Here is a 144,179-nt window from a genome sequence, read left to right as displayed (position 1 = left end):
GTTGATAGATTAGAAAATGACAAAGGAATTAAAAAATCTTTAGACTTTCAAGCACAGAGTAGAAATAGAATTTGTTAAATTATGGAAGAATTGGGAGGATCTATCTATATCATAAAAGGCTTGTGGCTGTGACGCCATTATGGCATCATGATCAAAAGAGCAGTGGCTCTAGTGGCCGGCTGGGCAGGGTGCCAGGTTCCAGCTACTAGCAGCAGAGAGCTATGAGCCTGGTGGAGGGTGGGGTATGAGCTACAAGCAGTCAGTGATGGGTGGGGTGGCCAGCTGAGACAAGCAGAAGAAAGTGTACAAGCTGGGCCTCTAGTGATAATATAAAATCAGAGAGAAGGTATAGACTTCCTGGGGTAGATTTGTTCCAGATCATTTCACATTCAAGAAATTGGTAATGAAAGGGTGAAAGGGGTACATTTTGTGAGACTTAAGGATCTCCATAAATAAAATTTTAGGATAAGTAAGATTTGGGACGAAAGAGAGAGAGAGAGAGAGAGAGAGAGAGAGAGAGAGAGAGAGAGAGAGAGAGAGAGAGAAGAAAGAAAAGAAAACAACAACAACATAGAGATAACCTAATTTAATTTCTAGATAAGAAATCTGAGAGAAATACTGTATTTGAAGTTTCATAGATACTAATGGAAGAATCTGGAGAGAGTAAAATCTTTTTGATGTCTAAAGTAAATTTTTAAAAATATTGCTACTAATGGTAGAATCCTGAATAGAGTAAAATCCTTTTGATGTCTAAAGTAAATTTTTAAAAATATTGTCTCTTGTTACCTGATATTGGAGAGTGTGTTGATATCTTCTGATTATCTTTTCTCTCTGAAATTTAGGAATCAATCACCTGAGGTAAGTTCTAGCATCTTTGTGAACAATACATCTTAGAAAAAATGAAGCAATAGTAAAAAATTTAAAATATGTTTTTTCTTTGCTCCTGACTTCATTTCTGATTAATAACCCCCTTTACTATTTGCATATATACTTTATAAAAGAAGATGTTGTTAAGTGAGAGATTTGGATGAAATTTATTATTGTCTTGTATTACTTTCAAATTCTAGGAAATACTTATCACATTTCCTTATCAACGAATAAATGTGATATGTATATTACTTTAAAAAATCTTAAATTTGCATATTAAGTTGTAAGTGTTTTTATAGTGTTGCAAATATTTTTACACGTTTTCTATGTGGATTTAAAGTTATTCTAGAACTTCAGAGTTGGTGTGTTATGTGCTGATTATCTGCCTCTTGTAAAAAGAAAAGTACTTTAGCAGCAGCGTTAACAAGGGATGCTGTGTACAAATGTGCACGCGTTATCATCACTTTGACAGTAGGTGTCTTGTCTCTGTGGAGAACACAGAACAGGTGCCACAACTTGCTGAGATGACTTTCACTGTATGCTTTTAGTTAGCTTTCAGGGGATAAATACAATTGCCTCCTTACCTTCCAAAGGAGGAATTTCATAAGCACATGGCAAATGACTATGACTAATATTATAAAATCAATTGTCACATGATTTGAATTTAGCACATTTATACTCTTGATAGGGAGGGAGATTCTCTTTTGCAGTGATAATATCAATAATGTAATGTAATCTACTGTGTATGTAATAATTTTTGGCTGATACATTTAAATTCTAACCCTTTTATTAGATAGCTATTGTATTTTAATTAGTAAGTAAATTTAAGGCCCAATACTTGAAAACACAAGAGACAATAAACCTAAGGCATGGAAATATTAACAGTTTTAAGACAGTATATTTATTAGGCATTTAAGGTATATTCATTTATAAAAGTATTTCAGATAGGTAGGTAATTCTTGGCTTTCTATGATACTTAGAATTTGGGAAGCATATTCCAGGTGGAGAGAGCATGGGGGTATGAAAGAGAAAAGTACTTTTGGGAATAACAGCTAATTTTGAATTAATAGAACATAGAATGTGTACAAAATAGGAACAGAGGCAAAACTAGGACTAAACAGGATCTAACAGGGGCTAGACCCTGAAGCAACCATTGATTAGCTATAAAGCCACAATATAAGCCAATCAACAAAGATAGAAAAAAGAAATAGCATCATGAATAAAAGTTGAAGCAAAAATTAAAATTCACCAATCACATATCATTAATATATTTTTTAAAATTCTTATTGATTTCAGAGAGGAAGGGGGAGGGAGAGAGAAATAGAAACATCAATGATTGTGGGGAAGCAGGGGACTTGGTTGGAAAGTCTGTAAGGAGGATTCTCCAAAAGGTTAGGGGCCTCTAGAGAGACCTTGTCAAAGGCAGCAGCCTCTGCCTTGACTTGCCCTCAAACAAGTCTGAGTCCCCAAGAGGTTTACTGGAATCTCTATGTTTAGTCTTTAGACAGGATCTTGAAGAAGCATGTGCTTTCTCAAGGATTCACTACTGATGGGGTCCCTCTACCTGGCCTGTGAGGATCAGGCTGAAACTGGTAGTCCAACATCCCTGGAGGGATATAGTAGTGCATTAAGCAGCAGGAGGCTGGGGAGGAGCCAAGCCCGAACCAGGTGCAGCACCCCTCTCGCTCATCCTGGCCCTGCTGCTCCAACTGCTGCCTCTCCACTGCAGTCTTCATGTGTCCATCTAAGGAGAATGCCAACTCTCCCATGGCCGAGAAGCGGCCATGGACACGCACCTAGTTAGTTCTGATGCTGGTCCCATTCCTGGTCCTTGTCCAGATGGGGGAAGGGCACACAGGGGGAGTGTTTGCAGGAGAGGCTCAGGCCTCTGCAGCTGCACTCCTCAGTTGTGAGCCTGGCTTCTGGTGCCTGTGGATCAGCTCTCACTATGGGAGCAAACTGACCACCAGAGGACAGCTCCTGCGTTGAGTGTCTTCCTCATGGTGGTCAGTGAGCATCATAGCGCAGTTTTAAACCAGCAGTTGGACATCCCTTTTACAATCCAGGACTGCTGGCTCCTAACCACTCACCTGTCTGCTTGCCTGATTGCCCCTCACTGCATCTACCTGCCAGCCTGATCACCCCCTAAACACTCCCTTGCCAGCTTGATTAATGCCTAACTGCTCCCCTGCCAGCCTGATCGCCCCCAACTGCCCTCCCCAGGTGGCCTGATCTAATCCCTAACTGCCCTTCCCTGCAGGCTTTGTCACATCCACTGTCCTCCCCTGCAGGCCTGGTCACTCCCAACTTCCCTTCCCTGTCAGCCTGATCTTGCCCCCAACTGCCCTCCCCTGCTGGCCATCTTGTGGTGGCCATCTTGCAATGACATCATGCAAATGCCACCTAGGCTTTTATTATATGGGATATATACATAAACCTCTCAGCATTAAATAATGTTGCTAATTATAAGTGTAAGCAAGGCAACAAACTTTTTAAAGCAGCAAGGGAAGCTCAAGCTTATTCACATACAGAAGAGACTCCTGAAAATGAAAAAGGTCAAGTTATTTGCCTAAATTGCAATAGAATTAGACAGAAGCCAAGGATTCCTGACTCACTATCCAAAGCTATTTTCATTGTTAGTACATTTACTTTATGGCATTAGTGATAAAGTAAGCTAATAGCACTTAAATTTTTATATTTCCTGAATGGCAATTAAATTTTTAATGTGTTATGACTATACCACAAAAATCATGAAAAACCTTTGCAAGGATGTATGATTTAAACTGTGATTTTGTGATAGGGTGCTCTTTTCTTGATACTGACAGGGCTTACTACAACCTTTTTGCAATGAAATTTCTGATCAGCCTGTCAGATTTTATAAAGCAGTGAATATAAAAATTTTGAGCAAATACTCCCTCAATTCCCAAGGCAACAACCTAAAAAAGGAAAACAATGGACACCACAGAAGGAGCCAGTGTGTGTGGCCTGGTGGAACTTTGCACTCTGACATCCTGGGAGGCAGGAAAGCATTTGTGTTACTGCCCCCGGGTGCAACAGTCCCTGAGCGTCGCTTACAGAGCTGCTGCGGATGTCACTCTGCGCTCTTTGCAGCCCGAAGGAGACTCCTTAGAGCACTTGCAGCAGTAATGGCAGGAATCAATTCACCTTTGGAGATAAAGAGGGGCATGAAAACATTTCGCTTCACATTGCTCAGATTTATTACTGTACGGAACTCTGTTGTGTTCCCTTGCCAGGGCCGCCAGAACAAAGCTCCACAGATGGGGGGCTTAAACAAGACATGTTATTTCTTCAGACGGGGCCATCTGGACAGGCTCGCTGTGGAGAAGGATCAGGGACTGAAGACTGCAGCGTCCTCACCTCAACTTTGTTCACACAGCCTTCTGCTTGCAGGCTCAGGGCCCAGCCCTTCCTCCCAGCCCCTTCTCTTCTCCAAGCAAGAATTGGGGGCAATGACCACCTTGCAGACTGCTGGCCAATAAAACATATCAGGCAGGATTTGATGACTGTCTTCTTGGCCAAATACTGGGCCTAAACTTGGCGCAATTCTTCCCAATCCCTGCAGCTCAGTAATCCTGGGACTGGAAGAATGGTCTTTTTCTCTCCCCAAAGTCATCAGTTTTCCTGCTATTAGCATGAATGGTGGTTCTGGTCAGGAAAGAACTTGTTATGCTTTGTTATACACTCTGGACAAAATTGTGAGGCAGGTGCCACTTCCTATAAAGCAAGGCCTATCCTGTTTCCCCGAAAATAAGACAGTGTCTTATATTAATTTTTGCTCCCAAAGATGTGCTAGGTCTTATTTTCAGGGATGTCTTATTTTTCCATGAAGAAGAATACGGTACACATTTATTGTTAAATGAAAATAAAGGAAATTTATTACCTGTATACAGCACCGTAGTACGGTAGTTGTCAACACAAACCAGACAAACTGTGAATCCCACAGTATCAAAAATTTACTCATTTATTCAATGACAATCATGTCATCATCTTCTGGAACATCATCATAACAATCCAATTCCTGAATTTCCTGGTGAATTTCTTTTAGAATCAGTGGACCAAATCTCTCATGTTTAGCCTGGGGGGGTGGGGGGTAGGGGGCTTATATTTCACTCAGAAGGAAACCTGTAAGTAGGTCTTATTTTCGGAGGATGTCTTATTTTCGGGGAAACACGGTAGCTGTGGAAGGGGTGTTCACCTCGGGCACCTCAAGAAAAAGGGTGAATACAGAAAAATCCATCCTGTTGTTAAATAATCTTTGGGAAGAAAGCATAATACTATATACAATGTGCACACAGTCAGACAAAATCCTTCTGATTTTTTATTAGAGCTCCCTGAATCTGAGCCCATGTACAAATAGATGAGTCAGCCTGCCAGTGAATCCTGGGAGTGGAGGGCAATGGCAGGGTTTGTGTTTGGATTATTTTTTCAGTAGATTGTATCAAATGGCATTAATGTGATTTGAACTCTAAGGTTCCAGCCAGAACCTAAAATGTCTTTTGTTCAATTCCCCTGCTACCTGAAATCACCGAGTTTCAACCGCACAAGTTCTGATCCATTAAAGTTAACAACTTTCAGAGCCATTAGTGGTAACAACTTCCTCCATCACAGTTTCTCACAGTAACTCCAGGTGAAGAATTTATGCAAAAAGAAGACCAAGGGAAGATAAACAAATTCAAATCCTTTATCACAGGGACATGAGATAAGACGAAGTGCATGGTCAAGGCTTGCATGCTGAGCAGGGTTCGACAGCATCTCCATGGAAGGCTCTACCCACCTCATTTCCCTTACTTCAGGATGGAAATCTGTGCCTTAGGTGGCAAGGCAGGCTCCACACTCTGATCTTTGCCCCTCTACTGTCCACAAACAACTGTAAGGTGGACAGAGAGCCAAAGGCCTTTGCTGTAAAATCAATTCCTTCAAAGATTACCTCACCTGTCTCCCACTAGTCACCACCTCAAAGGCCAGAGTATCCCAGAGGACAGTGCTCCCACGGCTTCTCCTTCAGAGGCTCTTTAGGCTGTGATGGGATGATGGTGGAGCTGTCATCTCCTGGAATCTGCTTGTTTCAGGGTTTAATTATATTATGTTTAGTTCTTCCCATTCTTCAGTGGTCAAGGGGCCACCACTTCTACCCTCAGAAGATGTACCCTCTTCCCATCTCTTACCACATTCACTGTTTTCCTGTCCATGCCCTAATTATATACCTTTCAACGAGAAACCAGAATACATAATATTGCAAACTGAAATCTTCCTTAGGTGCTCTACCAAACCTATAACACATTTTTCTTTATGTTGTTTTGAAAAAATCCTTGCAATTCCACAGGAAAATGACTAGTGTTTTATTTTATGTTGTTTTATTTTTTTAAAATAATTCTTTATTGTTGAAAGTATTACATATATCCCCTTTTCCCTCATTGACTGTTTAGAGTAAAGGAGCATGCATGTTAATTCTACTTTGAATTATACAGTATACAGTAGTGGGCTATAGAGACAAAATAGTCCATGGACTCTGAAATCCTATTGCCTGAATTCAAATCTTCAAATGCCTATGATTTAATTGCTGTGTGACTTTGGACAAATTGCTGACAACTCTGCCCAGTATCCCTGTCTGTAGAATGAGAATTGGAATATTAACTCCCTCATGGTAGCAAGTGGGAGGCTCTTAGCCTCACACAAAGTAAAAACTTTGCTACTTTTATTCTGATTCTTTACATTTTAATTAACCCACAGCATCCAAGCCAAATTGTATTCATGTGGGTGAAACTAAAGGAAGAATCCTTGAATCTCTCAGTTGGCTCATAGAGTGGCTAGAGGTTTGTTAATTACAGAAGCAGCTCACCTAGTCATGTTTATGGCCTGTTTGCAATCTTCTTAGAGTCCCTTTGGAATGAGAATCCAGAGCAAAGGGAATAGTGGCCAAGAGAAGAGAGTTGAACACCTCAAACTTAGGGGAGGCAGGTTAGTCACAAAGAAGGCAACTGATATTTTTGAGTATGCAAACAGGAACTGGAGCAGAAGCAACTAAGGGGACCAAGTCCAGCACAGACTGACTAGTCAAAGCCAGGTATAAATAAGAGATAAGAAAATGTGTTCCTCTGACAGAAACTCAGTTTAGGCCACAGCTGTGCCTCCCTGAGTTCTAGCTTGGTAGTTTTATGGTGCTGGCTCATGGAGGGAAAAGGGGGTATGACACTCACCTTTTTCCCTCCAAACAAACACACGGGCTATGCTTTGTTCCAGAATACGAGTAACTGCATACGTCTTTCTTTTGAGTGCAACATTCGTTTTAATATGTTGTTTGAAATCATTTAGGTTTACTGGAGACTTGTAATTTTCATACATCATTCACCCAACTTCCCATAACACTACCAGCGTACATGGTACATGAACACAGCAAATCATTGAAGCCAACAATAATAATGCAATACTATTAACCCATCTAGGGTGCTCATTTGAATCTTGCCAGTTTCTCTATGATCAGCTTAGCAAACTCCAGGAAATATGGCAGGTTTTTTATTGCTTTTTTTTTTTTTTTTTTTTTTTTTTTTTGGTGGTAAGGAAAGGATAGTGAGTTCTCTGATTTTGCTGTGGTTTTGTTTTGCCTTGTCTCCCTCAGAACCAAGCGTTTTGAAGACAGCCCTTTCAAACCATGTGCACCTTTAAATGCCTTCACTTTGATATTTCATTACACCTGGTCATTTGGTTTTGTGTTTTCAGACTCCGGGTAGAGATGGTATTTCTGGCAGTGGTTTTAGATCACCCCTTGGCCCAGTCATTATCTTCCTTGTCCTCTTGTCCACAGAGGTTTTCTCCATTTGTTGTTCACAGCAAAGCCTGGCAGTGTGGTGAGGGTAGATGTGGAAGCCCGAGCCAGAGTATGGATTAAGATGTTTTTAAAAAATGTATAGTTAGTTAAAGTCCAGGTATTTCCTGTCTTAAATTATGCCAATGACCTGGCTATGTGTAGATAAATACTTCCATTCTTGTTGTCCTATGTTTTCCGGTTACCTGGACATGCTCAGAATTTTTTTTTTTCTATCATAAAGACACAGATGGTAAACGACAAGAACCCTGAGGGGTGCTATGGTCTTGTCTCCTATCATCAGGCATGGTTGGCCCCTTTGAGTGCTATGGGATGTGGACTTAGAAAGAGAACAGCCCTGATAAAAATAAGGCTAACCCAGGATTCTATCACATTCTCAACAATTCCATACCATGTGGAACTTCATTAAATTGTTTCAATAAGTAGATTTCAGTCATTTCAGGACTCCATTAAAAATGTAGTTAAATATAAAAATTAGCATGTCATGGTTAAAAGTTAATTGCTAATGAAACTGCAAAGATTAACATTGGTTTTGTTAAATTAGAGGGAAAGAAAAGAATCTTATCAGAACTGCAGAGATGTAATAATTTTAATAAAGTTTTCTTTTGAATTCTAATTATTTACTGGTTAAACAGAGTTTCACCTGAATAACATAGATGATACCTATTGGTATGGACCAAGAATGTATCCAATCAAACCCACAATGTGAATGTAACAGGAGCTACTGCATTTGGGAGTTGATTAGGTCATGAAGGTGAAGCCCTCACAAATGGGATTTGTGTCTTTATAAAAGAGACTCCAGAGAGCTCTCTTTCCTTACTCCACAAAAGGATGCAAAGAGAGGTTGGCAGCTTGCAACCCAGGCAGAGGCCTTTCCAGAACCCAAACATGCTGGCACCCTGATCTCAGACTTCTAGCCTCCAGGAGTGTGAGAAGTAATTTTTTTGTTTTTGTTTATAAACCATCCAGTTTACCAGTTTATGGTAATTTGTTATACAGCAACCTGAACTGACTAAAACAGCCAGCTTGTTGCAAAAGCTTGTTGCAAAAGCTTGATGGTCTTTGTTCAAAAACACAACAAATTATTCTTTTTGTCATATTATATTTAATGTGAACCATAGGGACCAATAGGAGTTATGACTTTCCTCCTTTTTGCTAATAATTCAAGTAGTGTGTTAGGGAAACTTTTTTGTAAGGGGATTGTACTAGCATACCTCCCTTACCTATGGAGGATTTTGACCATCAGCTCATGGTTAATATGCATGTTGACACCATTGATTCTCAATTATATCTTCTGCACCATAAGAAGGATAAAAGCTTAAAGAATGTGGAGCCATACTGCACATTGATTTAAGGCCATAAACATGTCACGTTGGGGACTCTATAGTCTGTTGAACATTGATGCTAGCAAAGTTCTTAACATCCTCATATCTAGCTATTCAACATGAACTAGAATGAAAAGGATCACAAGATCTTACATTAAGTGCATTATTACACATCTTGATCTTAACCACTTTATAGATTTCTTTTTCCCCCCAGTATTCCCAACTTTGTCTTTTCAATGAAAAGCTTCTACTCATGTTCTCCATAAGACTTTTCCTCTTTCTACTTTTAGATCAGTGGAAAGAGGTTCTCAATAAGTCCCTATGCCTCTTTTAACATATAATATTTTAAAGAATCCATTTTCTTTTAGCTCTTTAGGCTGAAGATGGAATGATATCAATTATTGGCCTATGGACCTTCCCTTATATATCTAGGGAGTTTTGATGTAAGAAGAAAATGAAGGCTCAGAATTTCAAAAATTCTCCTTGTGGTTTAGCTTCTATTCTCCAGATCCTTGATTTTCAGTGTTTTAATTGATAACCTTTTTGTGGTTTGCATTAGTTTTACTCATTACTGTACCCTCCCCTCCCCTTTCAGTCTTGGTTCCTGTTTTCTGTTTTATTGATATATTTCTGATGCCCTATTGATATTTTGGCTTGTTTTTTGAGAATCCTTATCTGTGTTTTGAGTTGAAGTTTTAGCCAACATTTCTATATGGTCTAGAAATAATTTATAGATTATTCATTTGTCAAGACACGTTAACTAATTAAAGTTGATAGGACATTTACTCTAATAGGATTATGAGGATGCATTTATAATCTCTGTTCTGAAAAACTCAATTTAGTGGAGTAGACAAAAAATATTACAACACATTGTCGAAAGTAGTAGGATTGATGTGTGAACTAGGTGATATGTGACCCCAGGGTAGGCACAGCAAAAAGAGAAGAATGTAAGATAGCCAGGGTTGGAGTTGGGGAGCAAGGAAAACGCCTACAAAGTAGGTATCTTGTGATTTGAGTTATAAAAAAATTAGTTCAGTAATAAGGTCCTCTCTCCCTCCCTCTCTTTACTTCTGACAAATACCTCTGATTTTCAAACATCATTTTTTATCTCTTGTCTTTTCTTCTGTTACCACCCTATTTCACTTTTTCTCATCAGGACTCACCTTCTTGGAAAAATGGTTTATATCTGCTCTATTTTCTTAACAACCACTACTCATCCATCACAGCTATCCAGCTTGTGCTTCAGCCATTGCACAAAAACTATCTGTCAATTCTCATAGGTGACATCCTAATTGCCAAACTCAATAGCAATGTTTCTTTCCTATTTTATTTGACCTTTTCTGAATCATTTGGCACAGGTTATCACTTCCTTCTTGAAACTCTGTCATCTACTGACTCTCTTGCTATCACTTTCTCTAAATTTTCCCCATTTTTGCTGGTCATATGAAAGTTTCCTTAGGTAATTTCTCTTCCTCTTCACATTTCTTAAAAATTGTTATGGAATATAGAGCTTTAGGGTTCGCTTATTTCATTTGATACTTTATTTAATAATAGATAAGTTATTACAAGATTTATATAGCTGAGGATTATATCTGAGTTTCTCTAGTCTAGATAGCCTCTGTGCAGAGGCATTATTATTTAGACATGGGCTGATATGTATGTAGTGTTTGTAAGGATCTACTCTACATAAAATTCAAAGAATAAAGGGAATGTGTACATAACTAATTAAATTATATATGCCAATGTCAATTTCACATTATATTTGTTTTTCTTCTATTAATATTGGATTTCTTATGAGTTTGACAAAGAAAATTTTATTTTGGCTTATATTTCCACCTGTTTTTGTTAAATCTGTCAGTTTATGGCTCTGTTCTACTTTCAATATTTCAAGCAGCAACTGAAAAGTCACTTCTTACACAATATTCAATCGTGTATTACTCTCCCCCTCTATACCATTAGGAATAACGTTTAATTGGAACAGAACAAAAATCCACCCTCATTGGGCACTTCTTCCCCATGAGATGGGGAGCTACTTATTCAGTCCCTGTGACCAAGATCCTCTGCATACATTTCATTGATAACCACTTTAACCTGCTGCCATTGTTTTTTCACTAGAGGCCCGGTGCATGAAAATTCATGTACTGGAGTGGGATTCCCTCAGCCCGGCCTGCCCTCTCTCATAGTCTGAGAGCCCTCAGGGGCGGGAGGCAACCCGTTGATCAGGGGAAGTTGACACCTCCCATCACACCTCTGGTGCTGCCACTGCTGACAGTGCAAGCCTTGGCTGGCCCTGGTTACCTGAGCCTTGGGTGGTCCTGGGCAGCTGGGCAGCCACCATTCAAGAGTTGCCTGTGCAGCAGCCATCTGAGGCTTGCCTGCACCTCAGGCTGGCTCTGGGCAGGTCCGGCTGCACCATGTGCCTTCCCTTCCCCACCCCCCACTGGCCCGGGCTGGGCTTAAAGAACTGGGGGACTCATATAGGGCTAAAGGGACTGGGTGCCATCATCTTGTGGCTATGGGCATCACCATCTTTGTGACAGTGTAATGGTCAATTTGTATATTCCCTCTTTATTAGATAGTATTTCCCTTTTTCCCCTCTATTTTTCTTTTTAAATAATAGAACCATACATAACCCGATATCAATAGCTCATTGAGTTTTATGTCCCTCTCTATTTGTCAACAGGCTTTTATTTTTCTCTGCCCTCATCTTTTTTTTTTTTTTTTTTCCCCTTTTCAACATCGAAAACCTGTACTTGCAATTTAGTTGGTTGCCTAATTCCTATGTCAATCTTCCTCAAAGTTTCCTTTCTTCAGATTCTGTGTTTCACTTTTTTTTAAAAGAAAATATATTTTTTTATTGGTTTCAGAGAGGAAGAGAAAGAGATAGAAACATCAATGATGAGAGAGAATGAATGATTAGCTGCCTCTTGCATGCCCCACACAGAGGTCAAGCCCACAACCAAGGCATATGTCTTGACCAGGAGTTGAACTGTGACCTCCTTGTTCACAGGTCCATGCTTAACCACTGAGCCACAATGGCAGGGCTGTGTTTCACTTTTTAACAGACTTGGTGTCTTTATATATTTATAAGTTCAATGGCAGACAGTAAACAGGTGTAAGGTAAGGAAAGTATATTACCCATTGTTTATAAAGGGAATGTTTTATAAATTATACCTTTTTGAGGTGATCATGGGTGTCAATCAGAATCATAATATATTAAACTATTCCTACATGTTGTTCATCTTTTGGCCACTCTCATTAAGAAATCTGAGAAAACTACTGTGACATGGAATGAATTGGAGGAGCTGAGAGTCTTCAGCTATGAGAGATACGTTTTTAAAACTTAGATTTTGCTTTTCCTCTTTCTGTTGTAATGAAGATTGTAGCCATTAACAATTATATACTTAAACTCTTCAGAAAACATTATCCACAAAACCAACTCCATCTGCAGAGTTTTGAACCTTATAAAATATTCAATTTCATGTATTAAAGATTACTTTAGAAGGCTCTGGTAGATTCTAAAATGAATAAGCCTATCAACAAAAACAATTCAACTGGCTGATAAATGAAAATTCTATTCTTCTTTGTATAGAGTAAGAATAAAAGCGTAGATGCTTGATAAAATAATTATCACAATGTCCAACACCCTATAAGAGTTACTTGATATATAAAGAAACAGTTAAGTCTTGGCATAACTTGAGAGAAAATATATAGATAAAAATAGGTTCAGAAATGACAGTGATGAAATTAGCAAAGATGAAACTATGACAATCTGAAGGTCCATTCTAGCTTGAGATCCCTATGGGATTCTACCTTCATGATAGCTTTCCTTCTTCTATTCAAAAATGTACCTTTTTCCTCTTTTCCAAAGCTGTAGATCCTGAAAATTTAACATTGGTAACCAATGCCTATTGAAACGGTCTGTTTCTTTATATTTGAAGTCAACACATTATTCTGATTTTTTTCACAGTCTCAACTTTCTTCACCCAATTCTTAAATACTAGAGGCCCAGTGCAAAAAGAGGATGCAGGCCAGGCCAAGGGACCCCTCTGGTGCACGATCAGGTTCAGGGAGGAACACAGGAGGTAGGCCAGCTAGGGAGGGGCCGCAGGAGGGCTCCAGGGCATGTCCGGCTCATCTCACTCAATCCTGATGGGCAGCAAGTGAACCTACTGGTCAGAGGGACTGGTGGTCACTGCACATCATAGTGACTGGTTGACCAGTTGACTGTCTGCTCCTGGTGGTCAATGCATGTCATGGTGAGCAATTGAGCAGTCTTAGCATATTACACTTTGATTGGTTGAATGGCCACCCGGATGACTGGACACTTAGCATAGTAAGCTTTTATTATATAGGTTTAGGATTTGTTCTGAACCCTTATCTACACATGTTCTTTTTAAGCATGAAAGGATGAGTCTATTCTTTCATTTACCATCTACATGCTGATAAGTGATAAATCACAGAACCACATATTTAAGTCAACATTTTCTTCTAAAATCAGCATCCACAAATGGGACTTTTTACTAACTTTATAACTGAGTGCTACAAAGAGGTCATTTATGTCCTTAACAACCAATGAATCACTAAGTCTTGTTGCTTCTACTTCAAAAATATTTTTGTATTCTGATATCTTTTTCTGGTGGTAGGGTGGGATGGGCAGGGAGAGGTGAGAATCATCATCTTTATTGCTCTAGTTCAGGCTATCATTTTATTGTACTCCTGGTAGTGTCTCCATTTTCACTCATCTCTACTCCTTCTTATATATAATATTTAGACTAGGGTGAGCAAACTTTTCCTGCAAAGGGTCAGATAGAAACTATTTTAGCTTTTGGGTGTCATACAGTAATTGTGGCAACTATTTCTGCTATTGCTGCATGAAAGCAACCATAGGCAAATGGAAATGGTCATCAACGTCTATCAATAGAATCTATTTATAAAAATAAACAAAGTATAGTGAAGATTGTTTGCCAATGTCTGAACTAAGTCATTACTTTTCCCCAACCTTTTACTTAATGTCTATTCTTTGTTTTCTGGTCTCTACTTATATGTTACCTCACTCTGGCAATCTCTGTCACTGTTCCCTTTTGTATCTGCTCACAACACTTTATTCCTCTTTTATATCTTCTTAATTATGTATTTAATTGCCTGTATCCCATTAGCTTATAAATTCCAGTAGAATACCAATCAAATTTGTCCTGATCATCTTTATCCCCATAATTTATTCAGTGTATGGCTCAAGGTAGGCACTAACAAGTATAGTATTTGAATTAATGAAAATATACTCAGAAGTATGGATTTGGAATAAGCTAAATGTATTTAGGGGGAACAAAAATGGCTTAAAAGGCTATGTGTATGAGTAGCAATTTGATATGAGATATGATCATACTTTCCTAGTACCTATACAGATTTAAAAAGTTGGCTTGAAAGCATTTGGTTTTCTAAAATACAAAGGTTTCAAATGTTTGAAACAGCACAGGAATTATATACTCCAGTAGTGGAATGAACTTTATTTTGCCTCACATGATTCAAATGTAAAATGCCCTTCCACTAGTATAGCAGAGCTGGTGCATTTTCAGTGTAGGTTGGAAGGGGTTTGGTGAGTGTAAAGAAATTGGACCCTGGACCTGGCTGCCTGTCTGATTTGGACTCAATCTTTTCTCATACATATTTTCTCACAATCAAGCTCATTTAAGTTACTCTCACAGGTAATATTTTTCCTGCTTCATAATCTTTTTTCATCTGTTCTTATTTCTGCCTCCCTCTGATCTTCATTTGGCTTCTTACTTCTCAGCCTTCAAGTCCAGAGAGTCTTCCTCTGGTTAACTAATTACACATATACTGAACACCCCAGTGTATAATCCCTTTTCACTACACTGGATTCATTTACTTTTTGGAACAAATTTAAAGCTGCTGATTACATATGTTTTTATTTACTAATTGAAAGGTAATCTTAATTTGAATCCCAGTTCACCAGCTACTGGAAATTGGCAATGCCCCTGGAAATTCGTGTGCCCAGATTTCTGTAAGGGAAAAATAATGATGGTACTTGCCACACTGGTGTATTTGAGAATTAGATGAATTAAAAAGTCTTTTGAACATTTTCTGGTAAATAATTCAATGCAGCTTAGTTATAAAAAAATGATAATAAAGTATTAATATTAATTGCACTAATCGTTATTCTATACATTATAAATAATTAACAAATATTGACTTATAAATTATTATTTATCTCCCTCACTAGACTATCCTATCTAATAAAGAGGGAATGTACAAATTAACCATCATGCTGTCACAAAGATGGCAGCATCCATAGCCACAAGATGGCGGTGCCCAGACCCCTCAGCCTTGCTGCAGTTGTCCTTTTAGCCCCCGCCATGGTGAGGGGCAAGCAGGTCCCTGCAGAGAGCAGACAGCAGGACCTGTAGCAATGCCTAGCAGGCAGGTCCACAGAGAGCAAAGAGCCATGGGGAGTGAGCCTAAACCATTAGTATGACATCCCCTGAGGGCTCCCAGATTGGAGAGAGTGCAGGTTGGGCAGAGGGACCTACCCCTATGCACAAATTTCATGCACCAGACCTCTGGTCTATATTATAAAAACCCAGTGGTGCTAACACTATAATGACCAAAGACTGGCGCGGGTGGGTGGGGCCACACTATTTCACACACTGGTCTTCTAGTAGGATATATTATACAAGAGCTGTACATGATTTTATTCAAAACTATATGCCTACTGCCTATTATAGTGACTGTCACTGTAGTGATTGGTGAACAAATGAGACATTCCTGGTGGCTTTCTCTCCCCTGCTTGTGATGAAAATCCTTGAACTAGGCAGTGTCCAGGGACAGATCAGGGAGCAGAAGGATATAGGAGGGCCTTTCGTGCTTAGTCACCTAGACAGCAAGAACGGAGTAGGGAACTGAACTTGAGATACTAATCTTGTACAGGCAAGCCCTGAACTATGTTTTATTTCATTAACTGCTAAATATTTATAAGACTTCCCATTTCTATTTCCCATAGGCAAAGCAGCTGCACATACTAAGTCTTCACTTCACATAATGGTTCCACTCCAAAGTTTGTTTCTACATCCATATTTGTAAGTACAAAAGTGGCCTTAGGTTAGCCACTACTTGTGGCCGCTATCAGAGGTCAGTTGACAATAGTTTCCTTTGGTGCACACATTGTATATCTACAATATTCCACAAATATAAACTTTTGTAGTTAAAACTAAAAGTGAGAAAGAAACCAGGAACAATGTGTCTTGGAAAATAGGAACTGCATAGTTCACATAAAACTAATAAAAGTATTTCTAGTACTAGAGGATGAATATTCCTAACTACATTGCTTATATCTGAATGATAAATACAAATTTAAAGTATTTTACTGATGCTAAAACAGGTACTTATGTCCTGAGAAAATTTCTTGGAAAACATTGCATAGGTATCAGATGAAAAGTAGTTTATCTGTTTTGGAAAATAAGGCTATTACATTTACTTTAAAGTAGCCCAGTAAACAAACATTCAAGGTTACACCTTACAATGTATTTTTACAGTAACAATATTTCCCATTAAGCACAACACAATAAATCTTTTAAAGGCTTTTTTTGGATGTATTTTTCTCTGAGCTGTATTTAGCCTTGAGCAGGCATCCTGATGAAAAAATTTCCTAGAAACCGAGGTTGAAAAACAAGAGCTTATGAAATCCCATTTTATCTACAAAGAGACAGCAATGAAACAGAAAGAAAAAAAACAACCCACAAACTTATTACAACCAATGAAAAATTGTAACTCCTTTGCTACTGAAAATTCCTTTTATTATATTAGCACATTGTCAGAACACATAAGCCTATTTCATATAGCAATCAATTTTAAAACAATTACAAAGCTTGCAACTTAGTTCTGGAAAAGATCTTTGAGTTCTCTTGGATGAAATATTCTCTGAGAATAATAGATCTATATTTTTGAAGGGAGGAGCCTAAAATTTGTTTTTCCTATGCACAAGTATTAAAAATAAGTATTTGGGCGTTTTAAAAAGCAAACTAGGAAGCACTAATACACATAAAAATTGAATTGATACATCTAAAGTAGTTTCAGAATTGCTAAACTCATACTCTACTGGGAAATCAATTTAATCACTAGAGTACTATGTTTATATGGTTCCTTTTGCCTGTAGCTTTAAGTCAGCCTTAATCCCAACTATCCTTATTGAAGTCATACTAGACATTTGTAATATGTTTAGATTTATATCCCACCATCTGTATTCCATGTTAGAATACCTTGACACTGTGGCTGATATTTTGAGTTTTGCATTCATAAAAGGTCATTCTCTATGGATTTTGATAAATGCATAGAGTCATGTAACCAACACTCCAGTTTTACACATAACAGTTCAATAACCCTAAAAATTCTTCTGGGTAGCCCCTCTGTAATCAACCACTTCTCTCTCCACGAAACCATCTGATAACTTAGAAAAAGCTGGTAACTTGCAATTTCTTTTAAGAGTAGGGACTGTACTCTGTAACTCTACACATCTTCAACTTGATTTTAGGTCTGATTGTTGATAAAGGTTTCAAGGCAACTCAGTGGGAAAGTATAATAGTTTCAACTAATTGTGGGTCAACAGGATATCAAATATATTTTTCAAACTGACCATTTCTTCACACCATACACACATATTAACTCAAAATGAATCATAGATCAAAAACCATAACATTCTTAGAATAAAATTATTAAAGATTTGGCATAGACAATGTTTTCTTAGATAGAACACAAATAAAACAAACCATAGTATGTATCTATATCTATAGATCTAGATAGGTAGGCAATTACATATCTATATCTGTAAGTTTGAATTCATGAAAATAAAACCTAACGGTTTTTGAAAGACATTATCATGAATATTAAAATTAGGTCACAGATTAGGAGAAAACATTTATAAGACCTGTATCAGACAATGAACACACATGTGGACTATGTGAAGATCTCTTAAGTTTCAATAAGACCACACACCTGATTTTAAAACACCAACAAAACCTCAGGCACTTCACAAAATATGCGTAAATGGCCAATTCATTCATGAAATAAATGCACAGCATTATTACCATGTTTCCCTGAAAATAAGACATCCTCCGAAAATATGACCTAGCTCATGGAAAGATAAGACATCCCCTGAAAATAAGACCTAGCGCAACTTTGGGAGAAAAAATTAATATAAGACACTGTCTTATTTTTGGGTAAACAGGGGTACTGATGAGAAATTACCAATTCAAATCTTAGCACCACAAGCCAGTTAGAATTACTAAAATAAATTTTAGAACCTTTTCCATGTTTTTTATTGTCACGGATATGGACCAACTTGAACTCTCATATCCTGCTAGTGAAAAGCAAGTGGTTGAATACAATGGAGCATGTTTGGTGATTCCTTACAAAGTTAAACATATGCCTGCTGTGACTCTTTGGTACTTACCCAAAAGAAAAAAAAATGTGCAGAGATGTGTGCATGACTGTGCACACTGCCTAATTTCCTACAGTTCCAAACCGGAAGAACAGTGTCCCTCATGACTGAAGGGGTGAACAGGCCGTGTATCCCCAACCAGATGAAAAGGGGCAGGGAGAAGTGGGACAAACTCCTGATAAATATGGGTACATCTCACAGTGATCATTCTGAATTCTTTAAAGACAGAAAAAACAAAAAACAAACAAACAAAAACAAGACTAATTCCATTTCCAAAACATTCCTGGAAATGCAAACAAATTTGTTGCCTGGGAGTATGGGTGGGAGAAGTGATATAAAGTAAAAAGAAAAGTTTGAAGGTGATAGAAATGATTGCCCACAGATGGTGATGCTTTTATACGTTTTACAGACACATTCTGTTAAAATGGTGCACTTATACTTGAAATGTAGTTTACAGAAGCTTAATCAACATGCACCAAGGAGGGTAGGAACCTAGGGGTCTGGCGGGGATCTAGATCCCAGCATTCCTTTCGTGCCGCCACCCAGATGGCACTGCCCGGGGGTTTGGTACCAGGGCCATCAGGAATCATCCCCGCCCCCCCTCACTTCCCACCTCAGGCTGCGTGAGGCCCACTGAGGCGCTCCGAGGTGTGCGCTGGTGCAGAAGGCTTTCAAACAGGGAGTTCTTCTAGGAGAAGGGGACACACGGGGTACCTTTCCCCAGACTCTGTACTGTGCCTGTGCGTCCATCCCAATGCCCATGTGACGCGCAGGGGCAGGGGCACTTGGGCAGGGGACACGTGGGCAGGGCACGTGGGGGGCACGTAGGGGGCACGTGGGCGGGGCACGTGGGCGGGCGCAGTTGCACTGGGGCACGTGTGTGGCCTCAATGTGATCACATGGGTGGAGGGCGGTGCTACGTGCACCTGGAGACGCAGCTGTGAGAGGAGGGTCTCGCAAAGCACATGAGAAGCAAAGTGCGCTCCAAGGCTTCCAGCCCCCAGCTTATGGGGTACCTGGGGCAGCCTCGCAGTGACAGGCAGCTTGGCAACGAGAAGCAGCACCCATGGGGGTCGTGGCAGCAGTGGCCATCGCTGCCTCCGGGCACGCTGCTGAGCTGGCTGCAGAGCTCCGAGGGCCTGCTGCTCCAGGCCGGTGACTTCCGCCACCTGTGCCATCCTGATGGACTTCGGGTCCAGCTGTGTGTCTGGGCTTCATCTTGCCGGGATACCAGTTCATCCTTTTGTTGACCGGAGAAGTCTTTGGAATCGCTGTGCCTCTAATTATTATACAAGGGTAACTGGAGGGGAAAGGGGAAAGTCCGCTGGCAGGGCAGTCTGAGCAAGCAGAGAGAAGACGTTGCCAGTAGAATTGTATGGAGTCGTCAGATGTCAGGTGACTCCTTAGAATAGGGGTGTCGAACTCAATCAGAGAAGGGGCCAAAATCTAAAATCCAGCCTAAATCGCGGGCCGAATGGTTTACTGAACAGTCATAAACTGTCATTGTGATGGAAACGCAGCGGAGTGCAGTGATGACAGCGCGGTGCGGGCCACATTGCAAGGCCTGGCGGGACGGATTTGGCCTGAGGGCCTTGTGTTTGACACATGTGCCTTAGAAGGTGCCTGAAGCTCATCACTTGTCCGCCCCGTCCAGCTGTGGGTGGCGTCCGGGAGGTGGCGTCCTCAGAGACGGACTTGCTGCAGAGGTGACAAAGCTTTTTCATGGACAAAGGCTGGTTTCACCTAAAAGATGTGCTCAAGCCCTGTGTCCTGTTAACACAGATGCATTGCAGGTCATTGTGTGATCACCAGTTAAAAGAGTTGCTTAAAGAAGCTTCATTTTTCTAAATTAGTTATTGACCCTCTAGCAAGCATCCTAGATACTTGAGGTCAAAGCAAATGTCATTCCAGATGGTCCCGGGGGCTCCAGAGGAGAGCAGAGGCAGTCATAAATAAACACACAAAGAGGCAACGGATCCTGAAAGTGTTTTAGTTGTTGGACAACATATTCTTAAGAATGTACTTGAATTAAAGTAGGAAAAAAATGAATTTCTACATTATAAAATGGCATCGGCTATGATGAAAAGTCCTTTTGGTTGTTCAAACAAACTCATGTGTCATTCGTTCTCAAGATACAAGAAAGACTGGCTCCAAATTTTGCACCTTTGTGTCTGCAAATCAGAACAAAGAATGGAGAATACTTTGGGCTTCCTGATGTGAGTAATCTCATTTTTTATGTAGGTTGGTTAATACTGTGTGTGTGATGATGGAATATTTTATTTCCTGATCTGCAAACATAAAAAAAAGATGACTTCCTGAATTAATCTTTTTAAAAAATTATACTCCACGGGAAAACTAAATACTATCTTTCCTACACTACCTTACTTGTTTTCCCGTTTGGAGATGAAAAAGGTTGTATAAGGAGCTTTTTACGTGAGGTATATAGTCCTCTGTCGTATTCTAAAACCAGCAGTGCCTCGAGTCCTGGAAACTTGTAAATTTCTGATTTTTGTTTAACAAACAAATATGAGATGAAGCAATAGTTAGCATTAGAAATTACAGTAGAAACAGTTTCCTTTTAAATGATAGAACAAAAGTAGGTACATACTCGAATTTTCAGAAAGTTTCTAATTTAGTTTTCCGCCCTTTGCCTATGTTTTCCTACAATTAAATTTATCTACCACCTTAAAAAGAAGTCCCAAGTGGAAATTTCCGAATTGCTGAAGCCATTTGATGAAATTAGTCGTAACTAAAGAATCCAAGAATTAGAAGTACATTGATATAAGCTATTTAAACTACAGTATATAATGAAAACAAAACAACAACAACAAAATACAGTACATAGTCTCAGCCACGGGGCACATTAAGCTAGCTAATGTAGATGTAATTGGAATTTGAAAAGGAGAGGGGAAAAAACAATTTATGGGTCAGAGGAAAACAAAATAATTACTTGTTACAGTTATTAAGTTTTACAAGCAGAGAACTTTCCAGTGTAATTAGTATTAGACATTTTGTAATATTACCTAACTGTAGCGCTTTTCTACCACATCTAACTCCTCTCCCAATCTGTGGTCCCAGAATAATACCTGTTTGGTTTTCTGACCTCTGTGTATCCCACAGACATCAATGCCTAGTAATTTCTTTGCATTCCTTAATTTTACAGTGTTGTAATTTTACTGGAGGCCCTGTGCACCAAATTCATGCAAGGGGCTTGGTCCTCGCAGGCTTTGTCTAGAAGGTTGTCCGGAAGGTCATAATGCTGTTTGGTCTAATTAGCATATTAGCTTTTTTATTTTATAGGATCATTGCACATTGAACAAATTATTTTATTTTGTTTACATGTGTCTGTTTCTGACACTGTAAAAGTAAGTAGGACAGGGATGATATCTTATTGAAATTTATCTAGTACTATGAGGTTACTCTTCAATGATTATTCATCAAATGAAAGAATATAAAATGGAAGATTCAAAAAGATAAAACCCAGGGAAGGGAATCATGTAGAACTCATTACTATGAACCCTAAATGGATATGAAAAACTACTCTTTGAGGGAGAAGCAGAGAAATTGTTATGCACATTTGATAAACAGTTCCCATAGTCCCTTAAAATTGATTTAGGATACTACGGAAAACAATCCACCATTTGAGCTGTGGAGGGCATGGTTTGTAAATCAAAACAAATGAATAGCTTAGTGTTTGTGTCTAAAACAAGTCTTTCATTGGAGTTCATCTCCTTTTTCCTGTCTGATAAGAAATTAAATTGGTTATAATAGGTTTTTCATCTATTCTGTTATCTTTAATCTCTTTTGGAGTTAACCTGTTCCTCCTCCTCATTTTAAAATAATGTAAAAGCAATTGGCTCTAACATGCAGCGAGATCACACAGCTTCCTTGATGACTTGCAGAGATCATAGGGATCACCATGGGACATGGAAGGCTCCTGGATGCAAAATGAGCTGAGAGTTTCTATCTTAGGGAGAGGGACATGGCTGATTGCTTTTGCTTTTTTTTTTTGGAGGGTATGTGTTTGGGAATTTGCATATCACCTGGTTAGAAACAATTCATTACAAATGTGAGACTAGTTTGGAGCATTGCTACCCCTGTCAGGTAAATCACTGTCACACTTCAAACATGGATGATTATAATGCATGAGCTCTACAATAATAAAAAGGGGGGGGCGTGTAGAGTGGCCTGTTGGCAGAGATACTAAGTATCAGGTAGAGTGGACAACATGCCCATTAATGTCCTCCTATTTCTAGGCCAGGAATTGGCAGGATTTAAATGAAACAACGGACAATGTCATCAATAATTTTGATGGAACAATGGTTTTTAGAAAGTATTATCTAATATATAGCAACTTTAGTGGCTAGAATCTTTAGAAACTCAACATTTATAATACTTTTTTTCCTCCCCTTCAGCATGATGTTTGTGACATATATGCTTATTTCTGGAGTTTCCATGGAAACTTGGCACTGCAGTTGTTTCCCTACTTAATTTTTTCATTTTAATAATTTTAATTCTTCTAGTGAACAAATTTATTAATGTTCTTCCGAAGTGTAATCTTTGGATTTGAAGATTGTTTCCTGTCTTGCCATCAGCTGTTTGTCCAAGTACAATGAACACATCAGTCACCTTACCAGTGTTACATGGATGTTGTATGGAGGGATATGACTTATTAAATATTAAATATTTTCTGGATAGTTATACTTCATTGCTTTGAATCATAAAATATAAAAGCTGGAATTATTTATCTAATCCTGTAATCTTATGCATTTGAGAGGTAGAGAACTGAGATGACTTGTGCTGAATGGAACAAGTTTGTAGCCATCCTAGGCATGGCTACTTCCTTTATTAAGTCTCTCTTGTCATCTCAGATAAGTTTGGGTTTTCCCGATAGCCTTTTGCATTGAAGAAGACATGGCCTCTATTCCCCCATTTCCAGAATTGCTCAAATGAAGTAGAAGGCTTCCTGGGCCAGGAGTGAAGTCAGGGTTCTTTGTAGTAGAAAAATTTGGTTTTGCAAATGGTGAATTACTATGCAGCAGCTATTTGCACAGGTAACACCTGTCCCTGTGTCTGTGCTTTGGAACCTTCTCCCCACCTCCAGTTGTAGTTCTGGTTGGAGGAACAATTTTTGACTTTTCGAGGACATTGTGGTTCTAACACTGTAACTTGTTTTTCTCTTGGTGAGAAGTCCCTTTTTGGATGCCCTGTGCCTTAGTGACATGTCAGAAACTGTTTATATGTTCTCTTTTGTCCAGGAGTGACTGGAATCTAAAACATTACTCTTTCCTATAGTGAGCCCATCACTCTGGGGAAAACATCTGCAATTCATTTTTATCTCCCATTGAAAAGTATGTAGTAGCCATCAGGCATCTATTACAACCTCTCAACTGTGAGTTTCCAAACAGCCTCACTATGACATATGCTGTTTTGCTGATGGACACTGTGCTATCTTCGTAATCACTGGTACTGTAAAAGAAAGTGCATTAAATATAATGGAGCCCAAACAGAGTCCAGAGCTCCTGCCTTCTAACAACTTGTATTTTAATGAATGTTGTTCTTTAACTGTAAACATATTGTGTCACAAGGTCTTCCGACTTTGCTGTAAAATAGGTTGATGAAAATGTTATTCTTTATAGCAAACCTAGGAAAACTGATCAAGCATAGAAATTGAGCAAGCTTCATTAGAAGGTCTATTGAGATTCATTTAGAGTGTAGTTTATGGATTTTTAAAGGCAAAAATTAATAAAATGGTATCATTTCTCTAGGGGTGTCGAACTCAATCAGAGAAGGGGCCAAAATCTAAAATCCAGCCTAAATCGCGGGCCGAATGGTTTACTGAACAGTCATAAACTGTCATTGTGATGGAAACGCAGCGGAGTGCAGTGATGACAGCGCGGTGCGGGCCACATTGCAAGGCCTGGCGGGACGGATTTGGCCCGAGGGCCTTGTGTTTGACACATGTGATTTAGAGTGTAGTTTATGGATTTTTAAAGGCAAAAATTAATAAAATGGTATCATTTCTCTAAATAAGATTGACAAATATAAAAAATTTTGTTCAACATTTATTACTCTAAATGTATTTATACTCATTATTTTGCTAGCACAGAGGCAGATGCTCAATGAAGCAGTTCATATATACAGGTAGAGGTTTTTGAAGCAAGGTTGGGGTTTAAGAATGTTATGATATGTTAGATGGTGTTTGCTAAAGAATGAATGAATTCTCAAGTCCTGTTTTACCAATCCCCTTTCTGGCAATGTAATCGTCAAGGGAGTTTTATGAAAGGAATACGAGTGAATGAGAATGGAAATGTCATTTTATTGTCAACTGGGTAGTACCAAATCCTAATGTGCCTCTTCAGGCATATGCCTTAGTTTGGAGGCTTACACAGGCCACTCTTCCCGTTAAGGTTTAAATCTCAATTTAAAGAAAAGTAAACTGGTTGCCTTCACAATCCTGGAACCTGGAAGAACTGCCAGATGCCAGCACACTGAAGTATTTAGATGGAGAAAGGCATAGTCAAAGCATCTTTCTTAGGACGGTAGGCCTGGGCCCATTTCTCCCTCCTTTTCCAGGGGAGTGGAGAGGAAAGAACAAAGCTTTCCATATTCATGCCTTCTTGGTCTTTTCATGTAAAGTTAGGTAGTTGCAGGCTCATACCTTGGTAGGAGGCCAGTAAATCCAGATGGTTTCTACACATATACCTTCAAATATTCTACAATCTGGAAAATCAGATTAAAGTTTTCCCCATTTTGAGAAAGTGAAGGGAAGGAGTGGGGAGTGGAAGGAGCAGAGCGACATTGTTCCTTTTGCAGAGACAAACCCTCCCCAGATTACATTGATGTTTGAAGAAAATACTTTATTATTCCTTCCTTAGCAGCACAGTAGTATAGCGAAGTCTGGCATTTTGTATAGTGTATTTTGCTCATTAATGGAAAGTACAATAGTTTCTGAAGATTTTCTAAAATTGCATTAATACTTGAGTTTTATGCTCTTAATGAGTTTTTTAGAACTTCTAACAGTTTTCTTTTTACATCTTTCTTTTGCAATTTACTTTCATTTTTTTTTAATTGTCTATTGCTTCTGTATATCACTTAACAAACTCAAGTATTTGGAAAAAGTCAAAGTGAAGACTTCAAATTCATAATTCTAATTCTCACACAAAGTACAACTCTCTTCTATTGTTTTATCTCAGTTTACACACAATCAAGATTGTACAAGATCTCAGACTGTAGGCAATGAGAAAGAACAAATTAGAAAGGGGAGACATACAAGCTACTTACTGCAAATAGCAATGAATAACTTAATAGCCTGAAGATAAACCTATAAAAAGCAAATAAGAATCTTAGAATGCTCAGGGTTCAAATCAGCAGCTCCTGTAGAAATAAAGCAGCCTGAAGGACATTTGACCCTAGACAGTCAGGGAGAGTTTGATATTACTTGATTTTGTATTTTTAAAGTAGCTATATAATATGAAACACAAGTAATCATTTAATTTTATCCCTGTCTTATAAATAATCATTTAATTTTATTTCTGTCTTATAAATCACAGGTATATGGAAAAATATACAGATATCCTATATAATAAAAGCCTAATGTGCTAAGTGTCTGGTTGACTGGTTGTCCATTCAACCAATTAAAGCGTAATCCTATATCATAAACAGGTAATATGCAACTTGACCCTCACGCCCTCACAAGATGGCTGCCTGTTGCTTCTGTATATCACTTAACAAACTCAAGTATTTGGAAGAAGTCAAAGTGACCAGGCATGCAGGGGGGTTAGTGATGGATGATCAAACAACTGAATAGTAGCCTGTGTGTGGTAGCCAAGCAGGCAGGGGGGTTAGTGTGGGACAACAAAAAGACTAAACAAGCAGGCTGCGAGGAATGTCCAGGCCAGCAGGGGAGAACCATAAGGGGTGACCAGGCTGGCAGGGGGGACAATTAGGGGTGACTAGGCTGGCAGAGGGGGGCAGTTGGGGATAACCTGGTCAGCAGAGGGGGCAGTGAGGGGAGATCAGGCCGGCAGGTAGGTGAGCAATTAGGAGCCAGTGGTCCTGGATTGTGAGAGGGATGTCCAACTACCGGTTTAGGTCCGATCCCCGGATTGGGCCTAAAGTAGCAGTCAAACATCCCCTGAGGGGTCCCAGAGTGGAGAGGGTGCAGGCTGGACTGAGGGGACCCTCCCTGTGCAGTAATTTCATGCACCAGGCCTCTAGAATGCTAAGGATAGGCTAAGGCTGCTCAACCACTCACTGTGACATGCACTGACAACCAGGGAGCAGACATTCCAACAAGTAAGTTAGCTTGCTGCTGGGGTCTAGCAGACCAGGCTGAGGGATCCCACTTGTGCACAAATTTGTGCACCAGGCCTCTAGTTAAAAATAAAAATTACTAATATATTATAAGTATTTTATGATGTAATGTTTAGTTATTTGGAATAGGTGTAGGTACTGTATTTTTCCGTGTATAGGATGTTATGTTTTTTTCTAAAATTGTTAGACTGAAAATTGAGGGGTGTCTTATATAAGGAAGTCAGTGAAGGAAGGAGCCCCATGGGTATATAGTTACCATATCTTGTCAAACAGGTTTCCTCTAATCTTAAGCCTTATTGTCACTGATATCAGCTAATGCTGTAACTGTAGGTGGAGAGTGCACAGATGTCACAGGGACCAGAGCATTCTGATCCCATAAAGATGTAAAATACTGGTAAGCATTTGTCTTACTCTGCAAAATTCAAACTTAATATAATCAGCTATTCAAAGGAGCATGGAATAGAGCTGCAGAGAGACAATTTGGACCTTTTCCCACTGAATGTATGATCAAACAATGGAGAAAAGAGAAAGAACAACTCCTTAAGATGCCCAAAAAGAAGAAGGCCTTAAGAGTAAAACCAGCAAAATGTTTAAGATATTGACTTCTTAATTTTGGGTTGGAAAAAAGTGTGTGGGGGGAAGAGAGGGGTGTCTTATACACGGGGACATCTTACACAAGGAAAAATATGGTAATTCTTAACTCATTGCCCTGGAAGGATGAGAAGTTGTATGTGAAAATAGAAAAGGGGACTTCAGATGATGATAATAAAAACAGGAGCCTAAAGTCTAATTAAGTCTGTGTTAAAATTCTGACTTTGATACTTAACTGTCATATGTTTTTGTTTCTTCACCTAATATAATCTTGGCAGGTATTTAATGCTTAATTCTATCATTTATAGTTATTTTGATGATTAAATTACTAGGGGCATGGTGCATGAAATTTGTGCACTGGGGGGAGGGGAGGGAGTGGCCTTAGACCAGCCTTCACTCTCTCCCTCAGTGGATGTCTGACTGCCAGTTTAGCAGTTGGACATCCCTCTCTCAATCTGGAACTGCTACCTCCTAACAGATATCCTGCCTGCCTTATAGCCCCTAACTGCTTCTTTCTGCCTGCCTGATCACCCCCTAACCACTCCCCTACCAGCCTGATTAACAACCTAACTGCTCCCCTGCTGGCCTGGTTGTCCCCAACTGCCCTCCCCTGATCTCACACTCAGTGACCCTCTTCTGTAGGCCTGATCTTGCCCCCAACTGCCCACCTCTGCAGAATTTGGTTCTGATTGATCTGTTTCTTTGCCAGTTAGAGTCTCTGGACCTATCAATGGGACCTGATCAGAAAGGCAGGGCTGATCAGTATTCCCCATGGAGGTCTGGAGAGAAATGAAAGCATGGCTGCTTGCCATACCTGGATAGAAAGAGAGAGGCAAGTGCTGATGAACATCTGCCACAGAGGCTACAAATCAGACCCTGCTTCTTTCTTCAGGCCTCTCAAAAGTCAGTGCTGGGTCACTGCGACTGCGGGGCTGACTGGCATGAAATTTTCTAAATTTGTGAAAGTGCAAATGTCATTATAAGAAGATCCTATTTTAATGTAGTCTAATTTTTCAAGCTTTGTAGGTAGTTGTTTTCATGCGCCAGGCAAGGAATTTTTGTCTATCAAATATTCATGGAAATAAGGGAAAAAATTCATAGAGATATTTTATGTTTATAATACAAGGTTTTTGCTTAACTTTCATGGCAAATTCTACAATCCAGTTGTATTGATTTTTGTGTAAGATGTAATAAACTACATTTATACATATAATGTATATATAATATGTATAGCACATACATGTTTGCTGCCCTGTATCCATTCTACTTCTACAGGTCCTCTTGTATATCACCATCCTCATATGAACATTAACCTGGAAATTAGTGATTTTCTTAAAAGACAGATTTCTTTATTACAATTATTTAGAGCAGTTTCAGGGACTTGTTTTGAATTACCCATTCATTTGCTGCCAGTGCATGTTTCAAAGTGGAGAGATTGGGACCTGCCAGTGGCCATGCTTTACTCTATATTTAAGAGACTGTGAGGAGAAAATTAAGACAGATATAGAGATGGGCGGATGGGGAGGAGGAAAGAGAATGCCTCCTAAAAAACATTCTGTAGTGTCTTATATTTCCAAAGCTAACATCTTAGTTTCTTTAGGCTTTATTCCTTAACTTGAAAGGAACTGTGGGCTGTGAGGCTGCGATGGGCACAGGCAGGTTTCAGCCCATCCTCTGAACTCCTGCCTGGCCCCTCCCACCGCTGTCCTAGTCCCCTATCTGCTGGCAGTCACCAATCCCACTCATTGATGGCTCTGACCCACTTGAATCCACTGACAGCAAAGACCATTTGGGGCCAGCCCAGTCAACAGGTGTAAGCAGTGGTTGCTGCCCTAATCACCCCTCAGGAGCAGGGGTTGTTGAGATGCCCTCAGGGGCAATTGGGACTGGCAGCTGCTGCTTGTACCCACGGATGTTGCTGAGTGATCAGGACTGGTGCTGGGCACCCGCAGTAGGTGCGAGTACCAGGTGGGACCATGTGTGGGAGCATAGAATTTTCAGTAACCACTAGAAGCTTGCCCCAATGTTCTGCCTTGGTCTGGGACCCTAAATCACCTACTCCACCATCCCACCATGGGCAATGCACACCTTGTTCTGGACACACCCCCTGGTGGTCAGCTCATGTCATAGTGATTGGTTTGGTTGTTCAGCAATTCGGTCTATGTGCATATTAGCCTTTTATTATATAGGATCTGGCAAATCGGTAAATTTACATCTTTGTCTAGGCTGGAGTTAGAAATATCTCATATGAGAAAAAAAGAAATCTCTGTTTCTGTCTTTCTGTATTTGTCTCTGAATTTGTTTCTGTATCTGCTTCTTTATTTCTACACATTGCTTATAACATTCATATTTTAAATTTCTATTTTATATCCAGCTGCCTTCCAGAATGGCTTTAGTAATCTAATTTCAATCATTAATGTATGGGTAATGTTTTTCCTTTTATAATTTCCAACCATACATAAGATTAGCTTTTTTAAATCTTTTTCTAAATGTCTTATTCTCCTGAATCTGCATAATTTTTGCAACATTAGCTATTGAGTGTTGGAGTAAAAGATAGACAAATGCCTAAAATTAAATAATTGCAAGTTTAGGGGAGGTTCTTCCATTTCACATTTGTTTTAATTTTCTTCTCCAACTTAAACTTGGTACCTGGGGGTTGACAGTCTGGGCATACAAATGAGTGGAGGTGAATAATTAGAATTGGCTAGAGATTGACTGGTACAAATGTGTTGGCATTCATTGCTGACAGCTCACAGAAGCATTGGGTATATTATACTCTTGTGGTAAAGAAGCAATGCTTAAGAGATATTGGAATTGGACAATACTTATTATCTCATGTAGATAGTCATTTATAAATATGAAGCAATGTAGAATTAACAAATTATGTTTAATGGTTAATTAGAAGATGTTTCCTGATTTGGTATTCCGGAGCTACAGATGATTAACAATTTCTGACAAGCAGTTCATCTAAACAATGTGACTCAATGGATGTTAATTGAATTATGTCTGTGTGTTTGTTACTTCCTTTTGTCTGCTGGCATCCATTTAATTTCACAATAATAGTTACATTAAAAATGCTTACCACTCTGTGTCTTCTGGTTAAAAGATTAACTACATCAGGTTGAATGCAATTCAATCAATGCTTTTGATCTGGCTGTTGTGTGTAGACATTTTTGCTAGTGTTTATAATGTAATAAGATGCTGCCCATAGGTTTTAGGTATGGTGATAGAACATCTGGGTCCAGTAGTTTTATTTAAATTAATGATAATTCATTGAGGTATACAATTATGGTTATGGCAAACAATTTTAGAGTGATGAAAAAACCAACTTCTCCTCTCCCCGAAAATGGATGCAGCTGTCAGCTCCCAACAAACACTATTCCTGCCTTTGTTTTGGTAAACTGAGAAGGAACACAAACATTGGAGTTTGTCTTTGAGATCTGAGGATTCAAAATGGTTTGTTGTGGAATGGGAGGTATTCTACAAAGTTTTTCTGGACTCCAAAATTCTGGATAAGTATGGGATGAATTTTACAGCTTTTTATCATTTACCAAGAATAAAAACAATCACTCTATGTAATTTCTCCTCATTTGAAATATTGAGTCAGTATCAGTAGAGGAAAGAAATCTCAGCAATGACTTGGTTTTCTTTTTTTCTTTAGAGTGAATCTCTGGGTAGGCACAATAAATTGTTTTTCAGCATATTTCAGTGGGGACACTTGAGCTTCAGTTTGTATTACATATTCATAGCTTTCTGTGGCAGCCAAAGGCCATGAGTCTTTGGCCTGACATGATGAGTCTACAGGGAAAAAGAGGCAGTTTGTGTTACAGATGCCCTTAAGAGAGATCCCAGCTGTGTACTCTGCTTTTAAAATGGATGCAAAATTAAACTTCCTGCAATTATTACTGTTAGAATCAGTGAAGATTAGCATTTAGTGTACAGGTGTTATAAGATGAAATGACTTTATTTAAACACACATAAGAGATTTATGAACAAATGAAGAACTGAGAAAATGAATGCAAAAGTTTATATTGATACCATCTTTTTAATCTTTAAAAATGTATATATAAACTTTTGAAAAAGGGAAACAAACTCTCACCTGAAGCAAGACTAAATGAGAAGAATGAATGCTTTTTAGAAAACTAAAGCATTTTAAAACTTTGAAATTTTTATAGTCTTCCAAAGAAGTTAGATGCTATTTAGAAAAATTTAACATAGAATCTTTCTCCAAAAGGTATGTTGTCAGGTTTAGAGGAAGAGATCTTCTCCATTTTTCCACCTCAGGGTGGGATTGATAGATGTTTCCTCATGGATAGTGTCTACATATAGTGCTTAAGCGAGCTCCCTCTGTTGGAGGCCACACATCTGTACCAACTTTGAAAATGGCATTACTGTCATTGAAATCTCAGTCTTGCTGTGTCAGGCCCTCATCTAATTCTAGTTAGAGTTGTGATAGGAACAGTCATAGGGAGTATTCTGCTAATGAATTTCAGTGGAATAAGAACAGGGAAGCAAAAACACTATTTAGTGTTAATTCATGTAGTCTTAATCATCGCCAGTTTTTTGTTGTTTTGTTGTTGTTATTATGTGTGTGTTTAAAACCTTTGGCCAGAGAGGTGTGGGTATGGATAGGAAGGGCCTTATGTGTCCTCCAAATAGATAGAATATAAGGGGATTTAGGTATTGTGCAGCCAAAGTAACAAATCTCCTCTAGTCATCTATTATGCCTTCAGTCAACAAGAGAAAAATAAAAATTAAACATTTAAAAAATAAAACTAGATATGACATCATATTATAACTTAAGGTCTGCTCTATAATTGTTATGATTCATATTTCTTAATACCTGAACTATTTCTCTTATGTGAATTAAATTTTAGATTCATTCATACATGTGACTAATTCTCATGTGTTAAACTGTCTGATAGATATCGATATATATCTGATTTTTAAACGTGGAGAATGCTGATAGCCTATAAAGGTTTTCTGAAATGTTATGTATTTAGAAATAAGTCTTATACTCTGTTAATTCTTTGCTCTTTCACCAACTATGAGAATCTTAACCTCAAGAATCCCTTCCTCATTTTTTTTTTTTTTTTTTTTTTTTTTAATTCTCTGGTGACAATTCTCCAGACCTCCTTTGGGAGGCAGCGACTTAAATTTTCTCTCCTGTGTCTGTATCTCCACCAGTCCCATGTTTGGTGGCCATGCTGTGTACACATCAGCAGAGAATTGCCATGTGCCCTGATGCTTGATTAACTTGTTACTCAAGTAGCATACAAACATTTACTTAGCACTATGAATGTAACCAAGCAGGTGGCATAGGGTGTGGAGAGAGATTCAGTTACTAGGGGGAGGATGTTTAGAGTTCCTTTTGCCTGAACTCTGAGTGACTTGATTCTAAAGTATTTGGTGGAGAACAGCTGTTTCTGAAAACAGCTGCTGAACATCTCCAGAGCCTGTGTTCCTTGTTTTTATGCCCTTTTTTTTTTTTTCTCGTTGCCAAGACTTACAGATACTTTCCTGGCCTCCAGTTTTTGTTTCACATCAGCTCACCATGTGCCTTCCTTCCAGAAGATCCTGCTCCCACTATCCATTTTTGTTTTTGACCTTTGACATGAGCCACAGGGACTTGATTTTCACCCACAACCTGCTACTGAGCTGTTCTCCACTGTCAACAGGCCTTGTGAAGGCCATATTTCCTTTGAGTGGGAACTCAATCAAAGCTTAGAGTATCACATTTTACAAATCTATGTCTTAAGACAGAAAATAGCAGTTATTTATATTGATCATTTTTACTTTTTTCAAGACAAGTTTAATTACTTTCTAGATAGTATACTTACAAATATTGTCTAATGAGGGTACTCCAAATTAAAAAGATAGGAGTTTTTGTTAATAAGAAAGTATATGCTTTCCTGGAAAAAAAGAAAAAGAAAGAAATCACACATTCTGTGATAACAAAGTTTCATGAGAAAATAGGTTTGGGCCAAATCACTCAATCTATGCAACTTTATATCCAGTACTAGATATAAAGTTGAGGCCCAGCATGTACGAAATTTTTTGCAAGTAGCTAGCTTTTGCTTCCCTCAACTGGCCCCCAGCCCATCACTGCTTATAGTTCTCTGCTGCTAGTAGCTTATGCCCCATCCCACTGCTGTGAGAGCTACTGCTTATGGGCTGGGGGAGGAAGAGACCAGCACTGAGAAGTGCTCAGTGTACCTCCTGCTGAGCGGTCTTTGGTCCTTATGGCATCATGACCACTGGGTTTTTATTATATAGATATTATTGAAAGCAAATAACTTGAAGAGCTTAGCCAGACACCTAATGGCAGCTGAATGCTGTTTCAGAAACTTTAAACTGCATTACAATATAGTGTCAAAATGATAGCTTTTGATCTCCTAGTATAGGAGAAAGTGCCAGCTTCCAGAGATGATGGCAAGGTATGCATCTATGTGGATGGAGCCTCTGTATAGCTAAAAGCTCCTGCCTGCCTGGTAGGCACACTAATGGTCTTTTCTTTTTCCTTTAGAAGGTTAGAATTCTATCCAAGCTATTCTAGCTTCCAATTCTATGTGGATCAACTCAGTGCTCAACTTAAATTAACAAATATTCAATTTAGCAGTCACAGAATATCTAATTTGTGTAACAGAAACACATTTTATCAGAACAGACAATAGCTGCAAATACAGCACATTCAATATATGTTTCCTGTGGGTTCAGCATTAAGTATGGGTCTGAGTGACATTGACCATGAGCTTACAAGCTTTGTAAGGGAGATTCTGCATATGACTCATTCACTTACCACACAGCACAACACAGAATGTCATGTTTTGCACTTAAGCAATACTTAAAAATGCTTTGTTGGGTGATTCTTTCAATGTAAAATGAATTACAATTTAAACAAAAGCTAGATCTCATATTTTCATGGCCACTAATTTGTTCATTTACATTAACCTAATGAAATAGGGCAATTTTATTGATTTTTACATATGTGAGTATCAAATCTCAGTCATTACTGTGAAGTCAAAAGGTAGAATTTCAAATTTTTGACTAAGGCATTAAGCATCAAAGTGGGGAGTAAAAACCCCCCACATTATATCTTTATTTTATACCATGCTGCCTTTCATTAAGTAATTTCTAGGTATTTGAGGCTTATATGCTGTTAAGTAAAAAGGGATAGGATACTATCAGGGAAATAAATTATAGAATACTAGTGGCCTGGTGCACAAAATTCATGCTCGGGGGAAGGGGTGTCCCTCAGCTTGCACCACCTCTCCAGTCTGGGACCCCTTGAACGATGTCCTTTTGCCAGTTTAAAGGAAATGGGCCTAAACCAGCAGTCAGACATCCCTCTTGCAATCTGGGACCCCTGGCTCCTAACTGCTCACCTGTCTGCCTGCCTAATCACCCATAACACTCTTACTGCCTGCCTTTTTGCTCCCAACTGCCCCCCCCCCCAGCCTGATGGCCCCCTACTGCCTTCCCTTTTGGCCTGATCACCCCCATAAGTGCCCCGCCCCCCCCCCCCAACTTGCTAATCCCCAACTGCCCCCACCCTGCCAGCCTGCTCACCCCTAAACTACACCCCCGTCCAACTAGCTGGATCACTCCTAAATGCCCTCCCCTCCTGTCCGGATCTCCCCCAGTGGCCTCTGCCTTGGCCCCGTCACCATGGCTTTAACTGGAAGTTCATCTGGTCTAATTAGCATATTACCCTTTTATCAGCATAAATAGAGGCCTGGTGCATGGGTGGGGGCTATCTGGTCTGCCCTAAAGGGGGTCCCGGATCAAGGTGGGGGTCCCCATTGGGGGCGGTGCTGGCAGGGTGAGGGGCTGGGGTGGTTTGCAGGCTGGCCATGCCCCGTCAGGGTGGGGGTCCTTGCTGAGAAGCATGGCAAGCTTGGGCAAGGGGCTGAGGGCCATTTGGGGGCAGTTTATCCTGAAGGTCTCTGGAAGGTCTCCCAGTCTAATTAGCATATTACTCTCTTATTAGTATAGATACACTTTATCTGAAATATTAAAAGTGGGTAAAGTGACTTTAGTATGTTAGACTGCTGTGAAACTAGAAGAAAAATAAGTGTGGGAAAAATCACTAGATTTAATAGCTTTCTTATATAAACAATTTTTCTGTAAATGCCTGCTTCTGAAAATGTTTCATCAGTTGGGTTCTTAATAATTGCCTATTTTAAATGTATGAGGACATTTTTGGAAAATAATTCTATTTTCCTAATGTGTAGAGAAACATACATATTGACCATTCCTCCACTATGCCCACAAGCCATGCCCACCAGCCAATCAGGAGTGAGTATGCAAATTAACATAACAAATATGGCAACAGCCACAGAGCTGTAGCAAGCAGGAGGCTTGGGCTTCCCCATCCATGGAAGAAGCCAATCTTTCTGCCTGCCCTGGCCTCTGCTCAAAGCTACAAAGTTTCAATTATAGAAGATAAATACATCCCAACAAAAATAGTTTCAGCCATGGAGCTGGAACCAGCCAGAGGCTTGGATTTCCCCTGGCTATGGAGGAAGCCAAGCTTTCCACCTGCCCTGGCCTCCTCTCAAGGCAACAAAGCTTCAATTATAAAAGATAAATAAATCCCAGATAACAGGACCTCTGCTTGGGATCAGGCCTAAATGGGCAGTTGGACATTCTTGATGGGTCCCAGATTGGAGAGAGTGCAGGCTGGGCTGAGAGACCCCCTCCCCCTGTGCAGGAATTTCGTGCACTGGGCCTCTAGTTTACATATAATTTGGCTTTTTAACACTGTAAGTATTTAGATAAAGAATTAGAGTTCAATAACTATTTCTCCAGTATATAGTATATATTTTTATTCTTGTTACGCCTTGTAGGTATGGTGCAAACTTATTTGTAAAATATTCATTTACATTATCAGATGGAAAACACTAATATACAATTCATGTCAGAACATTCATGGCTGACAATGTAGTTATCATTGATGTATCCTGTTAAAGATGTGTGGTAGGGTTAGATAGTTTGGTAAGAGAGTAAATACATTGTCAAACATGAAACTTTTTTTGCAACAAAATAAAATTTCTTTCTTAGAATCCAATCTTTGAATAAGGTAAAGGGGGATAAGTAGTGATGGAAGATGTGGCTTTGGTTGTAAACACCCAATACTATATACAGATGATATATTATAGGATTTTATACCTGAAACTTGTACAATTTTATCATCCAATGTAACCCTAATAAATGCAATAAAAAAGAATAAAATCTTTATAAGACCTCTAATTGCAGTGAGCTCAATGATAAACATTTTTTATTATACTAGTACAGATTAATTTAAAAAATTCTATGCTTTCTGAAAAATAAACATTTATGAATCTGTACATTTGTAGTAGCTATCCCTCTTCCCAAAAGCTATGAAGTAAATTTTTGTAGACTGGAGTGAAAACAATAATATTAATTTTATTGTTAATTGTATAAATAGAATTTTCAGGAAAATGTTCTGTATTGAATTACAACTTCATTTGTTCTGTTATTACCATTCTGTTTAAAACTACTTACTAGTATTTTTATGTATATAGATTGAATTAACATGCATCTATGTTTATATCTATGTTATTTGTTACTGATTCTATTACCTAACATTTGAGTTTGCAAGAATAAATAATGGAGACTATTCTCAACTTACAAACTAAAAGTAGAATGGGTTAGACTCTCAAAATTATCAACACTGTAGATTTCTTTTATCTTCCTAGTCAATGTAATTAGAAAACAATTCTCAGGAGGACTTTAAACCACATGAAATATTAATGTGTGAAAAATGTCATCTTTAATACCAAAGGTGGAATCTCAACTGAATGAAACTAAAACATTTACATAAGAATTGGTACGGTTTTTTCAAAATTTGACTTATATTAATCTTCTAACTCATTAATTTCCTAACTCCTCTTAGCTTGTCATTTTGTTATTTATGGAAATAACTTTTCATAGGTCCGTTTGTAAGGAACTGTCTGATTTGTAAGAAAGAGTAAGAAATATATGATAAATTTGATGGACCTAGCCTGTAAAAAAGGCATACTTTGAGTGAATTATTCTTTGGAGATCATTGTAAGAGATAGGAAGACAGAGAAACATTAATAGTTCAAAATGCACAGACTCTGAGTATAATTTAATTTAAAACTTTCTAAATCTGTTTTCTAGTCTTGGAAATGGTGAGAAATGGTAAATGATTGAATAAAGAAAATACAGGTTTTGAGAACATTGAAAAAAGGAATTTATTAAAATTTTCATTGATTAATACTTAGGTGAAAATACTATATTTTAAGGATTATATTGACTCTTACAATTCAGGATAAATTAAGCATTGGGGTGAAAATATTCATAGGCACATTTCAGAAATATAAATAAATTCTCAATTTAATTTCTTTGCATTTTATTATAATGTCTATCAATATATTGATATCTGAGATACCATAGTATCATTTAGTTAATAGAGAATGATAACATGGAAGTTGTTGAGGACTCCAGAGTCATTTGAAAATATGAAGAAAGATTTAAGTAAAATATTTTGTATTTATGGTTGTTTTTATTTTTGTTCAAATAGACTATGATTTATTATATATTTAATATATACATAACATATTATTTATATGAAATATAAGTAGACAAATTACTCAGCTCAAATACAGCAGAGATATATAGTTAGAAACATAGTATTGAATTTTGGACACAACTAAAATCCATGCTTATAACTCTAAAACAATCAAGCAAATGATGTTAAAAAAAATCCTTGTTTTTTTAAATTAGTATTTGAGTTGTGAACATTTGCTTCTAAATGAAAAATATATCTACACATAACGTTAATACCCATGACTTTACCCAAATCTACAATAATGACTATGTTATGGTAATTTAATTATGTTTGTTAGTTTATTTATAAAGGCAAAATTGAATAGATTAGGTATATCTATACATATAAAGAGGTAATATGCTAATTTGTCCATGATGGTGCCCCTGGAACAACCTATTTGCATATTGATGCACATGCAGCCAATATGCAAAGTTCCCTGGGTTCTGAGATGACACTCTACCCCAGTGTCCATACCCCCAAGGGGATAGACAGCCTACCCCAGCCCCCACACCTTCAGGGTGATGGGGAGGCTAACTGGATGTAGAGAAGACCCATCCTCAAGGGTAGCTGCAACCCGCACCTCTGACTCCAGATCTCTTCCCCCACCACCCTCACCAGGGGCACCCACACAATAGCACAGTGGTGATCACCCGTCAACACTCTCAGCCTGAGGCCCACCACTGTCAGGCCCCTTCCACTGGGGCCAGGCATGCCTCTCCTCCCTACAACTCCAGACCTGGGTGGAGGCAGGCCTGAGCAGCCCCTCAGGGTCAGACCCTTCCCCCCAACATCAGCAGTGCCATCTCTGCAGCTGAAGTATTCTGAATCTCACTGGGGGCATGGCTATACCTCCCCTCCTAGCCTGCCTGATTCCACCCTGACCCGCCCTCATCCCTCTCTAGGAGATTGGAGCTCTGCTCTGATCAGGCACAGCTGTGAAACAGACATGTACAATTAAAAGAATGGCACCAAGTGAGAAGGTTTGACAGTTACTTCCCCTTCATCCTCACTGCCCCCCAGTGTCCTCCTAATGCCCTGTCCCCCATCAGTGCTTTCAGGGACGGTCACTGCTATAGGGCTACTGGCCAGAGCCTGCCCCTCTGAGGCCTTCGGAACCCTCTGTAAAGCTTCCATAGCTACAGTCCCAAGAAACAATCATGCCCTCCTTCTCCAGTCAGCACCTGTTATCTGTCAGGGTACCCATGGGCTTAAAAATAACAGTCCATTCCAGTTTAGACACCATTTACTTGATGAAACATTTCTAGCTTTATTAGCTCAGAACCTTCTCATGACAACCTAGTGAGGTAGGCAGAGAAGATATTACAGTTCCTGTGGTATATGCGTATGTATTCAGAAATGAAGCTCAGAGAGGAAAAGTGGCAAGCCCATTGGTCCCCAAAGTGCAGCACATGTCCCACAGGGGGGACAATTTGATTTTTGGTAATTCGGAATGCATTAACAGTGAATTTTTTGCATTTCTTATGCTTCTAGGGGGCCATATCTACAGCATATCCTACATAATAAAAGGCTAATATACAAATGACTGAATGGTGGACTGACTGGTCAATATGATGCATGCTGACCACCAGGGAGCAAATACTCAATGCAGAAGCTGCCTCCTGGTGGTCAGTGCACTCCACAGGGGGAGTGCTGCTCAGCCAGAAGCCATGCTCACGGCTGGCAAGCACAGTGGCAGGGCTGTGAGCTTCTGCCATGTCCATGGCAATGCTAAGGATCCCTGACTGATGGCTTAAGCTCACTAAACCGACAGTTGAACATTCCCCCAGGGTTTCTGGACTTTGAGAGGTCACAAGCCAGGCTGAGGGACTCTCCCCAAGTGCACAAATTTCATGCACAGGACCTCTAGTGTTCCTCTATAATAATAAAGCATAATATGCTAATTACACTAGACAACCTTCCAGACGAAGTTGGGGCTGCAAGGGAAGCCCAGGTTCTGGGTGCCAGAGGGAAACCAGTGCTGGCAGCAGGGGGGAAGGAAGGCCTACTCTTGCATGTACAGTATTCTTGGATTCAGACCCTTCCTTTGCATGACTTTGTATATTTCCTTCCATTCCTTTCTGGCCTGATGAGTTTCTGTTAAGAAATCAGTTGCTAGTCTGATGGAGTTCCTTTGTATGTAACTTTCTCTCTCTCTCTGGCCGCTTTTAAAATTCTTAATTTGTTGTTGGTGTTTGCCAATTTAATTATAATATGCCTTGGTGTCAGTCTTTTGGGGTTCATTTTGCTTGGGTCTCTGTGGGCTTCTTGGATTTGTATGGGTTTTTTCTTCCCTATATTAGGGAAGTTTTCTATCATTATTTCTTCAAAGAGGTTTTCTTTTCCTTGCTCAGTTTCCGCTCCTTCTGGAACCCTTATTATGTGGATATTTTTTTGTTTTGTTTCCTGTTGTCCCAACATTCCTTTAGGCTCTCCTGATTTTAATTTTTTTTTTTTTTTTTTTTTTTCCTAGAAGCTGTTCTACTTGTGTATTTTTTCCCATCTTGTCTTCTACAATAGATCACTGACGTGGTCCTCTGTTTCTTCTAGTCTACTCTTGATGCTGTCTATTGAGTTCTGTACAGCAGTGATGTCATTTTTCATTTCTTCTTGGTTCTTCATTTCCTCTTGGTTCTTACTCATATTGTCAGATTTTTCTTCCATTCTTTTCAGCCACCAATGACCATTTTTCTGAATTCTTTCTCTGACAGGTTGCTTGCCTCTATTTCGTTTACTTCTTTTTCTGGTGATTCCTGCTTTTCTTTCATATGCAGGCAGTTTCTTTGTCTCCCCATGGTCTCTCTTCTCTGGATGTCTGGTTATGTAGTTCTCTCTTTTCTGTGGTGGAGTGTAAAGCTCCTCTGAATCTGCATGTTTGTGCCAAGTGGTGTTCTTGGGTTCTCAGCTGATTGGTGATTTGCCACAGTTGTAGATTTTCAAGTTTCTAATAACATCCACTTTCCCCTTCAAGATAACTTCTTCTGATTTTTTAAATGTGCCTTTTTTAATGCCAGGGTGCTGAATATTCAAATTTATACTATCATGTGTTTTTAATCTTCATAAATCAAGGGGAACACACCTGTGTGCATGTATTATTGTATTTGGCAAGTGAGATCCAGACACTATTGTCTCCCCATTTTCTTCTGCATGACCTCTCCTTCTATTCTTGGCTGCTTAATCATATCAAGTCTAGAGCCCTTGGGAATATTTACTGGATTGCTTTCCCCATGCTACCATAAGATTATTAGATTCTAAACTATTTTTAAAGTTGAAAGACCTAGTCTTTCTAATATTTAGAAAGATCCTACCTTTATTAGAAGATAAGTTGTACAACAACAAAATTTTTTAACAGGAAATCTTCTAAATGGAGTTATTTTGTTAAATTTTCAAAGACGCAAGTATTTCTAGAAATAGTATTTTCCCAGTGACTCACTATCCTTCTCCTGGGGGTTTAAGGAAGTTAACTTGCCTATGGAAATACAAAGATTGGTTGGAGGAAAAAATCTATATGCTTTAAAAGCTTAACTCATATTTTGCCAATTAACTGTTTAGTTATAGCAGTGTTTCCCAAACTTTTGACATATGGGTACTCCTTCTATAATTTTCGTAATGCTGAGTACCCCTTGTACTCATGAGAATGTAGAATTAGGCACAGCTAAGCATGGTGCAGTGCATATCCCCACCAAACTCCGGTGCAACGTGTACCCCCACCAAACTCTTCCTGTACCCCTGGGGGTACGTGTACCACACTTTGGGAAACACTGGTAGGAATGAAGTGTAAAGTGAGAATGGGAACAACTAAGAAAGACCTTGATAATAGAGTTCTCACAGCCTGCAGGATTCAGTTCTCAAAGTGATTTGAAACAAGGTCAGCATTACCAGTGTGGGGACATTGTGGGTGAAAGGAAGAAGGTGCATATAAGAAAGAAAGAGGGATAGTTTAAAGGGAATGGAGCAAGGCCAAAGTCAAAACACTTAGCAAATTGAGGTTCTCACTAGTAAAGATAGAGATTACAAGTACTAGTGTGGGTGGGGTTGGGTCTTCTGTCAGAGGACCACTGGGGACCTGGAGATACTCAGCCATCAGCTTGCTAAACAGAATGTCTTTCTTTCTATTTACATGCACAAACTCAGGGCCATTCTGCTGTGAACCCTGGGGGAGAACAACACAGGGAGATTATTCATTTTTTTCTTACTCCCTCATTAAAATAAAATAAAATGAATAGAGAAATAGGTAAATGCATAGATATCTAACTTGAGATACTGCTGATTTCACTCTTAATGAAGTCTTTCTCTGTGTTATTTCTTCTGTCCTAACCTCCAAAACAGTGTCATACCTCAAAAAGTTAGATTTTCCTTCAGTGATAAGTTGTCTTCTTTGGCAAGTCTTCCGAATATCAGTGCAGAGCATGTTATTGGATGCATGGCAGTAGCCTTGCATCATTTACAGGGGCTCGTTTGTCAAAGTTCACAGCTTAGCCGCACTTACTGTTACTCTAACTTTCTCTGCAATGTTATGGTTGTAATTATTTGGTGTTATTCTGGGAGTTAATTGCCAGGAAACAAAATTAAGGGAGCATGTCCGATCCTTTCCCTCCTCTGAGACTACTGAAAAAAGAATTGAAAAGAGGTGAGCCTTAATATCAATCCAGCATGGACCATTTCTCTTGTCATTGGTCTCATTGAAGGAGCTCACTTCACGAAAGTCACAAAAAGGTCAGAAGATTGGAGAATGCCAACTTAGATGTGCATTACAACTTCCAAGGACTTTTAACACTTCGGTAGGGATATGCTGGAAATCTATCTAGTTTCTTGGCTTATCATTAGATTGCAGAATAAGGTACTGATTTTCATTGTGCTAGTAGAACAGTTCTTAGAGAATAATTTTTTTAAAATATATTTTTATTGATATCAGAGAAGAAGGGAGAGGGAAATAGAAACATCATTGATGAGGGAGAATAATTGATTGGCTATCTCCTACACACCCCACACTGGGGATTACAACCATAACCCAACATTTGGATTGTGCCCTGACCAGGAATCAAACCATCACCTCCTGGTTCATAGTTCAATGTGCAACCACTGAGCCATGCCGTTTGGGCTTAGAGAAAGATTAAAATGAGACATTTTAGTAGTGATTATCTTTTATTTTTTTATTTTTTTATTTTTTTTAGTTTTCTTGAGAGTTTAATTTCTGGTGCGTCATTTGTAAGAAGCTCCCAGGTGATAGCTGGATTTCACCAAAGCAGGAGCCTGTGGAATATGTTAAGACTCCCTATAATGATATTAAGCCTTTGAATTGGAAATGTAAAGATCTCACTTATTTTAGCCTCCATTCTAATTTAAAAGTATCTTCTTTAGCATTCCTGGTGAGTGTCCACCTGGCCTTTACAGAACACCCTTACGGACAGGGAGTTCATTTATTATCTTCCAGGCAGCCTTTCCCATGGAGAACTCCAAGACTAGTCAAAAATTCTTCTTCACAATGATTTATCCTACCTTTTCTGTAGCATGATATATTAAACTAGAGGCCAGGTGCAGGAATTCATGCACAGGTGGGATCCCTAGGGATGGCCTACAGGAATCTGACCCCAGCTCATGCCCCCAATCTTGCAGCCCCGCAGCCCCGCAGCCCCGTCTGGCACCCTGTTGTGGCTTGGTACCACCCTGTCATCTGTTCTTCCATCCCACCTGTAAGACCATTGATTGGGGCTGGGGCCCCTGCCCAGCTCCCTCAGTGCCTGGGAGTCAGGTGGCAGTCCCACCCCCCATTACCACCTCTGGTCACCATCTATGGGGCAATCAGCAGGGCAATGGGGCCCCTGCTCGCACTTGCCTTGGCCTGGTGCCACCTGTTCACCTGCTCTACCATCCAGCTCTGGTTCCACTCTCATTGGGCCCATCGGGGCTGGCAACACCTCCACTGCTGCCCATTGCCAGCGCTGCTTGCCGATGCCCACCCACTGTGTTCCATGCCACCCCCTGGTGGTCAGTGCTTGTCATAGTGAGTATTCGAACTCCTGGTCAAACAATTTGCATATTAGGCTTTTATTATATAGGATTATTAGAAAAAGATTTAAATCATTTGAGATAATTGAATGACATCATTGATAATATTTAATCAAACAGCGATTCAGAATGAAGGGTATGTGAAATACATTTTTGGATCATTAAGCCTGAGAGAGAATCAGCTTAAACAGGACACTTACTTCAGAAGGATTTATGTCATCATGCATATAGCCATCATCCTATGGTTACTCAGAGTTTACTGAGAAACAAGGAAAAAATGTTATCAGCTCATTTTCTTCATTAAGAGAGACAATTGCTTCCTTGCTGTTAAAGTAGCAACTGTGTGGAACAGTTTGGTTCTGTTTTGTCCGGACCCTTATTCAGAGTGAATGGCAAAGGGTGCCTTAGTTCTAAGCAGCTCATAGCCTTGTGTGCTTACCCATGCTCAGCTTCTCCTACATCCTCTTTCAGCTTCAGATCTGTAATAGCCTGAGCTTCTCTTAATAACTTCAATGTTCATTTCACATTCAAATAATTAGAGAGGAAACTATTTGTCTTAATTGCTGAACTTGCAACAGATGTTTTGTTAATAGTGATAAGACATCCTCATCTAAACTATTGCTTTAAGCTGGGAAAACACTGCCTAGTGCTAACATTCCAATTGTTATAACTTTGAAAATGTTCACTTTCTACTTTGAAGGGCAAATACACTCAAACTTAAGGCATCGTTGTTTAATATAGTAATACCCCATAAACACAATTGATTTTTAAATGCTTTGCACATTGATATAATTTATGCACATGTTGTACTACTGGGAAAAGTTCTGCTAAGACATTATTTAAAAATATTGACCTTGTTTTGAAGGAACAAAATCATGCCTTTATGAAATAAATAAGACTTTAGGACAGTTTTGAATTTCTTCAGCTAGTAAGGCATCCATTAGCCTAAATGCTAATTTTAGAGATTACAATATTTTCATGGAATTCACTAGTTAAAAACATACTGTGTGCTTTCTTTTTTTAGGCTAAACAGTGAAACTTCTATATATGGTCCTCCCATAAAAAAACATTTTAAGCTATTTTCCTTCTTTAACCATTTAGTAATTAAGATGGTTATATAGAAGCACAGACTTACCACATTCCTGGTCAAAAGGATACTTTTTAATTCCCAAATACTCAAAAATTTCTCTCCTTCATCTGAGCAAGGACATAAGCCTAGCAATGTGAGACTTATTATGTCATTGAAACATTTTAAGTAAACTTTTTTTGCTTTCTTTCTTAACATTACCTTTGCAATGAAGCTGTTAAATACATATATACAAATATACATATACAAATATACAAATGTGTGTGTGTGTGTGTGTGTGTGTGTGTGTATATATATATATATATATATATATATATATATATATATATATAGCTGTTTACCTTTAATGATTCTTTTCACAAATGAAACTCATCTCCTTATTTTGCCTAGCTGCACATTTAGTAACTCTTTCTACTCCATAAGAATCTATATATCTATATACACAAGCAGCAGACCCGTCTTGGATGCAGAGTTAATTGGGTGATAAAAAGAATGATATACTAAATTATGTTTGCTCCTCCTGTCTCAAGGAAGTTATCTATAAATCTAGTGTCAACTCGATTGCTTCCATGAGAAAGAAGTAGGGGAAAGGTAGGACTTCAGTCTTCTCTCTTGTATTTAAGTATAGATTTGGCATTCAGTAGCTCTGCATTCTAGTTTCAGGCTTAGGTAATGATCTGATGTGATATAACAGATTATTCAACTCCTCTAAGATTAGAGTAATTCTAAGATTAATTTTCCTGATCTGTAAAATGTCAATAATAAAATATTTATTGGGAATATTTAGTTAATTTTTGAAAATGATTTCTAAGCTCTAAATTATTATATAAATTTTACCTATTATTTCTCCTAGAGCTACTATTCCTGATCAATACTAATTGAAATATTGTGCCCTACTTTTGGCTTTCCCAAATACAGCCTTTGTGGCTTCTACCTTAATTGCTCCATTGCTAAAAGTAGATGGATCATTTTTGGTGTACTCCAATGACACTAAGAAAGACACACAGAACTATACCAGTATGATAACCATTTTTTCTCAACATAAACCTGCCTAGAATAAGCTGTTCACTATGTATGACTGAGACAAATTAAGCAGACCATGGGGTAGCATATGCCAATAATGCAGGGATACTGTTGAAAATATAGACTCTTTTTGAATCGCTTGAGTTTTACACACACTTATTTCTCTAATTCTTTGAAGTCTTGCCAAACAATAGTAGGCATGCGTTATGCAAGAAAATAATTGTAGTTGTTAGTATGGAAAATACAATAAAGTGTTTTGATAAATATACTTTACTTTAGATAAAGGTGTACTGGTATTAACATGAGATTAAAGAGTATCCAAGAGAGAGTGTAGCAGGTATAAGGTATTTTTAAGGGGAATGGGAATCATATTATGGTCAAATTCTACTTTAGAGCAAGTTACTAGAGACATAAGAGGGACATAAATAATCATAAAATGATTAATCTACCAGGAATACATAATAATTTATAAATGTGTAGGAACCAATAATATAGCCTAAAAACATATGAATAGGAAATACATAGATATCCACACACACCAGCCCAGTGGATTTTTTGAGAAAGATGAAAAAACAATTCAATGTAAGAAGAATAGTCGTTTTAGTAAATGGTGCTCAATTAATTGGTCATCTATAAGCAAAAAAGCAAATCTCAATATAAATTTTAATGGGGAATAGATCATGGACTTTGATGAAATGTACAAAACTTAGGAAAAAATTAGGAGAAAACATTCAAGACCTAAGACTATGCAAGAGCGTTTATCTTATTTTATTTTAAATATATTTTTATTGATTTTCCACAGAGAGAAAGGAAGAGGGATAGAGAGCTAGAAACATCGATGAGAAAGAAACATCAGCCAGCTGCCTCCTGCACACCCCCTGCCATGGATGTGCCCGCAACCAATGTAGATACCCTTGACCAGAATTGAACCTGGGACCTTTCAGTCCCCAGACCGACGCTCTATCCACTGAGCCAAACTGGTTTTGGCTATGCAAGAGCTTTTAGACTTTATATTAAAATCTTGACCACAAAAAGGAAAAAAAAAAAAAAAAAAAAAGATAAATTGAACCTCATCAACATTGAAAAATTTGCTCTCAAAAAGACGCAGTGAAGAGGATAAAAATGCAAGTGACAATGGGAGAAAATATTTGACACCCACCTATCTGATGAGATGTTTGTATCTAGAATATAGAATATATAAAGACCTCATACTCAAGAAGAAAAAAAAAACACATTTCATTTAGAAAAGGGGCAAAAATAATGAATACACATGTCACTGGAAAGAATATATAGATAACAAGCATGTGAAACAGTGTTCAACATCATAATCTATTGGGGAAATTTAAAACCAAAATGATGCATCCTTACACAAATATTATGTAAAATGGCTAAAATCAAAATAGCAACAACACCAAATGCTCACAAAGACCCAGAGATAGGTGTTGATGGATGGGGGCATGAAACATCTATTGTTTCATGGATTTTATGATAAAATGTACATCATTATCACATTGCAGATGTTTTGCTATGCTAGAAACATGACACAAATTAAATTCATGGGCCACAAAGGTGTGACCTGAGTTGGCTGATCAGACCAACTAGCAGTGCCATGACCTACAAAGTGTCAACTATGGTAAGACACTGCTGATAATACTGAGGGAAGGTTAACATGGGAGGCAGTAAATCTTCTAGGATCAGACAGGAGCAGTGCCCCATGCAATGTGGCCACCCTCACTGCTAGACAAAGGGGTCAACCCTTTCCAGAAGTCAAGAGTCTGGCATGGAATAGTTATATTTCCATCAGAAACAGTCTGTGATGGAGGAGGCGTTGCTGTGCTCAGAGAGAAAGGGTGGTATTTTAGTGGTATTTTATGGGATGCAGGCTCAAACATCAGCTTGAGTTCAGTTGGTCTCATCAGATAAAGGGCATTTAACTTGGGCATTTGCATAAAGAATCCAGATGGTTTGATCAGCAACTGTGATTAGTTTTTGCAGTTCATGGCCCCAAAGAGGAGAGTATTAATCTGCCACTCCGTAGTTTTCCAAGTGGCAAACTAAACACAGGGCCGTTGGCAAGTGCCCAAACTTCAGTGGAATTCTAACAAGTTTTGTCTAGATGAATATTGGCCAGAGCTATGCAAATGCCTTGACTTCTGTCCACTGAGCTGAGAGACCATACCTTTTTTTATTCTTTGCTGCTAGTTCTGAGGTTGAATAGATGTAGAGCCCAGTGAATGCCATCTGTTTTCACCTCAGCCAAACCATCAGTGAACTAGGTAGACCCAGATATTTAGGGGATCCCCGCTGTGAATGAAGGGTCCAGCTGCTTTCTTATAAGGCAGTGGTGTGGGGGATGAATTGCTCCCAAGGTTGTGATTGCCAAGGCCAGGCCAGGTACAGTGTCTTAACCATTTTTATTTGACAAGTGAGGCTAATTAGATCCTTCCTACCTTGTTAATTGTTAAATCCAAGTTAAGCCACACCAAAGTCAAGCATTTTGTTTCAATAAGAACCCAGTGACAAGCTAATAACCACCTTTCAAAATGAATAATCGTGGCAGGCCTGTCATGGAGAGATCGAGGCCAATACTTAGGAGTTGCCTCTGCATTGAGGCTGCCTCCCTTATATAAAGGCCCAATTGGCAAAGCCATCAGTCACAGAGACTCACAGCTCAAAGAGGTCATTAGTGCTGTGGAGGCACAAAGGAGACTGGATGGCTTCCCATGCTGACTTTTGGTTTGGATCTGCACAAAGGATGCTAATTTGTGTATTGTTCAATATGAAAAACCAGAGAAAATGTCAATAATACTAAGTACATATTGTCTCTAATACTTAGCGTCTAAGAAGATCCTGGACCTTCTATGTGGTGGTGGTAGGAGGCTGGGAGACAGTGGTTTTTCCTTGACTGCCAGATAGATTAAGTGTTTTGAATCCATTCCCTTATTCCGGAAACATTTAAACTATCAGCATATTCCTGACATTTGTCAGAGTTGTTGAGACTGATGATTCTCACTTGCCAACAGATAAGAAGTCATGTTTAATTAGTGGAGCTTTGAACAATAGAGGATGGAGGCACTCCTGCTAAATGCAGACCAACCATTGTTTGCAAATGAAAGGCCTATTTAGGGAAGTGATCCACATGTTGCATTTTCCTGGGCGTTTCCTGATTACTCTCATCACCGACTTTATCTGTTATCTCCTCCCAGCTTCTAGATTTCAGCAGTAGCTCAAATTGCAGCCTATTGGTTTCACAGTTCATTTAGTCTATGGTTTGCTGACCTTCATTTGGGGTCCTTACTCCAAAGGGCATTTTGGAGCTTGGAGTTTTCATAATTTTAGTTCAAATAGCCTCATATTTTTAAAGTTAAAATACCACATTTTAGAAATTTATATAGCAAAGACAAACTAGTTGTGCTCATTGGTAACAATTTACAAGTGGAGGCGAGGAAACGGAATACTTGATTTATACGCAATAATAGTAAAAAAAAAAAAAAATGCTTTTAAAATACTACCTAGCCCATAAAGTGCCATATACATGAAGATACTCTGTTCCAACAGGATAATCAGATTGTCCCTGTATAAATCTGTGCTATAGAAATGATGACATATGACAGGAAATGTCTCTTTAAGATGCTTGTAATTAATATGACTCAAAGCCTTACATTCTCAGTTTGAAAGAGAACAGTATAGTTGGGCCTCATGCCCCATTTCCTTCTTCATTAATTTTTGCTAACGGGGGTTTCTGACATGAAGGAGAGAAGACCTAGGGCTGTGTACAATGCATTGCCCGTGTTGTAGTACCATGCTGCCAGATGCTTCCCCTCCTGCGTCCCCTCCAAAGAGGCAGATGAAGGTCAATGTGTAAGTGTGCTATGTGAAGCATTTGTACTGACTGCATTATACCTGCCATGTCAGCAGTACCTGCACTCACCTCTGAGGTTCAGCAGAGGGAGAATAAAAGAAAGGAGGATTTCAGGTGATAATTTAGTGGGAAAGAACAGCACGCAGGGAATAATGGTAGTGACGAGAACTCTTTATGCCCTTATAAAAGATTACTGCATAGGGGTATCTGTATCATTCTCAGCTTCTTTCTCTCTCTTTTAATATCCTTGCAGAAAGAGCAAAAGGTGTGTTTCAGTTGCAAGATACATTCCCCCCCCCCTCCTGTTTATTGTTCTTAACACCTTTGAATATACTATTTCTCCTCTAGTATTTTCTGGAAACTGTTTTCTTGATGTTAAAGAAATATAGAGAATGCTTGTATGGTATTTGTGTGCTTGTGTGTGTGCACACAAGTGTGCTTACGTTAGGTATTTGAGTGTGTACCTGTGATTAGAAAGCTCGGGAGCACTTGGGGAATTTGATTTGTATTTTCTGTTTATAGCGATCAAGTTCTAATAATTGTCTCCTTCCTTCTTTTTGCCTCTTGGGCTCTGGAAAGTCTCTGACCTTCACTACCCTGCTCTCTGTGGGTTTATGGCCTGGATTTAGCTGAGATTGAGAGACTGGACTCTAATTATGAAGCAGAGGATTGCTTGAAGCTAGGAAACCAATTAAAGTGAGTTTAGTAAGATTAAATGATTCTCAAGGTAGAGGAACATTTAATTAATAAATACACAAAATACTGCACATATTATATCTGATCTTTGTCAACTAAATTTTTCAGATATTTTTCTATATATCAGTGTGACTGCAAATGGCATAATGAGAATAAATATTTTTTATTAATATAAATGCTCACTGTCACTTCATGTGCATGACACAAATGCCAAATTATGAATGGTCACAGGACGTACACAACAGGAGTCTGAACCAGGACTGGACCCAATAACTGAACAAAGGGTTAAGAAGAAGAAAAGGATTATAGGAATCCCTTTCACGAAGAAAAGGTTTATGGGAAATTCTTTCACGCGTGGAAAGAGTTCCAATTTAGGGTTCAGGTTCTGGAGAAGTGCTGCACACAAAAAGACTTGAGACTTGAAGAAATTCAATTTGGCAATATGGGGGGCCAGGAGGTAGTCCAACTCTAGTGGGAGAACTATTACTGCTCTGGCCCTGCCATTCCCTTTTATTGAGGCTTTAGGGAAAACATCTTAGGCAACATAAACAGAAATTTACATGTAGCCCTTAGGCAGGAAATAACAGAAACTTACAGGGGACAAACAAGGTGGAGGCTGCTTCTACTAACAATGTCTCACCTAAATGGTGAGTGGGTTAGAGCAAATAAGGTTGTTGACCAGCCTTCCTGGCTTTCTGTCAACATCTCTTTTTAGTGGAACTGATTTGTTTTCCAGCAAAGGATGAAGCAAAATCCAGAGATATAAGGTAGGTAAAAGAAATGTGCTTGGAAAATCAATATCAGACTGCCAAGTGTATTCTTGCCACCCAAAGAGAAATGGGTCAGGGCATAGCACTGGACAGGGTTTACGTTTCAGCTTTGTAAAAAAATAAAATAAAATCAAGGGCACCCCAAAAGTTTTTTTGTTTTGTTGTGTTTAAAGCCTAAATTTATTTACTTGCCAGGTAGGGAATCCAAACCAGTGAAGAATTTCTCTAGTAGCACTTGAAAAAAATCAGAACTTTCAAAGTGTTACAAAGGGATTGTTACAGTGTTGATGCTATTTAAGTTGTAAAACCTAGAACTCTAAAGCTGAATTCACAACTAGTTAATGTTTATTATTTATGGGTAGTGAACATATTTTCAGTTAGGGTCTGATTATGCAATGTGCTTGGTGACTTATGGGTTTCAAGTGTTAGAACCAGGTATGAAGAAACACAGCACTTGAGCTTTGTTATTTGTCACTCAAGTAGCTTTAATGAAAAAAAAAAAGAAAAAGAAATCTCAAGAACAACGAAGTAAACTAGGAGGAACATTTAGGCCACTTGTTGGTTGTGTTTTCCAAAATCAGATACTGATTTTGTTAGTGTAAGCATTTGTTATAATTTATCAAATTGTGTACCTGAAATGGGAATTTTATGTAAGTTATACTAAAATAAAATTATTCAGAATAATCTTATATGAAATTTTTAACATATTTATTGATATACTATTCATATACTATAATATCCGTATATTTAAAGCATACAATTAAATGGTATTTGAACAACCACAACCGCAATTTAAGTATAGAATATGTTTCCCAAACTAAACAAACCTCTGTATCTATTACTAGTCTTTCACCTCTTTTTAATTTTCTTTTTCTCCATGTATAAGATAAAAATAAGCATGAATAAAATTTAGTTCATATTTACATTATTTTGTAATGTAAGCATTTACTTGTGCCATATAAATTATTGGTACATGAAGGCTGAAAAATATTGAATTTTATGAATGTATCATAATTTATTTACATAGTTTCCTATTATATGATATGTAGATTATTTTATTGAAGGCTTATGTGAAAAGCAAACTATTAGATATAGAACATATTGATAGCTTTCTTTTATTTTAAATGAAGACAATTCTATTATTTTTGCCATCTTATTAATCTAGAAAAGTGATAACAAAGATTGATAATCTATATAATAAAGAGCTACCATATTTTTCGGACCATAAGACGCACCAGTTTTTAGAGAAGGGAAATGAAGAAAAAAAGATTCTGAAACAAATAGTGTCCTAAAATATTTTATGTGCATTAAAACCCAACATCACAGTCATAAACACATGTAATCAACCCTGTAAAGTAAACAGCAGCATTTAGAACCATTTTAGAGCCAGGCAAGCACACAGAGACCACACAGAGCCGGGCAAGTAAAAAAACTTTTTTTTAAAAGTATATGTGTAGGCTATATTTGGACCATAAGACACAGGGACTTCCCCCCCCCACTTCTGGGGAAAAAAAAGTGCGTCTTATGGTCTGAAAAATACGGTAGTAATTAGACTGAACAGGAGAATGACTGTCTGGATAACCTTCCCAATGAAGCCCAGCCTGCAAAGGCTGGCCAAGGCTGCAAGGAGCCATGAGGGCCTATGAAGGCTGGCCTAGGCAGGCGGGGCTGAGAGGGCCGAGCTGTTTGCATGACTTTACTGCATTGGGCCTCTAGTGAATAATAATAAAAAATAACTATCGGTACAGATGGTTGAAAACTATTCTAATTTTAAACCAGTGCTGCTTTTAGCATTAAATAAGCATTGTGAGTAGCAAGATTTGGGTGGCCTGTATCTTGGGGAGAGCTTTTTAAATTAAGTGGTCAGAGCAGAATATAAATTTTTGAATAATTAGTTTATAGATTATTTTAAAGTAGAAAATATCAAGTCAGTAGAAGTTATCTCATTTTCACTCTAAGGAATCAATTCATTCTTTTCATATATTTAATAACCAGTGACCTGGTGCACTTATTTCATGCATGGTGAAAGGAGATTAATTAGAAGGTGGCCAACAGGGGGCAGGACTGGGCAAGATGGGCCGTACATGCTAGATCCAACCTCTTGTGGTCTCTCTCGGGCAGGCCGCACCTGGGACAATGCTGTGGCTCCAAGGGCATCTGTGGAGTGAGCAGGATTCCTCCAGCAAGTGGGGTCCCTTGGCCTGGCCTTCGGGGATCAGGGATCAGGCAAAAATCTGACCTCTGACATCCCCTGAGGGGTCCCAGAGCATAAGAGGGCACTCTGCAAAGTTGCTGTCATACAGGGTGTGGAACGCAAACCCAAGTGTGCAGTAAACCAGATTCAAGGTTAACAGTGCCCCAGCAACAACATAACTGCAGCTAAAGGTGGAATCATGCAGATCCGTGAGGAATGAGGTTTCCTCCTCTCTGGTTCCAGTGTGTATCACCCAAGAACCACAGCTGCCAAGTCACCTCAGCTCAGAAGCTCCTGTGTTGAGTGTCTCCCCCCTGGCGGTCAGTGTACATCATACCTACTGGTCAGTTGGAGAGTCAGACAGTCTCTTAAGCCATATAGATAGATAGATAGATAGATAGATAGATAGATAGGAAGAGATAAATGTAAATAAAAATTTTAAAAAGCAGAAAACAGGATTTCTTCTCCTCTTTACTTGTTTGGCCTAAGTATTTTAAGAGGAATACTAGATAAACTTGGGGAAAGAGAGTCATCTATAGTACCCTTCCCGTCACAAAAACAGGAAGTTCTATGATGCTGGGCTTTTTTCTCTCCATGCTCTTGAAATTATCTTTAATAAAACGGTGTGTTTTTTTGGCTTGAATGATATGAGTTGACTAGATTTTTTCACCTGAGCTTTTTTGGATTGTGAAGGGTCTCTTTGCCTGCTGTTGCTGACACATCACTATGTCATAGACAGTATGACCATAGTGAGCAATTGGTATTCTTCAAGGATATGTGGATAAAAACGACTTCTGCAATCAAAAGGTTGAAGGCCTGGAAATCTCTTTTTACTCAGAGGGCTAGAAAGCCAATCTTTAAGAAAGCAAATCAATTTTTTTCTCAAATAAATGCAAGATAAAGCTGGGCATTGTTATCCCAATGGTAGAGACAGGTAGGATTTATTTGTCTGTTAATGCACAAAGGTGAGTCATCTCTGCTAGAATTGTCCCACTGGAGGTGTAAACATTCTTTGATTTGTTATATTATTTTAGATGTCAATTAGATCAGCCTTTTACTTTATGTGATAGTTTTATATGTAGCTTTAATATGCTTTTTGTTGTTGTTGTTGTTAGAGGAAGGAGAGTAGGTAATTTATATAAAAACTATTGTTTGGTAATTAATACTTATTTCCTTGAAAAAAAAAATCAATACTTCCATTTACAGGAATAATACAATCCTGTTTGATTATTTGTTACTGGTATGTCCACCTCTCTCTCTCTCTCTCTCTCTCTCTCTCTCTCTCTCTCTCTATATATATATATATATATATATATATATATATATATATATATATATATATATATATTTTGTGTGTGTGTGTATTCTATAACATATATAAGTCAAGTATATGTATATACAATATATATATATATATATATATATATATATATATATATGCACATCCCTCCTCTCTCCAAATATAGAACATATACTGCCCTCTTCTTCCCAACTCACATATGCCCCCTCCTGGTCATTGTTGGGGGAGGGGGAAAGTGTGGAAGTGCTCCATAAACACTCAGAGGGATCAGGTTTAAGGATAATGATCACAACAGTCGCAGGTCCAAAGGGAAATCCCTTCAGGTTCTTGCATTGGAAATTAAATGTATTGGCCTTATTTACTTTATTGATTTATTTTTGCATTTGATCCACAGTAATAAACTGCAAAAAGAAAAAAAAGAGACATATTTATTATAATTAAGTTAATCCAGTGGATAGGTCTGAGAAAGCACAAATAAGTTGGTTAGGGCAATAAGAGCTTCTACCATGCTGCCTATGTGTTCCCTCAAGCTCCACACTGGGGCTTTGCTCAGTAGTTGAGCATCAACCTATGAGCCAGGAGGTCACAATTCAATTCCTGGTCAGGGCACATGCCAAGGTTGTGGGTTCAATCATCATGGAGGGTGTGTAGAGGCAGCTGATCAATGATTCTCTATCATTTGTGTTTCTATTCCTCTCCTCCCTTTTTCTCTGAAATCAATAAAAACATTAAAAAATAGAAGTAAATGTATTGGCCTTCAAAGCACTTTTACATGGCTACCAACTCATTGGACAGAAGAAACCACATGGCTCACCCTTCCAGAGGGACCAGGAAGATGGAGAAAGAGGAATATTTGGAAACTACCACTGATATTTTAAATCTCTAACAATGTTTTCTTTCAGAATTTCCTAGTCTCTGGTGAGTCACATCCCTTGCCAAGGTACAAGCACATCCCATTTTTACTATTTTTCTCCCCCAAACCCTAGGATGTCACTTCATTTATCCTCATGGATTTGCACTGGAATGTGGATACACTAGAACTAAAATTTAAGAAGTACAAATATTCGAGGCATGCTGTTTTGTTCATTGTGCTTCCTTTTTTGGGAGAAGGGTCTGAAAGGCATTGCCCATAACACGAGTTTTTAAATTATTCCTGGTCTTTATGACTGCTTATAAATATTTCAATTTTTATGTTACATAATTAAAAAATAGAACAAAACGTATTTCTGGCTCTACTGAGGGCAGTGAATTTCCATCTGAGTCTTTGCAGTTTATCTTCTGATATCTTAATTTTTGAACATAATGATTTGAAAAGATTTTTGCTTACAGCTCATTACAGATAATGAGGTGTAGCTTTGAAGGGTTCGGTTTGGGACTGACATTACTATTCTCAATACTTATAATACTTTCTTCTAGTTGAGACCCTGGTAGGAACAAAATAGAGTTAATTTTGAAAAATGCATATTGAATTTTATAACAGCATTCGACAGCTAAGCATGATAGTCAAAAGATGTTTTTGATAAAATAAAATGTAAAAAATTACAAATGTTCCACACTTTACCGTTGGTAAGAAAGTGAAGGACTACAAAGTAGTAAAGGAATAGGGAGTGTTGAGGAAAGATGCTCAGATCTAATGCTGATATATTTTCAGTAACCCTGTAGGTTTAGGCATTAATTAGGCACCCTTTCATTTCTTACTCCATTTAACCTCTGCTGGTTGAGCAGTTGGTGGAGTAGGCATCCGTTATCTCCAGTTCACAAGTGAGGACCTGGAGGCCAGATGGGGGAAACGGGGGTATGTGGTTATCCAGTGTCACAGATTATAAGAGTTAACACTCAGATCCAGATGGACCCTGAGCTTTTTTTTTTTTTTTTTTTTAATCCTATTATTCCCAGTCATGGTATTTGCAGTGACTTTTACCTGGGAAATGCATTCCTTTCCTACTTGAAACCAAAGAGGGAGATAACCTTAAAAAGTGTTCTAGGAATAGATTGTAATGGGAAATGTCAAGACTTTTATCATTGGGGCCTTTGGAGCTTTGAGTCTAAATTGCTCAAGCTGGACACTAACTAGACAGCTAGTCCAGTCATAGTGTCAGCACACCCTGAAGGAAAGACATAGCCACTGAGATACTGATGCTGTGTTTATGGCACAAAATGGGCCACTCAGAAGACCAAGGATGTTATCTCTACTCAATGATGCCTATTATATGCAATTAGGTTATCATAGAGGCCTAAGAGATGCTCAGGTTTGTTCTCAGGCAGCAGGGTGACCAAAGAAAACATACCGTCTTGCACATTTGTGGAAATGACAGCGTAGGGTATCAGTGCCAGTTAAATGCTAACATAACATATGTTCAGGGGATAAAAAGAGGTCAATGCAGTAACAAGAGCAATAGAAGGAGTCTTGGAATGCTCTTCTACATTTCAGAAGGGACACAGGCAGGAAGCTCCAGGCAAGACTAAGGGAGCCCCTGTTACCTGCCTGGTAGGATGACCTGGAGGATGAGAATCATCCCTGAAATTTTGACTTTGGCCACACATGGCTAACAAAGTAATAACTCCAGAGAACTCATGGTGTATAGTTCAACCACACCATTGAAAATTGTATTTGGTTTTATGTAACCTTAGTGCTCTGTTTGATAAGCATGTGGCAAGGGATTTGCTGTTTAGCAGTGTTACAGCTATTATGATCAGCCTGTGTTTATGCCACGTTTATTTGTAGCTTCACCATCTCACAGGTGTAAGCATCTTCAAGGTGGTAGTGGTGGTGGTGGTGGTGGGGTTCTCTTCTCAGCTCATACAGCAAAGTCACAGACCCTGAGAAAACATTTAATTTGAGATTTTTGTTTTAAACCATGACGAGAGAAAGCAAAACCCTTTCTTAGCTCCTGAGGAGGACCTGTTTCTTCTTAAAGTTGAAGAAGAGGGGTAATAGCTAGGAAGCAAGGCAAAGTGGTGCTTATTTTGCTGAGGAAAACAATTTTTTGATCTCACAATATATCATGTGTAAGAATTTTGACTTTTCCTAGAGCTCATCTTATATAATTCATAAGCCACATTTTTCTTATTCTATGAATATTTACTTTCTGTGCAGAAATAGCCACATGAAATTCCTGTCACATAATATCTATTTTCTGAGGTTCTCAAATGGGAAGGCCTTTAAGATCAAGTCAGATCATTCAAAGATGAAGATTCAATTTTATTCTTTTTCTTGCCTTTTTTTTCCATTTCAATACTCATTAACACCTGTATATTAAAGGCTAGGAAGGCAAAGGGGATAAGAAGAATTTCTTCACTTTCAGATGTTATTAATCTTTCAGGGTATTAATCTTTCATTAATGGTAGCTCTGATCAAAATCAAGTGGAGCTGATGGATTTTTCCCCCTTTTGTCAGGTATATTTCTCTTCTAGAATAACTTTCAGGTTGTTACTATATTACAGAATAAAGTTACTTTATAGGCACACACATCGATGTACTTATTTATATACATGTCAATCTAGTTATTTGCAATTATTTATATTAATGTTTCATCTATTACTTTTTTGTATGTTTCACTCAGTGACTATGAGATATATCTATTAAACAAGTAGTATTTTTTTTTCTTTGGATACATGAACTGAAATTTTTTTAATAGTTACTAGAAGTATAGCACTATCAGTTATTGGAGAGGAAAACAATAGGAGAACTGTATCATTTAATAGAAAGATATAGTAATCAACAAAGGGATATGTTTTAAGAATCTGTAAGGAGGAGGTTCTTTTGGTTGTGTTTGTATTTCTAGGAACTAAGGGCTGCCTCTCACAGATGCTTCTCCCCTTCACCCAGTGTCCCTTATAAAATGCACTATTCTCCCGCTTCTAATTAAATAACATGTAGTAGGTGTGGAATAAAATATGTTGCTGTTGATGATTGGGCAAAATCATTAATAATTATAATGATTAATTTTACTGCCAGTAGCAAACACTATATAATTTGCAATGAATGCATTATGTAGTCCTCACAAGTGATATATGAGATTGATATCATTATTGTTTGCATTTATAGATGAGACATCTGAAGGTTAGGGAATTTAATTAATCAAGCTGGTGAGTGGTGCGATCAGAATTTAAACCTAGGCAATCAGATTTCTGAGCACATGCTCCTAGTCACTGTGCCAGAGCCTGGGATGTATACCAAAGATGGCCAAGGTGTCCTACCTGGAAGTAATGACCAGATGCAATAGAATGAGGTTAAGGTATTATACTTTAATAACACTGTCTGAAAACTCTTGTAATAAATACATACGTAACTGTCAGCATAGTGTCTAGGAAAAGGAAAGGCAAAGAACAAGGATTTAGCAGTATTTACAACAACACTTTAAAGAGATGATTTTCTGATCCCACCTGACTAAAAGAAGCATAAGCTTGGTTAGACTAAATGTCCCTAGAGTTGAAAGTGAGCTTCCTTCAGTGTACCATGTAGTCATGGCCAGCCTGTCTACAGAGAAAAATCTCTTTGCCTGCTTGCCAAGCCACCTTTCATATGCAAGTTGGTCTCCAAACTGGATATGCCTCAAAATAGGGTGACCGATTAGCTACTTTTGGATGAAAAGAAATTGACACACTGGCTTAGGCATGTCCCTAATGCATTTTTTGATTGCTGTAGTCATTCCAAAATCAAGTGTTTGGATCTGATCAGAAGAGGCTAAGTTCTGTTGCCTGGTGATTCAGTTCCAGTTCCTTCCATTTGAGACCTTGATCATGGAGGAACCATATCTTCTGGCTTTGATGTTCCTGCAGGTTGTAGGAACAATAGAATATGTTTCCAATCTTGTAAACAACAATAACAACAATTGGTACTTGGATAATATGATTTTGGTTTAAGGAGCTTGTTCTGATCTTGACTGGAATTACCCCGTGTGTTCCCAAGCCTGCTCTCTACTCACAGAATTCAATTCAGTCCTTTTATTGAAATGCCATTTTCCACTTCATTTGGACAATAATTTTCATGAAAGAAACTCGCTACTAGAAGATATTTTGGCCTAGGACAGTTGTTTTTAGACTTTTCTGTATATTAAAATCACTCCAGAGGACTTTTAATAGTATTGATGCTCAGGTTACATCTCCTACCAATTCAATCAGAATCCTTGGGGATAGAACCCAATATTTTAAATATATTTTTATTGATTTCAGAGACTAAGGGGGAGAGAGAGAGATTGAAACATCAATGGGGATCGATCCTACAACCTTGGCAAGTGCTCTGGCTGGGAATCAAACTATGACCTCCTGGTTCATAGGAGGATGCTCAATCATCTGGGAAGAACCCAGTATTTTTAGAATATCCTATGTAATTCTAATATACAGCCAAGTGTGAGAAATATTAACCTTGAATCGATAGGACTATATTTTAAGATAAATATTAGTAACAGCTTTACCTGCTTATGAAGTAAAAATTTGAAACCAACTATCTTCATTATGTTTAATTTACTCTTAAAAAGAAGTTAAATTGTAAAGTAATGTAATAAAAATGGAACTTTAGTCATATTTTCTAATCTTAAGTTATTTTTTTATGTTTATTATATTCATTTATAGATTTGTTTTTGGAAAACTACGTTGAATGGACTTATTGTAGAATAAGGATCTATATTCCTGGTGTAGCTCTAACATAGCCTTTCTTTATAATTCTGGAAAAGCTTTAGTACTCTAATGCCAATTCATAACTACATTTTCATAACAATTTAATGAAATGATAAAATGGTTTATGCATGCATGTTTATACACACATTATGGTGCTTTATTAATTATTCTGATTCAGTTTCTTTATTTTTGCTGTTTTTAGTGGAATAATTAGGGAATCCAGTTTTCAAAATTTCAGGTAAATTATCATTTAGGTGAATAATGCCTTTTAGTGTTATGTAAAAGGGAGGATTTCTAATTAATGTGAAGATAAGTAATAATTATTTGGGTTTTGTTTGTGTTTTATTAGGGCTTAAGATCAGTCTTGAAAAAGTTTGGTGAACCTTTTTGTTGTTGTTGTTTAGGTTTCTTTCTCCCTGTCAATTTAATATAAAAATAGCACACATGCCTGGAGAACACACACATACATATACCTTCAGGGCTGTTGATTAGGAAGTCTGAGAATTACTAATAGTCAGTGTTGCTTTCAATTCACACTCCAAACTATCTTATTTTGGATTCAATACCTCAACTCTATGAAATATCCCCCTCATGATCCATATGTACTCTTTATCAGCTGAGACATTGACTTGAACATTTTCATATTTCACTTTGGAATATGTGACAGAGCATCTTCTCTTTCCTCAGTGCAACTTTCCTCGTTCTCTTCTGATAATGCTATCTTCTTGACTTTTTCTTCTTTTGTCTTCTTTTCTTGCTCCAGACACAGAACGTACCCTTCTTTCATGAAAGTTTTATTCACCAGGCTGGGAACAGAAAATCGCTATGTAGAGGACTCTAAAGTCTCTTTTCTAACCCCAATCTTCCTCTGGAACTTTATACTTACATTTCCAACTATTTTCTGAAAATCGACAATTTATCTGTCCTATCTGCACCTGAAAATATCTGAGAATCATTTATTTATTGAGTTGAGCATAAAGTACATGAAATATATTAACTAATCTTCTGTGTTTGGATGTTCATAATGTATTTTCCAAAGTTTTCCCTGTATCAAGATCCAGTGCAAAGAAGACTAAACAGAAATGTTGCACCTACCAAACCTCAGTCACCTGTGTCCTGTGACTTGATACATATCCAGCCTTTCTGATTTTCATACTTTGAATATAAAATCTGTGGTTGATTGACAAAAGGAAGTCAGATAACTCTCATATTTGGAAAATTAGAGATTCTTCACCTGTTTTGAATTAATTCTAGAACTACTGCCTTTATGCCAGACTATTCACTGCCTTTTCACACCTCTATAATTTGCTAAAGTGGTAACAATTAACACTGATTTGTTTAATGAAGTGCCAAGCCAGTCACATCAGCCTTTATAAAGGGAGAAACCAAAATGTAAGATCTTTGTCTTCTTTTGCCAAAATTGGCCACTGGGATTTCTGGCCAGCATCTTAAATTACATGTGAAATAATGTAAATCATCAGATAACTAGTTAACATGGAAATTACGTATGCACCAGGAAAGGAATAATTGATCTGAAAAATCGAACAGTTTTGCAATGACAGTGTTCCTCAAGTTCTTAAAAGAACAAAACTTATAATTTTATTATTCTGAAATAACTACATTATAGTATGCTTTTTATCATCAAATAATAAATTATTTCTGCCAGTCCTCTTAGGCAGGTGGTTACTGACTTCCTAATTGTGAATATATGTCTCCCTAGTTAATAGCCAAACTGCCACATATTATTTTTTATTTAATTTTTAATGAGATCCTAAAGCATTATATTTCTAGGAAGTTCTCTGGGGTTGTCCCTTTTATTGACTAATTTTTTTGCTTTATTAGTAGATATGCACAGATAAATGCTCTTTAAAATAGATGGCCTCTGATGTTGAGGAGAGATGATTTTCTGTTTATCAATGGATGGTTTGAAGAAGGTGGTGTCATATACCAGGAGTGATGCATGGAGCTCAACTGTGTTGACCAGCCATGCCTTAGATGTTCTCAAGACAGACCTCATGATCTAGCAGGAAGTCTGATTTTAATGACTAGAGGCCTGTTGCATAAAATTCGTGTACTGGGGAGAGAGTTCCCCTCAGCCCAGCTTGCACCCTCTCTAATCTGGGACCCCTACAGCAATCAGGCCTAATATTTGGCAGTCGGATATCCCTCTCACAATCCCAGATTACTGGCTCCTAATTGTTCACTGCCTGCCTGATCACCCCTAACTGCCCCCTTCCAGGCTGGTCATGCCTAACTACCTCCCCCCGTCAGCCTCGTAGCCCCTAACTGCCCCCCACCCCCTGCTGGATTGGCCACCCCTCACAGCCCCTCTACTGGCCTGGTCACCCCATGCAGCCTGATTGTTCAGTTGTTTGGTCGTTCCTCACTAGCCCCCCTGCCAGCCTGGTCGTAGGCAGCCATCTTGTGAGGGTGTGAGGGCTAATTTGCATATTACCTCTATTATATAGGGTTTTCATGAACAGGCCTGTAAAACAATTACTAAATAAATAAAACAAAAATTTCCTGCCTTTCAGTGGACTGACCCTTAGTGTTTACTGTGGAGAGGGCATCATTGAACAACGATAGATTTGCTATTTTCAAACTCAGTACACAGAAAAAAATTCCAGACTGTTGTATGTTTTACTGAGATAAAATGTTTAGATCAGGAAGATTAGGTTTTGGAGAAATACAGTAACTAAAATGTTATAATATGATTATATACAAAAGGAATATTGTAAAAAGATAATAAAATAGGCAAAATTCATAAACAACATAATTGAAATATGGAGTAAAGAAATTCATCACATAACTTTTCAAGTCTGGATCACTGGGTTACATTTTTGTCTCTTTTTGCTCACCACATTTTCTACCCACTACATGCCCATCCCACATTACACAGCCTGGGCATATAGGTGCCCTGCACCAATTACAGAAAAAGGTCTTGTACTTGATGGCAAAGTCTCTATACTAGGTAGGACTTGGAAAATAAAATTTGAATTGCCCTGCTATGCAGTTTATCTATATAATAAGCCCTCACAATTTTAATCTCCAAAATAGTTGATAGCAAGCTATCATAAAAAAAATAGTGAAAGAAGTAATACTTATTAAACTTCTTGAAAGCTATAAGCTAAATAACTAATTTTGATACTTTAAATCACTGGTGTCCAGCCTATCGGACCTCATGGACCATCAGTGGTCCACAGACTATGGTTAGCAACTGCTGCTTTAAATCATAGCCTTATGTCAAGATTGGTTTTATTTAGTACCTGAATTGATCACAGAGTGGCTTTCAGTAAATTGTTCTAATGTTACTGCCTGAGTTTTTATTAAAAAAAATGTTTTTTATTGGTTTCAGAGAGGAAGGAGAGGGAGTGAGAGACAGAAACATCAATGATGTGAGAGAGTCATTGATCAGCTGCCTCCTGCATGCCCCATGAGCCTGCAGCTGGAGCATATGTCTTGACCAGGAATCAAACTGTGATCCCCTGGTTCATAGGTGGGTGCTCAACCACTGAATCATGCTGGCTGGTCTGCCTGAGCTTTTTTTTAAGAACTCTACACTTGAACAAGTGTATCAAGATCATGAGTATAACTGGAATAAATGTGTTTTGGGCTCTGTCCTCTATGTCTGTCCTTGTCTTCTTTATAAAATTAGAAGTCTGAACAGGAAAGGGCTAAGGAAACACAGGCTTCCTGGAGGAACTGGTTTTCTGTTTCATGTCTGCTAAAAAGATCAGAGTAGAATTTGAAATGAATGTAATAACTGTGATCTTTTTTATGCATTTATAAAGTCTTCTCTTGGTTTTTCTTTTCATTTGTTTTTTTTCTACTTCATTATTTTTATAAGCATTTGAATAATATCTATGAAGTAGTCAGTTTAAATATCTCTATTTTCTTGAGGAAAAATTATCTATATTGGTTATGGGATTTCCAAGATTTCACTGGGAAGCTAATATTTAACCATGATAACCAAAGATAAATTATGTTGCCTTCACATGAAGCCACACGAAGCCAAAGGTTCTCTGTGGAGTGAGAGTGGAGTAATATCACTTGAGACATTTGACAATTTTTGGAAATTATTTCAGTTGTCACAACCTAGGGGAGGGTTGATATTGGCATCTAATGGGTAAAAGCCAGGGATGCTGCTAAACATCCTACAATGCATAGGCCATATCTGTCTCACCTTGGAATATATTAAAACAAAACAAAAAAACAACAACAAAAAACAACTATACAACTCAAATATCAACACTGCCAAGGTTGAGAGTCCCTGCGTTAAGATGAACTGTTTAATAGTACCTGAAAACATTTTTTGTGTAAGTTGCCTTGCTTTCTTTGTCTTGTAACTTTAACACCTTTGTCAGTAGTTTGTATTTTAACATTTTCAATGTACTAATTCTTTCATTCCTTAAATTGACTGTTTTTTTTTGTTTTTATTTTTTTAATTCAAGTTTTATTATTTATTTCCTATGCTACTTTTGTTTCTTTTTCTTAACTCTCAAGTTATATATTTACTTATGTTTACTTAATAGATATTTAACAAATTAAGTTATAATAGAGGAATATAAAGTATTTTGGCTATTGAAATTGAAAATACCTTAATTGGGAGTTGTACCAAAGCCCTACTGTTCTGTCAGTAGGTACTATTTCTTTAGTGCAGGGCTCTCAGTTCCTTGATGTGATCTTTCAATTAAGCTCATCTCCTTCAGTGTTTAATCTCCTAAAGAATTGCTTTTGTCTTGTTCCGCTATAAAGAACATATATTATTAAAAATGACTTCCAATCTAATTTATTTTTTCTCAGAGGAAGTTATCTTCTTGAATGAGAAAGTATAAACCTTTAGGGGAAAAAATGCCTTCCCATGTGTATTCTAATAGGAGAGAAGGATATTCTGTGTTGTGACTGTAATAAGCTAAAGCATAGATAGGTTTTAGGCAGAAGATGATAGAGAATTAGATAAGGGAGAATTGGATTTGAAAGGTGCTGGTTCAGTGACAACACAGAATAAGGAGATCCATCTTTAGAATGGCTATCTTGAGAGTGCTCTTTGCAAAATTCTTTTCAAGCTGAGAGGTTAGGGTTGAGTAGCAGTTGTAGGTCTTCTACTGAAGGGTTACCAAAAAAAAAAAATGCATTTCAGGTTCTCATGCACAGAATATGAAAGTGAAGACCCTGCAGTGTGAAAGCACTTGATGAGATTAAGGAGTGCAAAGATGATTATTGGGACTGGAGCTTGGTAAAGGAGCATCATGAGACTAAGAAGAGATAGGGAGGACAGAAAGGGCCAGATCAAACACATGCCTTACATATAGAAGAGTCTTAAAATAAGAGTAATTGGAACAGCATTACACATGATTATGACATGAGGCTTTTAAAAAGATCACTTGGTGAATAATGGATTGAAGGGGAAGTAAAAGTGGAAGTAGGGAGATAAGTAGCTGTTGCTTCAGCCCAAGTGAGAGATAGTGGTGGTTTGACCCAGGTAAGTGGTAGTAGAGATGGTGATATTGGTTATGGGATGTCTACAAATGGTAGACATTTTTACTTTACAGAACTTGGTGATGGATTATTGTGGTGGAAAAGAAAGAGAAATACAGCAATAACTTACAAAGTATCAAGTTCAGCAACTCAGTGGATAATGGAGCCACTTATTGTGATAGCAATGATTAGAGAGGGATTTTCCCAAGAAGATCAACTAATCAGTTTGAGATGTGCTCTGTTTTATTTGCCTATGTTTATTTTTATTTTTCCTGATTTTCAATATCAAAGTAGATATTACAAATAGAAAGTTGATTACATGAGTCTGAAGTCCTTATGAGGCATTTGAACCACATATTAGGTTTTGAGTTCTTGACAAACAGGATTCTGTTATAGCCATGGGAAGGTATAACATTCTCTAGAAGTATGCTCTACCCCCAAAAAAATGATTACAGCTCAGAATGAAGCCTTGAGGAAGAACTCTAATAGTAAGAGGTCAAAGAGATAGTCAGAAGGAGAAAGAGAATCAAGAGGATAATCAGAAAATTCTGTGTTATCACTGAAGCCAGTAGCAGATAGTGATGCTTAACTATAATAAGTTAGAATATCAGAAATCTTTATAGTATAAATTTAGTCCTTCACATAAAGCAGCATACTCTCTATTGGTTAATCAATTTATTTTCTAGTTAAAAATATAATCTGATAATGCATTGGTTAATAATCTTACCTAATAAAAAAGTAATATGCAAATTGACCATACCTCCACTACACGCAAGCCATGCCCACCAGCCAATCAGGAGCAACTATGAAAATTAACCCAATCAAGATGGCTGTGGCAACAGAGCAAGCAGGAAACTTGGGTTTACCCAGCAATGGAGGAAGCCAAGGTTCCCGCACATCCTGGCCGGCCCTGGACTCCACTAAAGGCTACAAAGTTTCAATTATAGGAGATAAATAAATCCCAACAAAAATGGTGGCAGCCACAAAGCTGGAGCCAGCCAGAGGCTTGGGTTTTCCATGTAATGGAGGAAGCCAAGCTTCCTGGCCTGCATTGGCCTGTGCTCAAGGCTACAAAGTTTCAATTATAGAAGATAAATAAATCCCAGATACCAGGGCCTCCATTTGGGCTGCCAGGGGTCATGGTTGGCCTGTAAACGATTACAGGCCCCTCGCCAAGGCCACCCCATGCCCCAAGGGAACCCCCACCCTGATCCAGGAAACCCTTCGGGGCAAACTAGGCAGCCCCCACCTGTACATCAAGCCTCTATCCTATTTAATAAAAGAGTGATATGCAAATTGACCATCACTCCAACACACAAGATGGCTGCCCCCATATGGACACAAGATGGCCGCCACAAGATGGCCAGTAGGGGAGAGCAGTTAGGAGGGACCAGATCTGCAAGGGAGGGAAGTTGTGGGTGATCAAGCCAGCAGGGGAGGGTAGTTGTGAGGAACCAGGCTACAAGGGAGGCAGTTGGGGGCAATCAAGCCTGCATGGAAGGGCAGTTAGGGGGAGACCAGGCCAGTGGAGGAGAGAAGTTGGGGGGACCCAGGCCTGCAGGGAGAGCAGTTGGGGGAGACCAGGCCTGCAAGGTAGGGCAGTTAGGGGTGACCAGACTATCAGAGGAGTGCAGTTTGGAACAATTGGGCTAGCAGGGGAGGGCAGTTGGGGTCAATCAGGGCAGCAGGGGAGGGCAATAGAGGGTGACCAGGCCAGCAGGGGAGAAGTTAGGCATTAATCAGTTTGGCAGGGGAGCAGTAATGAGATCAAGCTGGCAGTCAGAAGAGGTTAGGGGAAATTAGGCAGGTAGGCAAGCGAGCAGTTAAGAGCCAGCAATCCCAGATTGTGAGAGAGGTGTTCGACTGCTGGCTTAGGTCCCATCCCTGTGTGATGCGGCCTAAACCGGCAGTCAGACATCCCCTGATGAGTCCCAGATTGGAGAGGGTGAAGACCAGCCTGAGGGACACCTTACTATTACATTAATTTTGTGCACTGGGTCTCTAGTAGAGTATAAAGAATCATTTTGTTTTCCAAGCCAAAACTATGTAATTTTTTTTCTTTCTTCTTTTTAATCCTCACCAAAAGATATTTTTTTAATTGATTTTTATAGAGAGTGGATGATAGAGGGAAAAGCAGAGAGAAATATCTATGTGAGAGAAACACATTGATTGGTTGCCTCCTGCAAGGGCCCCGACCAGGTATGTACCCTTGACCAGAATTGAAGCCTTCAGTCTCAGGTCAAACGGACCAGGGCCAAAACTATAATTTTTTTTTAAATTAAGATTCTGTGAGTGAATCAAATAGTGTATTTTTTCCTATGAGGTAGGCAGAATAATCAGATAAGTTATTTATTTATTCATTCAGTCATCTTAATATATTCTCTTATATCAAGAATATCAATAATTATTTTTTTCTCTTAATAGAACCTTTTATGAGGTGACATAAGATTTGACTTTGGGAGATGGGCACATGGTCCTATATACAAATTTTTTAAATTAGTAATCCACACATGAAATCTGGATGTTCTTGTTGAGTAATGTCACCCCAATAAAATTAAAAAATAAAATGAGAAAAAGAATTATTTTTTAAATTCCTCTCTTGTGTGTTTGAAATAGTTTAATATATGGTCATAAAATTTCTCTAATTTAATCCCATAAATGTTTAAAGTATATTTTGATTTTAACTTAACAGAAAAGCAATATCATTATAAATAGGTATATACCCTAAATACTAAAATTACTCTTAAAGAACATGAAATGGATACAGGCCTATACCAGCAACAGAAGTTGCCATACAGGGTAAAGCTTAGGATGAAACTGCCAATATAGATCTAAATGACCCCTGCCCATTTTATTTCTTAAGGTCAGAAAGCAATTAAAAAATAATAAAAGATAATTATGGTGAAAATGATATGGAATATGTTTGGATGTATATTCTTCTTCTAAGAATAACATGGGTAGTTTATGTTGGTTCTTTATGTTTCCAGGTGCTGTTTCCTCTCTGTCAAGATACCCACATTAAGATGGCTATCACTTCCTTTTATACTGTCCACCACTAAATCTAGCAGAATTCACCTTGTTGGCTATACCAGGGAGATCAAATCTTTGAAGCATCATGTTACTGTTAGTCAAGCCTCCAAATTCATTATCTAGCTCACACATGCCTCCCAGATTTTCCACTTAATGCAAGCGTGGACCTTGCCTCTGGATCCTTGAGGTCATTCCACAGAGCAAATGCTTCTATCTCTGACACACAGATGTTCACTTTCAAATGCAGACATCAGAGGAAAGTAGCCACACCCAATATCAGCAACATCTTCTCTTTCAGTATAGCTATGGCTCTAAAGAAATTGTGACTGATATTTGGAAAAAAGCTTTCTTCCCAGGATTCTTATGTACTTTGGAAAAATCCTCTGAATATATTTGGAATAAATAAAATACTTTCTTTGTATACATACACATTTATGATATTTGTTTAATTGAAATGCCCTGAAATTCAATAAAGGGTTCTATTTTAAACAATAGGCAAAACTATAAGATTGTAAAACAAAAAAAAAATGTTATGAAAATCAATGTTAGTGATTCTGTGATCAAAATTATTTTTTGTAAACAAGAGAACTATTAGGAACTAATTAAATGGAAGGGAAACTAAAACATTGAATGAAAGGACTTAACAGAGAATTGCTTTTGAAGAATAAAGTGCAAATATGCTTGGGACACTGCCAACCTCCCACTTGAAGGTACAATTATTGATGCCAGATAAACGTCTAACTTTATCCCATGATGCTTTCCTTATGGGGGAATGACCTGACAGTGTGGATGTTTAAAATGGACTCTCTCACTTGACTGTTTTGTTTATGATGCTATAGAGTACACATCTTTAAATTTAATGCCTTCTGAGTCAAAACAACTAAGGCACATCTATAAAAAGAAAGTCTGCAGAAACCAGAGTCTTAAGTTAACGAGGTATTATTTTACCACTCCTTAGGAAGTGTGGACTATATTGACACTGTGGAGAAGAGTGAAAAGTAAAAGAGCATTGAATCCAAAATGAACCAAACTGAATTTACCTCTTTCCCAGCCCCAGAGATAGTAACTACAAAATCACGTTACTTACAAACATCTGGCCCTGAACTACTTCCCGGGCACCTGGAGTAGTAAAGATCTGGTGTCGGTTTTTGTCTTCAGTCAATTCATTAAGCTGCTAGGAGCCTGGGATATTAGATCACAATAATCTCATAAAATTGCTACCAGTGTTAAGCAATAAGTATGTTTGGATAGAGAAGCACAATTCTTTCCTTTTTTTTCTGCTAGAAAACAAAGCATTTTCCTCTTAGCGTGAGTCTTTATTCTTTAATAGAGTCAAGAAATGGGTTCTGTTTTTCAAGCTGTATTTTAAGCAGTATTTAAAAATATAACAAAGTGCTTTACTCTTTTGAGTAATGAATTTGCTGATACAAGTCAGAAGGACATTAAGAGGATGGAAAGATATATAGCTCAGAGAGAGATAATACTTTGGGGAGAGGGTATAGAATCCTTGTTTGGGAAACTGAACTAACAACCTATTCTTGGCTACAGTGATAATTGGCTCATTATATGTAGAATATATGTACTAAAAAGAAAAGAGATACACTTTTTAAAAAATGTAGTACTATATTTTGCCTATGCGGCCCATGTTTTTAGAATCCTAAGTCTGATATTGCCATTATAATGCTTCCTTCGATGCCAACAATTTGAATAGGAGCACGTATATTTTTAACTTTTTTTTTTTAATCAGTAAAAGACAAGGAATAGTGCTAAAATTATTGTTTTTGTTTTTGTTTAGACTGTGGGATGAATCAAGCTATAACTTATGGAATGGGATTTGGTGAGTTTCTACTTTTCTTAAACTATATTTCTCTGACTAACTGTATTTTAACCTATTATATCTCAAATTCTTTGTTTAGAAAAGACAATTCTATTTATGACTGGTGTTAAGCAACTGGTTCATTCTCCTGTTTCAATGTGTGTTTTCCCTAAAAATAGTATTGAAAACCTAATTTCTGTGTCCTATCCTGATTATTGATATTGCTTCTTGCCGGTGGTATTACCTGTGATCAGGAAAGAATAGTGTCAGAGATCAACACTGGTTGTACAACTCTTTCCTAAGGGAGTTCTCCAGCTTTCTTACTAGAATGCCTCCTTTCATGTCAGTGAAATAGTATAGAAAATGGTGTGCTATTCTGTTATAGTCTATCCAACTCATGTTTTAAAAGGAAGGTTTTACGTTTTTACATTGGTTGTTGCTTTACTGATGGAATGAGTATCCTATGGGCCTCAATCATTGGCATTGATTAAATATTTACTATGTGTTCTATATGGTCATGCCTATATTAATCAGTGGGATTTTAAAAAATATAATAACTTTAAAAATACATATCTCTGATTAATATCTAAGATGCCAACCATAAATTAATAGTCGATTTATAGTGTGATGATTACTTTAGAATGTATGTCCTATATACTATACTGTAATGAGGATATTTAGTTCATTCATGATGCATTGATGGTTAAAATAAGTAGAACAGTCAATTGTACTGATTTATATAAAAATGCTTTTCAAAGCTTCTAGTATTTTCTCCTCTTAGTGCAGGCCATCACTTCCTCTAAGACACCAGACATCATATTTTCCGGGAAGCTTCCCTAACCTTTTAAAGTGTCCAACAAGCCCTTCATCAGAGCTATTGTTTTGCTCTCAGCATATTCCAACCTATCACACATAAGTTATATTGGAATTATTTGTCTCTGTGTTGCAACTGTTACCAGATAATTGGTTATTAAGGGCATGAACCTCAGACTTCAACCATGTACTCTATCATAAGGCCTGGGAAAGTATAGGTGCTAAACACACTTTGTAAAATAAATTAATAAAATGCCTGAAAGAGTTGTGCAGAGTGCATTTGAGTTCACTAAGTAAATGATAAAAAAGCTTGGAGGAGGGTTTTCCACATGGAGGTGGTGAAGGGTGCATGGAGAGAACTATATTTGGGCAGGCAAGTCATTCTTTATGACCGGAACACTGACTATGAGTCACAGTAGAAGGAGAGAATAAAGCCTAGTAGTGAAAGGTTTGGCTACTTTATAAATTCCGAATTTCAGCCTGTATTTATTAGGGGGGTGATTAAAGGATTTAAACAAGAGATAACCTGTTCATTTAATTATTTCAATTACAGTAGTAATGAAATATAATGGATTTTTTTAGAAGAGCATTTTTTTTGTAACCTGAACCAAATTGTTCAGGAATATAGTTGACACATTTCCTTTAGACTATTTAGGAATTTTGAGATCCTATAAATTTCTTCTTACTGTATAATGCATTATATAATTTTATATTTTCATATGATCATCTTTATGAAAAAGAAAATGTGTCAGTTTCAAGATATTCTATTTTGAAGAAAAATACAGTAAATATGTGGATAAACTAGAAAATATACAATGATTAAATTACAAAATATTGCTTGAGCACTTACTGTATGACAGGTATTGAACTAACAACTCTTAATGATTTATCTTAATTTAATCTTGAATTTTCAGATGAGAAAAGTGAGATTCAGAGAGTGAAAAACAACAGGGACACAAATCCAAATATTAGTAATTCAATAGCTCTCTTTCTTTATCATAAAAGTGCATTGGTATAGATTTTGAGAATTTACCCTCTCCATCTTTTCCATTGTGAAGACTTCCATGTATTATTTCTTTATTTGACATCTTCTTTATCCACTTTGGTCATTCAAATTGCTCTTTGTTTTATCTTTGGAATAACAATAATATTTATAAAAGTCAATGAATTTTCAAGGTGGCTTTATATATATTTATATATCCTATATAATATTATGATATTTTATTAATTTATTCTAGATTCTAGATGACTGCAAATACACTCTTCCACATGAGAGTTTTTTCTCAGTAGCAGCAATAGGAGCAGTAACAGCAGGGGTAGTAATAAGTTTTTCATAAAAATGGGATGTGGATGAATTTAGCATATTGTAGCCTACCTTTGCGTAGGAGACATAATAATTTTTGAATAAATGTTTACAGTCCTTTTATCCTGAGTGGCAAATTGAAACTAACTAGGCAGGATTAGAATAATATTGATGCTTGCATAAGTAATAAAGAAATAGCAACTAATGGCTAATTTTCATTGGCATGTGTGAAAATGAAATAGATTTGGCATGAGAAAATAAATATGTCAGTTACCCAGTGTTTTACATATTTTTGGAGTGGCTTATCGTGATCAAAATTGACAAAATTGACAATACAATATGTGCTCAGAGAGAAATATTCTCCAATTTCTGACACAGTTGAAAAGCCCACAGTGAATTAGATTATATAGTGAATAGGTCTCAGGAATACAAAGGTGAGACATACTACAAAGGTAGTGATAATAATAAAGTTGTAAAAATAAAGATACATAATTTAAAAAAGGGCTTTGAATGATTTGGGTATAACTCTACAGAAAGAAACAATGTTTCTTCTCACCATGTTATAGACAACTACATGGTTTTAAGGTAAAATATGTAGATGTAATATATGTAATAAAATAAATATAAAAATATTTAAGTGGGAATAAAGCTATATAGGTATAAAATTTCTATTTCTTACTGGAATTTAATTAGTGTATTTTATTTAGATTCTATAAATTAAGATGAATATGGTAAGTCATAGAACATCTATCAAGAAGTAATTATAAATAAGTAGGGTGAAAAAAATCAAGAGAAGTAAAATGTTTTACAAGAAATAATACTTTTTATCAAAAAAGGAGCAAAGGAATAATAGAAGAACAAAAAATCATGAGAAAAATAGAAAACAAAGTATTAAATAACAGAGCTACTACAAACTATATCAATAATATTAAAAGTGAATGGGTTAAACTTTTAGACAATAGACAGTGATTATCAGATGGGATAAAAACTAAAATTCAACTGTGATCTGCAGGATATGCAATTAAGAGTAAAAAATACAAATAATTTGAAAGGGAAAGGATGGAGAAAACATATTAAGCATGAGTAAGATATAACATTTTAAAACATATGTGTCCCTTAAAGGAGTCCCAAAATACATGAATTGAAAAAATGGTATAATTAAAAGGAGAAATGTACAATTGAATAATAATATTGGAAACTTAAGTACCACACTTTCAACAATGGATAGAACAATGAGGAAGATCAATAAATACACAGAATATTTAAGCACACATATAGAAAATTGATCTAACAGACACCTAGTGAACATTCCAGCCAACAACAGAATACTCATTCTCATGGGAACACGGAACATTGAGAGCTGCAGAGATGGCAGCACTGGAGGGAGATTATCTACGTTCAAAGAAGAACAAGAAAATAAAGAGAATGTCAGAGCAGAGATTTAGGGAATCTGCTGATGACAAATAATATATCCCATAGGGCACTCTGGAAGGATAGAGTTTATGGGAGACATGATCAACGTTGAGAATATACAGATGCATCTAGGGATAGCAATTTGGGTGATGATAGTTGGTCCAGGGACTTGAACTCATATGGGTTGAGGTTAAAGCAGAATATAAGAGATTACTTAATTGATTCTGGGAGTGTTTTAGGGGAAAATGGGTAATCAGTTCTGATTACACTTTTCTTCTCAAGATTTGTGTCTGAGATGGTGTTCAGTGCTGAGGCTGCTGTAGGTACAATGGCTAGAGGCGGGGAGAATGGACCACTAAAGGGTTACTTTCCATAGGAGAGGACACTGTTGTTGTTGGGTCAAGAGCATTGATTGGCTGTCAACCAAAGAGTGTCACAGGCTGAGATTATTTGTTGAATCTGACAGTTTTACTAACTTTTACTTAGGAAGAAGCCATAGCACCCAGAAAGTGATAGCTTTCATTTAGTTGCCTAATATAGAATGGCAGCTTTGGTGTTTAATAAAGAATGATATCTATAACTATCACACAGAATGGAACACTAACACCAGCTGGCTCCATATTTTTGGAGAGATGACTCAAAAACTATATGCCCCGTAAGCATGGAATCAACAAAAGCCAGATGAATTATGTCTTCGTTATACCAGAGGAAGCATATTGCACATCAAGGATCAATGACCTTGCCAAAACTTTGGAATGTCAAAGTCTGTGAATAAAAGTCTCTACTCTGTGCAAGGTCCTCATGGCTCTGCCCATGTTGACCTTTTGAATCTCATTTTCTGCAATTTTATAGCTGACCACCCCCATTCACTTTGAACCATTCCTTAAAAGTGTAATACATTCAGACTAGAGGCCCAGTATACAAATTCCTGCAGGGCACCGGAGGGACCACGGGAGATTGGCTGCGGGAGCTCATTGACCACCTGCAGGGCAGCTCCTGGGTTGAGCATCTTCCCCCTGGTGGTCAGTACACGTCATAGTGACCAGTCATTCTGGTCATTCTGGTTGTTTAGTCATAATGATCGCTTGGGCTTTAATATAGATAGATAGATAGATAGATAGATAGATAGATAGATAGGGTACAGTCCACTCTGCAGGCTTTGAAATTATTCTCTCATTTTATCATGAAGTTGCAACTCTTTACTTTTATTACATGTTAATTTTACCATTCATGCCTCCTACTCAATTTTGCTCTTGTGATTCATTGCACTTAAGTGACTCCTCACTGTCACTCTGTATGCTAACAACATGGCATAAGCCTAGGTCTTATTGATTTTGGTATTCACAGCATATAACATGGACCTGATGAAAATGTTGAAATAATGACTGTGAAGTGCTTGTTGAAGTGAGTGCTAGAGAGTCTTTAATACCATTTCTCTCCTTGATCTTTGTTACATTATTTATGTCACATTGTTCCTTGTAGTTTAGTGCAAGATTTGGAAACACCCTGACCATCCTGGATTTGAAACTTAAAGGAATATTTTTGGAGTATTTTATATATCTATTTGTATCTATCTATACTTTATTCACATATTCAGTTCATGAGCACATCAAGCTCTGTATCAGTACGCTTGTCTATATTTACATAACTGAAAATTTATTTTTCATCCTAAACTCTTCACATTCTTCAGAATTCCCCCACAATGACAGGATATATTCCTACTAATAAATTATTTTTTATTCTCTTTTCCAAATCAAATCAAGGCATGGGATAGTCACTGGCTAGCTCCTCCCTCTCCCTGATTTAACTTGGTAATCAGCTATGTATCACTTCAAATCTCTGCGAAACAACGTTCACATGAGAGCATATTTAATTTAAGCACTTTTCCTAGATGGACCTACTTCTCTGCTTTTAAATATCCATAGTTCCACCTCTTCTAAAAGGAGTTTTTAAGTTAGGTTTACCGGAAGCAGATTTGGGACAAGGATTAATGAGGTTGATCTCCTTAGAAAGGTATTCATAGTACCAACAAACCGATAAGGAGTTGAGGAAAGCAAGACAAGGGAGGGAAAGAGGCCAAGCATGGATGACACTTCAGGCAAAGCCCACATCTGGTAGCTCTTGCTTATTTCCTCAAGAATTCTTAGAATGTAATTGATTAATTTTTAAGTCAGAGTTATTGTTCCCAGAGGCCACGGCTTAGGGCTTGCTCCTGCACCTAGCTCTTACTGGTTAAAAACCAACAGTGTACAGTAAAGGGTGTGTGTGTGTGTGTGTGTGTGTGTGTGTGTGTGTGTGTGTGTGGTGTGTGTGTGTGTGTATGCGTATAAATCTTAGGCACTTTTATTCCTCAAGCATGAGCAAAGTGGATTGATTAATCCTAAAACGGTCTTCAAAAATGGTTTCAGGCTTAAGAAGTTGGAAGCAGAATCACACAAAAAACGGGAAGAGTTCACAAAGGAACAGGGCATGAGATCTGAGCAAAACTGGGCAGAGCACCTAGGGCAGTGCTTCTCAACCTTTCTAATGCCATGACCCTTTAGTACAGTTCCTCATGTTGTGGTGACCCCCAACCATAAAATTATTTTCATTGCTACTTCATAACTATAATTTTGCTACTGTTAATGAATTGTAGTGTAAATAGCTGTGTTTTTCAATGGTCTTAGGCTCTACAGCAGCGGTTCTCAACCTGTGGGTTTCGACCTATAGGTTGATAACCACTAGCAGGGTCGCTTAAGACCATTGGAAAACATATATTTACATACTTACATTACAATTCAACAAGTTTCTGGTAGGGACAGAAGAGGAGAAAAAATGTACAGAGTGACAAACAGTGCAACAAGAGGCTATTGTTCAAGCAGCACAAATTGGGGTGCTAGATGATTTCTCTGAAGAAGTAACTCTTGATTTAGGATTTAAAGTCTGAATAGGATTATGGTAGTACTGTAGTTGCATTATTTTTCTCATTTTTTTTTCTATTCCCAAATTTCTATACTCTCATGATTCTCCTAAAACCATCACTCCTAGGTTAATTAATAAATGACCCAATGACCTTGTGCAGCTTTTAAAAATATATAAATTTCTCAATAGCATTTTCTAATTTTTGAATACACTAATTATCACAAAAAAATCTCTATTTTTTTTTGGCCCGGCCCTGGTTTTCTTTTCCGTCATTTACTAAGGTTAACTCCCTGCCCTCTGCTCTGCTGCCTAGTGACTCTTGTTTGTTTTGTTTGTTTGTTTGTTTGTTTTCCCTTGAGCAGTCTTCCCTGGGTCATAGCTTCAAGGATCTTCATAGTGTTCTGTTCTCTTTCTCAACATTCTTAATTTAGTTTCACACAATATACTTTAAAGAAAGACACAGTGTAAAGATGGAAAGTACATCAAATGGCATTTAATCTGGAGAAGAGGAAGTTCAATGAAACATGAAAAGGGCCTTCACTTATTCCAATGGCTGTTTTGTGAAAAGAGGATTACATTTATTTTGGGTTTCCATAGGAAGCAGCTAGCAGCAACCCTAGAATTTAGAGGAGGTGCAATTTTGGATTAGTAAAGAAGGATAGGTTTAAAAATTGATTGGCAAAAAACATTTAATTGATAAGAAGACAGAGCATCTCCCTGTCATTAAAGATGTCAACCACATGAAGAATGACAGTTGGTTAGGGATGATGATTAAAGGGACTGATGTCTCAGATGAGGATAGAGTCTTTACAAGGCCACCACAACTCTGTGTGAGTGCTTTGATCCCTTGGATTTTCCATTGTTCTTCCAAGCCAAGCACACCTCAAGCTTCATTCACATGTTTCTTTGTAAGCTGGTTTTCTGGGTGACTTCCCATCTGCTAGTGGAACTGTCTTCTCATAGGTAATCATGCACACTGGAAGCCTCAGCGCCATCCCTGGCTCATTTCTCTCTTTTGTTTCCCATTTCTAACCAGTCTTCCAGTCAGTTTTCCCTTGGTGAGATGTATTTCATTTACTCTTTCTTCCTTTTGATAAGTGTGACAGTTGAGAACCTTACCGAGAACTCTGAATGGATAAAGTTAGCATTTTGGGGCACCAGAGAGTTGGTCTCCACAATCTATTGTGTAGAACACCCCAGATTAACTTTAAAAACTTCACTTTATATGTCACTTCTGTAATATATAAAGATGATGTCTATATATAACTATACAAGTAAAATCATATTCCTTTAAATTGATTTTAGGAATTTAGAATGATTTTAGGATTTTAGGAATTCCTCTCATCAACTTCAGTTTTACTCAGTGTTCCATTATGTTCACAGCATAAATCTTCTATTAACCATCTTTCCATATTTTGTGGAGTGAGCTGGCCTTTCTATTAAGAATTGCAAGAACCCTTTGTCTTCACTACATCTTTTTAATTCTTTTATCTGTTATTTAGTTTGAATTCTTGTATCTCTTTCTCTCTTTTAAAAATTTCTTCCTATTCTTTCCAGGAAAATAACTCTCACTTGTGACTACCCTGTATGTATAATTCATTTGGTACTTAACAATATATGACTATTTTTATGCAATTGTTGATTTATACATTTAATATATGCTAAAAATTATCCTCTTGAGATCAAAACTCTTGTAAATACAGTACCCGGTATTTCAAAGTGGTTTTCTTTTTTTTTTTGTATATTTTTTCTGTGTTATAACTATATTTACTATACTGTTCACATTGTTTTTAATTATTATTAAGTAAATCAGACACCAGCTTCCCAATCCGTGTACTGTAACTTAAATCTTTGAATCAGAGATTGGGTGTGGCCAGAAAGGTGAGCATGCTGTTGAAGTATCCCAAATGTACACTGTATATTGCACTGATGAGGTATTTGTTTGGATTACATATTTTGGTGATCCAATACATTTTAATAATAAACTTTATAGGAGAGTATAAAATATATACACCTCAAATATACGGACTGCTGTGTAGGGAAACTCAAAAGTAGAATGAATGGTTAGCACCTATAACATGATAAAAATACCACAAAGACCATTTAATTGCCATCAATAAGAAATTTAAGTTGCTTTTAAAATCTAAATGCTAGCATTATCCACAAAATTTAAAATATTTACTTATAATTGTTACAACGTTGAATTGGCCAGTTTTATTCACTGAAACATTTTGAGTTGCATTAGTGTTTTGCAGCTCCACATTTTAATTTTAAAATTACACATAAATTAAATGAAAAATATAATATACTAGAGGCCCAATGCATGAAGTTTCATGCAAGAATGTGCCTTCTTTCCTCTGGCTGCTGGCACCACATTCACTCTGGCTGGAGCTGCCTTTTCCCACTGTACCGGATCCACCTTTCCACCTTCCCATGTTGCCCAGAGGCATGGCTGGGGTGGTGCGGAATGCCTATGTCGTCACAAATATCCCACCCGGCTACTGGGTGCCTGTGAATGCCAATTAATCCTACATCTTTGCTGAGTTAATTTGCATGCTCACTCCTGATTGGCTGGTGGGTGTTGCAAAGGTATGGTCAATTAGCATGTTACTATTTTACTAGTGTAGCTGACTCTGACTCCCATTTTCCTGTTCGATTTGGTATCATATATTTATTTATCTTTTTATGCTGTGAACAACAAAAGAAAAAAGATCCCTGATGCAGTAGGAAAATACATTGTATCAGTTTTGAGTCTCTGTTTTATTTTGATGATGGAATAATTCCATCATGGCATATCTTTTTATTTTTATTTAATATATTTTATTGAGTTTTTACAGAGAGGAAGAGAGAGGGATAGAAAACTAGAAACATCCACCAGCTTCCCCTTGCTCACTCCCTACTGGGTATGTGCCCGCAACCAAAGTACATGCTGCCCTTGACCGGAATAGAACCTGGGAACTTTCAGTCTGCAGGTCGATGCTCTATCCATTGAGCCAAACCGGTTTTGGCAATCATGGTGTATCTTAAACACCATCTCTAGCTGGAGGTCTTTGGGATGACCATTACATGATTGGCATGGATAGCATCCAGGCTGGTGTCTTCAAAGAGTCCCACCAGCCAGGTCTCATTTAGCTCTTGCAAAGAATTACTAGCTGTGCTCTGGAAGTCCAGATCTCTTTTGAAGTCCTGAGAAATTTCCCCTGAGCAAATTTCTGAGCAATTGCTAGAAGGGCAACCCCATTCCATGTTAAGGAGGTGCCACAGCACTAGGCTGTGATGTCTCCACTGTCCCATGGAGGGTCACTTTTGTAAGCCACTTCTGTATCTAGTCACTTCCGATTCCCAATTGTCAGTATTATAATTTTTCACAATTCCTTAATTACTCCCTTCTCTTTGTTTGCAAATCATCTGGTGAGGTACTTTAAACTCTAGGGAATAAGAACAATACAATAAGTGGAAGGTTTAAGCTGGGACATGTTGCCTGGGAAGGGTTGCTGCATGCAAATGGGCAATCCAGCCACATCAGGCATCCTGGACCTCAGCCTGCTTTGAATATCACTGAACCAGGATTATTTTTAAAAAAATACTTTTATTGATTTCATATTGGTAGGGAGAGAGCAAAAGAGAGAGAGAGAGATAGAAACATCAATGATGAGAGAGAATCATTGATTGACTGCCTCCTGCATGCCCCCTACTGAGGACTGAGTTCGCAATCCCAGGCATATGCCCTTTGAATGGAATCAAACCTAGGACTTTTCAGTCCACAAGCCAACACTGTAGCTACCAAACCAGCTAGGCCTGACCCAGAATTATTGCTTAACAACAAGGAAACCAATAGAATAGCTCTGTAATTGACCTTTCTATCCAATTTCTAAAATTTTGATTAAGCACATGTTCTTTAGACATGAGCACATGGAAATGAAAAATTTCAAGAGCTGTTGTTGGTAAGTAGACAGGCTGAGTTGTTCAGATCTTCAGGTTTTCCGCCTTTAAATAGTTCTGATTAGGGACCATGTTTGTTACTTCCTGTGGTAAACACAATGTGCATTAAATTGAGGAGAAGTTTTAATCTTCAATTTTTGAAATAGTTTTAAATTGGAGAAAATTATTTTTGTTTAAGACTTAAGTTACTGAGATGTAGATACATAGAAAGAAGATGTCTGTTTACTGCAGTTGGACTGAAATTTTAAAGCTGAATTAATAGCATGTTCTTCAACTGTTTAGAATGTCCTGTGAGTTATTCATAATGTCCAACATACCTCCTTCTAATTCCATATCACCAGGGTTGACTAGAAAAATAATTGCTCCTATGGGAAGAATGAATTAACTATGAATGGGAAATGTTCTTTTAAGTTAATTTTATGTTTTATTATTCCCTTTATCATCCAGAAAGTGAGTGACAAAAAATTGTTTTTTTCTGTTTAGTCATTGTTTTCTTTTATTAGAAAAGTAGAATTATACACTGAGTGGACAGATTATTATGACCACCTGATATTTGTAGGCAAATTAGCCATACACTGCATCATATGGGATATGGAAGCCGAAGGCCTGTTTAAACACCTTTGCTGTCTGCAGTTACCAAGATAAAACAGCCCCAATTCGCACAAGAACACAAGGATTGGATAGTTGAGCATTGGAAAAAGTCAATAATCACATTTCCAGTTGCATCATGCAAGTGGCAGAGAGAGAATTTCACAGAAACAACATGAAAGCATACACCTCACATGCATGAGTACAACCCTTCAAGCTGGTGGGGGCAGTGTTATGGTTTGGGGCATGTTTTCCTGGAATGATTTGGGCTCTTTAATTCATGTGAAACAACGTCTGAATAGCACAACATACCTAAGTATTATTGCTGATCAAGTTCATTCTATCATATTGATGGCTTATCCCAATGGAGATGGCTTCTTCCAACAAGACAATGATCCATGCGACGGTTTTCGTATTGTGCAGGAGTGGTTTCAAGAACATGAGGGGGACTTTTCCTTGCTTAAGTGGCCCCTACAATTACCAGTTCTCAATCCGGTTGAGCATTTGTGGGATGAAGTTAAAAGAGTCATCAGGCAGCTGGTTCCACAACCATCATGACTCACAGAACTGGACAGTGCTATTCATCAGGCATGGTGTCAGATTCCTCGCATCACCTTTCAACATCTCCTGGAGTCAATGCCAAGAATAATCGCCGCAGTATTGAAGGCAAAAGATGGCCCAACAAAGCACTGATGGGGGGGTCATAATAATCTGGCCACTCAGTGTACCTATATTCTGTGGGTGATTAATATATTATGGAATGAAGGACTACTTATCCCAAGTAATTTTTACTTGTCTTTGGTTTTATATTACTTTGCTAATTTTATCCTCAAGAAAAACCTATGCATGCAGTCCAGGAAAATTTAATCTCTTCATTTTCACTGTGGTTCTTAAATGCTTGTGGTGTCCAGAGGGTTCTCTAAGGGTATAGAGTTAAAAAGCTCCTTTCTTCACATTCTTTTTGCAAGTGTAAAGAAAAGAAGCCTTAGGGGGTTTTCATCTCCCTATTAAAAAATACTCAAAGTTCTTCATTTGATTGTATAATTGTGAAGATGATTAACTTCACAGTAACAGCAGAACTTTAATCCCAGCACATGAATAGTACACTTTGATGTTATTTATGACTATAACACACCACCAATTCATTTAAATATCATAAGGAAAATCAATTAACTCAAGGGAACATGTGAGTTTCCTTCTTAATCTGATTTTAATAGGTATGATATGAAATTTAATGAGTTTAAAACATTAAACATATTTACTTTATGTAAATATTTATTCCTATGTCCTCATGATACAAGTAGATTTTACAGCATATACTTATAAAATATTTTACCCATTAAATTTTTATTTAGCAAAAATTATATTAGCATATTTCTAGAGGTATGATAACACTAAGAAAAACCTTTGCTGCCAAAGTTAGTATCATAATCAATGTTTTCTGAAAAACTACTTTTTTTTCAACAGTCTATATTCCAGTACTTTCTGTGGTCAATCTAAATGGATCATCATAAGGTCGGCATCTTATTTTTTAAAGAAGAAAAAGAAAAGATTACACTGGGCAGTAGGTTTTGGAGACTTGGGACCAGTAAATGTTAAAAGAGGCTGACTTGAAAAAGATTTCTTATGAAAATAAAAACATTGGCATCATATCAGTAATTTTAAGAAAAGATTAAAATATTTTGCAAGATGCTATTCTTCTAATCGTTGTAATACGTGGCAATGATGATGTCCTATTGGTATTAGGGGCTGAAGGGGAGCAGCAAATAAACATATAAATCACCAAGATAATTCAGAGAGTGATGGATGCAAGGAGTTATGTGATGGAGAGGGATAGGGAACATGTCCGGACTTCTTTTTGTAGAGTGACCCACAAGGAAGATCCTGGGAAAAGAACGTGCCTGGCAGATGGAGCAGACACAGCCCAAACCTGCAGGTGAGAACACAGCTAAGCTCTTGGAGAACAGCAGAGTGGCTGTGTGGTTGAAACCACAGGGAAAATTAGGTAGGATCAAAATTAAGGTGACCAGACGTCCCGCTTTTGGCGGGACAGTCCTGATTTTTAACAAGTTGTCCCATGTCCCGCAGCATTTTAAAAAAGTCCCCATGTTTCGAAAGAATCTGGACTTTTTTAAAACACCACGGGCCGCGGGAAAAATTGTTAAAAATCAGGACTGTCCTGCCAAAAGCGGGACGTCTGGTCGCCTTAATCAAGGTATGAGAGATTGTCAGAGTCTAGAGGCAGGACCGTGGACTCTACTCAAAGAACAAGGACAAGAACTGCATATGTTCAATTACAGAAGAGGAGAGATCCGATTTACATTTTAAAATGGCCACTAAGGCTTCTGCAGTTCGAATGGATCCAAAGGAGGGATTTTAAAGACAAGAAGCAGAAATGTTAATGAGCAAACAACTACAGCTGTCCTGAAAGGGCTAATGGGGCCTTGAGCAGTAGAAATCAAGAGAAGTGTAGATGCTGAAATTTGGAAGTCAACTTGACAGAGTGTGGTGAGAGCTTGGAAGTAAGAAAGAAGAAAGGAAAGAGAACTAAAGAACAGCCCCCGAAATCTAAAAACGGAAAAAGTGCTGGTTACATTTGCAGAACTGGCAGTGGCTGTGGGAACAGGATTGGGTTTGGGAACCAGGAGTTCTGTTGTGAATATGAAAAACCAGGAGATTTTAAATTTGGAAGTTGGAAAAATGAATCTGGATTTCAGTGGACAGGATATAAGTTCACCCTTTAGGTCAAGATTAAGATTTTGTGAATAAATTTTAATAAGTACTCACTTTTTAATGTTTTAGTATTTTTCTGGTTTTGTGTTAAAGTATTGTGGGCTTTGAAATAAAATGACTTAAAGAATTTAACAACAAAGAAGTCATTAGAGTGTATTCATGCCATAAATTCACAGTTAATGTACCACATTTTCCGGTGAATAAGACGACCCCCTAATTTTACAGTTAAAACATAGGTTTAGGCCTATGTTCGCTGTATAAGACTACCCCCCACTTCCGAGGCAACACCAGTTCTTTTTTTAATAGACTGCCTCTCTGCCTCTGGCCAATCTGAGCAGGCTTTTTACGAGAACACAGTGTAGCTTCGGGTACAGAACATGTATAATTTGCATGCATAAAAAGCCTGCTTGGATTGGCTGAATTAGAGAGGCGGTTCGAGCAGCCTTGCAGTGATTGGTGCGAGATTGAGATGGAAAATTCATTTAGCGGCATATCCAGACGATTTTCGGGATCAAGTTGGAAAATTCGTTTAGCAGCATATCAAGACGTTTTTCAGGATATACTCGGTGTATAAGACGACCCCCAATTTTCGGTTGACTTTTTTTCGTTTCAAAAGTCGTCTTATACGCCAGAAAATATGGTACTAATGGAGCAAAGGCAGATAAGAATGCATTCACTAATAAAACACAAGCCACTTCCTTAAGGAAAATAAATAAGTAAAAATAAATTATATATATATATGTGTGTGTGAAAGAAGTTCTTTTGATCCTATTTGGATGGATTTGTTTTGAGCTGGCAATGGGATTATTAAGTAGCACCTCTAGTTTACAAGAAAGTAAACCATGGGTCCTTCACATTGTCAAGAAAGCTTTTAAATGTGGACGTTATTGATTAATTGCCACTACTTGGCCAAGCGTGCATTAAGACAAATGCTTTCTTCCAACGGAATTCACTTTCTTAGAATCTTGTCAATTTTTAAAGCTTTGAAGAACTCAGTTTATAATGTATGGATTTAGAGTACAAAGCTTGAGGGAAAAGATTATACTTATTATAGGTTCAATTTCACTGAAAGAACCTCCTCAAAAGAACAACAATCAAACAAAACCAACCAACCAAACAGAGATATGTAGCTTCTTTGAATATATATTATCTCCAGTTTAGAAAGCCTCATCCTTAAGGGCAGTGACCCAGTTCCATCCAGCACTACCTGAGTGTTACTATCAAATGAATGAGGATTCATGAATTTTTATTTAATTTTCAGGTGATAGAAAATTACCAAATCCTCTGGAAACAGTCAGTCTTATCTTTGTGACTTGAATAATGTGCATTTGGCTCCCCCCTCTGCTCTGTGGAAATGTGTTGTGTTAGACGTCTAAAAGATGCCAGGTGCAGAAAAGCCAACTGAGGTTTGCCACCCTCAACTTGAGCCTCCAAGGAGGCGTTCTAGACTTTTAGGTTATTGGAAATCAATGCTAATTGGAATTCTTTTTGAAATATCAGGAACAACCTGGAGCAGCCTTGCAGACATAGCTAGAGTTAAGTCTAACAGTCTCACTGCTGCATGAAATATTGTCTGGTGAGATGGGTTTTTGATCATGTTTATATTTCAAAGGAAGATTCTTATTTCTTGAATTTATATCATGTTTCTAAGATCCGGAGAACCAAGAGAGCTAATCATTCCTGGTTGATGGGACACTGAAAGCAATCAGATTTGCTTTGGAGCAACATTTGGTTGCTGTCTTCAGAATCAGTGATGCTCAAATAACTATACCTGCTCAAAAGATTGCATGTGAATATGTGAAGCAGAGTTGACCTAGATTTCTACTAGCACAAATAGCAGAAAACCTCAAAATCTTTACTGGGAAGATGTATATTCGTGCACACATGCTTGCATGTATAGATATTATACTTCAGGAACTGAGACTTGCCCAGGGACACTGTGCCATTCCAAATTCAGTAGTCCCTGAGAGTTAGGAAGAAAGGAAAAATCAAAACTGCCTGCTCAACTCCAAAACACGGTTTTGAAAATTAAAGATACGTAAGTCCATGGCTTATAGAAAAAACTCAGGTGCTTTAAACATTTTACTTCTGGAATAATTTTATGGTATAGAGCATATCTGCCTGTTTTTAGCCCAATGCATCATTTCTAAACATGCAAATTTCAGGGCTTCCAACAACAAAGTCCTGGAGGAACTGAATCCTGATTAAATTTAAAGACATCATACAGTGGTATAATTACTATGAATTATAAAAATGTAACTGTTTATGTTCCATTATTAATGTGTATGAGACTAAAAATGCATTATAATACTTGGGGTTGTTCAACTACTGTTGAGTTGATGTATTTATGTTGCCATAAATGGTCAGAGAAGTCACCAGAATGACTTCAAGGATAAAATAATTATGAAAGTGCTTGTAGAAGAAACAGTTTCTACTGACAAACATATTTTTTTTTAATCACCACCTACTTTTACTTTTCCTAAGATTCATTTAAATCCTAAAATCCACTATAAAGGATTTTTAAAAATTTTATTTTATATAAAGTGCTGACTTTTAAATAATTTGGTCATATATTAGCCTTTTGAGAAAAATTATTGATTAAGGAGGGGAATCGTGCTAGATTCAAGTAAGGCAAAGGATTATTCTGTTTTTTACAGTCTCTCTCAGACACTTATCAGGGCATGCAATGAAATAAGGTAATAGTCCTACACTAATGCAAGTAAAATGTGCACTATATGTCTGAAAACATTACTGTTGTTAGTCTTAAGTGGATGTATCCTTCTTTGAGAATTAGAATGGTAATTATTCTATTACTAGAGGTCTGATGTACAAAATTCGTGCAAGAGTAGGCCTTCCTTCCCCTGGCTGCCAGCACTGGCTTCCTTCTGACATCCAGGACCCAGGCTTCCTTCTGTCAACCAGCAGGCACCTGGGACCCGGGGTTCCTTTGCAGTCCCAGCATTGTCAAGAAGGATGTCCGGAATGATGTCCAGTAAAATTAGCAAATTATGCTTTTATTATTTTAGGTTCTTAAAGCTTACCAGTCAAGACAGTATATTGGAATACACATCAACTCTCATCCTGTAGCCTTCTGATCTGCTGGAGTTATCTGATACACTGAGCTACACTCTATGCTGATTATACACAAAACATGGTCAATATATTCATATTCCTTTTCTCCTTTCTAATACAGAGATTACTTTCAACAATTGATTTTAAATTTTTGATTGACTAATAAATGTAAATTCAGTTAGAACTCATTTTAGCATAGAGAAGACTAGTCTTATAGTTTTTCTAACTTAACAGAATTTTATATTTGTGTAGGTACTGATCTGAATAAGTTGCTTTAGTCTCCATAGTTTTATCTAAAGATTTCGTAGAACTTATAATTTCAATGGATAGTTTCTAAGAGATATTTGTATTTTTGTTTAGTTTCAATTGGTGGTAGAATATAACAAAACTGAAAACTTTATCAGAACTATCTAAAATATGAATAAATATTTAGCTACTAGAGGCCCGGTGCATGAAAATTCATGCACTGGAGATAGGTGTCCCTCTGCCTGGCCTGCCCCGTCTCACAGTCTGGGATTCCTCAGGGGCAGGAGGTGACCTGGCAGATCAGGGGAATGTGACACCTCCATCACACCTCTGCTGCTGCCACTGCCAGCAGTGCAAGCCTCAGCTGGCCCTGGTTACCTGAGCCTTCAGGGGCCTGGGCAGTTGGGCAGCCACCATCTGAGGCTTGCCTGTGTCCGGGCTGGACCTGGGTGGCTGGGGGGCTGAGGGACCTGGGGGACTCTGGAAGCAGGTGTGTGGAACGGCTGGACCGTGCCAGAGCCTGCCACCCTAGCAGGGCTGAGGGGACTGCGCACCACCATCTTGTGGCTGTGGGTACCACCATTTTTGAGGGCATGGAAGTCACTTAGCATATACTCTCTTTATTGGCTGTGGATGCTGCCATCTTTGTGAAGGTGTGATGGTGAATTAGCATATTTCCTTTTTATTAGATAGGATCAGAGGAATTATAGATATAGATATACTGCCAAAGTATGTCACAATAAATGCATGTGAGGATATTCCTGCAGCCCTAATTCCATATGTACATGAGTGAAATAACTGTACAAAATATATGCATGTCAAAGTCAGTACTTCACTTTTGTAGCTGGGATTTGATAGTGCTGTGTTCTTTGATAGTTGGTTTGGTTCTCTATTTCACCTACTTAATTTTATGACTTTCTTTTGGGGGGAGAGGAAATGTAAAAAGTTCACAGATATTCAGTTACATGATTGTATCTTGTTCTAAATGTGTAGTTCTTGTATTCCCTCTAACCTTTATATTTAAAAAGCATTGTTGAAAACATCCTTTTTTCCTCCCTTGCCTAATAGGCTTGGGGATTAAAATCAAGCACTTCCAAGTAAAGGAAATGGAGAGAAATGAAGTATTTTTGAGCTGAAAGGTACTGAAGGGTATCATTAACTGAGGGACCACTGAGACTGCAGCAGTTCAACAATGTCAAGTCAACTAAAAAAAAGGAAACAATAATACGATAATGTTTAGGTACTGTGAAAGGACTCAGTCTCTACAGGAAAAATGAGCAAGGTCATAAAAATCCAGAAAAATGATGTAACTATTCTGGTTGGTAGTACAAATCATGAATAAATCATACACAGCAAGTGAGCATGAAAATAGGTTGGTATCTAGGGGACTGGATGCTGAATTCTTAGGGGAAAAACAACAACAACAACACAAAACGGGGATACACATACTGTCCCCTGTTCTTCCCACAGTAGGGAAAGGAACAGTTGAAATTGTGGACTTCCGTAGGACGGCAATACTTAAGCATATTTTCTGAAGGATAGATTACTTAATCTTTTCATGTATCAGAAAACATCATGGTTTCAGTGTTTTCTTTTTGTTCCAAAATGATTGTATAACAACCTTGGAACACCTTCAAATATAATATAAGTGTGGCTTACATAAAAAAACTTGTTCTCAGTTAATTATTAAGATTATTAATATTGATATTCTCATTTTCTAATTGAGATGAAGCAAGGAGATTAGAGAGTTGTCTGCTATTGGACATCAACAAGTATTCTACAAAGAAAACAAACATAAAACCAAGTATCTAATTAAACTAATCTGAATGTAAAGCACTTGTTTATATTAACAATGACTGAGATTTTTATGTGTGCAGATGTTTAAGTTCTCTTCTGTTAATTAGTAGGAGACTGCAAATATTTCATTAAATATATATTTAAAAAATAAAATCCTCAGCTAATTGGATATTTTCCCTCTCAAGTAGGGAGTAGGATATAGGCTACAGTCTCACCGGAAAGTTAGGTGTAAATGCTTAATCCTGAAGTGAGTGTTTATGTAAGTAATATTTTTCTATGAAATAAAAATATATATCTCAAGCCAAGTTGGGAAAGTAATGAGAAATTTTCACTCTAAAGTAAGTCTGTCAAGTTATGATAAAGACATGTCAATATACCTACAGAAAATATTTTGGACAATTGTTTGTAAGCATTTTGCCAGAAAACACTATTAATGCCATTTATTTAGTGAAAAATATTTTGATCTATTATCATAAACTAGAGGCCTGGTGCATGAAATTCGTGCATGGGGGGGTTCCCTCAGCCCAGCCTGCACCCTCTCCAATCTGGAACATCCCTCTCACAATCCGGCACTGCTGGCTCCTAACTGCTCATCTGTCTGATGGTCTGATTGCCCCTAACTACCCCCACCCCCACCCCCTGCAGGCCTGGTCTCCCCTAACTGTCCCCTAGCCAGCCTGGTCACCCCTAACTTCCCCCACCCTGATGGCCTGGTCACTCCCAACTGTCCCTCCCCTGCTGGCCTGGTCACCCCTGACTTCCCCCCCTGCCAGCCTGGTCGCCCCCAACTGCCCCCCACCCTGCTGGCCTGATTGCCCCACACAGCCTGCAGTTCAGTTATTTGATCATCCCTGACTGACTTTCCTGTTGGCCTTGTTGCCCCACACAGCCTGCTGTTTTGATCATCTGTTCGGTTGTTTAGGTTTTGACGACCCCTGGCTTTTTATATATTAGGATTCCTACCTTTTATTTTGCTTCATGTAGTAATAATTAGTGACATGAATATGTGACATGGATATGATCTATTAAAATCAAACCTAGCCGAAACGTTTTGGCTCAGTGGATAGAGCATCGGCCTGCAGACTGAAAGGGCCCAGGTTCAATTCCGGTCAAGGGCATGTACATTGGTTGCAGGCACATCCCTGGTAGGGGGAGTGCAGGAGGCAGCTGGTCGATGTTTCTCTCACATCGACATTTCTAGCTCTTTATCCCTCTCCCTTTCTAAACTCTGTGGAAATTCAATAAAATATATTTAAAAATATCATACCTATATTTTGGAGTTTTCTCTTCAAAAAGGTGAACAGTGAATTTTGACATTTGCAAAACTTCACTTTGGAACTAGTATTTTGTGAGTAAAGTTTGCAATTTAATTACTTTTGCTGAGCTATAATTGCATCTGAGATAAATATATAAATATGAAAAAATAATAGCATTGCTATAGAGAGGCTAGAATTTCTGAACTACTACTCTTGGTTGTAAGCTTGAACAAATAATGCTGCATTTGTACTACTCAGTCTGAAGATATATGGATTGCTTTGAAGCCATTTCTAAAAAGATAATAACTAGTGAAGTGTATATTTTTACCTATTTTCTTATGTTAAGTGTATAATCAAGCAAATAGTCAGTGTGGGCTGTACCGTGCTCAACATTCAAAATGCATTAGCACGAAATGCATTTTGAACTTTGTGGGGGAAAAAATAGCTAAACCTCTATATTGTATTTAACCATTTAATTTTTTATGCTAGACAAGACATGAAAATAAACACCAGTATATTATTTATGCTTAAATGTTAATTACTTGGGGATATAAAATGTCATTATTTATTTTTGCACTAGCTAACTGAAGTGGAAAATAGAGATAATTCTCACAGCAGAATTTATATTTGCCTCAATTTTGTATGTATATCAGATGAAAATTTTATGCTATAATTATAATATCCTTCCACTTTACTTTATATCATGACACAAATTTAATATGGTAGTTCCAATGCTGGAAACTGTTTTTCTCTTACATAATTTGATGTTCTTTATAGGGATGTATGTTTGTTTTAAAATTAGTCTGAAAAACTTAGATATCAAAAGACATTGGAAGAAGTAGGATAGCAGCTTCAAAGTTATGGCAGAAGGGCCAAAACCGGTTTGCTCAATGGATAGAGCACTGGCCTGCAGACTGAAAGGTCCCAGGTTCCATTCTAGTCAAAGGCATGTACCTTGGTTGCAGGAACATCCTCAGTAGGAGGTGTGCAAGAGGCAGCTGATAGATGTTTCTCTCTCATCGATGTTTCTAATTCTCTATCCCTCTCCCTTCCTCTCTGTAAAAACTCAATAAAATATTTTTTTTTAAAAAGGATATTTGTTCTTTAAAAACAAAAAAAGTTATCGCTGAAGGTATAAACAGGTGGTGACATCCTATATAATAAAAAGGTAATATGCAAATTAACATAATGGCAGAACGATTGGTCACTATGATGTGCATGGAACAGGGGCAGATACTCAATGCAGGAGATGTCCCTTGGTGGTCAGTGCTCTCCTTCAGGGGGAGTGCCACTCAGCCACAAGGTGGGCTCACGAATGGCAAGTGCAGTGGTGGTGTCTGGACATCCCCCGAGGGCTCCCAGACTGTGAGAGGGTGTAGGCCAGACTGAGGGACTCCCCCCAAAGTGCACAAGTGCCATGCACTGGGCGTCTAGTCTCTCTCTATAAAAGCCTAAGCGACCATTACAATCATGTGACCAGAACAATCAGTCACTATGACGTGTATTGAACACTATGGGGTTCAGTCAGACATTCCTCGAGGGCTCCGGCGGGACTGCTAAATGGTGCAGGCCAGGCTGAGAGACACTCTTCCGTTCCCCCCTTACACCCCCCCCCCAACCCCCCTGCCATCCCGAGTGCACAAATGTCATGCACAGGGCCTCTAGTATACAAATAGGTAAGTATTTTAGAGATGATCTTTTAAAAAAAGAACTATTTTAAAGGTCCTTATTTAAAGTCTCTAATATAACCAGATCAGATTTTGAAAGTAAATTTCAGTGGTTACTTGTCAGAGCACATAAAATTTTTCATTTAAGGTTAAAATTTTCTCATTTAAGGAAGCAATGTCACAAATTACCAGGGCATAAATATAATGTAACACACTGTTATCTAAATCTTGATTTGTGACTGATGACAGCATCTAATCAGAAGAAATAAAGGTAATGAGGTTTCCTTGGTGGTCTGTATACTTAGTGTTAATTTTGTGTGCATGTAACTTTTTTCTTTTTTTTTTACCATCATAAGTTTTTCCTCCATTGTGTCCAGTTTTCTCTCTATAATATTTCAAGGGCATTAATATTTGAGAGGCATTTTTTCTAATTCCCTTTTCCATGGTAGCCCTATCTGGGATAGAGGACATATTTTCTCCCAAATCTTAGGTGACTAGTTTAGTTTGATGTCCACTTGTTTTTATGTGAAGTAAAATAAAATGGGCTAGTATTACTGTTCTTCTTAATTTAGAACTTTAAAAATTGAGACACTGCTTAAAAACAAAATTGTCATAAATGACTGATAATTATTTGAATGTATATGTACTTGAATATTCAATATTCATTCAATAAGCATACCTCAATTAATGACTTCAGTTTATAATAAATGTTAGTATATCAATCAGGTCACCAAAGAGAATTGCATTATTAACATTCATTAACTTTATAATAGATAACTTAATCGTACAAATAACCCAAAGCTATGTAATTAGGATGTGATTATATTCCCATTTCTTTATGACAAAGTGAACTTATAGTTCAAGCAAGTGGTGCAAGCAAAAAGGAAAATGTGAAATGAGGTTATAAATCAACTATTAAATACTTATTCTCCTTTGCTATGGACTAAGTAAAAAGGAAAGTTTTAATTCTTTATGTCTTATAACAATTTACTATTAAATGACTTTGTGGTATAAGGCCAATAAGTTTCCTCTTTCTTCATGTAGTCAAAATATTCTCTTTTTTCTCATTTTTTGGGAATGATGGTGCAGTTTTCTTGTTGGCTTAGCTATTTTTATATCCATAAACAGTTATGTCTATTTAAACATGAGAGTATATTGTCTCTGTTTTTTAATATATTTTTATTTCAGAGAAAGAAAGAGATAGAGAGAGGGATGAAACACCCTATCGAATAAAAGCCTAATATGCAAATCGACCCAACTGTGGAATGACTGGTGGAACAATCAGTTGCTATGATGTACACTGACCACCAGAGAGAAGACACTCAATGCAGGAGCTTCCCCCATCCTGCAGGCCCCAGGCCAGCAAGGTGGGTGCAAGTAAGCCCCACTCCCTGATCACCCTGCTGGTTGCCCTACAAAGGGAGTGACCAGCACTGGCAGTGGAGGATGGGACTGGCTGGGAAGTAAGCCAGTACCACTCCCCAATTTTCCTACCTGTGTGAGATAATCAGTGGCGGCAGAGTGATTGGGGTGGGGGGGTGGGGATGGTTGGTGAATGGGCCAGTGCCACCTCCTGATTGCCCTGAAGGTTGTCTGAGGAGGGTGTCAGTGGGGGCCCCTGAATTGCCCCACTGGTCTTCACCCCACAGATCAGCCCTGATCGCTGGCCAGGCCTAGGGACCCTACCTATGCGTGAATTTTGTGCACTGAGCATCTGGTCATAATTAGAGAGAAAGAATCATTGATTGGCTGTCTCCTGCATGCCTCACACTGGGGACTGAGCCCACAACTGGCCTCATGCCCTGGCCTGGAATCGAACCATGGCCTCCTGATTCATAGGTAGATGCTCAATCACTGAGCCATGCAGGCCAGGCTATTATCTTTTTCTTTAAACTTTCATTACAAATGGGCCCAGGTTATGCTTTGTGATTAGACAAACAGATATTCTAAAGGTGGATGGTTACATGAGGGCTCCCACAGTGTCTGAAAACTCATGGAAATGTATAAGGAAATAGTTTTGGTAACATAAAAACCAAAAGGATGGCAGATTAAAAGAATACTTTAAAAGTTTCTTTCAATGAATAGAGATTAACTGAGTATTTCAATGCCAAGCATTACTTCACTCATCCTTATGTCTAGTATTCTTCTCTTCCGTGGACCAACAGTGTGACCTCAGGATTGACCAAATATGCTAAAACCGGTTTGGCTCAGTGGATAGAGCTTCGGCCTGCGGAATGAAAGGTCCCAGATTCGATTCTGGTCTAGGGCATGTACCTTGGCTGCGGGCATATCCCCAGCAGGGGGTATGCAAGAGGCAGCTGATCTATAATTTTCTCTCATCGATGTTTCTAACTCTCTATCCCTCTCTCTTCCTCTTTGTAAAAAAATCAACAAAATATTAAAAAAAAATTGACAAAATACATTTTCAATGAATGTACAGATAGAATCAAAATTATGAAAGGCTATCAAATATTTATTCATTGATAATGAAGGTATAATGCACCTTTTAAGTGGATTTTTTGCACTTGAGTGGTAATTAAAAACTACCACTTGGCACCTAAAAGGCAGCAGGCATCACAATTACTTTCTCTTCTGAATTTCACGATGTTTTAGTGTGTGTAGAGAGAATGAAACAAATAAACACAAAACATGTCCTTTTGGAATTGATTTGAATAAAATATCAAGATATTTGAAAGCTTCAGAATGGAGAGACGGTTTGAGGAATTCACTAATTTCATACTAATGGATTTGTTTCATTGGGGGACTTTCTGCTTCTGGTTTGTGTCTGTTGAGGACAACAACGCACCAGTTTTTCATTATGTCAAGTCCCTGGGAAAGGAAACCATTGTTGCTTCTTGTTCTTCTATTTCTCATTTGCCGAATAACTTTTACTACATTCATGGGAAATAAAGCTTAACTGTTCTCAGAAAGAGTATTAATGTACAGTTACACTTTAACTCAGAGCAAAAGAAGTATGCACTTAAAACTAAGTTACTGAATATAGTAGGACTACTTATAGAGGCTTTAAAAACACCTCCTTCGCCGAAACCGGTTTGGCTCACCAGTAGAGCGTATGTCTGCGGACTGAAAGGTCCCAGGTTCGATTCCGGTCATGGGCATGTATTGTACATTGGTTGCGGGCACATCCCCGGTAGGGGGTGTGCAAGAGGCAGCTGGTCGATGTTTCTCTTTCATCGACGTTTCTAGCTCTCTATCCCTCTCTCCTCCTCTCTGTGAAAAATCAATAAAATATATTTAAAAAAATAAAATAAAAACACCTCCTTCTTTGTTCATGTTTCCAGACCATTATCTTATTCCAGTTCCTTATTAGTTTTCACTTTGGCTTATTAGAATGCTTTACTACCTCAAACTCTGTTTCCAGTTTCTCCAGCTACTACTGGTAATCTGTTTCCTTCATTGCTTTCATATGGTTACATTGTGATTTGTCTATTTAGTTTGAACCACTGAGTCTGAGAGATGTACCATAATTATGTGTGCATAAATAAGGTAATCCTACTTGTCATGCACACCTCTAGTTACTTTGTTAGAACTTTAAATATTCTGAAATTTGTCCAGTTTGCTTTTAGAAGGTATAGAAGTCACCAATGTCATCCTCACTGGGAGTATCCCTTTAAATGTAGAGTACTATGATTTTGTCTATTTCCCCTTCACATAAGCTGCTACCCAATTGCACTGTGAGTTCTACCAGTTCTGAGAGAAGAATGATTTCTCTGTTTTGAAGAAATTAATTTATGCAAGAAATTTAAGAAAAATTTCTGGAGTATTTGTTAGTAGAAAGAGGTTTGTTTTAAATACAACCTATCATTGAGAACAGGGATGGAGGGAAATATCAGCATTGCCTTGTCATCAATGTTCTCACTTGCTTACAAATAGTTGAGACTATCAACAGTCTCAGAAACCTGACCTTTGTTGTATTAACATATTGGCTCAGATAAGCCAGCAACACAGGTTTGACATCCTGATAAAAGTTTTGAACACACACTAGTGACCCCAGAAAAATTAAAAACTCGGCCTGCATTCAAGAATCTTCCCAGTTCAGAGCTCATTCGATCTCATCTGTGGTTATTCCTTCTCAGATGCTGAGCTTCAGCCAAATAAACCCTCTCTGTATGAGTATCCTCCCTGTTTTCTGTGCCTATAAATTTTTAAAATATATCTTAATTGATTTCAGAGAGGAAGGGAGAGGGAGAGAGATACAGAAACATCAATAATGAGAGAGAATTATTGATCAGCTGCCTCCTGCATGCCCTGTACCTGGGTTTGAACCTACAACCTGGGCATGGGCCTGAGCTGGAATCAACCATGTCCTCTTGGTTCATAGGTTGAGGCTGAAACACTGAGCCATGCCAGCCAGACAATCTCTAAATCTTTATTCCAATCTGATTTTGGCTTACAAATGTATTTCTTTTCATCATCACCACCACTTATCCAAATGTTGTCTCTTTCTCAGCTTAGATGAACTGATACCTTCCTGTTGAATTTTGCATTGGTCTTTCAATCTTCAATTACTATCCTCTTTGAATTATTTGAGAACAAGTTTTCCCAACACCATACTTTCTTTGTTCTCATAGAAGATTTATTACACAAGTCTTTACCACCAGCGCATGTCTTCTATAACCTTCAAAATGTATCATAGTTTCTGGCATGTGATAAAGTTTAATAAATATTATAGTATATTGTTTCTTAAAATTTTTGTTTGTTTGTTTGTTTCACATTGTGACATCTTTCAAATATGGATCATTACTCCACAACCAGTGATGTCTGATAAACACAGTGGCTAAGGATGGGTGTGGGCTAGTTGTTCTTGCTTTGGCATGTGAGAACTTGGTCAAATCAGCTCATATTTTCATCACTTTAATCAATTTGTGGGCATTGCTGCCACCTTATGTGTTGATTTTACTTGTCATTTAAGTCTTCCAAAAATTACAAAATGCTTCAGCACTGAAATGAAAAGTTACTGTGGTCACAGAAAGAAAAGAAAGAGAGCAGTGGGGCATCACATTGGTAATAGTGAAATAAATAGTCTTCACAGGGAAAATGACAGCTAGTCCATATTGCCTTGCAAAGCCAAATCAAATTGTTTTTGGCAACCAAGAAAGAAAAATATCCTCAAGTATATAATGTTTTAATGTTGATATACATGTAAAATTATTGCCAGTCCCATGTAAGGAAAAGGAAACTGTGGATATAGTTTAAAATTGTAAAACTCCTTGGAATAGATGAAATAAACCTAAGTGTAATGAAAGGAATGTAACCAATTCATGATTTTCAGAATTATTAACTTATGCCAGATTTGAATTCACAATTTTTTATTCTTTATTAGTGACTCACCTAATAATGACATATTTTATTAATCTCAGTATAGAAGGAGTATGTGCTAAAAGATCAAGTGAAGAAATGACTAAGTAAATTACAAAAATCTCTTCTTTTTATTTTTTAATTTAAATTTAAATTAAATATTTAATTTAGCCAAAACTGGTTTGGCTCAGTGGATAAAGCGTCGGCCTATCAACTGAAAAGTCCCAGCTTCGATTCTGGTCAAGGGCATGTACCTTGGTTGTGGGCACATCCCCAGTAGGGAGGGGGTGTGCAAGAGGCAGCTGATTGATGATTCTGTCTCATCAGTGTTTCTAACTCTCTATCCCTCTCTCTTCCTCTTTGTAAAAAATCAATAAAATATATTTTAAAAAATGAAATAAAATATTCAATTTATTGGGTTGACATTGGTTAATAAAAGTATACAGGTTTCAGGTATGCATTTATTTTATACATCATCTGTATATTATATTGTGTTTTCACCACCGAAGTCAAGTCTCCTTTTGTCATTGTTTATCCCCCCTTTACTCTTTAAACCTCTCCCCTCTCCCATACTTTTTTAATCACCATACTTTTTTCTGTGACAAAGGTGAGATGATTTAGCAAAATCTCTTCTTGATTATGCAATTCTGAAATTATGTTTATAACAACTGCAAATCTTCACTTTAGGACATGATTTGAGTTATAATTTCTCTGATTAGAAAAATATAGGAAATTCAAACCATATTTGGACAAATAATTCTTACCCCCCAAAAAAATAAATCTTTTAGAGATTTAGTCTGTACAATACCACACACACATGCATGCATGCACACATACACACCTCCCCCCCATATAGACATTTACATGAAATCTGATTTAGATATATTTGTCTATTATATCTATAATAACTTTTACTTTACAACATGAAGTGGAGATGAGACAATTTTCTCTTCAATGTGAACATTTAGAAGTTAGAGATGTTTCTCTAAAATACACCTATTGTCATAATAGCTTGATACATAGAAAACAGTCACTTCCCCCAACCCTAATCCAAAAGGCAATCTAAATACCTGATAAGTACAAGATACTGCTGCAATACTCTCAGAACCATAGCTAACATACTCTTCATGAAGAGATGAATGATGACAAATTAAATTTACAAGTAGATGCTTATTTGATCTGTTGAAAGGGATCATTTTACAATTGAACTAGGTGTGTTTTTCTCCTAAACTTGTAGCCCCATTAAGGTTCTTAATTGTGTTTCTATTCCCTCTTGCATTTTAGAGATGTGATGTTCTCTGTTTAGTGCTAATCTTGCATCAATTTTCTTTTTAAATTTAGTATTAACTGTACATCTTTGGGAAGTGATGACTTGTGTATAACTTTATAGGTGCCAAAATCAAGAAAATATTAAGTATTTGTTAAAGTAACTTCTTAATAGTTCACTAAAATTCAGTTTAGTGATCAAGATAAAAAATAAAAAGCTAAAATGTGAATAGTTGAAAAATAGAAAAATACAGTTAAATTTCCCTGTAGTTCAAATCAAGAGAAATTTTAAGGAGTGGGGAGATTGGGGGGGCGCCCCCCAGGACTCTTGATGTGGGCCTTAAAGACACTTGTGAGCAATAAAAAATTATGATTTTGCAAAACATCTCCTTTTCCCATAAGTATTCACTCTTCCTTCTCAGCCCCAAACTTCCTCTCTTTACTTAAGCCACACTCCATCCTATCTCAGTGATCTTCAGTAAATATATTTGCAGAGAATTATCATGAAAGAAAACTGAAGGATTGCGTGTCTCTGGAAATGGAGAATTGTGACTAAGTTTCACATTTGGTTCTAAGATGAGAGATTTTATGTGTAAGAGAACAATCCATAACATAAACTCATTCTGTAGCAGTAGAAGAAAAGTTACAGAAGTCATCATGAGATTGTGAGCACATTTTCCCCAAAATCAAAGGGTAGGCACTGAACTTGTACTTGGTGTGAAATTCTAATGGTTTAAGATGGTTGAGGCCAACAGATTGGAGTTGAGCTTATTTGGGTCTTAAAAGGTAAAGAAACCCCAAAAGACATCTTGGTTATATTTTCAAGATAAGTACAAGAAATTGGACTGAATGTGCATAGCTAGACAGCTGGTTTGTCCTTGTGTATACCAATCATCCTTAAACAGAAATTTGTTCTTGTAGAGATTAGTCAAGCCAATTACATAAATTGACTAAAATGATCATGACTTCTTTTGATAACTCACAGTACATTTACATTATAGCAGATTTAAAATTATAATCCTTTATTTCTGAAAATCTCAACTATATCTGTCTTGTTTTTAACTAATTTGGGTAGTACCTGAATTAGGACAGTAAGTATGCAATTTCAACTTTAAGGATTGGGTACCAATTACATTCAAATCCTTCCCATTTTTAATCATACAGTTTTTCCAATCAAGTCACTTTATGCTTTGCTCAAACTTCAAATACTTAAAAGGAATAAACTTTAATTTTATAAATTTTCAATGGTGTCAATTTTTAAATGTACGTTAAAGAAACAGTCTTTCCTTGGCCCTAATTAAACAAGTGTCAGTGCAAAGGCATTTTTAGAATGCAGTGGAAAATGTCCAGTGAGATTGATGTGTTAGAATGAATGAATTCTCTCCATGGAGTATCTTAATTGATTTTAGATTGACTGACAGGATGGAGGAGCTTCGCTGGCGACTCTGAGGTTAATTTTAGAGTTTCATTATTCATGCAATATCTCCCCATCATCATGTGACTTTGTCATAATCCTAGTATTTGACTTCATGTATGAAATTAGTGTCCTTGTTGGTAATGAAGCACAGATGATACATTTTCTATTGTTCCCACAGCCCTTTGGCTTAATTTAGACTTAGTATGTCAGTAACTTATTTTATATTTTTTGGAAAATTGAAGTAATTGAGCGATTGGCCTTTTTCAGAATTCAATGTTATTTCAAGTAACCTCTTTCTGAGTTTAATATCAACTTTTTATTCAGAATTAAAGGAGACCACTAGTTAAAGGAGACTATTAAGATTATTTAGAATGAAATTTAATGTCATAAGGTTTCATTAAAAAGTCAATTTAAATATTCTGGTTTCTTTCAAATGCTACACAGTTACTCTTAACTGTGCTTGCATATGTTTTTCCAAAAATAATGTCTGATTCCTGCCATGTGACGATGAGTTAACCTGTTACATTTACTTCTTTGAATTTATTATATACACTAGATGCCCAGTGCATGAAATTCGTGCACTCTGGGGGGTGGGGGAGAGACCCTCAGCCCCATCTGCACCATCTTGCAGTCTGGGAGCCCTTGGGGGGATGACAGTTGGGCATCCTTAGCACTGAAGCAGAGGTGGGAGAGGCTCCCATGACCCTGGCTTGTGTGAGTGTACTGACCACCAGGGGGCAGCTCCTACATTGAGTGTCTGTCCCCAGATGTTTAGTGCACATCATAGCAACTGGTAATTCTGACATTCAGTCAATTTGCATATTAGCCTTTTATTATATAGGATACTTGATTGTAGTTTACACTGTCATCCTGGTAAGTTTGTTGGATTTCTACAATTTTTCTTTCTTTTCTCTATAGGCAGGATAGGATAATTATAGCTCAATCAAAGGGAGACACATGAGAATTAGCAGTATCCTGACTACAACATGTAAATGTTCTATATGTTGGCATGTTTTGCTAGACCTTGAAATGAGCTATTCCTCTCAAGACACCAAAAGTATTAAATCATTTTTTTTTTTTCACTTTGGAAGACTTAACAGGTAATTACCTAAATTAGTAGCAAATGTAATATTTCAATAGCTCTGCTGTCTCTTTTTCAGTTGATAGCATATCTGTGTTGTTATAATTTAGGCTTGAAAATAAAGGGTAATGAAACCGCAGATTGGAAATAGATGATAATTATTAAGGAACTACTGAAAATGGGAGTATAATTACAGCCAAGTGTTATTACTGTGATGTGACTCCATGGATTGAAAAATCAAAACAAAAAAGTCCATAACTCAATACACATTTAAAAAAATAACTATGTTTTCATATTGACTTAAAAGGTGATAACATGTTTGCATGGATATAGTGAGATAATAAATCAGATATAAATCATAATATTTAAAACAGTCCATTTAATTTTCTTGTCCAATTTGAAAAATTATTATCATTTATGTAATTTGACATAGGAAAGGATTTTTTTAAATTTATTTTTATTGATTTCAGAGAGGAAGGAAGAGGGAGAGAGATAGGAACATCAGTGATGAGAGAGAATCATTGATCAGCTGACTCCTGCATGCCCCCTGTTGGGAATTGAGCCCACAAACTGGGCATGTGCCCTTGACTGGAATCAAACTAAGGACCCTTCAGTCCACAGGCCAAAGCTCTGTCTATTGAGCCAAACCAGCTAGGGCAGGAAAGTTTTGTTTTAAATGCTCTTTAGCAGGGAATGGGTCTGTGGTTCTCAGGGGAGTGTACAATTGCAGCTTCCTGGTGAAGCTACCCAGATAACCATGTTTATAGTGTCTCGCCTCACTTCTGCTCCTTTCCTATTATTAATAACTAGCTGGTTATAACAGTATCACTTACAGTACATTTTAGGATTATTTGGAGGTTAAAATATTTGCACTTTCACCATAAAAAAATCTGTTGTAAGTTCACATCAGCCTTTCCAGAGTTATAAAATAGCCTTGTCAATAGTATGTCATTCAGAGGCTCAGCCCTGAACAGCACCTAAAGAAACGTCAGTAATCTCTTTTGCCTATTTTCATGTTTCTGTTTTTATACTGTAAAATGCTTCAATTAATAATTTGTAGCATTTGCTGTAAATGAAAAAATAGAATTTTGAATAGAGTCAACATAATTCTCAAGAGTTGTTATTATGCTTTCCTAATATTTTCTCTATTTCATTTCTTAGGAAACAATATATTTTCTTTTAAGGTACGTAAGAAATAAAGTATATTTTATTGTACTATCAAGAAACCTAAGGTATAATGTATCTTAATAGGACTTATGTAATATTGTTTGCATATATTTAGATGAAAAAATTCTTTACTGTGCTTTATTTTTTATACAAATCTATTATTTATATTTTATTTCCTTTCTGCTAACTGCCTGAATATTTTAGATTAGCTAATTTTCTCCTCCAATAAATATGTTAGCTACATTTGTCTATATCAGTCTAAAATTCTGTTGTACATCATCTATAATAATACAAACTTAATATATTAATTAGACCTCATGTCCTTTCGGACAGAGGAAGCTGGTAGGAATGTGAGAGAAGCCTAGGTCCCAGGTGCCTGCTGGTGGTAGGAGGCAGAAGCCTGTGTACTGGGTGACAGAGGGAAGCTGGGTTTGGTAGTGGGGGGTAAGGAAGGCCTACTCTTGCACAAATTTTGTGCATTGGGCCTTTAATTTAATATAAGAATGTATGCTTCAATTGTCTGGAAGTCATCTGCATATAACATTTCAAAGGAAATAGTTATGTGGTAAATTACTTTTTATCCACAAATGAAATCAGTTTTTATAAGTGAAATTTCATTTCTTCCAATTGTCATATGCTTTATACCTCAAAAATACAATTATGCTTGAAGAGGAAATTTAAATTAATTTGTGTTTTGAAGTTAATTAAGTCAAAGTCTTGACCTCACATTATCTTTGAATACTTAATAAAGTTGAACAATATGTTCATTCGCTTAACTAATGTTTATGTAACATGAGCTGTGTGCTAGGCATTTTTCTAGGCTGAGATGTAGTAGTAAACAAGAAAGACCAAAGATTTTTAGTGTGTGGAGACATATTATATATCAATTAAGTAATAATTATACAGTATGTCAAATGGACTTAACTATAAAAAAGGTAAAAATCTTGGGGTAATATTAGGAAATTCAGGAAGGTCATTGTAATTTTACATAAGGACAGTCTTACTGAGGAGCAATGATACATAATAAAAATATATATATTTGGTCATTTTCCCTTTCTGGCACAGAGCTCCTAAAACCCTTGGAATTTTCTAAGTCTTAAGAGCATAGAGGTGTTTTTTGTTATGTTAATGGGTGACTTTTGGAACTCATCTAAGGTTGGGGGTTGGATGCCAGTTGAACCAATCAAGTGATGAGAGAATTGGAACTTTAGTTCCACTTCCTCCACCTCTGAGAAGGGGAGCTTGACTAGAGATTGAGTTCAATCACTAAGGGCCAATAACTTAATCAATAGTATCTAAATAATGAAACCTCGATAAAACCACAAAAGGACAGTTTTGGAGAGCTTCTGCATGTGGAAATTGGGGAAGAATTGTTTACCTGGAGAGGACATGGAAGCTCTGTGCCCTTCTTCATACCTTGACCTAAGTGTTTTTTCCACTTGTTGTTTCCTGAGTTATATCCTTTTCTAATAGACCAGTTATCTTCTAAGTAAAGTGTTTCTCTGAGTTCTGTGAGCTGTTTTATAATAGTAAATTGAATGGGCACAATGCAGGGGTCATTGGAACCTCCAATCTATAGCCAGTTATTCAGAAGCACAGGTGGTGACCTCAACTTGAAACTTGTGTATAAAGTTGCAGGAGGCAGTCCTGTGAGATTGAACCTTTAACCTGTAATCGGTTGCTATCATTCTTTCTCTGGATAAATAGTGTCAGAATTGAGTTGAATTACAGGACACCTAGCTGAATGGTTTAATGTGGAGGAAACTCCCTTCTCACATACACACATGTTAGAATATGGTGCTCAGAACCCTTAGGAGGTGACTTTTCATTTAGGAAACAAAAACCACAAAACTGGAAGTAAGTGAAGGAATTAGCTGTAAGAATATGCATAAATGAATATAGGAAAGAGCCAGTTCAAAGGCCATGATTTGGGAGCAGGCCTTGATGGCTGATGAGTAGATATTGTAAATCAGGTCTTTGCCCCTAAGTGATTAGCTTGCATATCTTTAAACACAGAGCATTATCACTGAATTTTTGTGAAATAACACACTGGTGATAAGATAACTTAAGAAAAGAGGATTTGAATGTCATCATATGAAATATTTTATTCTTCTAGTCAGAAGCAATGCCAACCTTAACTATAAGAGATGTTAAAGCCATCTCACACTCAACACATTAAACAATTCCTAGAAGTGACATTAATTCAGCTTTCTGAAAGCAAAATCTAAATCTGACTTATTTATGCTAGTAATCACTACTTTTCTCCATTCTGAAGACCTCCAGGAATCCATCTGAAGGTAAAGATGGATTCATACTCTTTGTATATAGAATGTACCATTTAGAATTTTACAACCTTTATAAAAATACACTATGCAATTCTCAATTTAAAATTCTATTCTCTTTACTCTGCTATGCCAGACAAAAACATATTTATTTATATTATATTTTCATATATAAAAGTTAAAATAAACCTTTAGGCTAACTTTGACTAACCCCAAAAAATCTCTCTCAAAATTATCATAATAATAATAGGCCAAGAAGTATTAAGATCAAAATACCAAAATGATTGGTCACCAGGAGGTGCATAGAGGCGGGGCATGTGGCAGGAGGTAGGGTGCTTCACAAGTGGTGGGAGGTGAAAGGCAGGAGGCAGTCGCTATGAGGGTGGGGGTAGGTGAGGGGAGCTAGCTGGCTGACAGCTGGGGCAGTGGGGCAGGATGAGGGCCTGTGAGGGGAACCGGGTGGCTGGCTTGTGGCAGTGGTGGCCAGGGACTGGCGAGCAGATGGAAAATGGCCTGGATCGCAGGCTAGGCCTAGGGACCCTTAATCATGTACGATTTTGTGTGCTGGACCTCTATTTTTAATAAGAAAGGGCTTATTGTTATATTACTATTAATTTATTATTAGTATAACAGCTCTCCAAGTACTTTCACATTTTTTGAAGTAAAATAAAAGGGAAAAAAAGGATTTCAAGTCCCTTGATAAATACTTTTATTTACTAAGCAACAAAAATTGACAGATGTTAACATACTTCTCCCTGAAGCAAAATAAGAGCATGATGATGATCATCTTTGTCACTAATATAAAAGTAAGGAGAATAATAAAAGTAGTAAGGATTTATTTGTTCCCAAAAGCAAGAGACTGACTGACTTACAATACTGAGAGACACCTAAAGCCAGAGTTATATGTCTAAGTTTGTACATTCCTCATTGAATTACTTGCCGTTTATTACCTGACAAAAGGCATGGTGTACAAATTTGTGCACAGGTGGGGTCCCTCGGCCTGGCTGGCAATCAGGACCAACTGGGGCCATCTTGTCCAGTCCTGATCGGGCCAGCTGGGGATGGCTGGCTAGGTGGAGGGACCACAGAAGGTTGGGTGTGGGAGCACACTGATCCCCAGGGGGCAGCTCCTGCGTTCAGCATCTGCCCCCGGTAGTCAGTGTGCATCATAGTGACTGGTCGTTCAGTTGCTTAGGTATGTGTGTATATATATATATATATATATATATACCTATATATATATATATATATATATATATATATATATATATACACACACACATATATATATACACATACCTATATGTATGTGTATATATATATATATATATATATATATATATATATATATATATATATATTTCATATTTGACTTGACGGATTATTTTAAAAGTGTGGGACCTGGGCAAGAAATTTTATTTTAATTATGTCTTTTTTAAATTTTGGAATACTGGATGTAGAAAAGATGAGATGATGATTTTCTCCTGATCCAATCACAATCTTATTTTCACATAATGGCTTAATCATGTCTTATATAAAGTCATGAGGTAGTTATACAAACATTTAAGGCTATTGCAAATAAACTGTTGGATAAATTCATTTTGAAAGTATGATGAGTATAGTGAAAAAAAAAAGTAACATTCTAGTCATATCTTTGCAAGAGTATTTTATTCAAACTAGATGCTTATCTCTGATTTAAAATCAGTTTTTAAGTTTTGTTAGCAGATATTGGAAAAATGCCATTTTGTCATTTACAACTATGCTTTCACAGTCTAATATCAACAGCAAATAGTTTAATAGTTCTCAAAATGTAGCTTAATTGTGAGAGCTGGCCAAATGCAAATATATGTAGAGTCTTGGATGTTGTTCTTAAGTTGATTCTTATGTATAAAATTTGAAAGCAACTGGTTACAGATTATTTATCCAGTGTAGTTACAAAATTTTGATCCCCTTTCAAATGGCTTTCTTTAACAAGGAGCTTCTAAAAATTTCTCATATTATGGATTCATTCATTACATGTTTGGGAATAGCACATAAGCCAACCTTATACATAGAAACTGAAAGCCAGACAGGCTAACTTGGCTCCCATGTCAGAATATAAAAAGCTCTATGAACTCCTTACTCTTCTTGTCAGCCCATCCAGAGAGAAGATATGGGGTCTTGTATGCTGGAAAAACAGCCTGTTCTCTCCTAATATGCCCTGCAAAAATTGATCATCTTTGTCACTTCTTACAGCACTCACTACCTGAACTAGGTACAACATGCCTAGAAGTAGATGCACACATTCAGAAGAGAATCCAATACTAACTTTGCTAGAGAGTGCTTTTGAACCTCTGTGAGATTCTGAATGAGATTTATTAAAGACATTAGTAGAGGTTTTTTTTGTTTTTTTTTGTTTTTTTTAAGGAAATTAAGATGTAACTTTTTAAATAGAATTTTTGTTGTCTCTTCACTTTTTATCTGAAATAAAACATGCTTTATTACAGATTTGATAATTTTACAGAATATGGAAGTAAGATGCACAAATCTTGTGCTGTGGAGTTTGGTAAAAATGGTAATGTCTTAGGGTTTATATTCATTGCTATACAGCTGGTTATCATTCTCAAGGATCTGTGGATTTCTTTTAGTATCTGTTTTGTGGACTGTACCTCATGTAATTAAAAAAAAACAGGAAATTAAAAAAAAAGCATTCATGTAAAAATTGGTGCAATCCATATAAAATTTCTACTTCAGTTAATAATATTAAACAAATTTGTGTGTGTGTGTGTGTGTGTGTGTGTGTGTGTGTGTGTATGTGTATAAAAGCCTAAGCAACAATTTCGACTGGTTGACCTAATGACTGGTTTACTGATCACTCTGATGCACCTGACCATCGGGGGCAAACACTCAATGCAGAAGCTGCCCCCTGGTGGTCAGTGTGCTCCCACAGCCAACCTCCCATGGCCTGCCAACCTCCCATGGTCCCTCCTCGGGGCTGGCTGGCCCTGATCAACCCCATTAGGACTGGATGAGATGGCCCTGATCACTGGCAAGACCAAAGGACCCCACCCATGCACAAATATCTGGTTTGGCTCAGTGTATAGTCTTAAATAATAAAAGGCTAATATGCAAATTGACCAAATGGCAGAATGACCAGTCACTATGAAATGCACTGACTACAAGGGGGCAGATGCCCAATGAAGCAGCTGGTGAGCACAGCTGAGGTGGCAGGTATCTTTTTTCCGTGGCAGCAATAAGGGTATTTGGAGAGTGGGCCTAAGCCATCAGCTGGACATCCCCTGAGAGCTCCAAGACTGTGAGAAGGCATAGGCCTAGCTGAGGGACACTTTCCGGCCGGCCCCCCCCCGCTTCCCCCCTTCCCTGCTTTTGAGTGCACAAATCTCATCCACTGGGCTTCTAGTTGTTATATATGATATTAACATTAGGAAAGTTGATGAAGGTATATGAGAACTTAGCATATTATCTATGAAACTCTTCTGAAAATTTAAATTATTACAAAATAGAAAGGTTTAAAATGCATCATGTGACACTAAAATAAATTTAGTTGGGAATCTTCTGATAATTTTCTTCAAAATAGAGGGACATTTTTTCACAGCTGTCCTCCACTCCATTTTTGCCCCCTTTGGGACCCTTTAAATCAATGATTACCCCCAGGTCCTACAAATGCTCATGAAATGAAATAGCCTCTGGGTAGATGCTTGCTGAATGAATCAATCCTTTTGATGTATTTAAAGAACCTTTTATTATTGGGATTTGTATGGCCATGAAAGGTTCTCCTAAATTTTTCCTTTGACTCACTGAAGTTGAATTGCCCCTGACTGGTCACATTGTGTGCTTTTTGGTTCTCTTCATGAAAGACATCCATGAGGATTTAGAAAAAGTACATACTACATTCACTTCTCTCCCTTTTCAGCTGTCCTACTGGATTCTTTAAACTTGGCAAGTTATCTGTCCCTAAGTGATTTTTATTTTATTAACTGGTCCTTGATAAGGAATGATAAAAATAAGGTAATCATTAAGTTAGTCTATACCAGAATAGATCAAAACAACATAAATTGGGTCACTGACTGGGGAAAAAAAAAAAAAAAAAAGAATGGCCTTATCTTGAAATGCCTTTTGAAACTCTCCCTGGGTTCTCCTGATTTCTTTATTATCTAGGTGGGTGCTGTCTTGCATATTTGGCTTGCATGTTTATAATATCACATATTCTCCTTATATTATTGAAGTTTCAGTCCTTCTGCAATCTCTGTAAACTTTCTCTGTGTGTGTGTGTATGTGTTTAGTTTTTTTTTAGATTGGTTCTTTTTTTCCTCTCATTTTTTAATTAAGGTATTATATGTGTACATACCTTACCAATCCCCTCCCACCCCCACAATTCCATACATGCCCTCCCTCACCAGAGTTTTTTGTCTATTGGTTATGCTTATATGCATGCATACAAGTCCTTCAGTTGTTCTCTTATCTCCCCCATATCTCCCTACCCTCCCCACTGTAATTTGACAGTATGTTTGTTTCTTTATTGTCTCTGTGTCTTTGTTTTTGTTCATCTGATTATAATGTTCCTTACTATCCGTAAATGAGTGAGATTGTGTGGTGTTTTTCTTTCATTGACTGGCTTATTTCACTCAGCATGATGTTCTCCAATTCCATCCAGGTCGCTGCAAATGATAAAAATTCCTTCTTTTTTATGGCAGCATAGTATTCCATTGTGCAGATGTACCATAGTTTTTTTATTCAATCATCTGCTGACTGGCACATAGGCTGTTTCCAAATCCTAGCTATTGTAGATTGTGCTGCTATGAACATAGGGGTGCATATATCCTTTCTGATTGGTGTTTCTAGTTTCTTGGGATATATTCCTAGGAGTGGGATTACTGGGTCAAATGGGAGTTCCATTTTCAGTTTTTTGAGGAAACTCCATACTGTTCTCCACAATGGTTGTACCAGTCTGCATTCCCATCAGCAGTGCATGAGGGTTCCTTTTTCTCTGCAACCTCGCCAACACTTGTCGTTTGTTGTTTGTTTCTATGTGTTCTTAACAGATTATCTTCCATGCTTTCTTTGTTCTCTAAATTCTTCCTTTATTTTATCTTGCTATTAAGTCCGAAAAAAATTATCTCCTTTCATTTTTTTTTCTTCATTTAGCTACTAAAATTACTTAGGTAGCACTAATTTTGGAAAACACACATCAGAATTTTTTAAAAGCAGTATATATTGACTATCTTGAATGCTACCAATTTCGCAACTAACAATTCTTTAATTTTCTAGCATTTCTATCACTAATATTCTACTGAGGCTATTCTTTGAAAATTTCAATTACTTACTAGTAACCAGATTTCTCAGTGCTCATATTGACTAATGTCTCTTGATAATCAGACACCATGGAAACCCAGCTCCCTAGAAATTCTTCTTCACTGACTTCCATAACACTTGTACTTTTGATGTACTCTACATTTCCACTTCCACTACCTATTCCCAAGCGCTTATTATATCCCTAAGAATGTGATAATTATCACATTATAGGGTACTCTCTTTGGTAGATTGTTTTATTTGTAAAAATGCTATAGATTTAAATGTAATTAGCTACAACCCTATCTTGTAACAATTACTGCTCTTATCCTGATGGTGCTTTTGATTTTTCCATCAGGGTTTTAATGCCTCTGTTGGAACCCACAGTATATACAGTTATGTTATTTCCTTGGGTTGAAAATAAAAGACACAAGAAACACAGAATGTCTAACATTTTCATTAAAATTCAGTCCTATTTCTAAATTACTTTAGCTTCTGTGTTCATTTTTCTGTCCCTTCACACATACTCTTGAGCTTCCCACCAGTGCAACCAGAGGAACCTTGACATGAGCCCCCATATACATCCCCAATCTACTATGTTGGCTAAGGCCAGGCCTTAGTTTCAATTGTAGAAAATAAATAAACCCCAGATACCAGGGCCTTTGTTTGGGTTGCCAGGGGGCGTGGCCAACCTGCAAACCACCAGAGGCCACTCGCCAAGGCTGCCCCATGCCCCAAGGGAACCCCCACCCTGATCCGGGACATCCTTCAGGGCAAACCAGCCGGCCCCCACCCATGCATCAGGCCTCTATCCTATTTAATAAAAGAGTAATATGCAGATTGACCACCACTCCAACACACAAGGTGGTTGCTCCCATGTGGACACAAGATGGCCACCACAAGATGGCCAGCATGGGAGGGATCAGGCCTCCAGTAGCTTAATAATGAAAAAAAAAAAGAAAAAAAAAAAGTTGGATCTAGGTATTCATATTCTTTGTATTTTTAATTGATGTGCTTGATTAGTATTACATTTCCTGGGACCTAAATTGGGATTTATTATCAGTGAACTGAGGGGCCCTGTTTAAACTGACCAGCCTTAAAATGCTGTCTTTAGATCCTAAAGTGGAGTTTATATCCTTGTACCCTTTCTTACTTCCACATAAACTAATTAGTTGTCATATCCCCTTTCTCAAATATGTAGATTCTGTATTTTTATGTCCAGGGGTTAACCAAATACCACTTCACTGTAGGAATTTTTGTAAAGTGTAGGAATTTTTAACATGATGGTCTATGGCTATAGCAGCCCTACAAACTCGGAAACTGCATGCATGTCTGAATGCTGTACATATTTCTGGGTATCTAATTAAACATTTTAATATGTCCTTAAAGACAAAGGAGCTCTGAAAAAGCTGCTGTCCCTGAGGTTTTTCTGTGTGAATGGAATGCTAGACGTTTTTTAAAACATAAATCTAATCATGCCACCCTCTGTTTTGTTCTTAGAATAAAGGCATTGTGACCTATAATACTTGGGTGGTAGGTCCATTTTGAATTTCTAGACTAGGTTGACATTGCTTTTCCTCTGGACCCTGTGGCTTCAGGACAAGCTAGTTCATTTTAATTTGTTTAATATATACAAATTAAAATGAACTAGCTATGCTACTTCTCATCTCATGGGCTTGAATATTCTTATTTTGGGGGGAGGTACTGTTCCATCATCATTCTCCAACTTGCTTGAACCATCTTTCTCCTAATTATCTTCTATCTTGCTGGTGGCTCAGTTCAAATGCTACTTTCTTAGTTAAGTCTTCCTTGACTGTTCAGATAAAATCAGATTCTACTCTTTCATGTGTTCATGACGACTCTCTATTTTTATGTCAGGACATTGATTACAGCTCAGAAATATACATTTAAGTCACAGTTTTGTTAATATTTGTTTAGCCTCATGTCAGCTAAGGAGGACAGGGATGTTGATTATACTATGTGTAACACATAAGACAGTACATGTGCAGTATGGATTTGTTGAATGAATGCATGCTTTGACTTAATGTCTTGAAGCTCCTAATTTGAATGTTAGTTGCATTCATATATCCCACATTATCCTCCACAGAATTTTAGAACATAGTCAATCATAATTTAATAATTATTAACTGAATGACAAATTTTTTGTCATAACAAAGAAATGTTGCTTTCATGAAGATATATGTCCTTGTGTTTTATTTAAATTTCCCATATTTAAACATATTAAATTATATAATTTCTAGGTCAGTTGTTTTAAAAAGTATTTCCAAAAAGATGAGCACTAATAATCATACTTAAGGCTTTAGAAATTTTACACATTTTTCCATATCTCCCTAAGATATTTATACATAAACTAGAGGCTCGGTGCACAGAATTCATGCATGGGAGTCTGTGTCCCTCAGCCCAGCCTGCACCCTCTCCAAACTGAGACACCTCGAGGGATGTCCAACTGCCTGTTTAGGCCTGATCCTATTGGGCAGTGGGCCATCCCTCTCATAATCCAGGACTGCTGGCTCCCAACTGCTCCCCTGCCTGCTTTCCTGATTGTAACTAATTGCTCCTGCCTGCCAGCCTAATCACTACCTAACCACTCCCCTGCCAGCCTGATTGATGCTTATCTGCTCCCCTGCCAGCCTGTTTGCCTCTAATTGTCCTCCCCTGCTGGACTGGTCCCCCTCAACTGCCCTTCTCTTCAGGGCTGGTTGCCCCCAACTTCCCTCCTCTGCCAGCCTGGTCACCCCTAACTGTCCTTCCCCACCCTTCCGCAGGCTTGGTTGCCACCAACTGCCCTCCATTTCAGACCTGGTCCCTCCCAACTGCCCTCCCTTGCTGGCCATTTTCTGGTGGCCGTCTTGTGTCCACATGGGAGCAGGGTCTTTGACCACATGGGGGCAGCCATCATGTGTGTTGGAGTGATGACCTATTTGCATATTAGTCTTTTATTAGATAGGATAGAGGCCTGGTGTACAGGTGGGGGCCAGATGATTTGCCCTGAAGTGTGTCCTGGATCAGGGTGGGGGTTCCCTTGGGGTGTGTGGCATCCTGGGTGAGGGGCCTGTGGTGGTTTGCAGGCTGGCCATGTCCCCCCAGTGACCCAAGCAGAGGCTCTAGTATCTGGGATTTATTTATGTTCTATAATTGAAACTTTATAGCCTTTAGTGGAGGCCTACGCTAGCCAGGGTGTGCAGGAAGCTTGGCTTCCTCCATTACTGAGGAAACCCAAGCCTCCTGCTCACTCCATGGCCACAGCCATCTTGGTTGGGTTAATTTGCATAATTGCTCCTGATTGGCTGGTGGGCATGGCTTATGAGTGTAATGGAGGTACCATCAATTTGCATATTACTCTTTTATTAGATAGGATACCTGCAGAGCTTGTTGTTTGGTTTTTCATATTCCTTAGCCAATGTGAATTGATATGCACAGTGTATAATGAAGCCATATACCTTTCTGCACATTTGAAAGAATTGTATGCATGTGTTCCATTGTATGTTAAGTGAAATATGGAAGCAGTAAATACAGACAGAGAGTATTTCATTGATTAAAGCCTTGTCCTGGCAGTGCGCCTTTCATAATTCTTGCTAATCTGTTTCTGATTACTTATTGCCTGAGTGCCAATCTCATAAGAACTTATGTGAATGTAAGCATCTGCTATACTTATGGTCATATGCTATTTTATGTGCACTATAAAACAATAGGATCATACTGGACATAAATTATAGAAAATGATACATACATATGGAGAAATATGTTTTCTCAGTTATGTTTCTCTAAAAATGTGATGCATATGATTTTTAGTCAATAGTTGCCTTTGTGATAAGGCTAAGCTTGTTTGGAATACACTCAGTGTCACATTAGTTGAAGAATTATTTTTTTGTGTCATAGAAATGACATTAGGAGAGGTATTAACACATTGGGAATGCAATGCATGCTGATAAATGAAAGAGAATATAAGAAATTAACTCACATGTGAGATATAAAACTGAAAGCAAAAAATGAACAAACAAGAAAAACAAACATAAAAATTCAGACACAGATTAACAGCATAATGGTTACCAGAGGGAAGGGTTTTGGGGGATTAAAGAGTAAATGGGGTCAGATATATGGTTATAGAAGATGATTTAACTTTGGGTGATGGGCATACAATGTAATATGCATATCATGTATGTAGAAATGTGCACTTGAAACTCATATAATCTAATTCACCAATTTCACTCCAAATTTAATAAAAAATTAAAGCTTACAAAAAATGTTTTATCTATATTTAAAAATTTAGGTTGTAGTTTGACAATACTTATGGGCCAAACTTTGTGTTAGGATCTAATAAAATATTTATGAAATGCAACTCTACCAGATGCACTATCATGATAAGACAGTTGTCAGAATGCTAGAATCTTGTTTTGATTATGGTTTGATGAAAGCTGCTCTCAAGGGCATGTAGCTTTATTGAAAAGCCCCTTATATGCAATGCCATTTAATTGAGCTAATATTCAAGCAGAATGATGCTTGGACTTTTAGAAATAAATTGATTAATTCTTGCCCAGCATCTCTGTGGCAATGGAGCTGGCCTTTATCATGGCAATGCATAGCAACAATGAAAGATTGATTGTGAGTGCTGAGAGGCAGGAGCTAGATATGCTTTTTAATAATAAGACTAGAGGCCCAGAGCATGAAATCACATGAGACCTAGAGTCCTGCCGGCACCACAGGACCCAGATCAGAGTTCTAGTTGCTGGTGCCACAGGACCCAACAGTGCACCTTCTGATGAGTCCAGTCATTGGTCATTATAGCATATGGCCACGGGCTTTCTATATGTATAGATAGCAGCTAAATGTATGGAGAGTTTATGAGGGCCAGATTGCATTGTAGACTTTATATAGACCATCTTAACTAGTCATAACAAACCTAAGGAATAGCCACATTATCTAATTGGGTAGAATGAAGCTCAGAGGAAATATACAACTGGTCTTGGTCCACACAGTTTGGTGGATCTTGGCCTGGAACCTAGTTTCAAAATTAAAAGGCAAGGTTCTTAATCACATGGAAATGAAGTTAAATCAAGATAGTTGTTCATCCAGATAGTTACCACAGGCTATTTGGGAAAATGGTTTTTGAAACGGAATGGTCTAAACTAAAGTAGATTTAAAAAAAAAAATAGGTTTTAAACCCAGAGTTATTGAAGTTGTGGTTTTGAGAATTAAGATAGAATAGGAGCCAGTAAATCTTCTTAGCATTCTTCCCGTTCCTCATTCCATTTTCTCTCTTAACCATTCTAAACATACAAAAATGAATGAACCAATCCCATAAATCCCATAAAAGCTATCTGTAATCTGTCCATCTTTTAGTGTGCTAATAAAAAAAGGGCCAATAGCTTTCAGAGAAATATGGTATGAACTGAAGCTGAGAGCTCTGCACAATTTTAGAAGTTGGCTTGGCAAAATCTGTTCATTTTTTTCTCAGAAGCAGGGAATACATACAATGAAGTGGATTCATCCAGTGCATAAACAATTTGCAGAGTGCAAGGTCTTCTGGGAAATTGATATTACCAATGGACCATTATATAACTATTTCATATATTAGTGTTTTTTTTTTCAAATTTACAGTATAATCAGTAGCACCAGTGCCTGAATTTTTATACAACCATTTAAAAATTAATGTAATAAAAAGGAAAAGAAATAAATTTATTATGTATGTAAAACAATCGATAACTATTTCAACATATACCTTTTTATTTTATTAAATATGAAAGTGGTACACAATTTTTGTCTATTTTACATTTATCACATTTAGAAAAATCTGTTAAATTTTATAGTTTGAAATGCACTATTGCAACCTAAAAGCTCAAATTTTTTAGCTTTGTATGAGAGTTGTTTCAGTATATGCTTCAAGTTTATAGAAATTTTCCTAATGCAAGAGTATATTAAACAGTCAGAGGTATCAAACAATGAATCATATCATAGACCCAATGAATTTGTGCCACCATCATATTCTCAGGGGGAAAAAAAAATCACAGTCTTTCCTTAATGTTTTTCTTCATCAGACTTGGATTTATCCTAATTTTCAAACTACATTTCTGGCAGATATTACATACATGCTGACAATAGTGGTGGATATGAAAGCTGTTGTTTCTTATGCCCCAGAGGATTTAGTATTCCTCTCAATAGCTTCTCCATGAACACTTAGAAAGTCAAAAGAAAACAAAAATAACTTTGATATATAAATGGCAAATCACTTTAAAATGCACTATTCATTTGCACATGCAATTTCTCCATTCCTCCATTTAATAAAAAGTATTAGAGAAAATAATAGAGTTTGTGGGATTAATTCAAAAGTGGGTGGCTAGGTGAATGAAAGATAGTAAAGCAACTTATCTGAAGAGGCCAATTTAAAGAAACTAGTGCAGATTTGAAGAAAAACAAATAGCTTGGAAACCTTCCATTTAAATGGTATAATTTTAAGAATATACAGCTACATATTAATTGCAAAAATACGTAATATGTTTAGAATTTACATAAATCTTACACAAGTGTATATGTGTATGTGTTTATTTTAAAGTGAAATTCAAAAATCTCAAAAATTCAAGTCTGGATGACAAAATTAGTGCAAATAAATATTTAGCAATATTCAATCAATTTGTAATGAGCTTAGTAGCTCTTCTAACTTTATAGATTACTAGGCACCTGTTGAAGGAATATTCCTGCAAGAATTCTGGTGGGTTTCCTTCCCGCCACCCCTACCTTTCCTGCCCACCCACCTCTCCCACTGTGGTGGGCAGGGCAGGGTGGGTGGGACAGGCTAGATGGGCGGGGTGGGCCCTCAGCCAGCACTGCCACCTTCTCCAAGGTCTCATGCATGCTGCCACCACCACTGTGCACCTCGCCCCGCCCTGCCCTGTCCGCACTGCCAATGCTTTCCTTCCAGCAGCCTTAGCTGCCTTGCTTTCCATTTTCCTTCCTCTTCCTTCTGTGCTGTCTTCAGTCTTCACTCCTCCCTCACTACACATATGCAAATTAACTGCCATCTTTGTTGAGTTAATTTGCATGCCCACTCTGATTGGCAGATAGGTGTAGTTGGTGGGTGTGGTTTGTATAGCAGAGTGATGGTTAATTTGCATATTACTCTATTCTTAGGTTAGATGTTACATTAAACATATGTATCCCAAAGAAAGAAAATTTTATTCATTAATTTGTAGTGCATGTCATATTATAAATCCATTTCTAGCTTATGCTTATCTGATGTTATGCTAATAAGCTTCTGTACTGAAGACACCGGGATTTTAAGGTTCCTTCTAAGATTTGCACTGTCAATACAACTTTTTGAAAATCCAAAATATACTTAACTGCTCAATGCTAATAATTAAAATGTGTATTGGAAAGTATGGTGACTATAGTTAATAATACTATAGAATATTTGAAGGTTATTAGAGAGTTGATCTTAAAGGTTTTAATCACAAGAAAAATAATTAAAGACTACATATGATGGCAGATGTTAACTAGACTTATTACAATGGTAATTTCATAATATATACAAAGATACACCTTAAACTAATATATTATATTCAGTTATTTCTCAATTGAAAAAATATGTAAAGAAGAGTAATCAATACTTGAAACTTTGGTTTCTACATCTTAAATATTCCACCTCACTGACACAAATGGGATATTATGTACTAAAGCTTTATCCTTGAAAGCATAGTACTAATTTCCTAATATTAATGTTAGCTACATATGTCTGAGTCATATTCTCAATACAATATTATAATATTTTCAGCAAAATAATTACACTAAAGAAAATACATTTAATTTTTTCAAATGTGGACAGTAAACTAAGTCCAAGAAGAAATATCTGGTTTATTATATATAAAATGATTATAGATTAGCCTCATTGATTCCATAAATTTTTTTGAATGCCCAATAAATATAACTACACAGACATTTATTTAAAGTAATTTACAAAGTATATTTTAGTTTTAAAAAATTATTTGAACAGTAAGCAATAATCATACAAGGATATGTAGTAATGTTTCATTAAATTTCCATGATTACTGAAAGAAAATATATTTCTGCATAGAGAGAATATAAATAAGTATTGAAAATAAGATATGCAATAAGATATACTACAATCCTATTTCATTGATATATTGAAGCAAAAGTTTCCTAATAATAAACTTGTAGTAAAACCTGTGTTATAGCACACTGATAAAATAAAAAAAAAAAAAAGGGTGTTGGTAACATTTACGTGGACAATAGGATGGTGAAAGCTTGGGACAGGGTAGAGGGAGATTGCAGGTGGGGGAGGGATGGGCTACAAGAGTTCAATGGGGAAAAAAAGAGAATATATATATATATATAATACTTTCAACAATAAAGATTAAAAAAGCAAAACAATGATTTAAATAGTATAACCACATACATATTTTAAGAACAGTCAGAGTGAAATCTAAGATTTCTAACAGATTTCTTGAATAAGCAAAATTTTACACTTATATACACACACATTTAGAAACTATATCCTAAAGAATTCCTGCTTTGAAAGTAGAATAAAATTTAGCAATATGAGTTATATTCTATGCACTAATTTAGCCAAATTTATCCTAAGTAATTAGTTGGCATTGTTTTGAAAACACCATTTTGAATAGCCATGACTTCTTTTCATTTTGTCCTGGCTTTGGTTCTTTGTTGTGGTATGAGATCATATAATTGTGCTTGTATATCATCAAAGGGACAAGGCATAAGCCTTTTAGGTTTGGCCTCTGACTATCACTATGGACCTCCCAAGGTATAATTACCTTAGAAACCAGAGACTACAAGAGAAAGCATCTCCAGTAACAATAGGTTTGGGAAACAATGGCTAAATATCATTAGCTGTCTTATCAAGATTTTTTTTTTTAAGAAGAGGTTAATATACATTGGGATATTCAAAATACAACATAGTAGTAGACATCATATTTTTAAAATTACTCTTTTTTTCCCCACCTAGCATTCCACAGAATGCATTTTTTTTTGAATTCCTGTCTTAATGAATTTCCCAGGGTTCTGTTGGTACTCTGTCTTGATGCTTAGGGATTGAATTTTGTCATTAAGCACAAACTGGAACCATCTTTCAGTAATAGGTTTGCATTAACCAGTCTCATAAGACTGAGCTATGAAATCAGAATGCCAACAATTTAATTAACAATGAGAAATACAACTGCCAAGGAGACCACATGCAATCCTCTGAGTAGTGTTTTCTCACCCATAGGCATGTAGGATAGGAACATAAGTTATAATTAGAATAGTTGGTGGACACGGAGACAAACATGATGAGAAGATCTAGTTTTCAAATGTGTAATGCCATTGCACTAAAATAACCGATGCTGCCATCTCCTTTAAAAGTATATGCCTGTTATTAACACCATGCAAGTTTCATCTTAGTTAATGGCATACTTCCTTTTGAACTCTGTTTTAATTGCATTTCCAAACTTCTGTCAGTCATTAACTTTTAACTCTCTTCCCTTTCAATGAAATTTTTGATTTGATATGTTAATCTATTTGATTAGATAATGACCTGTGAATTTAATTTTTTGACTCTTTAAGATTATTTTGTATTTATCTTTGCTCCAGTATGGGAAGGTATTGTAAGTTTGTTTTGGAAAACATTGAGTTAGTTATATTAGAAAGTCTGATTATGATTTTCCAAGAAGAAATGGAGAGTTGAAACTCAAGAAGTTGGAAACATTTATTTTGGAGTTTCCTGTATAATATGAAGTCATAAATTTTGGATGGGATTGTTTGTAGAAAGAATATAATAAAAATGTGCAAATGATAGAATATTGGAAAATCATTACATTTAATAAGTCAGATAGGACAGAAAACCATGGAGTATCCCGAAGTAGAAGAAGTTTGAGAGACAATATGTGGCACAATACTTGTTAAGGATGTATTAATACATATATATATTTATATCTATGTATCTATGTATATATCTCTGTAAATATATATACTTGAGACTCAGTGCATGAAATTCATGCAAGAGTAGGCCTTCCTTTCCCTGGCTACTGGCACTGGCTTCTCTCTGGCACCCGGGACCCAGGCTTCGCTTCGGTCGCTAGGAGGCACCCAGGAACCGGGCTTCCCTCACAGCCCTGGGTTTGTCCTGGAAGGATGTCTGGTCTAATTAGCATATTATGCATATATCTTTTGTAAAAATATATCTTATGGATTTCAGAGAGAAAGGGAAAGGAGGGGAGAGAGAGAGAAACATTAGTGATAAGAGAGAATCATTGATTGGCTGCCTCCTTGCATGCCCCATATTAGAGATTTACCCTGAAACCTGTGCATGTGCCCTAACCAGGAATTGAACCATAACCTCCTGGTTCATAGTTCGACACTTAACCACTGAGCCACACCAGCCAGGCAGTGTTCTGATATATATATATTTATCTCTTTCCCTGCCTCTTTCTCTTCAGTTTCTTTTAAGTCCTGGATGATACAGAATGTCACCTTACAACAACAGATTGGACTAGAAGGACCTTACTAATGTAGTGGGAAGAGGAGACACTTTGTTCTGCTTGGTGATTGGAAGTAAAGATAAATCTTTTGTAATATAAAACTTACAAAAGAATTATGTAAGTTACTTCCCAGAGCACTGGCTTATTTTATGTTTGCAAATTCAAGTTGAGTAATCAGTCACTTATAATTGGATCTATGCTGGTCTAATAGAGTTTTTTTCCTTATAGCAACGTATTTTGGGGAAATTGATCTAAGGAAGGAGGAACAGAAATCTGCATAGAAGCTGAGGAGCCTTCTGAAAGATTCAGGGTTGAGATTGTCCCTTCCCTTTTGTAATTTAATAGTATTAAAATCTCTCTGGGAGATTGACATGTTCCTGATGGAGGATAGCTGGATGAAGAGTGTAATTCTGTGTTTTCAAAGGAAACACCAAATTTAACCTAAGAGCCAAGAGGTTCATGGGCTTCTTCCAGACTCAGATTCCTAAGTTTTCACTTTAGGAACAATGAGGAGTAGCTGTGAGTGAGCTGGTAGAGGTTTAAATGGACAGTGAAAGGCTTAGGTTCAGAGGACCATGATGACTGAGGCATGGCAAGGAGGCACTCTACTTCTGTCTGGTTGATATTTGAAAGCAAGACTCGATCCAAAGTCCTTGGTAGTACACACTAAATTTTGGGGGATAACTGCAGAGAGAGGCCTTTTTAAAAAAAAAAAAAGTATATAATTTAATTGATTTCAGAGAGGAAGGGAAAAGTAGGGAGAGATAGAAGCACCAATTATAAGAGAGAATCATTGAACATGGTGGACATAGAGACAAACATGATGAGATTATCTAGGTTTCAAATGTGTAATGCCATTGCACTAAAAAACCTTATGCTGACATCTCCTTTAAAAGTATACGCCTGTTGCTACTTCTACATGCCCCCAAAGCCGATTCCTACATGCCCCACGTGGAGTATTGAGGCTGAAACCTGGGCATATGCTCTGACCAGGAATCAAACTATGTCTTCATAGGTTGACACTAAGCCACTGAGCCATGCTGGCCAGGCTGGAGAGAGGCTTTCAACTCTACACAAGTGCAAATTAAGGAATTAACTTGGAGAAATGAGAGAAATATGTCTATATCTGTTTCATAAATTATTGCAGGTTCATTTATGTCATAATAGTGATGTGTTGTGAAAGAAAAAGAATAGGACACTAACAGGGAAAATGTGTTAACTAAGATACCTTTTGTAGAACAGTTAAGAAAATGAGATCTGAAGGAAATATTAGTCTTTTGAACACTTAGAAGTCAATGGCGTATTAAAATATTCATTAGAATGGTGGCAACAGGCTAAATAGATGGCCAGAGATTAAGCAATTAGACTTCAGGGAGAAGGAGGTATCTCTACACAAGCAGAGACCATTAATTGGGATATTTTGGGGGATTAATTAATATTTTAAAAAATCATTATTACTGCGGAAACCGGTTTGGTTCAATGGATAGAGCATTGGTCTGCGGACTAAAAGGTCCCAAGTTCGATTCCAGTCAAGGGCATGTACATTGGTTGCGGGCACATCCCCAGTAGGGGGTGTGCAGGAGGCAGCTGGTCAGTGTTTTTCTCTTATCAATATTTCTAACTCTATCCCTCTCCCTTCCTCTCTGTAAAAAATCAGTAAAATATATTTTAAAAAATCATTATTACCTTTTGAAATATGGAATAGTCAATGGAGAATAATAAGTGAATTTTGCCTGCAATTCTATTATTGAGCCTCTAGAATGCATTTGGCACTGTGCTATTTGTTAAATAGAAATGTGAAATGAATGAACATGCATGAAAATGATGAAATCAGTTTCTAAAAAGGCTAGATAGGATGAAATCAAATTGACAGTAAAAGACATTCCAGATGGAAGGAAAGTCCAGTGGAATTTAGAAAGAAGCATTTAGTTTCTTATAAACTCTTTGAATTAGATTATCCATCTCTGCAACTCTTAAATGGAAAAAGTCACAGATGTGACTAAATTGGTAATAGTAGAAGAACCTGATCCAGGTACAACTGTACAAACAGCCCTCACATTGTATGACTTTGTAAGATGTATAGGAATATATTTGGGCATGTTTACAGTAAAACCTTTGTAAGAGGGAGTTCATTGAAAGTCAGACAGTCTATTAGAATGGACAGTTTAGTATTTTCTTGATTGAGTAATGATTTAACAATGTGAAATGGAAATATTCTACAGTGCTTTTATTTTTATGTCCCTTCTCTCTCTATATATAAAAATTATTATTCTTTAATAACTTTCACTTGAAGTGTTTACTGTAACATACACACACACACACACACACACACACACACACATATACATACACATATCCTATGTAATAAACAGTGAATATGCAAATTGACCACCATACCATCACAAAGTTGACAGTGACCACAGCAGAGGCCGAGTTCCCATAATGAGCCTTAACGGGCAATAATAAGCAGGGACTTGAGGATGCTTGGCACCTGACCTGGGCAGGGGACCTGAAGCTATGTTCCCCACCTCAAGGGGCTTGACAGGGGATCTCAGGCTGCACCCCCTATCCAGCAGGGCTTGATGGAGGATCTTAGGCCATATACCCTGCTTTGCAGGGCTTGACTGGGGACCTCAAAATACACCCCCTACCCTGGTGCTGGGCCATAGAACTCAGGCTGCTCCCCCTGTCCAGTGCCAGGCCAGGGGACCGGAGGCTGCACCTCTTATCTGGTAGGGCTTGACAAGGGTGAGACCGGCTGGGTCTACATCTCAACCAACGTGGATGGGGCCAGGATCTTGCATGATTTGGGGTCACCATGAGTGGGTGGGTACTTGAATCTGCCCCAGACTCTTAACAGGAGGAAGATTTTCATACACATTTTACTAATTTACTTTCATCTCTAATACTTCTATTATAAAGGACAAATACCAATATTAAAATATTTCCTCTAATTAATTCCCTTTTAATTTTCACAAATTTTGTGCACTGGACCACTAGTTTATATATATAAAAGGCTAAGAAACCGTCCAATCATTCTACCAATAGCTATGATGCACACTGAGTTCCAGGGGGAAGATGCTCAATGCAGGAGTTGCTGAGCTGCAGTGACATGGCAGTGGCAGTTCTTGGGTAACACTCTTTGGAACCAGAGAGGAGGGAGCCTGATTCTGGGATGCATCACCTGAGAACCAGCTTCTCGCAATCCAGGACCCTTCGGGGGATATCTTAGAGCTGGTTTCAGCCTGATCCCCCAGAGGCCAGGCCAAGGGACCCCACCTGCTGGAGGGACTCCACTCACTCCATAGATCCCCTTCGAGCTGCATTGCTGCCCCAGGTGTGGCAGGCCAGAGACGGACTGAGAGGGGCTGAGGGAGGTTTTCTCCAGGCCATGTCCAGCCCCTCTCGCCAGTCCAGCCCTGCTGGCCACCTTCTAATTAGTATATTTTCAATGTGCATGAATTCATGCACCAGGACACTAGTATATAATAGAAAATAATTTAGGTACACATTTTACCAGAGAATTAAAACAATGCCACCATTTGTCTTTTGTCTGAAAGATGGCTATTGAATCACTTTACCAATTCTAAATATATCAGGACCATTTCAACATACAAACTGGTATTTCTAATGAGACTGTTGTCCAAGGCTGCATTTAAACTGCTAAGAATGGAGAACTGTGAAGCCTAATTAAAAAAACAAACAAAATAAAACAGTTTTCAAAATCAGTTTTAATTGTTTAAACATATATTATCTCTATTGATTATTTCTTTGTAAAGTGCACTTGAAATAGGGCCACAAACTTAATTATAAAATTATGATAGCCTCTGCATATGTGCACATACATATTTTTCTGATATATGTATCTCATTTAATTTTAATGAGTTTGTGTGTGTTTAAAAAAGAGAGAGAATAAGGGGAAGAGAGAGACAGAGATAGGAGATTTTTTATAGGTACCTACTGCAGATTGCATTAAATAAACTGTTCAAAATATAAAAATGAGTCTGACACAACACTAATTATAGTAATTTATGGCAACTTTTACCTATTTAAATTTTTTATTAAAAATTAAATAAAAATTTTTAATTAAAAATTTAATAAATATTTTCCAAAGGGTGCCTGTGGAAAAGATTGACCTGGAGTTAAAGAAGGAATCTGAATAAAACTTTCTTGACTCAAACACAGTTGGAATTAAGATTAAAGCATTCACTGAGCATGTATCATGTTGAAGCCCCCTTATTAGATAATTCATATATATGTTATGTTATTTAATCTTTATAATTTTATTCAATTGGCCTTTTATCTACATTTGAAGGATAAGAAACTGAGAATTAGAAATGTAAACCATCTTGCTTTGAGATGCCATAATGAGTGATGAAAAACAGGATCCAAGCTCATGTCTGTTTGACTAATAGATCAGGTATCATTCCACTTTAATATACTATATTTAAGTTATTTTAAATGCTGAAACTTAGTGATTGAGTGTGAAGATTAAATAACATAACATATATATGAATTATCTAATAAGGGAGCTTCAACATGATACATGCTCAGTGAATGCTTTAATCTTAATTCCTACTGTGTTTTAGTCAAGAAAATTTTATTCAGTTTCCTTCTTTAACTCCAGTTCAATCTTTTCCACAGGCACCCTTTGGAAATTTTTTTTAAATTTTTAATTAAAAATTTTTATTTAATTTTTAAAATTTTATTTATTTTTTTATTAAATGATTAAATGATTGCTTCATCATTTCTATAAACACTATAAAACTATTTAAGACCCGAAACAGCATGCCGAGACTGGTTTGGCTCAGTGGATAGAGCGTTGGCCTGCAGACTGAAGGGTCCCAGATTCGATTCTGATCCAGGGCATGTACCGTGGTTGTGGGCACGTCCCCGGTAGGGGGTGTGCAAGAGGCGGCTGATCGATGATTCTTTCTCATTGATGTTTCTAACTCTCTATCCCTTTCTTCTCCTCTCTGTAAAAAAATCAATAAAATATATTTTAAAAAAAGACCTGAAACATTAACAAAATTAAAAAAAAATTGGTTTGGGGGAAATAGAGTACAGATATAATGTAAATGAATTCCAAAATGAATGGGAATAGAGAAAAACAAGAACAAAACAAAGAGAATAGTGAAAAAGTCACAAAGCAAATGGACTATTTAAAGTAGCAATGTTCACATATAAGACCCTCTTGCAAAAAGTTTAGGAGCATGGGACTGCGTTCTTCTCAATTTCATCCATACAGGTTCCTTTCTGTGAGGGTTCTGCACGCTGAATGCTTGTGTCAGTTTACATAAACTGTGCATCTCACCTGTCTATGTTTGAACTGCACAATTGTAAAGAGATATGACTTTTGTAGACTGACAAAGGAAGAAGAAAAATCCTATTAAATTCTGTACACTAGTGTGAAACTCAAGGCTTTATAAAAGCTTCCTCACTCAAGCAACTATGCAACACCTGCACAGGGAGACAAAATATCAGGCAAAAATCACTGAAAAAGAAAACCTATCATCAAAAGAGACTTAAAGGATATGAATAAGCATACTGTGAAACTCCCAATAAAGGAAAGATGTCAGACCATCACCTGAAGACTGTTCTTCTTTTCATACTTTACACTCCTGTGCCATTTTTCAGGTGGTTGTGAAATTTTTGTTCTTGATGACCGTTATTGCTCACCTTCCTAAAAGTGGTCTTTAAAATGACTTTGTGCTTTAATGTAGACAGAAAAATTCTTCATCCTGGTGATCAGTCCCAAAGCCTCAGAAACAGTATAATCAGTCACAGGTGGGGCCTGCTGGATGTGTCAGGTGATAAGCAGGGCTATAGCTGTTTCAAGGCCACTGACAAAGGAATCTGACTCAATGCCTATGGCTTGGGGTAAACCAAGGGTCAGTGAAAGTGTCCTCTTCCACATGAATTATTAGAAACACCAAACATCAACTTAGGAAGGTTGAATATAGACTTAGAACAACATCTTATTTGATTATTACTTATTTCAATTATTGCAATAATGAAAAAGATTACCTAATGTAAGCATTTGAACTTTATTTTTCAGTTTTTTTTAATGAAAAACTTGTCAGCTTATATAAAATTAGAAAATGTCTTGACAACTATAACCCTGTCAGATAATTCAGTAGCCTCTTAAAGTATATATAATATATTTTAATAAAATCACACATTTTGAGATACATAACATGACATAATTAATATACATATATAGTGAAATGATTACAATAATCAAGCTAACTGACATATGACATATCTCTTTATGTAGTTAGCATCCATTTCTTTTGGTGATGAATGCATCTAAAACTATTCTTTTTGCATATTTCCAGTATTCAATGCAGTATTAACTATCATCACCATTACTATACAATAGATCTCTACTAGTAGACTTATTCATCCTACAGAATTACAAGATTGTACCTTTTGATCAACATCTTTCCATTTCCCTTGCCTGGCCTCTCTTAACCACCATTGTACTCTGCTTCTGTAAGTTTGATTTTTTTTTTTTTTTTAAGATTCCGCATATAAATGAGATCAAGTAGAAATTTATTTTCTTCTGTCTATTTCACTTAGCATAATGCCCTCTTCGTTCAGCCATGTTATCACAAATGGCAGGCTTTCATTTTTTTAAAAGATAAATAATAAATCTGTTGAGTTTAAATATCACATATTCTTTATCCATTCATCCACTGAAGGACACCTGTGTTGTGTCCATGTCTTGGCTGTTGTAAATAATGCTGCAGTGAACATGGGAGTAAAGATCTCTCTTTGAAGACTTATTTGATTGTTGTGGAAGAGTTTATCACAAAGCATTTGTAAGAAGGATATTAGGCATTTTTTATTTTAAAACGTAATTTATTACACTAAATTCTTTTTGAAATATATTTTTTATTGATTTCAAAAGAAAGGGAGAGGGAAAGAGAGATAGAAACATCAATGATGAGAGATAATAATTGGTGGACTGCCTCCTACATGCCCCACACTGGGGATTAATCCCACAACCTGAGAATGGGCCCTGACTGGAAATCGAACCATGACCTCTGGGTTCATAGCTCTATGCTCAACCCCTGAGCCATGCCAGCCAGGCCTACACTAAATTCTTTGTTATTTATTTGAACAGTGGCAGAAAAAATATTTACAGTATTATTTATAGACTTGGGTTTAGAAATTAATTAAGCCAAGATTAAACAAATGAACAAAAGGAAAAGCAACAACAAAATGTCTATGAAAGCACCATTTTGATTTTTAAAAAAAACCTAAAATATCAAAACTATTTATTTGAATTATTTATTTAAATTTTAATTGTTTTTATAGACATAAAATGTTAAATCTCATTTTATAATGCGTACAATAACTATTTCTAATTATTTACTTCTGTCATTAATTTGGCTTTCATTATTCCTTTCAAAAATATTTATTTTATGCCTGCTCTGCATCAGAGACTCTGAAAAATTATATTTTAGCTTCTGTGGCTGACCGACTTAATATTAGAATTGTCCTTATAAAATATCGTTAGTGAAAGTTCAATCAAAATTTAATTTTACATACATAGTTTGACAACAAAAGAATCTAGAAACTAAGCATTATTGACCCCTTGTTATTCTATTAGTAAATCCAGGTGAGTCAATAAAAAGTTTTATATGTCAATTAAAAAAAATCCACTCTGGATACTTAAAACATGTTTGTTATATAGATAGTAACAGGAATGTAATTTCATTGTAAAATAAAACAAGACAAATGAAGCTTAAAATACTAGAGATAAAGTTGAAAGTTATTTTTAATCCTTTCTGGAACAAAGTAGTGTATAGCTTAAACAAATAAATCATAAATTTTATTAAATCACTTAAAAATAGAAGTCTTATACCCAGCTTAGAGAAAGAGCAAGAACATTTAAATCAGTGCTCCACGTGAAGAAATGGTTAGGTGCTCACTTTGGAGAGTTCAGAGCATCACCAGTTGTACAAATGTCTGCCTCTGAAGCCATATTCATTAACGAGCTGTTGAAATAGTAATGCAGAGCCAATCTACAATGCAGGAAATTAACTGGCTTATGGATACTTCCAGTTATCCTGCTATTATAGAGACAGATACTCCTTTATGCATGATGGACATTTTGAATTCTGTTGTTGGTGAAACAATATTTTGTTCACAGGTCTCAGATCTTCTGATGTTTTTCAGCAACTTAAGCAAAATGTCCCATGGAACAACCTTAGTGTTATCCAGGAAGATATTTTTTGCTGAACAAAACAGATCTTGGTTCTCCCACTTACAGGAGACCCTGATCACAGAAGGATCTCCTCTGCTTGTCTTCACCAGTGAAGCTGGCTAACAGAGCCTACCTCGGGTAGCTCTATTCCACTTTATGATCCCACAGCTCATTCCAACAACCCTTATAAGCCATTTGCAAATTAGGTAATCTAGTAAGAATTAAAAAACAAACAAACAACATTCTGCAACATTCCTGGAGCAAAAGGACACTTCTAAAGCACACTCTACTTTAATAATGGCTGAATGCAAAACCCTTTACATTATCTTCATTATGATGTCTCTAGAGGACAAGCAAAGCTGTTTTATTTCTGCATTCTGTCTTGAAGGACTTATATTGGTCACATAGATATAAATTCTATTGGATATGTAAGTTTTAATAATAATTTATTGCCCTTCAGTTGGGCATTTAGAAACAAGTCTGCTAGGGGTTAGCGCTTTACATGCAGGACCTCTAGTCTATTTTGCTTCCCCATGTCTCTTCCTCGTGAATTTAGAGTTTTTAAGTGGCAGTTACCTCTCCACTTAGAAATCAGGTAACTGTTCCTTATCATCTATCTGCTGTTCTTCTCTCCACATCAAATTTCTAGCTGTGAATCACTTTATTTTGGTTACTAGTGCCTAGATCTATTACACAAATATTTACTAACCCATAGTTTATGATATGCATTCTATATCATAAATCAGTACAAAGAACAGACTCACACAGTGCTTGAAAAATGCAAGGATGACATAAACTAGTGATTATTCTCCAATAGACTCTAAATTTGTACATAGGAGGTTATTAATGTGCCTTATGGTTTAGTGGATTAATGCTTTTCTGCACTGCCCAGAAGGATGACTTCCTGTAGATGACTTCCAGCTTAACGTGGTTTTCTTGGGTTTTCAGATTTGATGCATTTGGCCACCTTCCAGCACCTTGATAGGTCATTGTGGCTTGTGTATAATGGGAATATTGAATGCAGCTAAAATGATTAAATAACGTTGTCTTGCATGTTACTATTAACCTCGATGTAGCCTCATATTAACATATTTCTTGTCATTCTTGACTTGCATTTTATAGCAATAGCCTGTCATTGTTTATTTTGCTTATTAACTATGCTATTTGTTGATTTTGATGAATGCTTAAATGAACTGAATATTAGAATAGGAATAAAATTAAATAATTGAAGAACCGAACACAAGACTTCCTTTTGAATTTCACTAATTAGCAAAACTCTATATTGCCTTACAATCAGTTGTGTTCCACAATGCAAAGTTGTGTTTGTGCAGGTATTTTTTTTTAACAAGTAGACCATAATTACAAGAACATACACCAGGAGAAATTAGGAATAATTTCTATAAGAATTTGTACTTCTTGACTTTTTTCTTCTCTAATCAGTTAAATTCTAATTTGTTGAGTTGCATATTGTATTGAAAATGTTGGCATTTACTTAGATATTTTTATTTTAATAAATATTTTACTGCCTACATTTTTATAGTTTTTGTCTATCTCTGACAGTGATAGACATATGTAAATCAGTGAGACTCTTCATGAAGTGATAATGTATCTATGCAAGATACCAGTCAAGAAATAATCATGTTAGCTGGGAAAGACAAAGGGGAGTTATTAGTATGTGTTTTGATACTTGAGCACAAAGTATAATATCAGTGCAAAGCGACTTACATTATGTTATTCTCTTCCTTTGGTATCTAATTTAAACACTATTTACCTTACCTAACTACTTTCCTATCAGCCCACCTATCTATCTAATCACCCACATACAAGAAAAGCTTGGCAAACACTGGCATCAAATTTGTTGCATACTGTGTTTTCTATGATGAAAACCATTTTCTTCTTTGTTCTCTGGAGTATATCAAAGTTCTCCACATTTTCTCTTAACTAATAACAAAATTGAAATTCTTACCACAGTCTCCAAGTCCTTATGAAATCTGACCTCTCACTACCTCGCTGAGTATATCTCTATATCATCTCATCTCTCTCTTCCTTCCGCCTAGGGACCTCAATGCTCTTATTTAAACATGGTACATTCTTGTCCAAGCCTGGTACTCAGTGCCTCATCTATCTACCTGCAGAAAAAAAAAAAAAAAAAAAAAAAAAAACCTCTTTCCAACCATAACATCATGCCTTCCTCTTCTCCTTCATTCAACTGTATTGAATGTATATATTTAAAAGCCTAAGTGACCATTATGACCAAAGGACCAGAATGATCAGAATGACTGGTCAACCAATTGCTATGATGCATGCACTGACCACCAGGGGGTAGACGCTCAATGCAGGAACTGCCCCCTGGTGGTCAGTTCTCTCTCACAGCCAACCTCCCATGGTCCTTCCCCATGGCTGGTCCACCTCCTGTGGCTCCTCCCTCCCACCAGCCCTCTCATCCTGCCCCTTCTCCCAGCTGGCCAGACTCCACATCAGCCCTAATCAGGTGGCCAGCCAACCTCCTGTGGTCTCTCCCCACTGGGATCTGCCCATTGGGGTCTGAATATTAGGGTTGGCCAGCCAACCTTCTGGGGTCCTTATCCCTGGTCAACCAGCCCCCTAATAGGCCTTGAGCACCAGCCAGGCTGAGGGACCCCACCTGTGCACAAATTTGTGCACTGGGCCTTTAATAGAATTATAAATTCAGAAGGGGATTTTTTTTTTTTACTACCCTGCCTAAAATAGCACATATCTATCACTATATATTCCTTGATTCTACTGAATTTTTCTTTATTACACTGCTGCTGTTATCTTACTTTATGTTATTTATTGTCTTTTGTGGTGGTTATTTATCCTCACAGTTATATAATTTCCACACAGGAGTAATTATGTCTGTTTTATTCTGTGCTGCATGTTCCAGGCTTAGGAGAGGGTCTGGCACACAGTGGGTTCTCAATGGACACTTGTTGCATGATTTCTTAAGTAAAAGAAAAAAAAAGAAAAAAAAGAAAAGTAAATATTATTATTAAAATAATAAGTAAAAGGAAGTGGAGTTAGACCCACTTGTTGTAAACCAGGATTACCCCCTCTCTTACTTTCTGGGTTTTTCCTTTCTTTCTCTGATCATATAGGATTTCATTTATAGCTCAGGCCTCTTGCTATCCTGCTTTGAAGGTGCTCCAGCTACAAGGATTTTTTTTTTGCTCACAAGGTTTTCTTAGACAAAGTCTGGCTTCTGAAGCCTGGCCTCCGTTAGACACAGGAAACATTGGTTTCTATTCTGCAAATAGGCTGTAATATTATCTCTCAAGACTATTGTAATAATTCAATGAAACAAGGTACATGGAAGTACTTTAAAAACTAAAAGAGCCCTGGGTGATATTATTTATATTTGTTATTTATTGTTTATTAATAGCATGCTTTATCATTTTCTATTAGCAGCCACAGATGACTTTAGTGAGATAAATCTGTATAGCCAAAATGTAAATCTCTATTATCAATTATGTCTGGTAAATAAAGTAATGGAAATTAAGCAGCTTATGTAGATTTGGTTCCCTTTTCATACCCTTTTCATCCTTTTCATACCCCTTTCCACTTCATGTGTGTCCTACTTTTTCATCTTCTTGAGAATGATTTCAAAATAGGAGCTAGAAATCACACTGATTTTTTTCTTTGAAATATTGTGTGGAATTGATACTCATAATTTATTCTTAAACTTTCACTGAAAGTGTACCTGATTCACTCATCTACATAACACTAATATATTTGACATTAAAAACATTTTATCCTCAAATATATTGTTTACAACTTTTAATTTCTCTTAATAAAATAGTAATAATTATCCAGCATTTATAATCTCTACTACTATTTGACTCTGTCTATAGTGATTTCTATTGTAGAGATAAGCTTAGTATATTAAATGCTTCATAATTTCTCATATCGTTTTACACATTTATTTTACTACTTTAATAAGTCATGCCTACAACCAATGACAGCTATACTAAATTAAATACAAAATATTTTTGATATGCTGTGATATTTTACTTCAACATTTCATAATTAAATTTGTACATGTTCTATTATAGCCAAAAGCAGACTTTTTATTCTTTTACCACTATCTCAAGTATGATGTTTGAAAATGTAATTTCAAATAAAGTTAGGAAACAACTCCTGATCCATGATAACAAATATACTAAATAAAAAGTGCATTTTTATAACTCAATTTCCATAAGAGCACAATAAAATAGTAAGTTAGATCAGAAGATGGTATATGAAAAAGTCTTTGGATTTTAAAATCTAGAGACATAGGCTCTTATTCTGACTTTGTTTTTAATTGGCAGTGTGACATTGGGATACTCATTTAATGTTCAGATATTTACCCAGTTCACATATTTGATCTTTGAGTGAAATACTTGTTTTGAATCTCAGCTCTGGTACTTTTTAGCTTAGTTATTTTCCTGAATCTCTGTTTTCTCATATGTAAAATGAGAAATATAATTTCTACCTTCTCAAGATATGTTTGAATACAAAATTAAATAGTTTATGCTCAATAGTTCTATGATATATTTCTATATGAAATTTTATATCCATAAATTTATTAATGCATATGGAATGAGGGTATTAATAACAACATTTTTAATATTTTGAGAGACACTATTAAATTGATAATTGGTTTGGTGGTTAAGCATGCCATTGTAAAAAGATACATTGATTATAATAAAGGTATTCATGTACATCACAACCATCATAATGCTGACAGGTTAAAAACAAATGAAATTTAAAAACAAATGTATATATGTAACATGCAATTAATTGTTTGTGATTTAATTGTAGTAAAGCAAAATTGAGTACATTAAATTACTGTTTAAAGTAGTGAGTTAAATTTTTTTTATTAAACAAATTAGCTCTAAAATGAATCAGTTTATTAAACTATTTTATTAAATAGCTTTAATAATTATTCTATTAAATTATAATTGAATAATTATATGAAAAATTAATACAGTTACTTGATCTCATTTAATTATATTAATTTTACTGATTAAGGTATTGCATATGTGTCCATATTCCCCATTAACCCCCACTCCACTGTATAAGAGCTAAAACATGAGAATATTATGTATGACAACATTTATATATGAATATTTTAAATATCATTATAATTTAAAATATTTTTCAAGTCTATGGTAAAGTATCCCATCACATTTTCTTACTTTAAGGGAGTTCTGAAATATTATAATTCCACTGGCAGTACTATGATTGGCAATCCTTTTTTTGTAGTCATGTTTTTAGTTCATCTTTAGTATCAAGGCAAAGCTCTTTTCTTCAAGTTCATGAGTAGTATTTTCTAGTTCTGCCTGCAAAAATTGCTTGAAAAATACTCATGAATTTGTTTCTTAATTCATAAACCAGCATCTATTATGCATAAAATTAGACATTGGGGTCACAAAGGAAAGGACAGAATTTCCTCTCTCAAGTAGTTGCTTTCTAGATGGCGAGATTGAGGAATGGCCACAATTTCACTACATATAATGGCATAGATACGCACAGATCCTGGGAAAGCACTGATTCTACACATGGAGTTTTCTGAATTTTGCCTGTTTTCCAACTGGGTGTAATATCTAAGATCTAATAAGGCTGTATCTCTAGACCTAGACCGTCAGTATGAAGCTATGTCATTGCTTAATTCTATCCCTCTGGTCCCAGGCAAATCAGAATATTTCTATCATTGAAATATTTTAAAGATCCTTGTTTTGTTATTTTGGTTCCTTTTAAATGATAGGGCAGTGCTGCCTAATGATAATGTTTTACTTCTTGATACTAACTCACTGCATTGCTATATATTTTCTTCTAAATTAACATATTGAGAAGGATAAAGAGCAAAGGAAGCAGGGTAACAGAGATAAGAAAAAAAGAAGTGAATTTCATAAGAAGTTCATGTCTCAGGTCATGTTGACCTCTTTTTGTTGTCTGCTTGGAGTTGAACTGGCATTGCCACGGTATTTGTGCTGCTAAGTATGAAAATAGATTCAACCAAATCCTCAGATGATTTGCTCTTTGGGTGATAATGAACTTGGTTCCCACAATGATTCAATTTTTTTTCATGGTCACTTAACATCCCCAGGCTTTTTGGCAATGGGAGTTGAAATAGTTGACAGAGGCTTAGCTATTCTTTTGGAACTTTGAGATATATTTGAGGGAAAACAGTCACATTTTATGACCCCAAAGAATATAAGATATATTATGTTCAGATTTTAATGAAAATGAGAGGCATGTACTGTTGAAACTTTAGTTTCATGGTTCCCTGGGTTCACCTGTCTACTTCATGTCTTCCTTATGTGCAGTATATACAGTGATACTCCTGGCAGGCTGTATTCTCACAGCTTGTGGTCCACTCTCTCAAGTGTTGGTGTCTCTGCTCTAATCAGCTGAGTTGTATGTTTATTGAGAGTCACATTTGTTCCCAAACTGGTTAATGTCTGCTGTTCTTGTTATTGCAATTACATGACTTAATTAAATTTTATATGAACCATATGTAAAAAAGATAATACATGTTTCTATAAAAATACTGAGTTCTTTGGAATTCTTGCTGTCATGGCACTGAATATAAAATTGTCCAATTAGTGCCATACAACTATTAAAGCATGGAAATATACACATACAACAATTTAAAGAACTCTGAATTGAAAACAGTAGATGATGAATTATGGAGAATTTATGCTAAAATATGAATCAATACCATAATCATCAGTTATATTACAAAGAAAACGGCCCTAATGTTATATATTTTGTTGAATAAATGCACAGATAAAAATGTAAGTTAAAATTAAGTATTTAAGGTCTCTATTTTTTATGAATCTCAGCTTTAATTTGTCAGTAAATGATGTATTACCAGTCCAAAGTATTTGAAATAAGAGATCATTGTAAAGAAGAGGGTGGAAGCATGGTAAAAAGAACAAATTAAGATTGCACAGTACAATTATAACTATATGAAAGAAAGCTATTGTTTTTAAAATAACAAGAACTTCAGGGCTGAAAAAAATGCTGTCACCAATATTAACTCAGTTGAGTACCTAAAGTGGAGGATGATATTTTGAGAGTGTTTACACCATCCTTCAAAATTGCTATAAAGATAGGTATTTGGGGACTGGCAACATTCTGGAAATTCAACCACAAAATTTATACCTTTGATAATATCATTCTGATGCTTATATATATTACTTGGTCTATCAAGCATATTTTATATACATAACACTATACACACACACACACACACACACACACACACCAGGGAAGAGGTATTATTTGGCTATTTCTTATTGAACACTTAATCAAAACCTATCATATGTTTAAAGAAGCATTATTTCAACAAAATTCAAGATTCAAGCATTTTAATAAGTAAACCTTTAAAATATCACTTTTATAAATTATAGTTTATAAAGGTACTACTCATTAAAATAGAAAAACATGCATTAAATCAAGGCAAAGAGGTCAGTGAAGTTATGAGTAATTAATTAGAAATAGTATACAAATTCACAAAATATTAAAATCATTGCAGCATGAAAAATGATTTTCTAATTAAAATGAGGTCAATTTTTATTCTCCTAGAAGTCAATTGAGTGGAACATGAGAATAACATTCCTCTGTAGTTTAACATGCATTTATGAAATAACAAATAATTGCAGTTTTCATGTTCAGAATAAATGAGACAAAAGAACTAAAATACAGTTTTAAATGTCTAGTCATATATCCTATATTATAGTATGTAATATTTATTGTATAATGTTAGGAAATTATCATTTGGTATAATGATACATATTATATCCTACATTAATAATAAATTGTAATTTTTTTGGTCTAAACATAGTGTTGAGTTAGCAAACTTTCCTTAGTGTTATGCTTTTTATTCATTTTTATAAACTGATAGTTTCTAAAAATGCAAAAGATGTAGTAGTTTAATAATTAGATAAATGTACATTATTTCTCTTAAATAGTAATAACTTTTCTGTATTTTAAAAATGTTATTAAATTTCAGATGCTTTCATTTGGTGTTAATTATGCTTTGGAAAAAAATTTAAAATATATATGCACATATGTTCAAAGATCAGAAATGTACAGTTATATACATTTACAGAAAGGGAACACACCCCTGTAAATAACATTCAGTTCAAGGGAAACAACACTCCCTTGAGCCATATGCCTCCTATTCCTTTGAAGTCACTACCAACTCAAAGGTAAATATTATACTTACTTGCAACACTGAAGATTAGGTTGTCTGTTATTTTTAATTTATATGTACATGGAATCATGCAATTTTTTACCATTGCACCTGGAATCTATCTCTTATGCTTATTGCTAAATTACTAATTACCTTTATTGTACAGCATGCCATTGTCTATTGTTAGTATACATTTTATATTTCCAGCTCTTAGCTATATAAACATTTAAAATGTTTTAGTGCATATTTTTAGTGATGATATGCCTGATGTGCAAAGATAAATAAAGATTATAACTGCCATATCAATTTGCTCAATAAAAGAACATAAAGTATTTGTTAGTGAAACTGACTCATTCATGCATCTTGGTATTATCCACAATGATCTTAAGAATAATACACATTTTGTATGTTAAGCTCAAAATAATTTTTTGTATTGGATTAGACAGTAGTTCTTCAATAGTATTGTTCCAACTGATATCATAATGTTACTAGCAACGGAAGAAAGGTTTGAAAGATTCAGGACTTGTGCCAACTTACACTAATTAGGAAAACCTCAGATCATCTGAGGCCCTTGACAATGACCCTCACTTAAAGCATTATATCTATGCCAAATGCCCCTGTCTTATGTGAAGTATTGATTAGAAATATATTATACTTCTTTGGTATGTGAATTAATATAATATTTCTGTGGACTTTCATTGTTCCTTAATATTGGTATTTTTGAATGGTTATATTAATTAAGCAGCAAACATTTATTTGTAACTGACCAACTTGAAAAGTTGTGTCTTTCTTTCTACATAATGAAGGTAGGAAATAAAGGAAGCAAGCTAACATTATTTAATTATTGCTTTTTAGGACTTTTGTGTGTTTTTTAAAATATATTTTTATTGATTTCAGAGAGGAAGGGAGAGAGAGATAGAAACATCAATGATGAGAGAGAAACATTGATTGACTGCCTCCTTGATGCCCTGGACTAGGGAGTGAACCCGCAACCAATGCATGCACCCTGACTGGGAATTGAACCATGACCTCCTGGTTCATACATTGATTGTTCAACCCAACCACTAAGCAACACCAGCGGGGCTATTGCACTTTAGCTTTAATGACACAGAATTGAGGAAGTTGTTTCAGAATATGCAATATGTACATGGAGGAAGGGGTTGAGTGTTTTGTGCTTTACAACTAGACAGAGTAAATAAATAATGCTGCTGATGATAATAGAATCCACAGACAAAAATATACTGCAACAAAACTAGTAATACACAACTGCTGTTATTTTTGAAGCAATAATTCATAGGAGGGATTGAGCTAATTAGAAGAGCTGTGATAAAAAGTGTGTTTCTTACTTATAAAATCATTAGGTTTTCTATTATTGAGTAAAGGGTTTCCTTTTCTATTTCCCCCTCTTAAAGTTATTAACATTCATAATTGTGTTAAGGTTATAAAATATTATTATTTGGATTAGCTAAAGTAGGTAAAAATAGGTTTAGTGTTCTTTTTGAAAAAACATATAACTTCTTTAGGAAATTATTATTTTGCATAATAGAAAGTAGTTATCCATTGTGCATCTCTAGGAATTGTAAGGGGAAAATTATTTATAGATATAATGAAACTAAATACAAAAATATTTTATACAATAACTAATATTTTATAATCAACTTAAGAAAATACCATTTTGTTACAGAAAGATCTCTCTGTTAAAATATTCAAATCACCCACACACACACACATGCACAGACTCATCACTTATCCTGAAGGGTAATTTGTGATAACTTCATCCAGCCAGTAACTCATGTATTAATTTTAAAAATAGATTGCTTAATACATGAAAGTTACTCTGTTGTGTGCTAGGAGTGCAAAGAAAAAAAATGAATGTTTCTCTTATTCTCAATGCTCCAAAATGTCATTCAAAGAGACAGTTACATAATCAGATAATTGTAGTTTAGATTTTAATGATGCAGTTTAATAACAGGGTTTTAGGCAAAGGTTTCAGAAGTCAAAGAGACAGACACAGTAGAAAGTATTTCCTGATAACAGTATCTCAAAACTGAGTTTTAGCTTCAGGGATAGTAAAAGGTTAAAGAACAAATTTTAGTATTAGACAGGTATGATTTATAACCCAGCTCTTCACTTATTTCCTATAATGCATTACTGCTAAGTAATAAGTCTGTTTTTCCTCATCTGCAAGGATACTTAAAACATATATCCATACAAAAACCTGCAGAAAGATATTTTAGCAGCTTCATTCATAATTGCCAAAACTTGGAAGCAACTAAGGTGTCCTTCAGTAGGTGAGTGGATAAATAATCTGTGATTCATCCAGACAATGGAGTATTTTTCATCACTAAAATTAAATGAGATATCCATGAAAATACATGGAAGAAACCTAAATGCATAGGTGAAAGAAGCCAATTTGAAAAGGCTCCATACTGTATGATCCCAACTTTATGAGATTGTAGAAAAACTGTGGGGAACAGTAAAAGATCAATGCTTGCTAGTGTTCTGGGAATAGAAAGGGGGTGAATGGGTGAGCACAGAGGGTTCCTTGGTCAGTGAAAATATTATTTATGATACTAAAACCATGGATTTATGTCATTCTGTGTTTATCAAAACCCATAGAATTTAACCCTAAGGTAAATCACTTTGGGTGATTTTGACATGACAATGTAAGTTTATCAATTGTAACAAATGTACCACTCCAGTGAAGGCTGATAACAATGAGGGAGGTTGTGCATGTGTGGCGGTCAGAGGGTAAATAGGAAATCTGTTACATTACTCTCAGTTTTGCTCTGAATCTAAAGTTGTTCTTAAATATAAAAAAAGCACAATGACATTATTCATTGATGTTTTACCATAAGACATTGTTTGGCATTTTATATTTAATAATAAATACTATGGGGAAAAATAAGAAATGGAAATAATAAGGATAATATAGCTTGTGTAAATTTGTGATTAGAACAAGAGAATATGAATCTAAATCCTGCTTTTGAATCAGTTCACTGCATTGCCTCTCCAAAAGCTGGCACATAACTAAGACAGTATCATTGATGGTGATGATTATGATGACGACAAATGAGTAGGATTCGCTAGATCAGGGAGTGGGCTAGAGAAAATGATGGTGAAGTGCTTCCATAGTAGAGGGCAAGACAGGAGCAGAGGTTCTGACATAAGAGTGAGACGTGCCTAGAATTCCTGGCATGTGAGATGCTGGCAGGATGAAGTGTGTCCCATAGGTCACACAGACACTTACGTAAAACTAGAGGCCTGGTCCACGAAATTCGTACATGAGTCGGATCCATAGGCTTGGCGTGTGATGAGAGCCAATCAGGTCCTCTGACTCCCCACATCCTCACCTCCTCCTTCCCTTGCTCCCTCAGTGCCCCACCATCGCCACTGGCCGTCCTCCAGGTTCGGCGCCACCTCATGGTAGAGCATGTCATAGTAAGCGATCACACTCTTGGTCTTCCGGTTGAACTCCCAAGGGGGCAATATGCATATTAGCCTCTTATAATATAGCATTGTTAAGGAGTCTGAATTTATTGTGAATGACATGATGTTTTATAGAAAATAAATGATGTCATCAGATTACAATTTTTTAAGAGTTAATTATGAAAAATTGGATATAATACATTTGAGGAAAACATACTGGAAAAAAGAATTCCTTTGAGGGAACTGTTGCTGTAGCCTAGGGAAAAAGAAAGAAATTAGTGATTTGGGACTTAGCTGATGAGTGTGAAAAATTATGAAGAGAACATCTCCATGGTGTGGTGGAGTAATGCCATTTGAATGATTCTATAGAGATGGACTTTACACAGTCTTAAATAAATCCATCTTTATCTGAAATCCACTGTAAGGAAAAGAGAATGAAGATGTTGATGATAATGATGGTGGTGGAGATTACGTGTGTAGTCTTCTAAAAATATTTTTATTGATTACAGAGAGAAATGGAGAGAGAGACAGAAACATCAATGATGAGAATCATTGGTCAGCACCTCCTGCATGCCCCACAGTGGGATTTAGTCTGCAACCCGGGGATGTATCCCAACCAGGAATCAAACCTTCACCTCCTGGTTCATAGGTTGATGCTCAACCATTGAGCCGCCACTGGCTTGTGCTCCTGTGTAGTCTTTAGAGAATTGTTAGACTATTATTTGGGAAATGGTGATAAATACTCAAAAGTATAATTTACTTTTACAGTTCACCCTCTATTCCTAATTCTAATTAAAATAAATTTTCCTCTCAAGTTTCTTTGTTACTCCTTATTTCTTATTCTTAATTCCCTACATCAAATGTCACTTTTTCAGAGAGAAGTCTGCCTTGATCACCTTATTTAAAGTAACTCAGACCATAAATTCTTTACTTACTTTTATCAAAGAATCAAGACCATGGGGAATGTGAGTTGTTCAATGTGCAGCTGCCCAAATATTCACATCAATAAATAAAGTTCCATAGTATTGTTAACTAATGTATCTAAAATATCAAATTTTATGATAGATTATTTTAACAAAATCATTTTTTTAAATTATGACCAATAAATAGAAATTATTGGAAGAAACTCTTTCTAAGAGTACTCTTTAAACAGCAAAAACTGATTTAAAAATATCTTGGGAAGATTGAATTAGTCAATGGTAGAATTTATTCTTTATTGAGCAACAGAGACACAATATTATACTGTGATTTTCAGTATCCCAGGGACCTTAAAGATTCTTTGCATTAAGTAAGGAGAATACAAATAAACCTGATTTTTCAAAATACAAGGTGCCCATATTTCAACTCCAAAATTTTAAAAGGTTTGTGATTTGGAAAAATAAAAAAGTTGACAAACAACATATTATAATGTAATATACCACAGAGGCTCTTATTTCTCTCCTTGGATTCCTATGCATTGTAGAGTTGATGAAACTCTACATCAAGTTTTAGACACATATAAACTAAGTGCTAAAGTCCCACCAGTGATGTTTTAAGATGGAACTTCCTGGAGCTATCACACTAGAGTTTTCTTTGTCTCCCTGGTCTCTATGGATATTAATTTTAAGAAAAAAGAAAGAAAGAAAAACATAATAAATAGATTATAATTATTCAAAAGTCTTAGCTCATTTTCTACAATGGCTTTCTGTTTGAAAATGTATTCTCTGCTTTGAGTTAAAAAAGAAGGATGGTATTGTTGAAAAACAAATTAATGGCACAAATTCTAAATTCTGGTCCCAGCAGTTCCCTATTTGGGTGAAAAGTCATAGAGATGCTGATGATTGCCTCTATGTCTCCATATGTAATTTAGAAGAATAAGTGATTCCTTATCCACTATATTTATCTAGGGGTAAGTGATTTTCATCAACTGAAAGTATTTTTTTTTTTATAAATTCCCACAGTCATGATATTTTGCTTCTCACTGAAACAGATAACCAAAAGCACTCAAATAGTCACCCATGTCTTTATTGAGCCTTTTTATCTCCTGTTATGTTCCAGGCTTGGTGCTAAGTAGTCAAGATGCAAAATAACATCTCAAAACCAGGATACAGTGGTATCAAAATCTAATAGGAAAGCATCTATCTCCCTCCTCCTCCTCCTCTTTCTCCCCCCTCCTTCTCCTCCTCTTCATCCTCCCCTTCCTCCTCCTCCACCTCCTTCTCCTCTTTCTTCCTTTTCCTCCTCTTCCTCCCCTCCTCCTCCTCCTCCTCTTCCTCCTCCTCTTCTTCCTTCTCCTTCCTATATTCCATTTTTACTCTCTCCATCTATTTTATCAAACATTACATAAGAATAACATATATAATTTTATGGCACTTGTAGGCAAAGAGTAATTTTATTTCTGAAGCAATATAGGAATGGGAAAGTGGGAGTTCAAAGATTCCATGGAGAATGTGGGATTTTATATGAATTTTAAGAGGCAAATACATATATATTTTATTAGTCTAGCTACCCAAAAATATTAATGTACCATAGGTATTCCCAAAAGAACCACTGCAAGAGAAATTAAAGCTTAATAGATTATGAAATTATTTTCCACAATTAATATAATATAGCAGAGAATAGAAAATTCTAAGGAGTTCAGAGTTTTTTGTTACAGCTTGGCAAAAAAATGTGCAGATCAATGTAGTTATGTGGAAGAGGAGAAATGCAAACTATTATTTTTCACTGGTGATTATAATTTATCATTCTATTTATTTAATTTCTTCCCACATTGGGGGAAATATATATTTCAGTTTTAAAGGGATGAATAGATATCATCCATTCTTATATTCTCTCATTTATTCAGACTTATTCTACATAAAAAGGAAAAATTGACGGCTTCCTTGGCAGCACAGTTGTGAATATGCATAAAAGGAAATTAGAATTCCTCTAACCCAGCAAACAAAATTTTTCCACATATGGGGAGAATTTGATTGTACTGAAGAATAAATGACCGAGAATTTGTACATTGTGAATGTGTGAAATAAATAAAATTGTGGATTGGTTTGAATGTATCTATGTTAACAAGTTTGTGCTATCTTGAAGTTATTTAAGCATTCTATTTTTGTGATTATCACTATTTTGTAGTTGCTTACCTAATGGTTTAATGTTCTACATTAAAGATTGCATTATGCAGCTGAAACATATCTTTCTATGAGAACTAAAATCATTAGTTGGTAAGCTCCCAGCCAATAGTCCTACTGACAATTATTAATCCCCTAATAAGTATTACATATAGCATAATTTTATTCTATTTCTATGAATACTATACTTATGTACAAAGAGCACTTAGAAAGTTAACCTTATTGTTACTTCACTATTTACCATTATTTTGTTTAAAAGCAATGGAGAAACATCATCCATGTCATGGGGGTACTAGTAAAAAGTG

Source organism: Pipistrellus kuhlii, unplaced genomic scaffold, assembly GCF_014108245.1.
Source record: "Pipistrellus kuhlii isolate mPipKuh1 unplaced genomic scaffold, mPipKuh1.p scaffold_m20_p_6, whole genome shotgun sequence".
NCBI lineage: Eukaryota > Metazoa > Chordata > Mammalia > Chiroptera > Vespertilionidae > Pipistrellus > Pipistrellus kuhlii.
Note: the sequence above shows the minus strand (reverse complement) of the source record.